General features: G+C 40.2%; 4 protein-coding genes across 6 annotated transcripts; 1 reads left to right on the top strand and 3 right to left on the bottom strand.

The window, feature by feature from the left end:
- Nucleotides 1-26,825: 26,825 nt before the first annotated feature.
- Nucleotides 26,826-70,039, bottom strand: edc4 (enhancer of mRNA decapping 4). Of its 2 annotated transcripts, none has more exons than XM_074677640.1 (30): nt 69,822-70,039; nt 66,090-66,249; nt 61,806-61,917; nt 61,554-61,653; nt 60,081-60,267; nt 58,043-58,190; nt 57,836-57,940; nt 57,613-57,725; nt 57,421-57,504; nt 57,222-57,317; nt 56,413-56,512; nt 56,136-56,316; nt 55,872-55,938; nt 54,707-54,798; nt 52,194-52,378; nt 51,776-51,855; nt 51,527-51,659; nt 49,998-50,290; nt 49,602-49,832; nt 49,272-49,376; nt 48,982-49,125; nt 45,890-45,926; nt 45,542-45,689; nt 45,087-45,242; nt 42,223-42,338; nt 41,974-42,139; nt 36,709-36,895; nt 35,993-36,212; nt 32,240-32,403; nt 26,826-28,981 (listed from the first exon to the last, which is right to left on the bottom strand). In XM_074677640.1, the coding sequence occupies exons 1-30, from the start codon at nt 69,907-69,909 to the stop codon at nt 28,798-28,800; spliced, it is 4,182 nt and encodes a 1,393-aa protein (XP_074533741.1). In that variant the 5' UTR covers nt 69,910-70,039; the 3' UTR covers nt 26,826-28,797. The 2 variants fall into 2 exon arrangements, with proteins under 2 accessions (XP_074533741.1, XP_074533742.1); XM_074677641.1 differs by having other exon boundaries at nt 52,194-52,375.
- Nucleotides 70,040-73,191: 3,152 nt separating this feature from the next.
- On the bottom strand, nt 73,192-86,112 carry nutf2 (nuclear transport factor 2). The gene is made up of 5 exons (XM_074678092.1): nt 85,976-86,112; nt 81,565-81,674; nt 78,552-78,623; nt 77,850-77,948; nt 73,192-73,992 (listed from the first exon to the last, which is right to left on the bottom strand). Exons 2-5 carry the CDS (start codon nt 81,661-81,663, stop codon nt 73,879-73,881), a joined length of 384 nt encoding a protein of 127 aa, XP_074534193.1. The 5' UTR covers nt 81,664-81,674; nt 85,976-86,112; the 3' UTR covers nt 73,192-73,878.
- A 520-nt stretch (nt 86,113-86,632) lies between these two features.
- On the bottom strand, nt 86,633-93,589 carry tsnaxip1 (translin-associated factor X interacting protein 1). 2 transcript variants are annotated; one of them, XM_074677342.1, is made up of 10 exons: nt 93,503-93,589; nt 90,529-90,671; nt 90,004-90,103; nt 89,593-89,724; nt 89,389-89,482; nt 88,200-88,396; nt 87,932-88,085; nt 87,184-87,347; nt 86,954-87,067; nt 86,633-86,838 (listed from the first exon to the last, which is right to left on the bottom strand). In XM_074677342.1, the coding sequence occupies exons 1-10, from the start codon at nt 93,542-93,544 to the stop codon at nt 86,749-86,751; spliced, it is 1,230 nt and encodes a 409-aa protein (XP_074533443.1). In that variant the 5' UTR covers nt 93,545-93,589; the 3' UTR covers nt 86,633-86,748. The 2 variants fall into 2 exon arrangements, with proteins under 2 accessions (XP_074533443.1, XP_074533444.1); XM_074677343.1 differs by lacking the exon at nt 93,503-93,589 and having other exon boundaries at nt 90,004-90,086; nt 90,529-90,828.
- Nucleotides 92,361-137,516, top strand: ranbp10 (RAN binding protein 10). Its single transcript, XM_074677341.1, has 15 exons — nt 92,361-92,698; nt 106,442-106,553; nt 109,068-109,120; nt 119,995-120,162; nt 120,247-120,269; nt 122,665-122,849; nt 123,096-123,208; nt 125,516-125,624; nt 127,634-127,782; nt 127,949-128,165; nt 130,098-130,237; nt 130,366-130,514; nt 133,450-133,561; nt 133,703-133,844; nt 135,942-137,516. The coding sequence occupies exons 1-14, from the start codon at nt 92,500-92,502 to the stop codon at nt 133,831-133,833; spliced, it is 1,860 nt and encodes a 619-aa protein (XP_074533442.1). The 5' UTR covers nt 92,361-92,499; the 3' UTR covers nt 133,834-133,844; nt 135,942-137,516.
- The last annotated feature ends 6,663 nt before the right edge of the window (nt 137,517-144,179 follow it).

Genomic DNA, 144,179 nt, shown 5'->3' with positions numbered 1-144,179 from the left:
GGCAGTCTATGATCTGGGGTTGCTGCAGTTGGTCAGGTCTAGGTTCAGCAACAGTCTGTGCTCAAAGAATGAGGTCAGCTGACTACCTGAAGATACTGAATGACCAGGTTACTCCATCAATGGACTTTTTCTTCCCTGATGGCACGGCCATACTCCAAGATGACAAATCGGGTTTAGATTGTGAAAGAGTGGTTCAAGGGGCATGAGACATCATTTTCGCACATGGATTGGCCTCCACAGAGTCCAGACCTTAACCCCTCTGAGAATCTTTGGGTTGTGCTGGAGAAGGCTTTGCTCAGCGGTCAGACTCTACCACCATCTATGGAGATCTACTCTGATTTATGGTGGTGACTTTTTTGTGGGGGGGACAGGTAGTGGACTGCCTTGCCACCTTCTGGCCCAGAGTCTCACACACACTGTCATAAAAATGTGACTTTGAGCTCTGCATGTTTATGTCCAACATTTTTTTCTGTGTTTATTTTTCCATGTGCTAAAACCCCGGCCTGTTTCCCTGATGTATGTTTAGTTTCAGGAGAGACATGGAATTCTTCTTTCAGGGTCGATGGTGCCCTTTGGATGAACCAGGAACTGTCTCAGCTTGATGTGTGGTCGTACAGGACTGCTTGTGCAGTACTTTCTAATTGTTCTCTGGATGTGTACTATTACTCCTCTAATGTATGGCGGAGTGGCTGCTTCAGGTAGGACGACGAAACATCTATTAACAAACTGACTGACGAGTAAACAACAACATAGCTTTGTCAGCAATAAGCTTAAAAACAAACAGGTGACGTCACAGACACTATGTCCACATATTATACAGTCAGAAATCATTCTTTATTTATCAAACCGAGGATTTTAATTGTAATATTTCTATGATTTCTTTAATCCTCTGCCTCCTGCCTGCTCCTTTAAACCATCATTAAACTGCCGTGTCCGCTCTGACCTGTTCACCCGCTGGCCAGCCTCATGAGACTTGTTTGTGTGTTCTCTCTGCTCTTAGCCTGATCTCCCCTCAGTGTTCGTTTTAATGGGATCTCAGACAGCCTCAGTGTTTGCTGTCCAGATCACAATCAGTGACCGGTTGCTGTTGTGTGAATTAAAGGAGGGAAGTTTCAAACCCCCCCAAACTTCCACACTCAGTTCAACCTCCACAACTTTATATTACAAGGTGTCAGCTCTTCTTTTTATTTATACGTATATCCTGAATAAACATTCAAACTCATTCCAATCATAAACAAACTGAACTGAATCTGATCGCACTCATGATTTAAGAATGTAACCACACAACCAGCTGTATGAACATCTACAGGTATTGTCACATTTGGGAGGCTGTGGCTCAGTAGAGAGTTGCCTCTCAATCAGAAGGTTGGGGGTTCAAGTCCAGCTCCTGCAGTCACATGCTGAAGTGTCCTTGAGCAAGACACTGAGCCCCAAATTGCTCCCACTGTTGGTCAGTGGTGAGTGGATGGGTGTGAATGTGAGATTAAAAACTGATGATTTCCAATCATAGACTGTTAAAAAAAATGGACGTCCGCTTGCTCCGCTCTAAGTGAGGTCTCCACAAAAACTGCTCCCCCTGGTGGCTGGCTGCAGTATAGGTTGAAAAATCCAGCTTTCCAGTCATTCCAGATGGGCTGTGGTCAAACTTTAATAAATTAGTACACCTCGTAGAAATGTTTCTCACGTCAGATTGTTGTGGTGATTTGAAGATATCATTTGGCTGTCTTGTATTCAAGTCCTCTTTTTTCTGAAAAGTTTTGTTTTCATTATTTATAAGAGATTAAAAACAAGGCTTTACGTAACGTGTAACGATGATTGACATCTGCCATTTTTGTCTATTTTTTTCAGGGATTGTAAAATATGTCAGGAGGTAGAGTCAGGAAGTGATTAGACTCCTGAAAGTGAAAAAAAAAAAAATGTCACCCAGCACTTCTAAGATTTTACCAGAATCCCTCATCGTCTCTTCTGCGCAGACTTTGGATGCAATTGCTGCTAACCGCTGCGCCTGTAACAGGGGAATTTTGGCTTAAAACTGTAAAATGATAAATGGTAAATGGTTTGGAAAACCTCTGCCATCAGTGTGTGAATATAGTGTGGACGGGTTAATTAGACTACCATTGTGAAGTGCTTCGAGTGGTCTGAGAGAATAGAAAAAGTGCTATATAAGTACTGGTCCATTTACCATTTACATTGGCCATCCAAACCACGCAGTACTCAAGTATGATGGGGGTAACTGTACACACTACTCTAACACCCAGCTATTGTTCAAAATGATCGTGGTGAGGAGAGGTAGCAGCAATCATACGTCATGGATCATGCGCGTTGTTTCTGGTGTTTTATAGCAAAGTAAACAGACTGATATTTCTGTTCATTATAAAAGCAATCGCACAGTTTTACCTGACCATGCAGCACCAGCATTAACACAAACATTACAACACTGGACACATGTAATTCTCTCAGAATAAACAGCCTCCACACGTGGAGTGAAACAGTCTTCATCTCTGCACTGACTCCAGAGCAGTCAGTCTTATTCATGCAGTCCAGCAGAAACCCTGTCCAGAGCACAGCAGCTGGAGAGAAACAAAACAAGAATAACATCCAGAGCTCAGAGCTTCATAATAACGATTTTCTGTCATTGAAATTGAGCAGAGCTTGTAACACTTAAGGGATGAAACTGGGCTCCCCGAGTCTGAAGCTTTACCTCCTCTCCACCAACAGACGCAAAGAGCAAACAGAAAGAATCAGCTCTGATTTACACAGCGCTCCTCTACTTCTTCACCCTCTGGCCAAATGTGCTATCTGCTGTGAGTCAACAAAGAATTCAACTTTATCACTGCACTGTCTTTAATTTCATACCTCAGCAGCAGATAATAACACCTGTGTGTGTGCGCGTGTGTGTGTGTGTGTTAAATGTATTTGATTCAATTTCCATTTTTACTTCAGAACATTGGGTAATTAAAGTGAGACTTTGGCTGTCACCTTATCAACACATCTCTATGTGTGTGTGTGTGTGTGTGTGTGTGTGTGTGTGTGTGTGTGTGTGTGTGTGTGTGTGTGTGTGTGTGTGTGTGTGTTGTCTGATCAGCAGATTCTCAGACTCTTGTTTGTGCACATGTAGGTGTCAAAGCAGAATCTACCCTGAGAACAAATCTGTGTCACTATCTTCTCTTTGACACTCTCCTGCTCTACCTAAAGGTTAGACGACTGTTTTTAACTTCTCCTGTCAAATACACAGAGAAACTCATTAAAAAATGGACATTAAAGGATTCCAGTTTCCACCAAGTGGTCCAGTATGGATCAGTACAGTTTGGTACGGGTTGGATAAATGAAGCCTGATCCTGTTTGCTTTTCCACAGCCAACTGTGCCCCTCTTGATAGGCAGCATGTAAGTCTGATGCCCCTGCTAATAAATCCAACGAAGAAGAAAAATGTGACACTGTAAACAAAGAGCAACGATAGGAGACATCCAGCAATTTGTCTTCTTTGTGATTTCCATGTGGCTCTTTGCCACGAAGAACAATCAAGATGTTGCACACTAAGTTATGATTCTTTTGACCAGTCATTGTACTACCATGTTTCTAGCTCCACCTTCTGGGGTTGGATCGATACGTCTGGCACCCCAACAGGTAATACTTGAAAGTAGGACAGTATGGGTTGGCAATTTGGAGCTTTAGAGAACAGTTGACTCAGGCTACTTAGCAGACTGCAGATAAACAAAGCTAATTCTGACTTTGGTTTGGCTTCGTGGCTGTTTGTTTCTATCACACAACAGTACTTAAGGCATTATGAGTCAATGTAACAGTCATCTGACATCTAATGAAATTCTCATTTTTTTACCTCAGAATAAAAAAAGCTTATCAATATTTCGTACAACTTGGAAGGATCTCTTAAAACTTATGAATTACTGATCAGCTAGTCAGAGAAGCAGGTGTGGGGGCACATAACACAACATCACTGATATTGATCTGGTTCAATTTGATCTGATCAACAGTCAAATCTGGCCAATAGGAAAAATGTTGTTCTTTATATGTCTCTATGTGTCAGGTTTTAGCTAGCCAAATTTCAGATGTTTTGAGACCTTTTTAATGCTACTTTAAATAAAATTTAAGAACAAAAACACTTTAAGTATACGCGATGGTTGGGGGATTCTGCTGTATCACAATCCAAACAGATGTCACCCAGCTAACCCTCAATACATCATTTACACATAGCCACAGACTGGCTAGCTAGCATACAGAAAATAGTTTATATCTTTGGTTTGGTAAATGAATTACACAGCAGAGCCCAAAGTAGAAGTCCAGACATGACAGGCAGTGAACCCTGATACTCCCTAACAAAATAAAAGCCTCCTATACAGAATAGACTTTACGAAGCAAATGAAAGTTCTGACTGTAACCTATATTAAAATCTAACACAGATAAAAACCTACATTTGTGTTACAGGATTCTGATAAATATTCATAATGAAAACAGGAGTCTGCTCAAGTCTTTCTGTCCAACTGATGAAAAATATAAGTCTACAACTAAAGGAACTCCATCATGGCAATGGAGAACTTTGATCCCTGATATCCGCAGCTAGCAAAACTAGCCTTTCTACATCTCCTCAGAAAGACCCATGAGAAAAAGGAAAAGTTATAAAATTAACTAGTCCTGCCCAGATAGACAGATTTGAGACCTTGGAGTAATGTCTTTAAGACCAACATATAACATTTTTAAAGAATTTAAGACTTTCCAAGGATGTACAGAGACCCTGTGTTGTGTTGTTGTGGATATGTTATTACTGTCTGTTTGCATTTGTCAGGGTCTGGACCTGTTGCTATTTATGAAAATTGAAAGTGTGAATTAAAAAAATGAAAAAAACAATCTTCCCTAAGATATTGTGACTGTTTGCAAATGAGTTTAAGTTCCTGTGAGGACATGAAACAAGAACTGATCTTGATGATAATTCCTTGTGTTGACACAAACAGATCTCTTTCTCTGCGTAACCAACTGCAAACAAATAATCACAGCAAGGGACACATCTGACTGGTTAAAGAGAGCAGGGTGAGATTTTTAGTCAGAAAACATAACTTGAGCATCAGAGGAACAAGGTCACAAAAGTTAACAAGTTTGTTTACATCGAGGAAGGCACTGATGTGGATGGTTATTTTCAGAATTACAGCTTCTAATGCTACTTTTACCAACATCTCTGCTCATTATTATAACTCAAAACAAATCAGAGTGACACAGTGATCAGGGGGAAAAAAAGCTGCATTAACAAATTAAGAAAAATAATTGTTTTAAACAGAAAAGGAAGAAAAAGTAAACGATTTGAAGATTTTTTAAAAAGTATGAGGTCATGTGAATAATTCACCTTTTGTCATGGGGGAAAGACATAAAAATATCACTCTGTGCTTTTCAACCAGGTGGTTCAGGAACTTTTTGTCCCAGGTAAAGCAAGCAGCGCTGAACTCTTCTAAAAAAAAATATCACTGCCTGGCCACAAAAAAAAAGAAAGAAAAGGTCACACACTACCCCCTCAGGCTTGGACAGTAGGCACTAGGTATGATGGGTGATCACTTCATCTGCCTCTCTTCTTACCCTGATGGCCTATTACCCTGGAACAGGGTCAATCTGGACTCATCAGACCACATGACTTTCTTCCATTGACTGATTGACAGCGATCAGACTCTACCATCATCAGTGAAGATCTTGGTGAAAAATTAATGCAACACTGGATGGAAATTAATCTTGTGACATTACAGAATCTTACTGAAACAATGCCACAATGTATGTGTGCCATAATCAAAGCTAAAGGCAGTACAACCAAATATTTGAGTGTGTGACTTTTTTTGGTGGGGACTTTTTTTTTTTTTTGCTGGGCAGTAAACTTCAATGTTCCTTCACCCAATTCTTTAAGTCTCCACAACAGTACGTAGGCCGTCAGCCCGACATACATGTATCTGCAGCAGGGAGGACCTGACATGGAGAGAGGAGAAACTCAGCAGCGAGATAATAAATAGCTCTGAAATGCTTTAAGTATTGATAGGGCAGCACCACGTTGTTACTGGGTGATAAAAAAGTCATGGGTCTGAATCAGTAACGACCAGAGGAGGCTGGATACAAGACGAGGCGAGCAGGGATATAAAAAGGCAGGATACACACAAACACATGATCCACTGTGCCAAGCGTGTATAATTGGATAAGAGTTTGATAGCATTACAGGCTTCAGGTCAACAGGCTTTTTAATGACTGACTCCAGTAAACTGATACAGCAGGTCCTCTCTGTTGAGTGGTGAGGGGAGCTGCTGCAGGGAGTGTTGTTATAGAAAACTCTGCTCACATCTTCTCTTCTGTTTTCTGACAAAGCTAAACTGACAGAAAACAGCAGATTTTTCTGCACATATCGACTGCGTGTCTGTACTGTCTCACTCATGCTTAACCTCCTCTTACCTGACTCTCCTCGTATCGGGGGAGCCAGGCATCGACACAACATTCACGTCAAAAAGAAAGACGAGCTTGCATTTATACACATAGGTGGCATAGCTATAGAAGGCTGGAAACTCAACTACACGCTTGTATTTAATAATTTCTCCCGGAATCGAAACAGCAGGAGGAAAATCAAAGCATCAGCATAAACTTGGAGAAACGTGACCAGTGAGGCAGCCTTGTTACAGAAACACAGAAACAACACATCTCCCTGAAAGCAGAGACCCCATGGATTCCAACTGTGCCATTTTTCACCCTGTCCAAACATGTTTCAGCGATCCAGCAGCAAAATCAGACCAAACTAACCACTTACCTTTAGGAAACACAGCCAGAAATTTTGTCCTAAATTTGCCATTTGTGAGCAGAAACTTAATCTACCATAGTAAAAACATAATCACTATAAAACTACATTTCCCAGCATCCTTTGAGAACTTTTCCCAGCTCTGACCACCCAAGGGGCAACAGCTAGCTTTAGAACAGTGTTACCCAATCCTGGTCCTGGAGGACCCCTGCTCTGCATGTTTTAGATGTTACCCCACTCCAACACACCTGATTCAAATGATCAGCTCGTCATCAAGCTCTGCTGGAGCCTGATAACGAGCCATTCATTTGAATCAGGTGTGCTGGAGTGGGGTAACATCTAAAAGATGCAGGGCAGGGGTCCTCCAGGACCAGGATTGGGTAACACTGCTCTAGAAGATGAAGCCCATACGGGCATGTTAAAAGCCGTAGTTCCCTGAGTTTCTACTTGAGGCTGGCCGCAGAAACCAGAAACCACGTACACGCCAAGCCCCCCCAAAAAAAGGCTTTTAAGGTATTAAAAACACATTTTCAGTCTGGTTTATTAAAAAAGGGTTTGAAAACGTGATTTCGTTACAAACTGTGGATTTTCCTTCTAACTCAGTGGTTGAGAAGTGTTAAGATCTCAAGTCAGCATTTACAATACGACCTCTGCTGATCATCGGCTTCATTACTCTAGATGAGGGACAGATGAGTGACATCACAGACTACGTTTATAACCAAGAGGAAGTTCTGGTCATGGTTATGGAGGACTGTGAAGCTGCTATGATGCCTCTAGATCAGTGTTACCCAACCCTGGTCCTGGAGGACCCCCTGTCCTGCATGTTTTAGATGTTACCCCACTCCAGCACACCTGATTCAAATGAATGGCTCGTTATCAGGCTGGAGCAGAGCTTGATGACGAGCTGATCATTTGAAGCAGGTGTGTTGGAGTGGGGTAACATCTAAAACATGCAGAGCAGGGGTCCTCCAGGACCAGGGTTGGGAAACACTGATCTAGATTCTTCATCATCATGCAGAGGATCTGCTCCAGCCAGCACAGGCACTGCTGGACCATGAAAGTGAAAATGACTGACATTTAGAGAAGCTGAAGAGTTTGTAATCTCAGTTTGACTCGTGGATTATGTGTATAGATTAATTGTCAACAGGATTTATTATGATTAATGCCCATCTTTTTTCTCTTTCTGACTCTTTCCCGTACAGAAAAAAAACAAGCTTTGCATAAACATGATTGGCCTATTTATGCTCAATGTTACACATGAATCTGGACAGAGCTTTCTATCCGTGCTTTGCATTCATTTTGTCCGCATTTGCATAAAGCTTACAGGTATGGACCAAACAGAGCAGCACCACCAGAAACTGAGGGGGCAGTGATGCTGCCGGTACCAAATTTTGGTACTCTTTTGCTTATGTTGAAAAAAAAAAAATCAACTTTTTAAATAATAAAATTTTTATTTTTTCAATATAACAAATGTATTCTCCAATATATAACCTTGCAATGCTGTGTTCATGTTCAGCATGTAAAATCACCCACTCTTCCACTCCACAGTAACAAGGATGCATTTAGATGCCTAAACATGGTACCTTTTGACTTTACATGAATCGGTACGTAATACTTTTGACAAAATTTAGTTGGCACCTAAAAAAGTACCTAAATCAGTACCCATCCCTAAGCCCTGCATGTTTGTTTTTGAGTTTGTTGTTGTCATAAACCTTTTATTCTGGGCTGCCCCCCCTGGTGGATGTATTGATGAACAGCAATGACAGCGTAAAAGATGCACACAAGTATATGAGCACTGAAGGTAAGATATTATGAAAATGTCATAGATTTGTGTATGAGGGGCAGTGAATGAGTGATTTTTGCAATAATATAAACATTTTTTCTGTATTTATTTCAACAGTTATGATGAATAGGGGCCATCACAGCCCTCGACCTCGGCTGGGTCACAGCATGGACAGTGCTTTCTACGTGCCTCTGTGGAACAGGCTGATAATGGTGCTTTTCTAAACACCTTAAAGCAGATTTTGGGGTTTTATTTGTGTAATTTATAAAACAAACTTACATCCAACAGGCTTGAATGCTTTGTGCCGTTTGACCTTGAATTAACTTTCAGTCAATGCACAGCTGTGAACCACCCAGGCAGACAGAACAAAACATCTTCTCCAATCTTCACATCTTTGATGACTTTTGTTTGATTTTCCTGCTGGCTTGCTTTTCTCTTTACTTTGGTTTAATCTGTCGGCTTTTTGAAGTAGTCTGTGGTCAATTCCTCTCTTTCTTCTAACCCTCAAAGCTCTCCCCCCCTGCAGCCGCAGACCTGAGCTCTCTCCAGCTCAGCTTCCCCTCCAGCTCACTGACACACAGGCCCTCATGCATGCAAGCGCTCAGAAACAAACACAGGCTGCAGCGGGCCGGCATGTATGCTCATCTGCCGAGGCATGGGCATGTTTTTTTAATGGCTGTGTCAGGTCGCATCCCAGCACCTTGTGCACATTTAGTCAAACAGCTTCCTCCCTAATTGTTGGCAGGAACCAGACAAACAAGCAGAGGACAGACACTTAAAGGTAAACAAACAGGGAAATGCGTCAGCAGCATGATGTGAGTGAGTATAAATAAGAGTGATATAATCCAGAGGAGAATATGTGTTTGTAAAGGCATCAAGGAAAGGATGTGTCTGGGCCTGGTTTGAGTGGGGTAGTCAGGCTCGTGCACCACAGACAGATAGACAGAGAGAAAGAAAGAGAGGAGTCTGACGGAAGAAGATACTCAGGGTTGGGACAGACACCAAGAAAAGGTGCTGCTAGCAGCCAGCAGAAAACCATAACAAAGGGGGATGGTGAAGAGCTGACCCACCTACTGAGGGACGTGACTGAAAGCAGTGGAGGAAATATTTGTCATGGACAGATTTACACACATACTGAGAGTCGGAATAGACAACAGACCATCAACAGATGAATGACAGGCAATCAACAGACAGAAAACAGTCAACAGACAGTCAACAAACACACAACAGACCATGGACAGTCAACAGATGAACAACAGACCACGGACAGTGAACAGACGGACAACAGACCATGGACAGTCAACAGACAGACAACAGACCAAGGACAGTCAACAGACGGACAACAGACCACAGACAGTCAACAGAGACAACAGACCATGGACAGTCAACAGATGGACAACAGACCATGGACAGTCAACAGAGACAACAGACCACGGACAGTCAACAGATGGACAACAGACCATGGACAGTCAACAGACACACAACAGACCACAGACGGTCAACAGACGGACAACAGACCATGGACAGTCAACAGACGGACAACAGACCATGGCCAGTCTTCAGACAGACAACAGACCACAGACAGTCAACAGACAGACAACAGGCCACACACAGTCAAGAGATGGACAACAGACCACGGACGGACAACAGACAGACAACAGACCACGGACGGACAACAGACGGACAACAGACCATGGACAGTCAACAGACGGACAACAGACCATGGCCAGTCTTCAGACAGACAACAGACCATTGATAGTCAACAGACAGACAACAGACAGACTACAGACAGTCAGCAGACATATGATTAACAGACAGACAACAGACAGACCATGGTCAGTCAACCAAAGGAAGCTAAAGAAAATAAGGAAACAAAAATTTAGTAAAGGGATTCTTTCCTGATTGTAAGTTTTAAAAAAAGTGTGAAAAATTGGCAGAATATAAAAGAAAAGGGGATGACATCACAGTTTGACAGTTTTGCATTTTAATGTACTGAGAAGTTCTTTTAGTGAGTGTTTGGTGATGCCTAAGTGCTCCACTGAGTGACTCAGAGGGATGACTCGGAGGGTCTTTTGTTTTGGCAACCGTTTGTTACTTTAACAAACACTTGGGACTTGGTTGCTCCTGTCTGTTCTCTTGGAGCTGGATCTCCTTGTGCTGCTCGCTCTAATTTTTCCTGTCCAGGTGTCAAGGGCAGCTAGAGCATTATGGACTTTGCATCTACTTTTCATGACCATGGCAATAGGTTTTTGTTTTTGTATATTTATTGAACATGGCATGATGTGTACTGTACGAGTGGACTGTATGACCAGTGCCATAAAACTTTCATATCTTATCTTACTTTATGGAGATCAAGGTGATGCTACACACATTTGTAAAAAGACACATCTTAGCATTCTTAGCTTGACAGTTAAGTTCAGCTGGTCATAGCTTTCATTTAATAGCTAAAAAAAAAAGCACTGTCCAAATAAGCTGTTGTCATTGTCTGCCTTTAGTTAAGTAAACAAGTTGATTGCAGGTGTTAATAAGTGCAGGACTCAACAGGAGCAGGACAGACTGAGCTGATCCAAAGTAAATTAGCTTCTGGAGGCTTGTATCTGTGCTGCTTACCTTCCTGATGTCTTTTTAGCTATTCTTGTTTTTTTCTTATGTTTGTCGCTCCCAGAAGGATAGCTTAATTTTAAAAGACCGTCCCACTCAAGACGCAGCCGCCGCTGTATGAGTTAAGTGTGGGCCCTCTGTAGAGAGTTTTTCACAGCCAACGCGTCATTGCAAACCCTCTTCACTGCCACTTCACTGATTCAGATGCTCTCTAGGGTGCCCTTTAGGACCCACGCACACTGTAAAATGCATTTGTTGTTCTAACATATTTTTAAGTCAGTATGACAAAAAAAAATTACTGAAGTTGTTGTGATAACACATAATTATAAGTTGACATCATCTCAACTACAAAATATGTTTCAACTTAAAAATCTATGTCCACATGAAACAGAAATGCACGTCAACATGACAATGAAGGAATTGGAAGGGAGTGGGAACAACACGCACCTATGTCATCATCTTTCTGCCAGTGTTACCCAGGTGCATTGTGGGCATTTTAAGAGTTTATCTGTTTTCTTTTTTTCAGGTTTTAAGGTTAATAATGTCTTTAACTATTGTCAATGAATTTCATTTGAGTGAATGACTTTTTGTATCTATTAGTGAGTGACTTTGAAAAAGAAAAGAAAAACATAAAACTTGTTCTGTTTTGCTCTTGAAAGCAGAGTTTTCATCGGTAAACTGTAAAAAGTTGCTGTACATTTCAACAGTTAAGTCCTGTTATGTTTAAATACAGCACTGTAAAAAATGGTAAAATTCTGGCAAACCTGCAGCCAGTATTTTACCATTGTTTTACCGCAAAGACAATGTTGTAATGGCATTTTGTAACTAAAGGAGGAAACACAGTGGATATGAGACCCTGTTGTACATTGAAAGGTTACACCATGGGAGGTTACAGGCTGTCTGTGCTCCCCTGCACGGACCGGCTGTCTGTGCTGATCAGCATGGACCAACTCAACTGATTTTTACAGTGTGTTAAGTGTTTATGCTAATAAATGAGATGTGTTGATGGGTTAGGGTTCAGACAGTTGCCCGTTACCATGGGGCATAAACAGCTGGTTTGTGCCATATAGAGCAGAGAGAGTCTGTATCCTCTGTACAACAACAGAAAAGCAGGGTCTTGTATCCGCTGTGTTCCCTCCTCACTCACGGTTACAAAACGCCATCACAACAAAAATTACCATCTAATGTTAAATTTTAAAGTTAACCAACAACTGATTTTTTTTAACTGCACTCAAGGTTTCTGCCATGACAATAGTTGTCTAAACACAGTTCTTTTCAGCTTTAACAACTTGAAATTAACAGTCTACTTTACCTGGGAATTTTGAGGCAATTGGTTTCCTGAGTTTTTTTTAAGTAAAGTCAACAAAATACTGTACATTTTACAGTGCACCTGCCTGCCCTGCCTGTTGGCATGCAGCACCTCTGGTCACCAGGTAGACTGCGGTTTGGTTTGACACCTTGACAGAAATTGTAAACGTGCACATCATTTGGAACATGATTCATTTCAGTGACATGGTAAATACAGAGTAAAGAAGCTTCCCTCACACCTAACGATCACGTTGATTCATTCACTGCTTGATTTCACACATTGTGGATAAACTCAACGCATGTTCAAACCTCTGTTTCCAGACAATCTCGCACAAAAAGCCAGACTTGTAGGAAGCACTGATTTGTCCTGATCAGAGTTTAAAGGCAGTGAAACAGTCCTTGAATCTGAATAGATGCTAATGCTATTCTGTTTGTTAGATGTGAAACAGGCGCGCTTTGTTTACCCATTAGCAGAAGCAAATTGTTTAAAGCTGAAAATATGTCAACACTGTGTTTCCCCCTGCACTCGACGTTCCAACAGTGGAACCTAAAATCCATTCTCACTGCTCTGAAACCATCTAAAGAATACTGTGCATTCAGCAGAGCGATGATGGGGAGTGGGAAAGTGTCTGCTCCTGCTAACACTCAAGGCCTTAACATCAGCGACTCTGCTGCAGTGCTGGGTAACGCTGAGCTCAACACGCAGAGGATAAAACGTGTTGTAGAGACGCAGCTTAACTTCATCCTTAAATTACAACGACCAGCTCAGTCACATCCGAGCACAGGGTGCATGTCTGGTTTTTATTCTCAGTCGCTGTTATCTTCCTCTCCTTCAGATTATACAGTTTATATAATCCAAGCAGCCGTCCCTGAACCTGAATGTAAAAACAAGCCCCAGCTCGGTCGCCTACAGAAAACTTTTCTCTGTCCTCTTTCTTTTCTCTCCTGACTCCTTCCTCGTCCTCCATGGTGAGATATATTCAGACTCTGCCGAGCTGCGAGCCTCTGCACATCTCTTTTGTTGGCTTCAGATCTTATCAAATTGAATTGTCCAGAGTCTGGGGTCAGTGATCCATGATGGTCTGCCTTTTTCTGACAGGCCTGATAAATACAGGTCCTGATCTTGCTCTGAGTCTCTATTCCTCTGCCCGCCTCCTTTCATCTGTTTTATTCTGCGCGTCCTCTCTCTCCACTTGGCCTTTGCCTCTCACACTCTTCTCTAAAACACATTTCTTGCTTCTTTCTTTTGGTTCTGCTCCTGTAAACTACCTTTCTGCTTTTTAATCCCCTTCTTTCTCTCTGTCTGTCTCCATACGTTTAAATCTTTCAGCATGTTGCTCTGTGAGAGTGTGTCGGTGTTAATGTTGTTCATGCCAGTGTGTGTGAAGGTGTGTTTGGTTATGTTTGTGTCGTTGGTTATGTTAGTTTGTGTCTATGTGTGTTGGCGTGTCAGTGTTTGTCACTGTGTGTGTGTCAGTATTTGTGTGTGTGTGGCCTAAGAATAAAAGCTCACACTGACCTTGGACACTCAGTGCTCTCTGTGACCTTCCTCCAGGCTCTGTACACACCTGGGTGAAGAAGTCCTTACATCACATACACACACACACACACACACACACACACACACACACACACACACATACACACACACACACACACATACACACACACACACACACACACACACACACACACACACACACACACACACACACACACACACACACAAAAACCCAAGCTAACATGACCACACGTAAGAGCAGGAGTGTGTGTGTGTGTGTGTGTGTGTGTGTGTGTGTGTGTGTGTGTGTGTGTGTGTGTGTGTGTGTGTGTGTGTGTGTGTGTGTGTGTGTGTGTGTGTGTGTGTGTGTGTGGTGAATATTCATGTACAGTGTATTTAGGGCTTAGAAGACCAGAGTCATGCTCCGCTGGTAATTCATTACAGAGCAATTGCTGGGGGAGCTATGACACACACACATGCACACACCCACCCAAACACACACACACACACACACACACACACACACACACACACACACACACACACACACACACACACACACACACAGATGCTTGTATGAATGATATATTGCCAAGCCCTCTTCATAATACTACTACTACTACTAATAACAATAATAATAATGATAATAATAAAAATAATGATAAAAATAATAATAATAATAATAACCATCACAACAATAATAATAACAATAATAATAATAATAATAATAATAATAATAATAATTAGAAGAAGAAGAATTAGAAGAAGAAGAAGAAGAAGAAGAAGAAGAAGAAGAAGAAGAAGAGGTTTTATTTGAGGGCGCCTGTCATGACACTTACGGTCACTTTACATAACTAAGTATAAAAACGAGAAACCAACCAGTTACATAAAAACAACAAACAACAGAAGTGAGGATGACGTGTTCAAACAGAGAAGGCCAATCGGAACATATGAGTTTTAAGATGTGATTTGAAAGAGGAGAGACAGGTAATGTCCTTGATGGTTTGAGGGAGGGGGTTCCAGAGACAAGATGCAGCACAGCTGAAAGCTCAGGACCCCACTGAAGATAGGCAAGCAGGAGATGTAGCAAGGAGCATGGCAGAAGAAGATCGGAGAGTCCTGGAGGGTGAGAGGGTGTGAAGGGGATCAGGAAGGTATGGAGATGTGACATTATCGAGAGCCTTGAAGGTGAGGAGGAGAATCTCATGGTCACTCGTTCCAGTCCATAGTCGTTCCATAGCCGAGCAGGGTGACGAGAACAGCAGTGATGGTGGGTGTGAGAGACGAAGGTGGAAATGTGCTGACCGCGTGATGTTAATGACTTGAGCTTTGAAAGATTGGGTAGCGTCAAAGATGACACCCAGGCCCTGTACTGTGGGGTTCGGAGAGACTACGGAGTTGTCAGCAGTTAATGAAAAGTTGGGGGACTTTACCAGAGTTGGTTTGGACCCAACAAGGAGGACTACCACACAGGTTCATCATAAAGAAACGTGCAAAGAAAAGTTCTTCTACCTAAAGTTAAAAACCTTCATCAATTTCTTCAGATACCTCATGTTTCTACAGGAGCACAGAATTATCCTGATAACATGAATATTTGTGTTTTTGACCATGTGAAATGCACAAGTTGGTAGCTGAAGAAGTAGAAGAGGAGAGCTGCTGTTGTCTGTTTGATTTAGTTCAATGCTCCAATACTCAGAGCACCTTTAAGTACCATCAAAAGGGGCTTTTTCAAACACAGGAACTTCCCCCAGGACTTTTTTACTTTTTGAGGACCTGTGTGCTTTTGGACTGCAGGACCTAGGCTCTAAAATTAGTGATCTACCTTTAAAACAGCCCTTCCTGGGGGTCGTACTTTCCAGGTGTTGGGGAACTTCAGGGGGCTGGGCCTGCAAGCTGAATGTTTCTGATTGGTGGAGCACCCACAGTGTTTTTAATCTCCTTCTCAGTCCTCGTCCACCATCAGATGACCTCCAGCTGTGATGGACTTGGTTTAGTACCTTTTAAACAAAAATGTTCCTTGATCCTAATATTGAGAATGTGTCTCTGTCAGTGCAAACGTGCACTGACAGTGCAAATTTTTTTTTTTTTTTTTTTTTTCATTTTTCTAGTCAAAGCTATTTCAGGCTTTTGGAAACAGCTTTGACTGGCTTTGTCTCCACACTGAAAAAAGGAAACAGTTGGACCAACTTAAATTATTGCTTCAATTGGTCACACTTAAATAATTAAGTTTTTTGAAATGAAGTCAGTAAGATACACCAACACAATTGATGAAGTCACAATAAACTTAAAATTTGATTGTTCTTAAATCAACGTTTTGCATCAGTCCAACTTAAAGTTTTCAATTGTTTCAACTCAATAATTTGTAAAACCTCAAAGTTAAATCTGAAGGTGTTTTTATACTTCATTGCACTGTTAAAATGTGACAAGTTGAGCTTACTTAAAAGAATCTAGGAAAACAATTGCACTAAAAAGGTTAGTAAATATGACCAATAGTCTTAAGTTGATTTTAATTTATGTCTACTTGTAAAGTTTACTTTACAGCCTATTGAATTGACTCATTTCAAACCGTGAGTGAGGAGGGAATGCAGTGGATATTAGACCTTGCTGTACATTAAGATGTTAACCTGCCAAGAGCACAGGCTTTCTGTGCTCCACATGGCATAGACCTGCTGTCTGTGCCCTGTGGCATGGACCGTGTACCTTTAGTGTGTTTAATGTTTTATATATTAATAAATGAGGTGTGTTGATGGGCTAAAATTATGATCAGAGATGACAAACTGGGTTTTGTCTTCAGTTAAACTCAAATTACCATCACTAAGAGAGTATTTTAATTGGAGCCCTCACTGCCGTGGAGCACAGACAACCAGCCAGCTAGCGCAGTGGACCGCAGACAGCCAGCTAGTCCATGCCATGGAGCACCGACACACAGTCCCCATGTCGTATCTCAATGTGCATCAGGGTCTCATATCCACAGCGTTCCCATCTCACCCATGGTTTGTCCTTTTGGGTTTTGCAGATTATTGAGTTGAAACGACTACAAATTTTAAGTTGGATTGACTGTGTAAGTCTTCATTTCCACCACGGGTCTTTGTTCTACAATGGAAATGAATACAAACAAGAAACTATGTAGTAACTGGTAATGTTGTTCCAAGAACTAAATGTTCCAGGACTTTCTGGGTGACAAACACCCAGAATATACTGAGACCTGTTTGGATTACAGGCTCAGATTTAACCTTCATCAAACACAAGCATTCACTCGCTGACCAAGTCGAGATTTCAGGGGCTTGGTTTCTCAGCAGTCGTCTTGTTTTTGCTCCAGCTTTAGTTTAAAAAGATGAAACGTTTCCTCTCTTGTGATCACATCGTTTCAGCTGTGTCACAGTAATATCTTACCCCAGGAGAAGTCTTTAGTCCTTTAAAAAAAAACATCCTGGAAAAGAAGCAGCTCTGCTTTGATTTGAAACACGTGACACATGACTCCCGCTATCGGATTGATCAATATTTGTGAGTCTGTGATGAAAAAGCTGAAGAGAGGACAGGGAGAGGAGAAGAAAAAGTTGCGAGGGAATGATGAAAGCAGCAGAAGCGGAGCGAGATGAGAGATTGGGAAAGTTTAAAATAGTAAAGTAGAGGTTGAAATGACCGCAGACGAACGAGGAGTCAGGGAAAAACTGGGGGTCTGAGGAAAGGAGAGAGCGATGAAGGAAGTAACTGAGGATAAAAAGGCAGTGGTGTGATGGAGGCTGCTGTGTGAGCTCAGTGACAGACTCAGAGACTGTAATCAGAGTGAATGTGATGGTTGGGGAGAGGGGAGCACAGGACATGTATCACATCTTATTTTTAATGAGGAATCTTCCAAATCACGGGTCCTCACTTCAGTTTTAGAAACAAAACTGAGAAAAAACACACAGCAGTGAAACTAAGACCAGAGAGGAAGGTTAGAGCATGTTTCCGCTCTAACACACTTTAGGTTTTATGTTTTTGTACGTTTAAGAGTTTGTATTTGTATAGACACAGTTTCACTACAGAGGCCTTTAATGAAAACGTCACAGTCTTAGTTTTTGTGATGTGTCCTTAAACTTTCTGCTCCATCCTTCTCTTGGAATATTCAGTGTTTTTACAAAGACGTGCTGTGATCAGAGGCCCTGTGAGAGCTTTATAAGTGATCCTGAAACAGCCTCACTTTTTTGTTTGTGCCTGTTCATAATTCATTATTAAAGATAATATTATTAGCACCAAAACGGGTTATTTCTAAATGATATTCCTCAGAATCTGTGGAGAGATCTGTGTTTTTCTCTGCTGAAACCAATTTCTGTGATTAATTTTGTAGTGATGGTGGACAGAAAAGGACAGAAGAGCAGAAGAAAGATAAACAGGAGAGAGATAGAGCACAAGCTAAACGCAGGTTGAGCTGTTTTTTATAATGTTCATTGCAGCTGTTGTATTTGTGATGTGTCATGATCAAAAGATGCAGCTCTAAGAGTCGATGCTTTGTAGTGAATCAGAAGAGTTGACTCCCACCTTTTCCTCTCCTGGCTCAGCTCTGGTCATGGCAGAGCTTTGTTCTGATTGGCAGGATGGCAGCCAATCACATGTGAGGGTATAGGTGTTAGCTAAGAAGTGACGACATGGACCTGTCCTTCCAGCCATCGTTATTGGGAACGTAAGATCTATCTCCAATGAGATGGACAAGCTAGCTGTGCTAACCCGGCAACATAGGGAATAGCAGAGGGCAGAGTAGCATCATGCTATTCACAGACATGGCTAACAGAGCTAGCATAAGACAGCAACGCCACATTGGAGGAGCTTCGCCTGCTGTGAGCAGACAGGATCCAGGACACAGAGACTGAACAGACTACTGGGGAGGCTCAGTCCTGGACCCTGTGGAGGTGGAGGCTGGCTGAACTGGACAATGATGGACAAGCTGTCATCATCTATTTTCTTATGGACCTTTTTGCACTTTCTATACACTTTCTTACTTTTCTTTTCTTGATTGCTGCAGTGACTGAATTTCCCCTTAGGGATAAATTTTCTATTCTATTCTATGTGATTCTATTCTATAGGATCATGCCATTACGTGATAGTGAAGTATGTTTACATGCAGCTTAAGAAATCAGACTATGAACTTAGTACTAGATCAGACTGATAAGAGTCATGTAAACACTTTAATCTGACTGAAAACAGACTGAGCAAAGCTCAATCAACAAATATACAATGTGATTGCTATCGAACTGGGGGCGGATTAAGCAGGACTCAGCAGGTCTTGGTACGTTTCGGTGTTAAGGATGAGCAAATTCCTCCTGGAAGAGGAAGTAAATGACCACAATAAATACACTACACTCCAACACAAACACCTTGTAATGTATTTAACAGGCAAAGTATGTAAGAAACACTAAGAGCTACAGCTGCATCCATCTCAGCCATCATACTTAGAATTTTGTTTCCTCTTCAGGTGAATGGAAACTAGTTTCACTTATCAAAAAGGACACAGCGCCACCTATTGAAGCGGAGGGAGACATTCTCAGTTAGTAGTCCAACTCTCTTTTTTGCATTGTTTCCATTCAAAATAAGTCTGATTGAAATACTAAAAGTAGGAAGGCATGCTTTTTCAATAGACCAAATGCAAAAAAGTTAATAGATCATGTTTAATATTGCTTTGTTTGCCTTTTTACAATATTTTTTTGTGCATTGATGAATCTATTTTCCATCGCTTTCCATGGTACCGACCAAAGAGTAGTCTTCTAATGCTCCAGCAGGCTGCACTGCTACGGCTTTCCATTTATTACACTGGGGAACACAGTTTTTATTGTGTTAAGTCTGACTTACTAACTAATTTTTGGGTGTGGAATCCAAAACTGATCTCAGTTTTTCTCTATCATGTCAAGTTTTTGAACTACAGGATCCTGTTTTTTTTTGTTTGTTTGTTTTTAATATATGAAAAATACTTAACAGCCAGTAGAATAAATCTGAATTAATTGTTTTACTGGAACTAAAAATATGTAACAACATAAAGTTTGGTTTGAAATAAAAGGTTTGCTAAACGTTACCTGATTGAGATTTTCTCCTTTTTGCATTCAAATTTAAAAAATCCAACCAAAAGGTCTGCTTGAATCATTGTCCTGATGTCATTTTATGCATCAAAGTTTCGGATTTAACATTTAGAAGAGAAATCAGAATATTGAGATATAGATCATGTACTGAGATATAGCCTACAAATAGTGAGATATTGGATTTTGGCCGTACCGGGCAGCCCTAGTACTATTTGATTTTACATGAATCGGTACTCAGTATTACAGGCAGAATTCAGTCAGCACCTATTAAAGTACCAAATTTGGTACCTATCCCTAGTCTTACTACAGCTAATCAGTGGAATTTATCTTATCTGGAGGGTAGGCTGTGGAGAATAAACTTGATGTGCGAGAAAATAACTGATCGTGATTTTGGAATCAGCATGCCAATTTTAGTTTTTATCAGCATATAAATCTAACTCAGCAGAATTTGTTTTTCAAACTGTTCCCCAGTGTCATGGACTGAAAGAGCAGCAACATTAACCAGGACTTAATAAAAGACAAATATCAACAGTATTTTCCTAATAAATCTCCAGTTTTCCCAAATAACATGAGGCTGAATATATTTCATAACTCTGTTTGGTTGTTTTATTTAGTTATTTTTTAACAGGCTGAAAAGATTGTAAAACCTGGCTCATTTTTATAAAACTCAGGGGATCTGGAAACAAAAAAAAGAAGTTGAAGGACAAAATTTCATAGTGTTCCTTTTAAACTGATTAAAAATAAATAAATAAATAAATAGATAAATAAATAAATGAATAAATAATAAAAAAAAATGGGTAGGCCTGGGACCGTTGGGCCCACTCATAACAGCGCTCCTGCTACAAATTGAGTTTACAAAGTTTGACTGTTGTCACCTTTCAAACAATGGCTCTATGTAACTACAAATACACACATTATGTTGTTGCTTTGAATTCTGGGAAAAGTTGTCCTGATCAAATAAAAGTTGAGTTAAAAAGAAAATCTGCTCTCCAATAACAAACTTACTCTTTTACTACAGCGGGTGATGATGTTCATGGGAAATGGAGTCTTTATCGGGGATCAACACCACACAGATCGTCCTCTTGAATACGACACAGTCTATGTCTCTAACATACAAAGAAGAGTGTGAGGTGTTTTTTCTTCTCACACATGTTGGGGAAATAACAAAGAGAGTTTGATGTGAATAAAACAATCAGCTTGTATTTCCATAACGTGCTTTTCCTCCCTCTATGTGTCACTGATGTGACGGCCCTGAGGGACAGGAGTGGTTGAACATGGAGGATGACAGACAGCAGCAGAGGAGCGATCCCCGGTCAGCATCAGATGTGAAACCAAACAGTATCTCAGGAGACTCTGCCTGGCAGAGTAGAGGGACAGATGTGATTCATTCATCATTTATCCCCATCGGTCCATCGGTGGGACTGTTTTTTTCTTTCTCTCCTCCCATGGGACCTCTAATCCCATCCTAGCCTTCGTCTTCCTCACCGCTCTGACAGCAGCAGCAGCACAGATGAAGATCAATGATGATACAGATTCTGCTGCTGAGGCTGAAATGTGCTCTGCAGTGAGAGCTGGATTAGCTGCAGATATCAAATCTTAGTGTAATTCTCTAAGTGTTAATCTCAGGTCTGTATACACTTCCTGTTCAGCTCACAGGTCAATAGGGAGGAGAGTGTGTCCAGAGGAGAGCGCTGAGCTGATGAAGTCAGAGTGATGGAGATAGGGGTTTTATTGATTTGAGCCTGAGGGACTCAAACCTTGACCCCTGCAGCATTGATCAAAAACATTCATTTAACAAACGTCACTATCATGTCCATCAGTGTTTGACAGCCAAGCATAGACATACTAGAACATTCCCCTTCACAGTGGAGCCCTAAACTTCAGAGAGTAGTACCGTGAAGACGCACCAGTCCTTTATATCTAAGGGTGGTTTTTCATGGATGCCAAGGGAAACTTGGCTTCCCCAATAAAATATTGTGAGACAGAAAATAATGTAAATAAGCTTCACCACAATGTAAGTTTAATGGTTTTATCCTTGTTGTCAAAACACCACACCAGCGTACCTCTGCTTTGGCAGAGCCAGGGGAGTAAAGTCTGTCCATCACTCATTGTCTATCACACTTTGTGTCCAATGCTCTCTGCCCTGTCTGTCAGTTCAGAGTTTTACTCTAATATGCATTATGATACTCAGGTCACAATAATATCACCATATCCCAATATTGTGATATTTAGGGATGGGTTCCTTTCATATCTGAAACGATATGGTACCGATGTCTGGTACCTGGCATTCAGTACAGGTACTCAGCGGTACCAATTTTTGGTACATTTTTGTGTTTATGTGGTGAAAGAAATCAATTTGTTTAATCATAAAATATAAATTTCTTTCAATTTTTACATATTTATTCTTAAAGATATAACCTTGCAATGCCGTTTCCATGTCCAGCATGAAAAATTTATCTTCCACTCCCTCAGTCACAAAGATGCATTCAGGTACCTAAACATGGTACCTTTTGATTTTAAGTGAATCGGTACCAGGTACTTTTGACAGAATTCGGTCAGTACCTATAAAAGTACCTAATTCGGTACCCATCCATAGTGATGTTCTACAAAGTTAACCATTTGATTTAAAACAGCTTTTTCTACTTCATTGTGATGCAGTGTTTCATACATACACACAACTTGAAAACATAAAGTAAATCAAGTTTTTCACTTCAACTACTGTGACATTAAACTAATGTTGGAAAAAATAAGACATGCACCGATTGATAAATGTCACTTGAAGTAACCAATGTTACTCATAAAAAAATCTAGGAATACACTAAACATGACTATGACTATTACGTTATCAGTCTACAACACTGTAAAAAATTAACTTCAAATGATTTAAAACTTACTTACTCAGAACAGAGAGATGATGTTTATGGCATCAAAACCCACATAATCAAGTTTAGGAATAAAATATTTTGAATATACTTTGAGATTATATTTGTTATACAGTTTATGGGCAACATCCAGTGGAGTAGCACCATCTACCATAAGGGAAGTTCAGAAGACGTTGTGTACTTCCAACTCGCCCAAAATATAAATTTGTATTTCAACAAAAATGATGATATTAAGAATTGAGACACTGATATTTTATCACAGGTCAAAGTATCGCAATATTTTACCATATTAATTTTTTTTTGCACTTCTATCATTTCATGGTCCATGTATCATTAGAAACACTTGAGGGAGGACAGATCAAACTTGGGATCCAACCAATCACAAACAAACCCATAAAACACCCACTCTATGCAACTGTCCCACTGTGACAAACTAGCCCACACAACGACGTACCTAGCAAGTAAGAAGATGAATCGTTACTCAGGGCCTTGAGTGTCTAATAAAAAATGACTTCACAAAACTTCCTTTTGAGGACCAACTTAAAGCCAAACAGGGAGGTGAGCCGACTCCAATGCTCTGTTTAACTCAGGGGAGAGCTGAGGGAAATCACAAAAGCAATGAAAAAAGTTTTTCTTTAATATCTAAATATTGTCGTACTTGTATGATCACCATTATGTTTTAGCATGCTGCTGTAATGAAGCTACAATACGTTTACCAGCTGTGTTTGGGCTTTCTCCAACTCAGCACAGACTGCTGTGTGCCATAGCCACAGATAGCGCAGCCTGGAGCAGACCCCACAGCTCTGCCTCTCACAAACACTGACCTCTTTTTTTAACACATACACTGAAATTGATTAGAGGTCTGTTAAAAAATGGCAATGCACCAGTCATCTGATAATAACAGTTAAACACTTCATCAAATTCAGTGTTGGGCTTCCTCAGTGATTTTCATCACAGGCCGCCACTGTTTATATCTGACATTACAGAGCACCCAGAAAGTTTTCACAGCGCTTCACTTTTTCCATGTTATGTTGAAGCCTCTTTCCAAAATGATATTTATTCTTTTATTTCTCATAAGTCTATTCCACAACAGCCCATAATGACAAGGTGAAAATTATTGCAAATTTATTGCATATAAGTTTTCACAGCCTTTGCCTCAACACTCAAACTGAGCTCAGGTTCATCCTGTTCCACTGATCCTCCTTGAGATGTTCCTCAATGACCGTGGGAACATCTGTGGTAAATTTAGTTGATTGGACATGATGTGGAAAAGCACACACCTGTCTATATAAGGTCCCACAAGCCCCACCAACCAAGCATGAAGTCAAAAGACCTGACTGTAGACGGGGGCACAGGTGTGCCTCCAGGCACAATTCTGGGGAAGGGTCCAGAAACATTTCTGCTGCTTTGAAGGTCCCAATGAGCCCAAAGACCTCCATCATCTGTAAATGGAAGAAGTTCAGAACCACCAGGACTCTTCCTAAAGCTGCCCCCCCATCTAAACAGAAAATGGTCTTAGGCCATGTCCACACATAGCCGGGTATTTGGGAAACCTCATATATTTGTATATGTTTACGCCTGTCGTCCACAGTAAACCACAGCTTTACGTCACTAAAAACGATGTTTTCTGAAAACTTCAACCAAAGTGAAGATTTTGGAAAACTCCAGTGTCATGGTTTCATGTATACACAGGTAAACAGAGTTTTCGGTTCTCAAGCGTCACAGCTGAATGACAGGGGCTCATTCTGATTGGCTGACACAGGTTTTTACATCTGGTAAATACTTTCAAATATGGGTTTGGCGTGTTTGCCCGCTTTGCATGGACGAAGGTTTTCTTAAAAAAAGAACAAGGGGGGATATTTGATTTGATTTGATTTGAAAATATCTGGCCACGTGTGGACATGACCTTGGTCAGGGAGGGGACCAAGAACCCCATAGTTATTCTGTCAGAGCTCCAGCAGTCCTCTCAGTAAAAGGCACATGGCAGCCTGTCTGGAGTTTGAAAAAAAAAAAAGAAGCCCTTGAAGGACTCAAAGACCATGATAGAGAAAAGTCTCCGCTCTGATGAGACAAATATTGAAGTCTTTGGAGAGAACGCCGGGCGTCATGTTTGAAACCAAGCACAGCTCATCACCTGGACCATACTATCCTTACAGTGAAGCATGGTGGTGTCAGCATCATGCTGTGGGGATGTTTTTCAGCAGCAGGAACTGGAGACCAGTCAGGGTTAAGGGGACCTGCTCCAGAGCACTTTGGACCTCAGACTGGGGCAACGGCTCATCTTTCAGCAGGACAACGACCCTAAGACCACAGCTGAGATATCAGAGGAGTGGCTTCAGGACAAATGAGAGGCCCAGCCAGAGCTCAGACTTGAATCTGATTGAAACTCACTGAAGAGACCGAAGGCTGTGCACTGACGCTCCCCATCCAACCTGATGGAGGTGGAGAGGTGCAGCAGAGGAAACTGAAACCGTCCAAAGATAGCTGTGCCAAGCTTGAGGTATCAGATCCATAAAGATTTGTGGCTGTAACTGCTGTGAAAGGTGCATCAAAAAAGTACTAAGCAAAGGCTGTGACTACATCTGATGGCCTAGTTTTTTTTTTTTTAGTTTTAATAAATTTGCAAAAAACAAAAACCTTTTTTTTCATGTGGTGATGTGAGGAATGAGGCTGTGATGATTTATTCCTAATCCCTAAAGTGAACATCACTTTAAGGGCACACACCATCTTTTAGGGTCTGTCCTGAATGAGATAAAGTGCATCTCAAAGAGAGAAAGAGAGAAAACGCACCAAAACAAGTCTCCAACTAAGCCCGAGCATCCCCCGGAGTTCCCCACAGACTTTCCCCCAAAACGCTCCTGAAGTCACTCTCTCAGCAACTTTCCTGCCCGTCAGCTGACTTGAAGCAGGACTCATACATCTTTCACATTAAAGGTGTGCGCCGTGGTCTGCTCTCTTAAAGTCACAGGTTTGCTGATGGTGCAGAGTAAAAGAGAAAGCATGAAGGCAGTGCGCCTGGTGTTACGGTGTCCGGCTTCTTACGCACACTACAACCACGCTGTTTGCTGCACCAGCTTTTCGTCCACTGTTAGTGTAAAATGTCCTGGATCGGTACAGCACCAACACATGCTCTGCCGGGACCACGCTACGGGACAAGTGTGCACCAAGATGCAGCGGAAAGTCGAGCATGCACGATCCGGATATCGACGGATATGCGTAACTTTACGCACGATGACTTGATACGAGAGCCCCAAGACAGGTGAGCACAGAGGAAGTTTAACAGAAAGCAGGTGTACTTACTCAGCAGCAGAGCAACAGGCAAGAAGAGGAGGCAGGCGGAGTTCATCAGAGATGCCATCCTGGTCCGTCAAAGTCGTCGTCCTCTCCTCTTTAAGTTTTCAGGTCGCAGCAGAATCACGGCGTTGATCTTCAGCCCGCGCTGTCCCGCTCCGCGTGGGTCACAGTATTTCCTCCCGTCCCGTCCCGTCCCGTCCGGTCCTGTCCGCTCTGTTCGGCTGAGCATCCACTGTGAGAGGATCCACGGTGCGCTCATCCGCTCCGCAGAAGGGGGAGGGTGCTTCAGAGAGGAGGGGGAGGAGGAGGAAGAGGATGAGGAGAGTCCTCGATGAGATGAGCCGGACTGGGTGGATTTTTATAAATGTAACTGATCTTTATCTTTGAAGTGGGTTAGCGTTAGGATGTGAAAGCTATCACAGATAAAACATGTCTAAGGAGGAGACAAATCAGTTTCTTCATTTTTGTGATGGATGCTCTAACTCTCAGAAAATGTTGACGAGTTTGAGTCTGAAAAGCTAAAAAGTCACATTTTCAGCAGTTGATTTCTTCCTCCAAACTGTGATGAGGAGCAGAATGTGTAGATTATATCCCCTGAATCCCAATCTCCTCACACCTTTCACAAAATGAAGACAGTAAACTGAGGACGTCTTTTTTATTACAAGAGTAAAATAAACTGTAAAAGGTACAACAGAACCATCCAAGCAGAGGGAAAAAGAACACAATCCAGAGGAGATGATGTGGTTTACAAACTCGCCTCACAGCTCTCACTCAGCGAAGGACAAAGAAACCAGGGTGTGAAACTGAAGCGCAGAACATCCAAACATAAAACTGCTCTCTGCGGTTAATGAGCACTTAAACATCAGCACAAATCAGGTTTTTGCAAACACATGATGCAGATTACCCTTTGCTGTGTTTCAGATCCATCCAAAAAATAACCTCTGAAGGGCTTTAAATGCTTAGAGAAGTTAAAGAGAGGACAGCTATGGCTGGGTAGATACCAAAGTAAGATGTGTAGAGTACAATAAGGCACTTGCTAGCAAATCAAACTTTACAGATTCTAACAACAAGTCGAATGAACGGAACTTTTATTTTACAATCAGCAAATCAGTGCATCACCCTGCGATTTAACCACGACGTGAGGAAAATGAGCTGTACACAGAGCTATCATACACAGAGGGAGGAGGAGGAGGAGGAGGATCAAAGAGTGCATCTAAAACCTAAAGGCAGCTTTGCATGGTTGGTAGATCAGATGCTGTATGAGAAGGAATGACTTCTGAATTCAAATCCAAGCAGGATGAATCTCTGGCAGCTGAACTGCTGCCCCCTACAGGTTAACAGAGGTAACTGCACATTGAGTTAAACATTTTGGAATATCTGAACAAAAACAGCATAATCAGAAACAAGCGTCATGTGTTGAAACTAGTTTGACAAACCCTTTAAAGCAAGTATACAAGTCTTACAAATACTAAATGTCTGATAAAAAAGGGAACATACAAAAGAAAACACGAGGAGCCGTCTGCAGAATATACAGGACACACATCAGGGTGCAAAACTGAACTCAGACACCGAATGTTGCAGATTTCTTCCTTGAGAAAATATTTGCTGCGTTTCAAAACGTCATCTCTCCACTTTACTTATCTTATTCGTTTCATCCAGTAACAGTTCTGAATTAAAGGCCAAACAGGAAACGTGTAATGAGATGGGCTTTTTCTCCAACACAGGAAACAGATTCAATCAACTTTTTCATAAAAACAATTTCACCTGTTGATCCTTTTCAAAGCACAAGACAGATTTGGAGAATCTGGATAGGAAACCTATTAAGAGATAACTGCAACAGAACATGGCTTTGAATGTCAAGTGCCTTCAGCTTGTGAGGATTACCCCGGGTTGTTAAAACACACAAACGAAAAGACGGCGTAATCCCGACGGCAGCTGGATCTGAAGTTGGCCCTGGTGACGAGGAATTTAAATAAAAGTCAGTAATTTAAAAAAACAAAAGGTGTCCAAGCCGAGCTGTTTGCTCAGAGGCCGAGTTACGTGATGACATTTTGCAAAGTCTTCGTTTCGTCCACTTTCCTTCCCCCCTTCCATCCTCTCGCTCAGGGAAAACCCCGGCATCATCCTTCACCCTGTGTCTGAAAGTTTGTCGGCTCTGAAGAAGTCGAGCGGTGTTTGGTTAATGGAGCACGCGGCCGGACATTCTTTGGGCACATCGACCGAGAGAAAGGTGTGATGTGAGGAGGAGGAGGAGGAAAAGGGGTAGTGAGCAGGTTTCCAGGTAGCTGTTGTCTGTGATGCTGAATGAGTGACACCTAGAATGCCTCTAAAGAGTGAACTCAGGAATTCAAAACACTAAAACAAAACTTTGAACTGTCTAACTCGTTACTCCACCCGTGGTGAAGAAACGTGGGGGTAGAAAAAGCTGGATTCTCTGGAGCTGTATGATCTGGAGGGAGATTTCTTCTGGGGAAGTGGAAGGTATCGAACGGTCATTGAGGAACAAGCAGCACATCCCCATCATCCTTAGAAATGAGCGTGCTGAGGTTGGGCTGTTGCTTTCTTCTCTTCATTATAGTTCTCCAGCCCCGAAGCTGCTAAACGCGGGTCTTAGTGGTTCACCAGACCCTGCAGCATCATCATCAGGCGCCTGGCCCTCTTGCTGAGTGGGCTGTGGGGATCCTGCTGCATGAAGGAGAAGAGCTTCGGTCGGACCTGGGCCAGCACGATGGCCATGTGGTCTCGGGTCATGGGGTCTCCGTGGTCCAGATTCATCACTGCATCCTCCATGTAGCTGCACAGGGACACAGAGCAGCAGAACAATCAGTACATGAGACTTTACAGCAGGGGTGTTAAAACTCATTTTCATTAAGAGCCACGTCAGCATAATGGTTGCCCTCAGAGGGCCAGGTGTAACTGTCAGAGAATAAAAAATGTAGCAAAGTAGCTAAAACACAACTTCTGCTTCAAAAATGCTCCCTCTAAAAAAGACTGCATCGTGGGAATTTCTTTAGCCACAACACAGCTAGCTTTCTCTGCCGCGTTGTTTCTGGTTGTGGCTTTCTTGAACACATCCTGCAGCAATTGCAGTTTGCATTTTAAATCTTTCTCTATTTGTTGTTTTTCTTGAAGGCTCACTCTGGCAAACCTAGCTCCATGTTTGGTATCAAAATGCTGACGTAGATTGTACTCTGACAACCACCACAGCCTCACAACACAAAAGAAAAGACATTAGGCCTGGGCTGATAGTCAATCAATCAATTAATGGGACGATACATGAAATGAACCTCAATATATCGCCATGTGCATGTGTTTTTGTTTTCCTCGTCTTTAGCCTCCAAACAGGCTGAATGTCAAGAGGGTTCACTCTGTGCATCGCTCTCAGCACTAAGGAAGCACAGATGCCGATCCAGGTATCGGGTATTGGTGCATTGGTGCCCCTCAAAGCTGGATAGGGTATTGGTGGGAAAGGGCCAATCCCCGGTGCCGACCCAGGCAACCAGCTCTGGCCTAGGGATGGGTACTGAATTAGGTACTTTTTTAAGAACTGACTGAATTATGTCAAAAGTACCAGGAACTGATTCATGTAAAGTCAAAAGGTACCATGTTTAGGTACCTAAATGCATCCTTGTGACTGTGAGGGAGTGGAAGAGTAGGTGATTTTCCATGCTGGACATGAACACGGCATTGCAAAGTTATATACTGAAGAATAAATTTGTTGATAATTTTTTCAGTATAAGCACAAAAAGTACCAAATATTGGTACCGTTGAGTACCGGTATGCCAGGTACCGGGTATCGGTATTGTACTTTTTTTTTTTAACCAGCGTTCTTGGCTACTTGACTTGAAATCTTCTGATGCACTTTTTTTGTTTTTTGCTGCATTACTAGTGGACAGGGAATAAATGTTTACATTTGAAAATAAACTTCTGTACACACTAAAGCTTTGTTTTGCTTGAAAGCTTTTAAATGTTTTATAGTTTAGACAAATATTGACTTCAGTAATTTCATCTATTCATTTTTTCCTTTTGCCCAAAACATTACCAGTCTTATCCCACAGTATGGTATGCACTGGTACCGGATCAGTATCGGTATAGGTTGACACCTAAAGCCCAGGTATTGGAACCAGAAAAGTTGGATTGGTGCATCCATACTCTGCACCTGGCCATGTTTGTTTCATAGCAGAATGAACAGAGTGAGCCCTCCTGTCAGTCATCCAAAATCTTAGTCTCCAGGGGAGTTGGTACCACTGGCATCAGGCTAAACAGAGCAAACAGAGTGCAGCAAGTGAGCCTTGTGAGGTCGTCAGGGGCAACGCGTGTTAACGTAGAAGATACTTGGAGGAAAAAACAAGACTGTTATGTGAAATCCCCCAGAGTAGAAATGGGCTGATGAAGACTCATGGATAAGGAGAAACGTCTTCACAAATTTGCAAAAGAAATGCTGCACTCTAACAGTTTTGAAGTACAATTTTTGACTGAGAGCCCATTTTGATTTTACTGTTTTCTCTTTGAAAGTTATTGACATTCCAATTACAATAGTAAATAAATACTCATGGGAAATAAAAGAATATTGCATTTGAAGGGTATACTGGGATATTATGATATATGGTCATTATATCACTGGTTAATTTGGTCTAAAATAACATTGTCAATAATATTGTTTATCATCATTAATTGTTGGACAATACATCGTCCAGCAGAATTTGTTATCAGCCCAGGCCTAAAAGACATACAGGTTTTTCACCTTGACGCACAAACATTGGTCTTCCCATCTTTTCTGAAACAGCTTTTCATCTGCATCAACTTTTCTCCTCCTGGACATTTTGGGATCATTGTTTTATTTCTCAATTCCACTAATTCGGAAAATGGTGCTGATGTGAAAACACTGCAGTCTGGTGGTGGGATGCCATCACTTTGTGGATAACAATCAGTCGGTATTATGGGAAACGTAGTTTATGGTCAATGCATACGATTGACTTATTTATTGTAAGACAATTAGACTTTTCAAGATCTCATGGGCCACATGAAATGGTGTGGCAGCCTACGGGCCTTGAGTTTGACATGTCTTTTACAGGAATGGAGAGGCTTAGCAGAGTTTAGGAGCAGCTTGAGTTAAAATAAAATCAGGATTGTGTTGAATAATGAGCATGAGAGGCCGGGGTCAGGTTTCCTTCTGTCCCATGAACCCCACAGCCCAACGTCGATGAATCTGTGCCCTGATTGTGCCTCAGACAGAGCTCCACCCTCCTGCTCTGCGCTCTCACTCCAGATGGCACAGAGCTGCAAAAGACGAGGGGGGAGGCATCAGCAGTAGAAAGCAGCTGCAATGGAAACGCAGAGGCAGGTGATCTGACACAACGTGGTGCTGCTCAGGGACGAAGATGAAGAGAGGGGAGAAAGAAACAAGAGGAGACGTTTTCACTGAGAAAGAAAGAAACAAAGAGGACTCCAGGAGTGAAAGACATCCACAGAGATAGAGACCAGGAATGTTATTCACAAAATTAACCGCTGGGAACAGCCACGTCGCAGCGCTACAGACGGAGCAGGGTGACGGGGTCAGCAGTTTAGCACCAACGCAGCGCTCAGGAGACCAGGAGTAATGGACTTACAATGCTTACGAGGTATGAGGGAGAAGGAGTGAAGCCAAAAGTGGCTTAACAACCAATCGAGGGTTGTACGGACGCCAGCCTCTGCAGAACAGACGGTATGTGAGCCGTTAAAACATGCTCACCGTCATCTCTCTGTGAGGAAGTGAAACCAGCACACTCAGGGGAGATGAAGTTACTTGTTACTGTGCCAGACACTGTCTTCAGCTCTGAGTGCACACATCTCAGGTGAAGGGGGATAAAAAGGGTTTTACAGAGGTTTAATGATCTGATGAAAAGGGAGCAGAGTGAACACAGGAAGTTGGTTTATGAAATCCATCAAATACCTGTCAATAACATCAGTTTAAGATCTTCACTTTAGGATGGAAACGTGTGAATACTGTACCAAATTATTTGTGTGGCTTTAACAATTAAGGCAGATCTTGTAGTGTGAGCAGAGTCCTCACCTGATTTTGAGTTCAGAGCGGGTGGTGAGGTTGGAGGAGAGCTGCTGGATGAGTGACAGCAGCACAGGCTGGCTCAGAGGACAGGGGTGCTGCCCAAACACCTGCTGGGAGTCGATGGTCTCACATACATAAAGGACCAGGTTCAGATCCGTCGCTGACAGAGCCTGAGGAGGAGAAGAAGCAGAGACAGCAGGGTGGTGTTGGGATCAAAACACATAAATGAAAATCCCTCTGTCACTGTGCCCTTAAGCAATAAACTCAGTCTGTAATTATTCCCACAGGAATACCATGGGCATGTGAACACGGTGTGATCTTTTTGGTTTTGAGAGGGGAGTGAATGTGAAAACAATCTAATCCTTTAAAAAACAAAGTTCAACATTTACTGTAAAACTACGGATACCCAATCTAACCCATCCTTTGGTATCAGCCAACACTGATCTAATCCAAATCTGATACCTGTTTTCACTCAACGCTCTCTATTTTTGAGGATGAGACTGAAAATTATGTTTTGGCAACTTCAGACTTCTCTTGTTCTGACTTTTTTTCATCATTTGAGAAACAAAAAATTGAAATTCTGGGACTAAGGTCAGGGATCGACGCTGTCAAGACTCAAAGCAAAACCAATCAAATGGCGTCTGGTTTAGTGAACAGTTTGTGGTGGGGAAATGTACAAAGGTAAGGAAGAGTATTGCTGCCACACCGGACAAAAAAACAAAAAAAACAACATCTCATCAGTATTCATGTTATAACATTATACACGTTTGTTACAACGTGCTACTAAATTAGGTCTGTCACGATAATCACTAAATCGATTAACCGAACGGTAAATAAAAACGTCCTCGGTAAGTTTGCCAGCCTCGATAAACTGACACGTGCATGCATGTTTGTTTTCCTCCTCTCTTTCCACCAAAGAGGCTGAATGAGATGGCTCACTACGTCTATCTTTCCTAACATCGGGGTGCATAAGTTCCAAAGCGGATTTAGCGAATTTATAGCGAAGTGAGCATCTGTCAAAAATGCGATCTTTGGCATCTTTGGAGGCTGGCACTCCTCTGAGGGGTAAGGAGGAAACACACGCTAATATGAGTGATGGCACGCAAGATACGGTTCATAAGCCGCCTGCCACAGTCCCAGTGTGGGAATATTTTGTTTTTTATCAGAATGAACAAAGTGTGAGCTCATGAACACCAACGAGCTGAAATGTCGCATTTGTTTGAAAATAGTGGCGACGAAGAAGAAGAAGAAGGGGAGGTGCAGCGCAGCCTTGTTCTTTGACAATCCGCTCTTACTGAGGCTTTTGGTCGGCAAAGTAAATAGAAATAAAAGCGCCAAATGGTGGGCGCTAAAAGACAGCTACATTGGCAAAGAAATGCAGCCCTTCAATACGGTTGAAAGCCAGAAATGTTCAAAATGTTTGACAGACAGTACGGATTGACTGGGAAAAAGTACATGTTACAAACAATTCAGGAACTGTATAAACTCCCTTTTATTTAGGCTATAGTTTTTATTGTTGTTTTTTTGGGGAGTTTTGTTTTTTCTTAAGGAGACAGGGTCTATGTTTTATTGTTTTTGATTAGTATTAATTATTTTCATTGACATGTATTTTTTTCTAAAAGAGAGTCCATTTCATTTTCATTGTATTTTTTTCTCTTGCTTGTTTGTTAAATTTATTATATATATTTTTTAATTTATTTAAAAGATCCTGACCTTTGAATTATATTAAATACTCTTAAGAAATTAAAGTTTCTTGCTTTTGATATGGTGTACTCACTTTATTATCCCATTTATCACAATTACATCAATGAAAAAATAAATCAAAATAATACTGACAATAATATCGTCTATCAGCAATAATATTTTGAAAAATTATCGTCCAGCAAAATTTGTTATAGTGACAGGCGTATACTAAATGATCTCAAAATAAAGTGTTATGAGCTACCACTAAACCTATAATGCTGATTTGATTGAATTCTACTTCATGCTTGGGCTGGGACAGGGAGATTCGCTGATACTGAGCACTGTGGATGCTGTAATGATGCATACACTAAGACAGATTTTGGAATGCATGGGGCTCTGCAGAAGTTTGAATAAGTCTGACCCTCTGAGGTAGTTTCATTAATCATCAAGCTGGAGGGGCACAGAGGGCTGAACCAGTCCAACGCCGCCAAAAACTGGTCTGGTGATAACCGTTGCCTATTTCTAAGGTAGAAGTTCACTGGGAGCTCAAAATATGAATGGACAATGGACCACAGCAACCAACAGCAACAGACGCTTCTGGCAGGTTAACTCTGTCTTCATTAACTGGCCCCCATGCAACCACTAACACACAAAGGTTCCTACATGGATATTTCCTGTTTTATTTAAAACACTATTCAGCAGCAGTGAAGAGTATTTGCTTTTTACTACATTACTGTCATAATTCAGTATCTTAAGGGGAAAATTCAGTTTCATGAAATAACGTAATATGGCAGTATTATATTATAACACGAAACTTGTCACTTCATAACGTACCATAATTTTTTTCTGGCGTTGCAGCAATGCACTTCCCTACAAAGGAGCTAAAAGATCATTGCAATTGTTTGTCCTGGTAGTGCATGGAAATCCTTTCAGATAAAAAATGAAAAATGCTTAATACACCTGTGGAGACCGTTCAGGTATCATTCATGAGTGGGAAACACTGAGAAGGAATCTTCTGTTCTCCATAGTCCTGTTTCCACCTAGCGGTTTAGTTTGGTTTAGGTCTCTAAATTACCGACCTGTACGGTCCCACTTTTGGCCCCCTTCTGCTGGGGTGCCAGTAGGGATGGGTACCTTTCACATTTGATACGGTACCAATACCCAGAACCTTGCAATTGGTACCGGTACTCAATGGTACCAATTTTGGGTACTTTTTTGTGTTCATGTAGTAAATTATATTTTTTTCAATCTAACATATTTATTATTTAATATAAAATCTTGCAATGCTGTGTTTATGTTCGGCATGGAAAACTGCCTACTCTTCCACTCATTCACTGTCAAAAGGATATATTTAGGTACCTAAACATGGAACCTTTTGATTTTATGTGAATTGTTACCTGGTACTTTTGACAGATCTGGCCCCATAAGGTGGAATCACAACACTGTAGTCAGTTGATTGGTGGAAAGAATTGTCTGTGTTGCACTTTTCTTTGTTGGATTTATTAGCAGGGTGCACTTGGCCATTACGTAGTTGAATGTATCGACCATCAGCATACAGCTTACACCTCGTCTACCAAGAAGGGTACGATTAGCAGTGGAAACACTAACAGGAACAGGTTTTACCGATCGAACCCGTACCAAACCAGAAAGAGATTCCCATCAAGCGGTCCATACTGGACCACTTGGTGGGAAGAGATATTATGAGACTAAACTAAAGAAGTCAGAGGGAGAACACACAATCTGCTGTTGAAAAGGTGGGAGAGATTTATTTTTCATTCATTGGTTTGGTCCCTCATGTAAAGATCTAACACGGTCTCTCTTGAGACAGTCTCATGAGGAATAGTTACATCTCTACCTTCTTCACTCCCTCTGTGCCTCTCAAACAATCCTGCTGTTTCTCTTGCTACAAATGTAGAATTGTAGATCTGTTTTTTTCCATGGACCTCAGGACTTATGATTTCAAAAAATAAACCTGTGATGTAGAATTTTAAGCATCAATATTTAATCATTTTCAGAGAGACAAGGTATCAACCCTGTGTGTGTGTGTGTGTGTGTTTGTGTGTGTGTGTGTATTACCTGCTGGAAAGCCTGGTTGAGCTGACCCTGCTGGAGGAGCTGCAGGATGTTTGCCTGCTGCGTCTGGTAGTCCAGGTGTGCTGTGGGGACGGGCGTGCCTGCTGCTGACCTCATGGCCTGCATGATGCTGGAGGTGACCACTGCCTGCTGCTCCTTCATGGCCAAGCTCACCTCTCCTTTGACGATCCGCTGCACGTGGCTCAGGATGGACTCCTGTAAACTGGAGGCAGAGGACGGAGGGGGGAAACATCTTTAACAGCTGCAGCACACAGCCTGACTAACAATCCACAGAAACACCTGGAGAGAAATCTCTCCTATAAGTGGATTTTACTCGACATATAGTGTATTTTTTAATCTCAGAGTAAAAATCTGTCCCTGTGCAGCCCAGCGTCGTCATTTCCTCCAAGGATTTTAAAGTTTCAGTTCACGGCTCCACCTCAGACCAATCTATAAACTCAAGGGGCCGAAGAATTAATTGCAGAGGGAACGAGAGACTCGATCAAATTTATGCTCTTACATTAGCCCCAGGATTAAGCTTTGCTTGTTTCTCCTCTCCAATCCATTATGCACCTGCTCGATAGATAGGGACTAAGGCCAAGGCTGCTGGCATGAGCATCTGCTGATACCCAGAGTTTAGTTCAAGCTATCTAAATTTAACATAAAGATATATGAGGTCAATGATAAAAAAGGTGTTATATTAGAGCTAAGACACGTACTTTCCCACCATCATCTGGATTTGGTGCTGAACCTCTGCTCGGACGTTAGCCGTGATGGTGCTGCTCAGCTTATCTGTGGAGCTTTGGAAGCCGTCGATCATCTGCTGCAGCTGGGCCACGATGGGGTCTCGTGTGTCCAGCTCTCTCTGCTTTCTGCTCTTCATGTGGCTCTCCAGCTGCTGGATATCTGAAAGATAGACAGCAACAAATTATAAAATGTTTCTCTCAAACACGTGTGTGCTCCCAATAAAAAAAATAAGCTCAAAACTTCATCAAGCGGTGAAAATGTCACTCAGTGAAACTGGAGAGGCTGTCATGAAAAAAGAGGGTCAGCACTGTAACTTTCTGCTTCTGTTCTTTCTGTATCTCTCTGCACTTACAGAGGCTTTGTGAAGCAGCTAAGAACACAAGGCAGTTATTAATTTCTAGCTTTTATCATAACAACATGCACACTAGTGTTACTTTGGAAAAAAAAGAAAAGAAAGAAAACAAAGCAGAGCAAGAGATGATTTCATGAGTGATGAAAATCTAACTTTTTTTAAGTTTGTATTTTTGATAACAAGTGAAATATATGGAAACTAGACCAGAACAATGTATTTTATACAATAGTCTTGTCCTGCCTGCGCAATCTCTTCATCTATTTCCTTGTATTTATCCATTTATATTCAAAACTACCACTCCAGTACTATAATCAAACTCAAACCGCTTCTCAACTCAACTCAACTTTTTTTTATAAAGGACTTTAAAACAACCACAGCTGAAACAGAGTGCTGTACATAAAAGTAGAGCAGGAATAAATAAGTAAATAAAATAAAATAATCAAACAAAGGTGCACGTAGTAAAATAATTGTTACATTGTTCTTAAAATAATTGTAAACAATGAAACAATTAATTAAAACTAAAAAAAAGAAAATACATATAACACTGAAGCATGAGCAGAGTCTCAGGCTGGGTCAAAAGCCAAAGAATAAAAATGGGTTTTAAGACTTTTTTGCCTTATTTGGAGGGAGAGCTCTTTCCACAATTTGGGTGCAGCAACTGAAAAAGCTGTGTCCCCTCTGAGCTTACGCTTTGACCTCTGTACCTCAAGGAGCAGCAGATCAGCTGACCTGAGGCACCGAGAAGGAGCGTGGGGATGGAGGAGCTCAGAGAGGTACAACGAGGCCAGACCATTTAAAGATTTTAAAACAAATAAAATAATCTTAAAATGGACTCTAAAATGCACAGGCAGCTAGTGGAGGGAGGCCAGGATGGGAGTGATGTGCTCTATCTTGCTCCAGTTAGAAGCCGAGTGGCTGCGTTTTGCACCAACTGGAGACATGCAAGGGAGCCCTGACTGACTTCCAGTTAAACTGCGTTACAGCAATCCAGCCATGGATTACTGTTTGAAAGTGCTGCTGTGCAAGAAAAGGCTTCACCTTTTCGAGCTGCCTAATGGGAAAACAGCTGGACTTCACCACTGAGCTAATCTGCCGATCCAGTTTAAAATCACTGTCCATCTTAAAACCCAAGTTTGGCTTTGAATAATCTGCTATTTAAGTCAGTGTAATACTCCATGTTAATATCTGTATCAATAGTCAAAAGTCACTGATAACCACCGTCTTTCTATAGGGGGATACTATATGTAATCATAGAGCTGCGCCTGCATCTTGACCGCAGAAGCAGCCTTCAGCCACATTCAGTCAGTCAAGTTAGTGTTATTTGAACACCAAATTCAGCCTGTTAGCAGCATCAAAATGTACAGATGTTCTGTGGTCAGTTGTCAGAAATTAAACCATACAACAGAGGAAACGTTTATCAAGTTTGGACGGTTACAGAGCAACCAGTGTTTTGGAGTAAAGAGAGACCGTGCTAACTGGAGACCTTCAGCCGAACATGTCAGTGATTGTCAGCTGTCAGTCAGCAGTTAGCAGGGTCACACTTTACACGGGAACACCAGAGGCGTCTGTGGCTGAGAGTTATTAAATGTGTGTCTGTATCAGCCTCTTTTAACCAGGTCTGATTGTAAATAAGCCTCATTAACCAATGAAACTCTGAATCCAGTTTTAACTTTGTGGAGTTCATGAAAAAGCTGGTTTGGAGCAGAGGTTCTGACCAAATATGGCTATTGTAACTTTTTTACATTGGCATGGATAAGTCATCCATTTAACCGCCTTCAGCTCATTCAGAATGCTGCTGCTCGACTCCTCTCTGGCAAGAAAAAGCGCAACCACATTACACCAGTTTTAGCGTCCCTTCACTGGCTTCCGATCCGCTTTCGCATCAATTTTGAAATTCTTTTAATCTCTTTAAAAGACCTCAATGGTCTTGCCCCTCTGTGTCTGTCTGAAGCCCTACATCGCTACTCCCCAACCAGACCCCTAAGGTCTTCTAACCAACTGCTATTGGAGGTTCCCAAAACCAGACTTATAGTGGCTTGAAAAAGTATTCATACCCCTAGAACTTTTCCACATTTTGTCACCTTCTGACCACAAACATAAATATATTTTGTTGGCATTTTATGTGAAAGATCAACACAAAGTGGCACACAATTGTGAAGTAAAAGGAAAATTATACATGACTTTCAAATTTTTTTACAAATAAAAAACTGAAAAATGTGGCGTGCAAAAGTATTCAGCCCCCCTGTGTCAATATTTGGTGGAACCACCTCTCGCTGCAATTACAGCTGCAAGTCTTTTGGGGTATGTCTCTACCAGCTTTGCACATCTAGAGACTGGAATTTTTGCCCATTCTTCTTTGCAGAACAGCTCAAGCTCAGTAAAATTAGATGGAGAGCGTTTGTGAAGAGCGGTTTTCAGACCTTGCCACAGATTCTGGACTTTGACTGGGCCATTCTAACACATGAATATGTTTTGTTTTAAACCATTATATTGTAGCTCTGGCTTTATGTTCGGGGTCGTTGTCCTGCTGGAAGGTGAACCTCTGCCCCATTTTCAAGTCTTTTGCTGATTCCAACAGGTTTTCTTCCAAGATTGCCCTGTATTTGGCTCCATCCATCTTCCCATCAACTCTGACCATCTTCCCTGTCCCTGCTGAAGAAAAGCAGCCCCACAACATGATGCTGCCACCACCATGTTTGACAGTGGAGATGGTGTGTTCAGAGTGATGTGCAGTGTTAGTTTTCCGCCACACATAACGTTTTGCATTTAGGCCAAAAAGTTCCACTTTCGTCTCATCTGACCAGAGCCCCCTTTTTCCACATGTTTGCTTTGTCCTCCACATGGCCTCTGGCAAACTGCAAACTAGACTTCTTGTGGCTTTTTTTTCAACAATGGCTTTCTTCTTGCCACTCTTCCATAAAAGCCAGATTTGTGAAGCATGAGCTGAGCTGTGGATCTCTGCAGCTCCTCCAGAGTTACCATGGGCGTCCTGGCTTCATCTCTGATCAGTGCTCTCCTTGTTCAGCATGTAAGTTTAGGTGGACGGCCATGTCTTGGTAGATTTGCAGTTGTACCATACTCTTTCCATTTCTTGATGATGGATTGAACAGTGCTCCGTGAGATGTTCAAAGCTTGGGAAATCTTTTTACAACCTAACCCTGCTTTAAACTTCTCCACAACTTTATCCCTGACCTGTTTGGTGTGTTCCATAGACTTCATGATGCTGTTTGCTGACCACTGTCTTCTTAATAAACCTCTGAGGGCGTCATACGACAGCTGTATTTATACTAAGGTTAGATTACACACAGGTGGACTCGATTTAATCATTAGGTCAACAGCTGATCGTTCAGCAATCATCAGGCAACTTCTGAAGGCAACTGGTTGCAATAAGAGAAAAGGGGGCTGAATACTTTTGCACGCCACATTTTTCAGTTTTTTATTTGTTAAAAAATTTACAAGTCATGTATAATTTTCATTTTACTTCACAATTGTGTGCCACTTTTTGTTGATCTTTCACATAAAATGCCAATAAAATATATTTATGTTTGTGGTCAGAACGGGACAAAATGTAGAAAAGTTCAAGGGGTATGAATACTTTTCAAGCCACTGTAAGTCGGGTGGTGACAGGGCCTTTGCAGCGGCTGCCTCTAGACTGTGAAACAGTCTCCCTATCCATATAAGAGCCTCCCAGACCATAGAGATTTTTAAATCTTCCTTAAAGGCCCACTTTTTCTCCCTGGTGTTTCATCAATGAGCTCTTACAAATCACAGGCACCTCAGTCTTTAGCTTCTATACTTTTACTGTTTTATTAAAGTGTTTTTCGATTTCTTATTGTTTTTACTGTTAAATTTATTTATTTCTATGTATTTGTGTACAGCACTTTGATTGACTGCTGTCTTCTTGAAGGTGCTTTATTAGTCAAACTTGACTTGACTTATGGAGAGTAAATAACACGAGGAAGTTTAAGTAATGATAAACAGAAACAGATTTCATGTCCACAGTGAAACTTAAGTATATGATCAAACTATAAACTATTCTAATAACCAATCCTTAACTACTTAATCAATTTTAGCCTGATAGATTTGGTGTAGTTCTCTGTCTGGTCGTAGTTTTCTGGATCCTTTATTATGACCCAGGTCTCAGACTCATAAGGTCTGTGTGCTGGTCTATGGTTTGGGAGAGTTCCTGGTTTATTGACTCAAGTTTATGTCTTCATATTTCACCGTCTGAAAATGAACTTCCCTGTGTGGTTTGATAAACAACTGAACTCTCTGTTGCCAAATTGCGAGAGCAGCTCTAACAGTTACAAACAGTAAAGAGCTTTATAATAATGAGAGCGCTACAGGAGGTGACTATCTGTTCAGCAAGTTTTAGACCAGACTTAGTCATCCAACACGACGCCTGAGGATTGATCAGGGATTAAGTTTAAATTTGAACAAGCTCACAAGGACACACACACACACACACGTTTTGTGGAATCAATACTAGCTGCAGGCTAACAGTGTGTGTCTCGTCTCTGTACAGACCATGACAGCCTTGATGAAACTGAAAAAATAAAAAGGTGGTTTGAGCTTCCAGAGGTTGGTATGAGCACAATCTCAGAATAAATAGTCTACTTATCAACACATCAGTGCCCCAGCTCAGTCTGAAAGGATATCATTACAAAAAGTGTCCCTGAGCTTTTCAAAGAGATGCTTATTTAATGAGACTTCCAGATAAACAGACCATGATTTCAGGGCTGGAAACAGGAAACGCACATTATGAAGAAAATACCAAATCTGAGCGTGGCAGCAGACGGTATCGTGACTCTGGAGGAAAAGCCTTCACTAACTATTTAAAACCAGACCAAACCAGACACGCTGATGTTAGAAAAGACTGCCTTACATTCCTGTGTGCCCTGTTTGAAGCTGTCGTTGATCTGCTGGAACATGGACTGGCAGCCTCTTTCAAAGACCGGCAGCACGATGCTCTGGAAGGCGTCTTTGTAGGCGGCTTGGATGGGCCCCTGCATCGCTTCAGCTGCAGCGCGGCCAATCGCATCCGTTGTGTTCTGTAAACAGGAAGTGGTCAGATTTGAGGGAAGTGATGTTTTTAAGATTTAGGATGGAGGGATTCACATGAGCAGACACTTACTTTGGATTTCACGACTTTGTTGACATTTTCCTTTAGAGTGACTTCCACAGCAGTGAGCTTAGCGGTGATCGTATTATTCAGCTGACCGGTCACCGGCTCCAGACTCTTAGTGATGGCTTGGGAGAAAGAGAGAGCATTGGTCAACAGATCAGCACATCTATGACATCAAGGCTTGAGGAAAATACCCTGTTCTCAAAGTGGAGGAGAGAGGATAGGAAGGAAAAAACAGTCAAAGGCTGTGAGGAAAAGGATTTGGGCTGATGCATCCCTTAAATGAAGACTTTGAAAGGATTAGTGATGTTTAATCCAAAACATTAAAGGTGACACTTTTAAACATGTGCTCTTTTATTCATTAGAATTTAGATCTGCTTTGCCAAACACTGTCCTGACAACATAAACACAAAGAGCAGAAAATGATTTCAGGAAAACTTAACAACAATAAAAATGACAAAAATTCAGACCCGCTTGAGCAGGAAAACAGGAATGCAAATAAATATCTTAACTTTAGATCGATTTATGCTGTAAACTTTGGGAATTAATAGTGTTTACACAAAGTTTAGATAGAAATCTAAAAGTTTGTGATATATGTAAACAGCCATTGGAGAGTTTTTGCAACTGTGACAAAGAAATAAGCTCAAACAGCATGAACTACATCCATACCAAAGACAGAACCAACACGCTTGCTTCTGACCAAGGAAAATGTTTTCCATTAGGGGTGATAGGGAGAAATTATGTCGGATTGTTTTTATGTCAGGATCAGGATTTTATCACAATTGTTTTTTATAATCAAACTTTTTTGACCTGAAAATAACATTTTTAGACCCAAACATTTCTGTTTTAATTTGTTATAACATCTTTTCTGCTTCATTTCAAAACTTTAATCCAATCCCGTGTCCTCTACTGTGTTTTTTTAAAGGATAAGTTTGGTTTATACAGCTTTTACATTGTTTATAGAATAAAGTAGAACAAAATACCCCCCCAAATGCTTTCCTGATCCAAGCAGTGCTTCGGGAGATATTGTGTTTTTCACCAATATTCCATCATGGTCCGCTCCGGGTTAGTCCTCTGCTGCAGTCTGTGTCACTCCAGACAGCACTGTGTGGTTGTAATGACCTCTGAACTCACAAAGACTTTGTTTACATTTGCCCCTGCGCCATGCGCAGTACTCTCTGGAGAGCAGACTCCTTTCTTTGAGGGGCAAACGTAAACAAAGTCTTCGTCAGTTCAGAGGTCATTACAGCCACACAGCTCTGTCTGGAGTGACACAGACTGCAGCAGAGGACTAACCCGGAGCGAACCATGATGGAATATTGGTGGAAAAACACAAGTTTTTGGACGATTAATGCAGTTTTAGGAGCGGCGCTGTCTATGCCCCGATGGATCCCATTATACGGACGTCTGCTGCGCAATTTCGGATCTAAATATCTCCTGAAACACTACTTGGATCAGGAAAACCTTCTGGGTGAGTATTTTGTTCTACTTCATTCTATAAACAATTTAAAAGATGTTTAAACCAAACTTATCCTTTAAACTCTCAGAGTTTCTCATCATGATAAAAACATTCCTGTAAAGACATCAGCTGAAAGAGTTATCCAGTTTCTGCAGAATGTCTGTGCAGTAGAGACTGTGAGGGATTCTGGAAGAATCTGAGTGAAGCTGGGTGACAAAAATTATTTTTTTTCTTTTGAGAGTCCAATCACTTCTTGACTCTACCTCCCGACATATTTTACAATCCGCGAGAAAAATACACGAGAACAGCAGCTGTCAATCATCATTAAACGTGACATAAAACCTTGTTTTTTTACCTCGTATAACTAATGTAAACTAAACTTTTCAGAAAAAAGAGGACTTGAATACAAGACAGCCAAACGATATCTTCAAATCACCACAACAATTGGGCGTAAGAAACATTTCTATGAGGTGTATTAATTTTTTAAAGTTTGGCCACAGCCCATCTGGAATGACTGGAGAGATGGATTTTTTCTTTTTACCTATACTGCAGCCAGCCACCAGGGAGAGCAGTTTTTGTGGAGACCTCGCTTTGAGCCAAGCAAGATGACATCCATTTTTTTTTACAGTCTATGGTAAAAAATGGGCCTCGGGCTACCGACTCTGGACTTGCCTGCTTCAGAACAGGCTGGTCCAATTAGGCCCACTGAAAGAGTTGGTACACTCTACACCGTTTTCTATTAGGATTGTCAGCCATAAAAGAACACTCAGCCTAATTACTTCTTCTATGTAAAATTCATCTTACTGTGCATATATGCTCCAAGTAGCATGACTCATTTCCGCTCTTTCTTTCCAGAACAAACAGACATACTGCAGGGGCAAAACAACTGATGAAGTTGGATCTCTGATCAGGATGATTAAAAAAAAAACACCCATTTAACCATCATTTTCAGATCTGTGGTAAAGGTTGAAATATTTCGGGCATTAATTTGACTATTTATCTTGAAATGTCCATGCTCTGCAGGGAACACACTGACTGCAGAATCTTGTAATGCTTGGACCAGCTGTGTGTCTGTTCTATCCTGCTCTGATCTACACTTTAAGGAACAGTAAGATGGGCTTTAATTCAGGATACGATACTGGCAACAAATGACTGATTAAAAAATGTAACACAGCAGGTAGAACAGACAAAAAGCAGATAGATTAAGAAGTTGATAGTGCTGTTATTAAGACTTTGATCACACCATTGTTTTGGGAGGCTTTTTCCTGCAGCTAACAGACAATTAATGGTACAATACCACCATCCTGTGGATCCCTTTGTTCTCTGCAGCCTCTAAGACTCTGTGCTTGCTGGTGATGTTCAGGTAACATCAGTGTGTGTGTGCGTGTGTGTGCGTGTGTGTGCGTGTTCTTACTCTGTGGCACTGTCTTCTTCATCTCCTCCCGTAGCACTTTATCCATCCTGTTGGTCAGGGCTGAGCTGAGGGCGTGGCTGATCTGCTGGCTCAGTTGTTCCTGAAGCTGCTGCTGGTTACTCTGAGTCTCTGCGATAACTCGCTCTAGTCTGCGCTCTGAGGTCACGAAAGGTCAAGGCCCACAGTGGATCAACGTGGAGAGAGCAAGCTCTGCATTCATGGGGTGAAAACAACTCTGCACTGAGTGAGTGCATTAGAGAAATAATGTGGCTTCAGTGTTAAGTTAACCACCCATCCAGTATTTGATCATATTACCAGGCTGCTGGAAATTTACAAACAGAATCAGATCTTTAGTTAGTCAAGGGAATAGATTTGAGCAGAAAGTTTCTCAGATGAAATGAAATCAAAGGCTTTCTAAAGTTTTGTGACTCAAAAAAATAAACACAGGAGGATACGCTCTTGTTCGTGGTGGGCTGTCAGGACGTGCCCGACCTGGGCCAAAATTGAGCTCTGCATAGCTTCAACGTGTCCACGCAGCTCAGTTATTTCCCTCTGCTGGCTACGCAAGAGCATCAGTAACTCATCCTGTACCTCGGCATTCATCTGTGAAGAGGTAGAGGAAGATTGAAAGTAGAGCAGAGAAAGCTGAGTTAAATACTGAGCTACAACATCTACTGCAGTAAAAATAAGAAGCAAAGTCTTAAAAAATGGCACCAACACACGTACAAGTATCATTTTTAACCATATTAAATCACTTTGACGGATAACACAAACCAAGAATGAATGTTTTACGGAAATCTTACCTGAGCAGAGTCCATTTGTCGAGACTGAGATGATTCGCTGGACAGAAAAATGAACAAAGAGAGTTTTGACTATGACACTTGCTCATGTGTTTTTGTATCGAAACTTACACACTTTTTAACACAGTATAAGCTTTGGCATAGCCATGGCACGGTCAGTGTAAAATCAACCACAAGCAGCCTGATCTATGTCTCACTGCTTATCACACACTTCAGGGTGTGGAGTTCTTTAACATTATATGGACTCTGTCGTCTGTGGCTCAGTGTTTGTTTGATCCCTGCCACTCACATACAGAGCGGATTCAGTTTTCACAAGGATTTTTACTGGATCTTAAGTAGTGACAGCAGCCAATGTTGCAGCTTATCACTGAAGATTGTTGAACAGCAGATACCTGCAGTGATCAAGATGATTTTAACAATGACAACAAAGGGAAAGTCTGGAAACTATGGAGACGAGGTGGCGTCCAACAGAGGCTCAAGCATCTCAAACTCTACAGTACTTCCCTCTCCTCACTGCTGCTCTGTTATTCTACATGCATTCTACGTGTTGCACTGTCCCTTGTCTGTTTAACTGTTGTGTTTTTTGTGTGTCCACTGCTGCAAAGCAAATTTTCCTTCCAGGAACAAGACAGATTTGAGCTGAACCGAACTGAAACACATTTTTAGCTGAGCTGAAATCAGAGTGACATGGTAAAGGTGGGTGATATGACCCAAAAATTATATCACAGTAATTTTCCTTCATATTATGATAATGGTATGATATCACGGTTTTCCAACATGAAATAAGTGAAGTCTTTTCAAAACCTGATTCTAAAGATCCTGTAAAGATCCTACCTAGCATGTGGAAAATGTCTAATACTGTTATAGAAAAAGACTTGCCCACAATGTGCTTTTGAAAGTGAAGCTTGTCCCATTTCAAGCTTAAAGTGACTATATTGATGAGCAAACTGGGTCTGAGGAACGAAGAATACTTACAGGCAAAAAATGACTTTTAGCATTTTATAAAAATGGGTGCAAAATTAACTAATAACATTTTGGATGCTGATAAATTTGTTAAAATTAACATTACTAGATTGTCGTCCCGTGAGACCTCAAACTACTGTTTCAGTTTGCTTCCAAATGTTTATTTTTGATGCCACTACTCTTGTCAAAAATTGGTTGTGTCCATAGGCTGTATAAAACATGGACAAAGCCTCCATGACGAAACCCGTCTGTTCCTGAAACCGTGAAATGAAACCAAACCGCGGAAGCAGCCACATTTACTATATTGTCGGCTTTGAGTTTTTCTTTAAAAAGCTACAGGGGTGCCCGGCGGTCACATGACCTCAGCTGTGCCTCTGATTGGAAAATCAAACGATCCTAATAACTTCTAAACTGTAGAGATAGAAAAAAATTCACTCACCGTACAGTGTGTGCTGAGAGTGAAATCAGTGTTTTAGACCCAAGCTGTTTTTTGAACAAGGCTGTAAATGTGTTTTTAATGCAGTAAAAGTCTGTTTTTATGGCTCGGTGTGTACGTGACTTCCAGTTTTTCTGCAGTAAGCCTCAAGAGCAGACCTGGGCAAACTACGGCCCGCGGGCCACATCCGGCCCTTTGTACGTCCCTGTCCGGCCCGCGTGAGGCCAATCATAAACATAAACATAAAACTTGTAGGGGTGCATATGTCTTAATACTCCATGTATCACAAGCACTGAACAAGACATTGTGGTTTGAATTATTCCTCTCTTTCACTGGCACAGTCAGTCTCCTCCACCTGAACTCTGCTGTTCTGAAGAGAGTGCCGTCGCGTACACGCGCAGCGCATGTACGCGACGGCACTCTCTTCAGTACAACGATACGCGTTTCACTATTTTAGAGTCGGCCTTCTCACTATAAAATTCACGCTGCTCTTTCCTGATTGGAGAGGATGCTGCGTTAGAGCAGAGCTACGTTAGTCTAACTCACGACATGTCATGTCAAAGTTCTCCAAAAAAGAAAGGAAACAGCTAAGGCTCTGATAAACTCTTCATCAACAAGTGCTGCACCGTTATCTGTCTCTGTCTCTGAGGTCTCCTGCAGCGTCTCTGGATCAAACCAACTAAGAGAGGGGGGTGGATGGTTTCTGAGTTTTCGATATAACGCCCAAGTACAGGACTTGATTTGACTTAGTAAAATATTAGAGTTCACAGAAGCATACTTAAATTTTGGGGACTATCAGGAGAAATCACAAGCCAGGAGAACAGCGGGAGAAAGGGTTTAAAAAACGGGAGACTCCCTCCATATTAGGAAGTGTTGGCAGTCTGCCAGCACTCTCAATCGGTAAAAGTGAGTTCATGTATGACAGATATTGACAAAGACGAAACTTAAGACATTTTCTCTTTCATTTTAGGATTCAATAATTGTTTTTTTTCTATTTGACCTTTACACCACAATTTTACATCACCTAATATAAACATTTACAGAGTGCTTTATTCTTCTGATTGTCAGTTTCAGCTATTCAAAATATTTAATTTATGATGCATTTTATGATGGAAGAAAGTTGGTGGCCCTCTGACACAATTCAGGTTCCTCATGTGGCCCCTGGTAAAAATTAATTGCCCACCCCTGCTCAAGAGGATCATCGACGAACAGTGACTTTAACGTTTTAGGTTTGAGGTTTGACCATAGACACACCCCCGTCTAGTTTGGTAACTTTGCTCATTGAGCTGCTGTTCAGCAGCGTTTTGGCTCGCTGTTTCACTTTCTGCCTGTTGGTAAATGTTTACTTCCTCCAGTAAGCCACATCGCTGACTCTGTGCTACTGGCCTTAAAGGTGCATGCACGTTTATTTTCAGAATGGCTGCGGCAAATAAGTGACCTCTCGCTGCGCCTGGAGAAATAAATCTCCCACATGGCCTAACCACTACAAGGACCAAATTCTGTGTAACAATGCTTTGGTAATTACGCTATAGCAAAATTCATTTTGTGTCAACACTTTATACCAGTGACGATACAAAACGGTAAACCGGCCACCCCGATGACATAGACTTATAAACACTCCATGTTTTGCTACTTGAGCATCAGGAACAAAATGATTTGAATGAGTGTAATAAATCCCACTGAAGCCCTGACAAACCTGTTGTCTTTCTTAGTCTTCCTCTTTAGTTTTGGTGAGGCTCGAGGTGATGACTTCCAGTCCTTAACCGGAACTCTGTGAGAGGATCGGTTGCCACAGTTCCCTGAAGAGGACGCCAGGCTGGCTACTTCGTCATCAGGGTCGCTGGACCAGAGAAAAGAGGCGCATGGACAAACAGCGTTTAAGAAGGTGACGTGTTTGAGAAGCTTTTTGACTTGAACTTGAGAATTAAATGCCACATGTTACTGTTCATATAAGGACAGTGATAACAGTGATAGGATCAGTGGTACCTCTGCTCTGCTCCAGCATCCAGACTGTCGTTGTGTGTGAGGTGATAGGAGCGTCTGTGATAAGGTGAGCTCAGGTGTCTGTCCTTTGATTCCTGATCTCTTGAACTAAAACACAGCAGACATGCAAATAATGTTCTGATGAACAATTCTTCCATGTAGGCATCTACATTTTTAACACAGATCTAGATGATGTAGAAAACACAGTCCTGTTCCTGCTTCATGCTCTTGTTGAGCTGCTCAGAGCGTCTGTCTTTCTTAAGGCAGTCAGTGTGTTAAAGTATAAACTCAAATCTTTCATGTTTACGTTTAATTTAAATGAGGAAGTCTCACCAGTCTCCCAGACCGTTGTCCCTCAGGCTGTTTCTGGTTTCTCTGGTGATGTCAGGAGCAGCAGGCCAAGGTGTGTGGCTAACACCGTTATCTGCTGACCCGATCCCAGCCCCGGGGTTCTCCTGGGGCAGAGCGTTCTCGAGGAGGGACGGAGTGTTGCTGAGTCTTGGTTCTGGCTCTACTGACCCACTCCCTGGCCCATCTACACCACCCAGCTCAAGTGGCAACAAGCTGAGACAGAAAAAAATGTTGTCGTTATTCTCTCAGAGTAAAGGTAAACTTTAAACTCCAGGCGGACTTTTTAAAAACACACGTCGTACTATTACTGTTCACTGTGAGACGATTAAGCTCCTTATATTTGTTAACATTACATCATCATTTCTCCTGTCAGAGTACCTGTTGTTAGCTGTGCGTGGTGAGGTCAGCAGGTGCAGGGCGGAGGCAGCAGAGGCCATGCTGTCTGTCTGCAGAGCAGAAAGAGGTGAAGTGTCCAAGCTCGACACGAGTCCACGCTGATGCTGCAGCGTCTGGGATGCAATTTCAGGCATATCCTGAGACATGGCTGTGGAGGCTGATGAGATCACATCAGGGGAGCGAGCTCTTGTCGGAGAGGCCAGGGGGGGCAGGAGAGGGGAGTCGAGAGCTGGAGAGCCATCGAGTGCATGAGGACCACTTGGGGGCACCAAAGCCTGGAGACAGATAAGCAGAGTGATCAACACAGGAAGTCGGACAAACGCTCCAGATCAAAATCTTCGGATCAGTCGAAAAGTAGTACAAATTTACAATTTGCTCTGTTGCATGTTAGAAAGGTATTTTGTAGAGTTTCAAAATGCAAAAAGAAGAAATTGCATTGAGACAAATAAAGGTTTGAGTAAGAAATTTGTTGCAAACAATTAAATTGAAGTTGATCAAAAGTTTAAGAGCTAAATCTGCTCTAAAATGTAGATTCAGTAATTTTCTGTCAGGTATTCTCTCTGTCATGACCTCCTGATGGTAAAGACTAAAAATCTTTCTCTCTGTGAATGTGGTTGGATTGTTGAGCTGCATCAGCAAGGCCTCTCACAACACACCATCACTGCTGAGGTTGGACACAGTAAGACAAACATTTTGATATCATCAAAGATCCTGAGGGTTATGGAGCAAAACAGTCCAGAGGTAGACCTGAAAATATTTAACCAGAGCTGAGCCAGAGGATCTGATCGGCTGTTCATCAAGACACAGGATGATCCTGTGACCAAATTTTAGGCACAGTGGAGGGGGCGCCATCATGATCTGGGGCTTTTTCCTTCAATGGACCAATGGAGCTTCAGGTTGGTCAGGGGCGTCAAACAGCGGCTGGCTCTGTGGAGATGTTGCAGGGGGCCTCCTTCATGACTGAGGGCCCTGGTCTGTGTGGGAATGACTGGGTTTTTCAACAGGACAACGCTGCAGGTCACAATGGGCTCCTGACAAAGGATTTCTTCCAGAGGAATCAGCTCACTCTTTGGACCATCCTGATGTTCCCCTGATCTAAATCACTCTGACAACATTTGGGGATGTATGGAGAGGGACGTTTACAGAAACGGACATCAGGTCCAGACAGAGGATGATCCTCCGTGAAGACATCTTCACCACTTGGAGCAACGTTCACACAGACTCCTGGAAACACTGAGTCCTTTTTTCACACTTTGATTTTTATTTCAGGGGTTTTCAGTTTTTTTTTTTTGCTGTAAAACTTTTGAGCAGCTGATGAACAGACTATTTCACTGTAATTTGTTGTTTGCAATAAATTGCTTTCTCGTTTTTTTTGTCTCATTACGATTTCTTCTTTTTGCAGTTTGAAACTCAAATTCCAACCTTTTTAGATTCAACAGTGCAAATGTATTTAACCGTCATTTTGATCAGGTGGGTATATGGATGAGTTCAGAGGCTGTGTGAAGCCGTACCTGCAGATTCTCCAGTCCAGGCAGCAGCACAGAGGAGGTAACTCTTTGGCTGTTGGTGGAGGTGGACAGAGCCAGACTGGAGCTGCTGTTGTTCTCGGCTCTGATCGGACTCTGACTTACATCGTCGAGAGCTCTGCACACAGACACACAAACACTGTTGTCAATACATGTTGACACGAGACGGACGAAGCAGTGGGTAAAAGATACGTGTATGATATGTTGTCTTCACTTAGTTGTGTTGTGACCTACCTGTTGGTTGAATCTGAGTTGCTGCTGATGGCTGTCACTATAGTCAGACTGCTGGCACTGCTACCAGGAGACGCTGGTACCTGGAGGGGAGAGGTGGACAAAAACAATGATCAACAAAATAAACAACTTGGAGGGTTGTTAAAACATCGGTGCTGCTTTGTGCATTGTTTTCCTTGCCATAGCTGTCTTTTGGAAAATGAAATCACTCTTGATTCTTTCTATAACCCCCCCTCCTCTTGCTTGATATGAACTTTGATGAACAGCAGTCAAAGTAGCAGATAAAACAGACGTGTATTTCTACAGGCCAGGCTATGAGCAAGATAATGGACATATCAGTGTGTCTCTGTGTTTGTTCTGCAGAAACAGTCTAATATATATTCCCTCCACAAAAGAAGTCTCTGTTGTTGTGCTCTCTTACTGAAGTGCTGGGCGTCATGAAGGCATCAGGGGTCATCAGCTTGGGCATGGCCACGCTGCTGGTGTTGGAGTTTGACAGAAAGTCAGCAGGAGCAGGGAGCATGGAGATACTCCTCAGGTCTGTTTGTGAGCCACTCCCCGACTCCTTGTCTGAGCTCTGGTCTGTGAGGTGATCTGAAAACCCTGCTGGACACAGAAGAGGGAAAAGGATCTAATTTCTGTAGAAATCTGATGTGCAAAGCAGGCGCAGAATACAGATAAAATAAAGAACATGGAGAAAGTCATTAAACAATCTTTAAAAGTGCTGGAAGAGACTGAAGACTGTTTTAAATGTCCTGCATGCTGAGCATAAACTATAAACCATAAACGCAAAACACACAGGATGAGAATGAAGGATGTGATGAGATGCAGAGAACACCAGCAGCTGGGATGACTGAAGAAAGGAGAAAGTAACAAACACAAATGAAAAGATTCATCATATCTTTTTGTAAAAGAGCTACTGAAAAGTTTTCCTTGATTAAAAAACATTTAATGTAGAAAGTGAAATCATTTTCCAGAAAAAACAACATATTTTTATAAGACATATTAATAGCTGTATCATAAAAATGTCTACACGGACTAATGTTAAAGTTTCCTGCAAAACACATTAAAAAGAATGAAGAGATCCTGACAGAAGCTTCCATTAACAGAACTTCTTACTCATGAGAAAATGTTTTTAGTTTATTCTATTGTGATAACATTAGTTATCCCCCCTTCTGTTTGAAAAACTGTGACTTTGTAGGTATTCTGCTCCTGAAGTCTAGACTCAGCTGTAGAAAGATCAGGATCTGAGTGAGCCTGTGCTATGAAGCAGGATTAACACATCCAGGATGACTCTCTATGACTTGGGTTGACCAAATGAGACATTCACAGTCCTGATAAGCTGTACTACAAAGCTAGATGTCAACTCAGTAAGTGAACCCAGGGTTTTCTAGTCTTGATCAGTGTGTGCTCACATTAAAAGGGTGGAGTTTGCAGTGTCTGACCAATCACAAACATGGAGAAACAGGAGAAACCCTGCAGGGCAGCCTCCTTTACCCTGGAGGAGCAGATAGTTTTTCTTCAGAAATACAAACACATCATCCACATTTTGGGTTGGAATATTAATCCCTCACCGTGATGGTACGTCTGGTAGTGTGTTTCATTAATTCATGTTTCTGCAGTTCTGCCATGTGTGATTATTATTATAAACCTCATTATTTCAGATGAGCCTGACTGTGATGTGTGACATTTGTGACATATGACTCCACCAGCTGAAAATTGTAGCTCATGATCCCTTACATTAGCTCGATAAAAAGAAAGGAAAATAAAATAAAAGCCAGCTTCATCATACATGCTTCAGGTTTCTCTCAGTGTTTTTAAAGTCAGACTGAAGATTAAAGGCACAAATTCCTCTAGATGCTCAACTCTTCCTGCTCTGGTTGGACCTGCTGTAGTTTTGGTTAAAAGAGGAATTGCTCTGTCATGGGGAAAGGTTGATAAACCAAATTAAAAATGTCCTCAGCTCTGCCCTAAGCAAAGATGGCGTACATTACGAGGGGGAAGGAGTTACTCTTCAATAACATTTGGTGGGGTCTCTTTGTAAACCACTTAAACAGCATGGACAGAGCACACCTGATGGAAGAATCTGGAGAAAAACAGACGATCCTCTGAGGTTACTGCTGCAGATGTTTGTATACCAGACTGTGATGAAGCACCTTAAACACTCCTCAACTTAAACTCCTTCTTATTTCAGTCCTACTTTTTTGTCATTATCATGTTTGTCTTTACTTTTTATGTCCCCTAGATTTGTCTGTGTGTCTGGCACTGCATTTGTGCACACAGATATGTTGATACTAGCAAATAAACGTGTATGCTCAAAGTTCAAACCAAGAAAAACAATGATGGAAAAAAACACGAGATGATACATGAAGCCAGAGTATGTTGATGTGTTTTTTAAATCATGTGTTGTTTGTCTAAAGTTGCTGGAACATGCTGCTGCTGCTGGCTCTTGTTACAGATATTTTTTAATCAGGGAGGTTTTCCTGGTTTCATAAATCTTAAATAAATACAGATAATTCTCCAGGCTTCTACATCACTATCAGAGAAAACAACAACAGCACACAGGATGCAGGAAAAATGTTGGTTAAATAACTTTACAGATGTGACAATACAAATTTAAATCATGAATAACTTTGGGGAAAAAACATTAAACCATTAAATTAAAAATGTTTTGTTTAACAAACTGCAGGAGCAGTAACTGTTCTGAAGACTTTTTGTCTCCCTGATTTTTTCACTTCTGAAAATAAAACAAGAAAAAGGATGCCTTATGGGGATACTTTCATGAATCTTTACCTCTTTACAACACATATTCCCTACATGAAATATGAAACTGGATTTTTGGAGCAAAAAAATGAACACAGGAAATACAAACCTTCATATTAAAGGAATGCATGGGTTGGAAACTTGTTTTTGGGGGACACAAAAGAGACTTACCGAAACCATCCTGAGAATCAGAGTGAGGCAGGAAGCCGGTCGAGTTGTAACCCAAGTTGGGCTGAAACCAGATCTGGACATCCTGCAGGCTCCTGAAAATACAGATTGTTTAAACTCACTCAGCTGGAGTTTTCCTTTGCAGGGGTTGTAAAAACATGAATCTGTGGCCTCCTTCAACCATGATTCCCCTCTGACAGTTGATTTCCTAAATAGATATCTTTTTCTGGAGCTGTGACATAATGTGCATGAGCCAACAACAATCAGGTTTGTTGTAGCAACATCTACAAGACTTAAAAACTCAACTGTGTGAAATACTTGATTTTGATCCCAAATGTAAAGAACATGGAGGATGTTTTAAAAATGACTCTAAACTTCTTCAGAAAGAACCAAACTTTAGATTACTAGAGAAACATGGCAGAGCTGTCAAAACAGGTCAAGTGAAAAGATCACAGGATGGGGCTGGAGGGTTCATAAGCATCAAAAACTCAACACTCTGAATTTAGCATGTGTTGCTGGTAGGGCTGCAGCTATCGAATATTTTAGTATTCGAATATTCTACTAAAAAATCCCATCGATTAATCGAGTAATTGGATAAAATACATTTTTGTTTAGTGAAAGAGCAGTTATTTTTCAAATGAAATTTTTTCTCTTTAAGAAATAGAATTTTCTGATACAGCATGTCAATGAGAGCACTTGCTTTGGTAGCTCCAAAATTTGTAAACACACTTTGACACATTTTTTGTGCCTTGTACATCTCATCAAATGTTGCTGACCCAAATGACACCCATTTTGTAGAATGACCCATTAGTCTCCAAACTCCAGAAAAGAAGCTAGATTTGATGCTAGTTGCTATTTTGTATAAGAAGTAGCTTGATGGGTCTGAAAACTCTCTTAATATGTCCTCAGCTCTATTTGGAATACCACTCTTTGATCTTTTTTTAAATTAAACGATTCCTCGAGGCAGAGAAAATTACTCGAGTAATTTTTGTAAACGAGTACCTTGAATCATTCGAGGAATCGTTTCAGCTCTAGTTGCTGGTAGCTAACCCTTTTCTTTAGAGGGTTGCTGGATGAGAAGGAGCCTCGTCATGATCTGCCTGTCTTAAACTCTCTTCAGATGATCTTCAAACTAAAAACTGTGTTACTTAAAAGACACTGGACTTACTTGGTGTGAACACAGAAGAGCTTAATTTGGATCCCAGACTTAGACTCTGTAGATCCTTGGGTGCCCTCTGGAAGAAAACATAACAATACACTGAGAATGTAGAAACCTTTTTAAGAATTAACATCACAACGAGCTTGCCTAAAAGTCATGGAATGAGTGAACTCTTAAAATAAATTAAATTGTGGAAAAAATAAGGGGACATGATTGGTCAAAACTTGTTTTCATATGGTTGCAGTGAGCAGAAGCCAGTGAATGTGTGTGCACCTGTTGTCAGGCTCTCACTCTCCTCCTCTGCAGGGAGAACCTCAGTGTGTCTCAGTCTGCTGTGAGCCACGTCCCGGACCCCAAAGCTGAGCACCGGGTGGGTCAGCAGGAACTCGGACACGGCTGTGAAAGTGGCTTTTCCTTTCTCCAGGTCCTGACGCAGCTCCATCACATACAGAACCTGTCAAAAGAAGACGCTACAGAGTGTTAGCACAGGAGTGGGAAAGCGCATGATAAGTGTCAAACACTTAAAAAAAAAAAAAAATCCAGACAGCACCTTTCTCTGCACGTCAGTGAGGATGAGATACTCTGCAGACAGGTCCAGACTGGCCTTGAGGCTCGGCAGAACTGACGAGTTAAAAACATCCGGGGAAAATCTAAAGAGATGGAAACAGATGAAGGGAGGATGGTTTTTAATCTGTGGCATCAACACAAAGGATGACTGGATGAGCTTCAGACAGCGTCACAGCAGGTAGGCTTCAGACTTCAACCAGCTGCTTTCAGAGACTTCTAAGACACATACCTCAGCTCCTTTCAGCTTGATCTGGTTATGAAACACTAAGAAATAAAGACTGAAGGCTTCATACTCACTGGCAGAAAAAACAAGACCATCACTGAAAAGATGGACTGAAATGAAGGTGATCTGAAATGACTGTTACCACTTACAGAGATTACCAAACTGTTTGTTCAACTGAAAACAAATTATTCAAACTAAGGCCATGTATTTAACAGATGTAGGGAAAAAGCAATAATTGATTAAACAAGATTATGGTATGGACAAGTATGAATCAACTATTAAATAAAAAAGTTACAAAGGCTGCTCTGCTGTGGGCTTTAAAAGAACAGATAAACATCCATGGAGGGAGAGAGTGTCCAAAAAGCTCTGGGAAGAGGGTGGGATGCAGGTTTATGCCACCCCTGTAATTTATTGCGTCATTATTATTTTTGTTTTCATCAGCGCAAACAGCTCCTCTGCAGCAGTGCATGGAGGTTTCATATTTGACTTTGGTGGTTGGATCTGGGTAAGTCTCATCCCTGAGGCATCAAAAAGCATTTTAAATCAAAGGAGCGGTGTAGAGCACCCACCTGATGGTCTGTAAACACGTCCAGGACACAGTGCACCACACTTTTAACTCCTGGTTCTGATCTGCTCCGGTTATCAGGAACCTCCAGAAAGGAACCCTACAAACGCAGACAAGAAGAGGAGACAGTGATTAGAGAAATTTTAAGAAACCGATTATCATCTTAATGTCTGCTCAAGCTGTATGCTTCAGTTCATACTGACTCTGGGTCCTGTCTCTTGTGGTTGTCACAGAAAAGAAGGCAGGAGAGGGGGCGTCCTCCGTGGGGCCGCAGCTCATGAAGACATCTGTGAAGCCAGAGCCGATTGGTCAGGAAGTGACTCTCATAATTACACTAAAGTTAAATGACTTCACTGAAGTGTGACAGTAACTGAAAGGGGACATCATCGTCTCACCTGGGCTTGTCCTGAGTCCCTTCAATGTAGATTTGCCAGAACTTGATGTACCCATCATGGCTGGCTGTAGCTAACACGGTTCCATCTGGAGACAGGGCGCCTTCACTGACTCGCTACAAAGGCAGACGTCACACAACAATAAGGCACGGGGGATATCACTCTAAACACTGGCTCCATAGACATCACTGATCGGGGACTAACAGAAACCAGTTGTTATCCTTACCTGGGTGTGTCCTTTAACTGTGATGAGGCCTTCCTTTAAGTCTGTGGCATCGATGGGCCAACTGCTGTTATTGGCTCTCAACACTTCAAGATCCCACACCTCAGCCTAGAAGCAGAGGAGAGGCAGGTGGATGCGAAGTTGGCAAAATTACAAAGTCTAAAAACAATGTTTCACATGAAAAGTGTTTCAAAAAAGTCTGGGACGAACTCTGTCTTCATGTAGGAGGGCTAGGGTCTGGCTGGTGTCGTCCTGGTTCTCCTCATTATCATCCTGAATGAACGGGCACCAGATGAGACGATGGTAGGAACTCAGCGGAGTGTCCTCTGGCCTCTGAATATGAACCACCACCTGGTCACTGTGGGTACCATGGGTTAAGGGAAAAGGCAGAGCAGTCCCTGACAGTTCTGGGATTTTAGGTTCACATGAGTTTGTTTCAAAAGGTAAATGTACTACACTTTTCTAGTCAGTGCAAAGGCCCAAAGCCCTTTTCTACAAGTCTTCAGACTCAACAATTCACATCATGTCTATACACCAAGGTTATAATAGTTAAATAAAACGAAACTAAAAAGGACAACTTAAATTTTAAATACATCGCAGTTAACTCAAACTAATAAAAACTAGAAAAGAAAACAAAAATGATAAGTAAACTAAAACTGTATCTTGTGTTCACAAAACTAACTGAAACTAACCAAAATTATAGACAAAATGTCCTTAGTTATCGTTTTTGACAATATTAATAGCTTTTAGGATTCAAATTAATCCAACACATTTTCCCAACCAATTTTACGACAGTTTTCGGCAGTCAGCAGCGCCGTACAGCACCATCATAGTGCGAACTAGGACGTGTTTGTTTACTGCACTGACTGGCTGTGCTGCGACGAAACATAGTGGAGCAATGAATCAGAGCATCTGTAATAGTTTCATTACATGTGTGTCTGACTTTAATTGTATTTAAATCTGACTTTATTGTTACAAAGTTCAAGTTTCTAATTATCAAAGCTCATATTATATTGTGTCATAAAATTTATGTTCATGTTATTTTTATTTAATTCATGTTAACATTATTTTTACATAATTTATGTTTATATTTTTTATATCAAGTTTATATTATTTTCTTGTGTTTAAGGAAGCAGCCAACAGTTCAGTATCAGCATCGACTGAGCAGTGAGCACTTTATTGGACTGGAAAATAAACAGTATTACAAAATATTTACTCTGACCTTTTTGAACCTTGCACCTGGTTAATAAGGTATGAAAAAAATGAAACTAAACTAAAACTAAGCCTTGTTGCAAAAATCAAAACTTAAAACTAGAATGCCCGCTCTAAAACTAAGTGAAACTAAACTATAATGACAAATCCAAAAGTATTATAACCTTGCTATACACTGATACCAGAGGCTGCTTTAGCAGGGGAACATCACCAGTGGCTAGACAAGCTCTGCAGAGTCAGCGCTGGATGTGTCAGATTTGCAAGCCTCCTAATTTTGCAGTATGTCAAAGGTGTGACACATCAATTTACAAAAAGCAGATCAAGTGGGACAGAAAGTTGTGCACAAAAACCAGAAACACAGACTGTGACTTTCAAAATACACAACCCGTGTCAAAGCCAGAGCATAATTAGCTTGACTACAACAACAAACCCACACTTCGAGCACAGCTGCCACTGACAGGGTTGACAAAGTTTATATAGTCATAGAACAGGATATTTTTGAAAGATCAATCAAAATTCTCTAAAACAGCTGGTAGTAAGTGGCTCTGCTCTGAAAATGTCTGGCAGTCAATGAGTTAAAAGAGAGGGGCCAAAATATGAGATCCTGTTTCTCAAGTTCGTTTCAGTAAATGAAAAAAAAAACATCATTAGCTCTATCAATTTGTTTGCTCTCATTTGTAAACTGTGTGAGTGTTTCCTGGCATATTGGAGACGCCTTAAGATGGACCAAATGATGTAACGACATGTCTCTTTTATGTCCCTTGTCTGTGGGGAAGCTGGCTGGTTCTGGGTGGTTGAAGAGTTGAACAAACTCTGAACTAGCACCGGTCCAGAACTGGCCCAGTCGCATGACTAAGGAAGCTGGGTTCAGACTTCTAACTGTGAGTCACTCCACTCTGCCACTCAGAAACAGTCGCCTCACCGTGGCATTTAGATATTTTAAACCCACTCATGGAAAACCATACCTACAACTTTAAGTGTCCTCGAAGTTTACACGTTTAAAAAATGAAAGTGGTTTAGACTTTGTCCAGGATACAGTATTTTGCTTGCTGTGCAGGTCAGCTGCCAGACCATCAGGTTGCCTGCTTCATCCACACAACCTAACAGAGAGGAGTCGAGATGGGCGAAAGCCAGATCTGTGACGGCTCCAGTGAAGCCTTTCAGAAGGGAGCGCTCAGCAGAACCAACACTCAGGACACGGACCATCGCGTGGTTGTTGGCTCCTGTTCATGGAAAGAAAATACAGGGGGGTCAGAGGGTCATCTAAAATCCAACCAAAAAAAGAGTTGTCATATCCACAAAACACAGCTAGACATGCAGTTAGCAGCCTTGAGTTGACTCAAATCAATAAAGGAGGTCAAGTTTGGTAAGTTTATTGAATGTGTTTGTAGCAGAGAGGAAGAGGTGATCATGACATGATGCCAACTCTCCTGTGCAGGGGTCTGCACCCTGCAGCTCTTTGACTCCTTTGCAGTGGCTCCATGTGGATTAAAAAAAATATTGCTGTGAATGCAGCAATGAACTCAAAGCGATAAGAAAATGAAATCTACAAAAGGACAAACCTGGAAGACAATACAGATTTTGATTTTCAGTGAATGGATTTCTTCAACTGCTTTGTATGCATGCTTGATATGTCGCAAGACATAAGCAAATAAGAATAAAAAAGTAGGAGCTGAGCCCTACTATCAATGATTGTTATCATATTGAACTAATTTAAAAAAATTTGAACCGGAAAAGAAACTGATTCTTTTGAACTTTTTGCAAATGTTTGAAATTCCAAAAATGTTTAATATTTTTGCTTTTTTTTTTTACTTTTTCTAATTTTTGCAAGTTTATGATTTTTTGTAAATATTTTGAAATTTGAAAAAAAGAAAATTTTGCAAATTAAATTGATTTTTTTTTTATCTCTATCATAATTATAAAATGTGTTTATAAAGTATTTTATTCTTATATTTTTAACATTTTTGCAAATTTTTTAAATTTTCACAATTTTGTGAATTTTTTGCAAATTTATTAAAAAATTGAAAAACAACAACATATGTAGAATTTTGTATATCAGAAAAACTCTTTGTTTGGATAAATATATTCTAGATTCTAAACATGTATAGAATTTTATACACTTTTTTTTACTTTCTTGTGAAAGGTAAGTTCCATTCTGTCGTTTGGCTATGACTTAAATCCAGGTGAGCTGCGGCAAAATGACTCCTATGAAAGCAAAGGTTGCAGACCCCTGCTCCAGCCTTAGCCGTGTTTAACTTTGTGCTTTTAGGCAGGGCTGGTCTTAGGAAGGAGGGAGTTTACTCAGTGTGTGTCTTGGCTGCTGGCAACCACTGAAACCTTTCAGCCTGTACTGTTCAGCACGGTGCTGGTGTTACTGCTCCAGTCAGTTAATCAAACAGTGGATGTATGGGGAGGGACAGGTCGATCAGGCAACCAGGAAAATAGATGTAGATCAGAGGAATATCACACAGCTGGGGTTGAGAGTTTTGGAAATGTGGAGGACTCTCACCTCTGATGGCGTAGGCCAGGAAAGAGTTGGAGACAGCGATCAGTCTGCCGTAATAATACTTGTGTTCCCAGTCATACTTGGCGACCGGCTGAATCTTCACCTGAACAGAAAAGAGAGAATCATTAATGAAAATGATCCAGCGTATAAATTTGGATGTCTTTTGAACAGATGGCGCTTCTTCCTCATGACTGTCTCATAGCTCACACACCTCAGTGTACACGTCCTCTCACCACTCATGACCTGCATTCTTACCTTGTTACTTCCGCGGGCCTTGCTGTTTATGCCGGAGTCTTGACTCGCCACAATCTCCACATTGTTGGAGGTGATGGGAATACAGGTGGAGCTATCATCACCTGAAAGGCAGCTGGGTTTGCAGAAATAGATACGAGTTCAGTAAGGGCTCATTCCTCTCTACAGAATAACATTCTTAGTCGTATGTTTGTGTTTTCTAACAATGAAATGGGAAGGCTGAACAATATCAACCTTGACCATCACAATTTCCATGTCCATCCCCATGGTTACAACTTCCACAGACACCATGATTCATCTACAAAGAGTCTGTCTGACCACACAACGTAAGCGTCCATAGGATGCTACTACTGCATGGATACCCCGACAAATGCTTGATTCGGTGTCATAGAGTTTATGGGTGATAACATCTAACTCTGTTTTATATGCTGTAATGGTCCCAAAAAAGTATTTCTACTTCACTACTTCCAGGTTTATATCCATATATAAAGTCAGCACAAGCAGAAGTGCCCTCTGTCACTCTGTGTGGTTCATATTTACTTGAAACGTTATCCTGATCAGTTTGTGGAGATTGTCATTATGATCGTGCTGTGCCCAGGATGTGAATTCACTCCTGCTCACTACACACCAGCTGATTGGTTAAACCTTCTCGTGCTCATGCAGGAGTCACCTTTCTGCTCTCTTTGAGACAGAAGTTGTAGTTTACAATCTTTCCTCTCATTCTTTAAAAATCAGCAAAGGAGTCCTCCTGCTTTTAGTGATCAAATCTGAGAGGCTGTCAGCTTCATACCACACTGTCATTACGTCTCTCTATGCAGGGGTGTGTCCAGACTGTCAGACTGGGGTGGAACAATGAAGACAGTGACATAGGTAGGGGTGGCCAGGGTGTGCACTAGAGGTCGACCGATATGGGTTTTTTTGGGGCCGATGCCGATGCTGATGCTTTCCAAATTTGGGCAGCCGATGCCGATATGCATAGCCGATTTTTCCAATTTGATATTCAGGCCGATTGTTAAACAAATATATATTTATCACATTTTGGTGAAACGCAGCAATTTCTGAGCAACTAAAAGAAATCTATTACAACAAGTCGTGTCCAGTCCTCTGAACATTTATTCAGCTTTCAAAACAATGACATATTTTGTCTGAGTAAACAAGCAGTAGTAAACATTCACACTCTTCTTAAAATGTCAAAAAAGAAATTTAAACTTATTTATATAATTTGAACAAAAGTATGTAATGTATCCAAGTGGTTCCACAAGTTTGAGGTGCTCATCTTTTTTGTGCCTGATCAAAAATTGCATCATTTTATACAACGGATCAAAAATCGTCTTTTTAAAAGAAAATACGGCCGATGGCCGATAGAGACAAATGTCCAAATATCGGCCGATATATCGGCCAGCCAATATATCTGTCTACCTCTAGTGTGCACAGTAAATATTATCATCATTTCTCCTCTTTAACTTCACTCCCTTTTTTAACAGCTATGAGTAACTATGATTGTGTAGTTATTATATTTCAGTGTATGATTAAAAAAAATGTATTTAAATAAATGTGCATCAGCCAGTCAAATAAATTCAAAGTCAGCCCTCACCAAGCTGTAAAAACAGGGGAAACACTGATGTTGCATTCAACATTACCAAAGAGTTTCTGTTCACCAAATTTAAATCCTTAATTCTTCTCATGAAGAAAATTGGAATCAATGTTAATTCCGGTTCATTTCAGTCAAGCATTTTAAAAGATAAGTTCGGTTCATACAGCTTTTACATTGTTTATAGAATGAAGTAGAACAAACTACTCATTCAGAAGGTTTTCCTGATCCAAGCAGTGCTTCGGGAGATATTTAGATCCAAAATCTTGCAGCAGACGTCCGTATAATGGCATCCATCGGGGTATAGACAGCGCCGCTCCTAAAACTGCATTAATCGTCCAAAAACGTGTGTTTTTCACCAATATTCCATCATGGTCCAATCAGAGTTAGTCCTCTGCTGCAGTCTGTGTCACTCCAGACAGCTCTGTGTGGCTGTACTGACCTCTGAACTGACGAAGACTTTGTTTACGTTTGCCCCTCCGCGCGTCGTCATGTAGCCTGCCGTCTTCCCCTGAAACAATTAGCTGCACTGACTCCTTTCTTTGAGGGGCAATCGTAAACAAAGTCTTCGTCAGTTCAGAGGTCATTACAGCCACACAGCGCTGTCTGGAGTGACACAGGCTGCAGCAGAGGACTAACCCGGAGCAGACCATGATGGAATATTGGTGAAAAACACACGTTTTTGGACGATTAATGCAGTTTTAGGAGCGGCGCTGTCTATGCCCCAATGGATCCCATTATACGGACGTCCGCTACACAATTTTGGATCTAAATATCTCCTGAAGCACTGCTTGGATCAGGAAAGCCTTCTGGGTGAGTATTTTGTTGTACTTCATTCTATAAACAATGTAAAAGCTGTATAAACCAAACTTATCCTTTAAGCACTTGAAAAAAAAATATTTTTCATATATATATTTTTTTTATAACATTTTTTCTATTCATATTCTTGTTTGAATATAATACAAATTGAGAAAGTTATGGAGGGTGATAAAAAAGGTCACCTTTTGGCAACACAATGAAAAATTCACGTGCACCATTGCAAAATGTCAGTCTGGAGTGATGGATCTGTATGCATGTCCAGCCTTTAGTGGGTAAACTGATCATTTGAACTACTGGTGAAAAAAAAAAAGATTAGTGGTACGCATGAGCCAGGTTAACAGGCAAAAAGAGTGTTAAATTTAACAATGGTAAACCTAACCATTACAGGTGCTAATGGCAGAATTACAGCCCCTGTTCAGCTGTTTAAAGACAGACACTGCTGCGATACATTACAGTTTGAGACAAAATAAACAAAGACAGTGGACAATAATTTGGAAAGGTGGTGAGACACTACATTTTTTCAGCAAATAAATGAGATAAGGGAGACAATCGAAGTCTCAAACTAGAGAGGCTCACTGCCGTCAGTTTAACAAGTTTGATTCACTTTTGCTTTTATATGACTGGGTCCTTCAAAATGTGTGTGGTGAAATGTTGGAATTCATGACCTGCTGTAGGCCTGAACCACAGGTATATGGATATATTCCTAAACGCACATTTTTCTGTCCAGTTGGGCCTCTCAATCACACGAACACGGCGATTTAACCCACATAAACAGAGATTTTTAAAAACGGATAAAAAAGTGAAGAAATAAAAAAAATATCCGGTTGAGTGGATCCGTGTTGTGGTGTTAAACGGAGCTGGTGTTGACGCGATGACGTCAAGCGCCTAGCAACAAGTCACTGTAGCAACGTACTTCCAGAAACTCCTCCAGGATGTCAGGGTATTATGTGTAACATGATTCCCAGTCGACATTTTCTTGGGCCTTTTTGCTTTTATGATCCAATGTTACACAAAGTAACAAGTCCACCTCATTGCTATCTTCTTACTCCGTCTACTGAAAATATCCGCGTCGACTGCTTCTTTTTCCTGTGTTTGACTGCGCATGCTCATAACGTTCTTCTTCTATGGTTTTCTATTTTGCTAACCTGCCATTTATCGGCCAGGCATGGCATTGCAGGCTTTAGAGGCGATCGTTTTCAGTTTGGCCTTTTCGTATGGACAGAGATATTTCTGTGGTGTGGACGGAGATTTTTTTTTAAACAAGGACAAAGATATCCGATCAAAAAAATATCCATATACGTGTGGTTCAGGCCTTAAAAGTTATTCATCAACGTACTGGAGCATTGCTGTGGCGCTTGTTCCACAAAGCAGCTTTCATGTTGCTTGTTTTATTATCAAGGTTTTACTGTGTACTGTCTGATGAGGTTTTCTAGGATGCATACGGGCCCTGGTGTATGTATCCCAGCTTGTCCTAATGCTAATCTACATTACCATACAGTGTTTACTTTTAGTGTGTACACCTGTGTTGTACACACTGTGCAGTGCTGTGAAAATCGTGTGAAATCATTCAGGATGAGAACTCAACTTAAAGCACATTTAGTGAAGAGAGGTGAGGCTCAGCCTGAACAATAACTTCCTCTTGTGCTGTGAAAATACTAAAATATAAAAGCGGATTCTACCATTTAACTTAAGATTTTTGTATTCTGTTCCTGACTGCAAAAAAAAAAAAAGCATCCCGTTCATATAGATATCTGGGGGAGTTTTTTCCATACAAACAAATATGTACAAACTGCAGAGACAGAAAAGATCGTTATATCACTATTTCCCCGTTATCATGAAGCCTCATCACATTCAAAGAGGAATAATAAGCTACTCACATTATCTGTGTCTCTTGTGTGGTGCTGAGGTCTGTGGAGATGGGTCTGGTAGATTCTGACATGGTCGACCGGTCAGTGCCCCCTAAAAGGCCTGCTCCCAATAACCCGTTCAGCTCTCCGTTAAAAGATGGCATCTTGGGTCCATCACTTGACTGTGAATCTGAGGAGAGGAAATGATGTCAGGTTATGTGACGGGGTAATCAAATAAGCATGTTTTCATATCTAAAACAGAAGTCATCACAAACTTAGATTATATATTATACATATAGACATACACACACAGTCAACCTATAGTCTTACAGTCTCAGTTCAGTTCTATTAACGCTGCAGGACTGGCTCAGTACTCAGCTTCTTGAGGCCGCTGTTTGGTGTATTTCTGCATCTTGTTGCTGACAACTGCAAATTTAATTATTGAAGGTTGTGTGTTTTCAATGCTGTATTTTTCTTTGCTCTGTGTGTGTATATGAGCACAGACAGAGTCAAAGAGATTGAGTTCTTTATGTTGCCACCAAAAAAATAAGGTAAGGTTACCCGGAACAGAAAAATAATGAACATTTCAGAATCATACGGAAAGGCCCTTTAACGACTCAAAGCTGTTCTGCAGTGATGGAGATTGATTAAGTCTTGAAAGTTGGTGCCAGAAGCAGGTCTTTCCTCCAGAGAAATGAAGTCAAAGAAAGTCAAGGTGAGCTCACTGAGCAGAGTTTTCTTAGGGATCCAAAGACCATCAGAAACTGGGACAGGAAGAGGTCTGGCAAAGCCAAAAGCCAAACCAGAACCAGTGTCATTGTGAAGAGAAGCCATCAAACACCACCAATGGACTACTGAAGACAGGAATGGTGCAATGGACTAATTAATCCAAGTTTGAATTCTTTGCTTCATCATCAGGGTTTTTGTACACCGTGTGAGGAGTAGGCTTAGGTAAAAATGGTTCCTCAGAGAGTGCTTGCACCACTTTGAGAGTAAAGAAGATTTTCAGCTTGGAAACATGGAGGGCACAGCCAGCCTAGTTCCTGTCCCTGTCTGCAGACTTAAACCCTGTGGAGCTGGTTTGGGATTAGGCCTGTCACAATAATCAATAAATCAATAAATCAATTAACCAAACGTAAATAAAAACGTCCTCGATAAACTGACACGAGCATGCATGTTTGTTTTCCTCCTCTTTCCACCAAAGAGGCTGAATGAGAAGATGGCTCACTACGTCTATCTTTCATAACATCGGGGTGCATAGGTTCTATGGCGGATTTATAGCAGAGTGAGCATCTGTCAAAAATGCCATCTTTGGGGTGAAGACGGGGCTGCTCGCACGTACACACGGAGAGAGCTGAAGCGAGCGTCCTGAGGGGAAGGAGGAAACACAAGCTAATATGAGTGATGGCACGAAAGATTACGGTTCTTAAGCTGCCTGCCACAGTCCCAGTGTGGGAATATTTTGTTTTTTATCAGAATGAACAAAGTGTGAGCTCATGAACACTAACGAGCTGATATGTCGCATTTGTTTGAAAATAGTGGCGACGAAAAAGAAGAAGAGGGAGATGCAGCAGAGCCTTGTTCTTTGACAATCCGCTCTTACTGAGGCTTTTGGTCTGCAAAGTAAATAGAAACAAAAGCACCAAATGGTGGGCGCTCAAAGACAGCTACATTGCCAAAGAAATGCAGCCCTTCAATACGGTTGGAAGTCAGAAATGTTAAAAATGTTTGACAGACAGTACGGATTGACTGGGAAAAAGTACATGTTACAAACAATTCAGGAACTGTATAAACTCCCTTTAATTTAGGCTATAGTTTTTATTGTTGTTTTTTTTGGAGTTTCATTTTTTCTTTAGAGACAGGGTCTATGTTTTATTGTTTTTGATTAATATTAATTATTTTCATTTTTTTTCCTCTTTCTTGTTTTTCAAATTTATTATATTTTTGTTTAATTTATTTTATTTAAAAGATCCGGACCTTTTAATTACAGTTTAATACTCTTAGGGAATTAAAGTTTCTTGCTTTTGATATGGTGTACTCACTTTATTATCCCATTTATCATAATTACATCAATGAAAAAATGAAAAAAAAATCAAAATAATATTGACAATATTGTTTATCGGCAATAATATTTTGAAAAATGATTGTCCAGCAAAATGTGTTATCGTGACAGGCCTAGTCCTGATTATTAAAAATATCTTATTATCTGCATCTGACACAATGCAGGTTTTTCATGTCCCTCCATCACTTCTGCCTTAAACTAACGCAGTCCTACCATGTTGTAAAATCTGTGGGTTCAGCCAGCTGAACCTTGAATATCTAGGGGTGTAAATTTTCAAGGCATTTCACAAATCACACATGAACGTTGCTGTAAGCTTGTTCGTACTCCTGAAAGTGTGCCAAGTCCCATGCAAGATTGATAAATTAATGCAAATATGTGTAACAATGACAAGAATGCAAATACGTCAGTTTCTATCAGTATTTTTTGAAAATCTGTACAAAAGTGTACTGCTGTGCTGATGTAAAGTTACTCTACTTTGCAACAATTGGTGTTTCATGGAAAAATCACATGACAGCATACAGATCAGCATTTCATCATAAATACAAAATATTTTTTACATTTGCCAATATTGATCTTTTCTTTGGTACTCACATCAAAACTACATTCTGATGAGTAATTTAAGTAAAATCAACTAACGATGCATGAGATATTTGGGTAAAATATGGGGATGTGGTAGGATGATATAAAAGTACTTTTGATTTTTTTTTTTAAAGATAAAAAAAATTAAGACCCTGTCACAAAAAAAGCATGATGTCAACTTTTTCGCATACAGACCTGTGGGATCAAAATGCCAGCCTTAATAATGCAACACACACACAGCAATAGGTTAGTGTTATCCAGCACAACATGCGTATTTCCATACAAAGAGATCACTGGTAAAATACAAACATGAACTACATTAAAATATCTCCAACAAGAGGTGATGAGAAAATAACAGATCGTTGGTTAGGTGGAAGTTCCTTTTTGTTAACTTAGTTTACCATAAAATAAAACAAAATACCGCGTCAAAATGATCAATTCGGTTCAGAAAAAAAATCCGGATATATTAACTGTTAAACACTCACACATTTACTTTCCGTTTCTCACATTTCCCTCTAGCCATGATTGAAAATAAAACAGTGTTAGTTGTGACCATGCAGTAAACAGGTATTGCTAATCCATCCCAAATCTACGCAGTTATGGAGGCTCACGCTATCGTTGTTTTTTGGCTCACTGTTGTGGATTATATCATTGAGAGGACACTCGTTGAACAGTTGCTAACAAGCTATAAATGACACATCTCATAACATGTTGCTTGACAAGCTGGGTCGGAGCATTCCAGGACAAGAAACCAGACTAAGGCGAAAGCTGTCTCCAAACGTAACCAAGCTTCAGGTCGGATGACCAGGATGATAAAACACCTGGGAGCGTTTCGCCTCTCCTGGCGCCCTCACACTGCGACGGACCCAAACACACACGTTGCTACTTATTGTGAGAAATACAGATGCGAATTAGCAGAAAGGCCGCACTGCAGTGAAACGACGTTTGGCCCGTTTAGTTTTTGGGTTGTGTTACTCTTTAGCTAACTTAATCTCGGCGCAGTAGCATGATGAGCAAACTCATGTTGGTTAGGTTTCATTTTATAAAGCTAGCTGTATAGCTAACAGTCCGAAAGCTCCTGCGGCCTAATCCAGTAGAGCCACTTCCCCGACCCGACTTACCGGCTCCATTCCCGGGACGGTCCAGTTTCAGGATGTCCCGCAGGTGCTGGGTAGCACCCTCGATATCTATATTTGAAGCAGACGCCATTAGTGAGGGAAAGGGAGCCTGGGTTAATTCGGGAATCGATCTTCTTCTTCTTCGTTGATGTAATGCTCGATTTCTTCACCCTGAGCAACCGTCTAAACTTCCGTTAGGTCCGCGCCTTACGATCCGACTACACAACCTGACGAGTCATTGGTTCCTACCCCAGCCTCTTTCGAACCAGCCCTCACATAACAGATATTTATTTTTATATTTATCTATTTTTTCTTTACTTGATTTACTTTATTATAAATGTACAAAAAAAACATGCCTCTATTTGACACTTCCGTTATTGAAAATAAATCGTCACATGGAGCATTTTATATACATCTTCAGTGGTGAAGATGTAGGAATAATGGAACAACATAATAATTATTTTTTAATTATTAATAATTATTATTAATTCATTATTAATTAAAAAATCCAGGAAAAAAAAAAGTTTTATTTTAGCGAGGAACTCTTCTGAGCTGTTGTATTATCCTGAATTTCCCCTCGGGGATAAATAAAGTATTTTCTATTCTATTCTATTCTATTCTATTCTATTCTATTCTATTCTATTCTATTCTATTTTATGTGATTTTTGGTCTTTTTTATTATTTTCCATTATTTCAGTTATTATTTGTACGGATTCACCAAAAATTATATAATTATTAAAAATAAATAAGGAAAATATTAAACTTTAAAACTTTCAAACCTTAAACGGACATCCTTTGCAAAGGAAATATGAACTTTCTTCATATTTAAAACATGAACAAAGTAACCCCTTAGACGGTTAAACGGATACATCTCAAAGTTTATTTCTTTTGTTTTGGGTAGTTTATGAAATGTAAAACACATTGTTCTTAATTTCTGGGTTTAATTGTATCAAATCTGTTTGCAATATTATTCCTGTATTTTTCTAAATGGTGATTATATTTTAATGTTTCATATCAATTTATAACTGCATTTTCTGTCTAGGATTGACAGTCCTTGGGTCGACCATGAAGGTAGTTGTGGTGGTATGATTTTGTTGGGGGAACAAATGGTTAGGGTAGTGCTTTTTGGAGTTTGACAAAACTCAACTCTGAGGGGTTGGAATTATGTTTGCTGCAAAACTGTCCATAATCCAGAAGATTACTGACAGTATCCATTAAGTCACAATTCCTCTGTTACTGGCCTGCATAAAACAGAGATTTTTTTATGTAAGTATTCCTACCATTCCACAGAGTGGCGCCGCACAAGCAGACATATGAGGAGAGAAGAAAGAAGAAAAGGGACATTCCAGAAATGTCCTCAATCTGTCCTGGAGTAGTTACACTGGGAACTATCCAAATGAATAAAGCTTAAATGTCTTTAAATAACTAGATAGCTGATTTCTGTGACTTGTTTAGTAAAGGAGTACATCAATTCAAATCAGAAAAACTCGAGCTGCACAGTCAGCAATTTTACCATGAAATTTATACATGGAGGGGCTACATAGATTTTAAGTTGTTCTTCCTCTTATAGGCTGACTAAAACTTTAAGATATACATACAACATAAAAATAATGAGTGATCTACAACTGTCTAGAAATTTCCTCAGTCACGTCACATTTACATAAAATGGTTAAAAAAAGCGACTGACACTGGTGAGTCCTGAGATTTTAACCGTGTCTTTTTTTTAGTGGTTAAGTTTAAGTATCAGTATCCTAGAAGAAAAAATATTACAAGAAAACAAATGTGTTTGAAAAGTTAACAAAGACTAATTTCTTTCATACTAACATGCGTTTGATGTATGTTATTGAGGTAAAGGGCTGACTGTCAGGCCCTGCCACAACAGGGAAATGATTGAGTCTAAAAATTTTGTTTAATTGGACATTAAGTAAAAAATCAGCATGTCAAACATGTTATATTAAAATATCATTTAATTAAAAAGACATTACACTATCTTTTTCCCCCATTCTTTATAATTCTAAAAGTATTTATTTTTTCTAGATAGCCGCAAACTCTGGAGAAAAGTGTTTTCAAGTCAAAGATAAAAAAAAAATAAAATAAAAAAAAATTCTGAGATGGAAAATCTAGCAATTCTTATGGTTCAAGATTCTCTATATAAACTATGATATTTGATCATTTCCAGTGAAAATGAACCTTTCTGGTACAATGACCCATAAAGAGGTGTGACAATAAAATTGCTGTGAAATTACAGTGTGTCTGGCTATAATTAAGATCCCACATGAGCCAGCTGTCAAAGGATTTTCCACACTGAGTCTGTGGCTGCAGAAAGTTGACTCTTAAAGGGACTCTTAGGGTCATTTTTGTGTCCTTTTCAAAGTAAATAAAAACTGAAAATTGTGTTTTATATGTTAGTTTTATTGGCATTATCTAAGTAACAAAATTACATAGTGAAAAATGAATTAAAGACGAGTCTACAGTTCTTAAATGCAAAGCAACCTTTAATGTGTTGTTTTGTTTTTTTCTGTCTTTTTTCACATTTTAATGATTAAGTCTCCAGTGTTTTTAATTCAGAAATAACATAAAACTATGGTAGATATAGGATAGATTAGTAATTTGAGGCCTTCTTTGTTAAATTAAAAGACGACTTGTCCCTTGGGGGTCACTGTCCTTTCCACCACACAGTTGAAAATGAAACTAGTTGGCAGAAACGGTTTTATCTTTCTACCAGTAGTCACTTGATAAGAAAAAGTCCCTGCAATTGGCTCCATAACCCTAACCCTGAATATCACAGAGCCACACCTGTTTAACCGACACCTTACGTATGTGTGGCATTCTTGCTGTTGTTATTTTACAGCTTTTGGGTGTGTCAGCCACACACACATTACAACCTGACAGGGAAAAACTTCGTTAATGCATACACTGATATGAAAGGATAAGTCGGTGTAATTGTTTAAATATTGCTTACTAGTTTTTTTTCTCCCTTTTCACCCATTTTAATTTGGCATTCACCTTAATATAAAATAATCTGCCTTGTTTTGATCACAGTTGAAACAGTTGAACTCGTAACTTGTTAAAGAACATGATGTGGATATAATCCATGTCATTCTAGTCATATTTTCAATGATAAAGAAACCATAATGATGAATTCCAAAATGAACCCAATATATATTAAATATGATAATATAATAAGCACTATCATTGGTATTTTTAAAATCTAATCAACCCCAGAGGAGGACATGGAGAGACGAGGCCACAGCATTATGAAAAAGTCAAGATTTATTGTCTATTGTGGTTGTCGACCATGTTAACTGCCTGACATGAATGCAAAAGAGAGAAAACAGAAAGAGTAAAAGACCCAAGTGAATATGTGGGAAACCAAGCCAATCATATAAGGGTTAAACTTCATGTCCTTTTCCATTCTTTGGTTTGCAAGAGCAAAACCTGGCTTGAAAAAGTGAACAATAGCAAAGTAAACAATAACATACAGGGAGATAAAAGTCAGTTAAACACACTAAGGCAAGACAAAAGTGGCATCTAAAAACAAGTTACAACACAAAGAGTGGGAAACTAGAAGCCAAATCTGAACCTAAACATGTTTTTGGAAACCAGTCAACCATGGTTCAGTTAACAGTACATCTTAACAGAGTAGATTAAGTAAAGTACGGCAGCGAGTTGAGCAGAGATGAGTTATCGGTGTCGGCCAGATCTTCGTCTTTTTGGTGACTTGAGTGTAGATATTGTTGTGGGAGGCTCCCAGCATCATGCAGATCAGCAGAGAAGCAGACAGGGGCATCTGATTGGTCAGCTGGCTCTCAGCAAAGAAACTTGTTGTAATTTACTGGCTGGGCTAGTCCTAAAACCCAGCTGGATGAGGTTCAGTGATTGACATCTAGAATCCGGTGTTTGCTTCTTTTTTCAAACAGGCATAAATGAGACAGCAGGAGGGAGGGATGCTTCCTCCTGTATTTCCACCTTCAACTCCCCTGCTCCCTCCATACTCCATCACTCAGTGCCCCCCACCATGACCACCCCTGCCCACCAGTGTTGTATGAAGTGGGGGGGGTTAGCCAAAGTTGTGAATGGCCAACCTGAACATGTCGTTGGTACACACCCACGCATCGTTAATGTTCTTCAGGATGAAACTCTGATGGAAACCCATGATGGGGTCATCATCTGCCTGCAAAAAAACAACAGCAGGGATTCAGGACAAGAACTTCAGTGAGCTGCTTTTCATCTGTCTATTACACAGCTAGGTGACCATAACATTGGTGAGGGGTAGTAGAGGAACCTACGTTGGTTGGAGAAGACAGAAAAAAATTACAACAATTTTTTTATCTTGGCTTGAAATAGGAGTCTACAAACCCTGGCTCAAGCCCTGGGATACGCTGTACAGGATCACTGGAGTAACCGTCACACTTTCACCTGACTTTTGTTCAGGTGTGGAAGGTCCGGCTGGTTGTTGATGAAGTCCAAAACCATTGAGTGACTCAGCGAACAAAATTTCTGTGTTATTGTCTGTACCAACCTGAACAATTTTGTGTTTTTTTAAATCAAGCAGTCATAAATGTCAGACCAAAAACTAAGAGATGTTTGTAAGGGAAATTCTCCAAAGGATGAAGAGGAAGATTTGTTTATACTGGACTGTAGTGACACCTTTGGCCCAGAGTTGCGCACACACTGTCGTGAAGATCAGAACTTCTTTTCAACTCTACTTTTCTTTGTTCAAGACAACTTTTTATTGGATACAATGTGAAAAGATAAGGTATTTATTAACAGTTACACTGCACTGTTGTTTGAAAGGTGACAATGAGCAAATTTTGTATCATAGTTCAGTAGCCGGCTGTATTTAGTGCAGCTGGCAGCCTGGTGCTCTGAGACATGTCTGTAAAGTGTAACGTTAGTGAATCCTGGTTATGTCCTGCCAGTCATCTACCAATCAGAGCTAACTTAACCTCACTCTTCATTTTATTGATAGACTCTCAAGTTTGAACAGACCACTGCAGAATAACTGCTGACTGTGGGTTGGAATCAACATTAGCACAAACAGTTTAGCACAAACAGTTTAGCTCCTGTGTTAGCCTTTAGCTCGTGCTCTATCACTCTCCTGTTTCTTCTTCTCTTCTGTCCTTTTTCTGTCTGACAGTTAGGCTCCAGTGTCCACCATCACTACAATATTAATCACAGAAATCATTTTCAGCAGAGGAAAACACAGATCTCACTTCTCACTGCAAGACTTTGTCAGCCGGCGTGGTGTTATAATAGAGACCTAGATGTGCCGTAAACAATCTGATCTTGCCCATTCAGTTTGGCATTATGGCTATATGGCCTTTAACTGACGTCTTAATAATTTCAGGCTATTTTTATACACTGCCAGGCCAAAAAAAAGCCGCCATTAAAAAAAAAAAAAGGTCAGACACCCAAATATTTTGTTGGACCGCCTTAAGCTTTCTTTAAGGCACGCATTCTCTGTGACATTGTTTGGATAAGCTTCTGCAATATCACCAGATTTATTTCCATCCAGTGTTGCATTAATTTTTCACCAAGATCTTTATTGATGATGGTAGAGTCTGACGAAAGCAAAGCCTTCTCCAGCTCATCCCAAAGATTCTCAATGGGGTTAATGTCTGGACTCTGTAGTGACCAATCCATGTGTGAAATTATGTCTCATTCTCCCTGAACCACGATGAATCCTGGCATTGTCATCTTGGAGTATGGCCGTACCATCAGGGAAGAAAAAGTCCATTGATGGAATAACCTGGTCATTCAGTATCTTCAGGTAGTCAGCTGACCTCATTCTTTGAGCACAGACTGTTACTGAACCTAGACCTGACCAACTGCAGCAACCCCAGATCATAGACTTCCCCCACAGGCTTGGACAGTAGCTAGGCATGATGGGAGATCACTTCATCTGCCTCTCTTCTTACCCTGATGGCCAATCACTCTTGAACAGGGTCCATCTGGACTCATCAGACCACATGACCTTCTTCCATTGATCCAGAGTCCAATCTTTATTCTCCCTAGCAGATTGAAGCCTTTTTTTCTGGTTAGCCTCACTGATTGGTGGTTTTCTTAAGGATACACAGCTGTTCAGTCCCAATCCCTTGAGTTCCCTTCACATTGTAAGTGTGGAAATGCTCTTACTTTCACTATCAAACACAGCTTTAAGTTCTACTGTTGTTTTTCTTCCATTTGATTTCACCAACATTTCAGTAATCTCTGATCACTATAATTCAGGATTTTTTTTTTGTCCACATCTCTTCCTGGAAGACGATGGGTCCCCTCTATCCTTCCAGTTTTTAATAATGTGCTGGACACAGTTCTTGATGCAATTCAAGTAGTTTCTGCAATCTCCTTAGATGCTTTCTCTGCTTGATTCATGCCAATGATTTGACCCTTCTCAAACAGACAAACATCTTTTACACGACCACGGGATGTGTCTTCAGACATGGTTGTTGAAGAAATGAGAAGAAACTTATAGCACCAGTTGGGGTTAAATAACTTGTGGCCAGCTGAAAGATGATCACCCATGCAGTAATTATCCAACAGGACGCTCCAACCCTTTTTGCTTAGTTAATCCAGGTGGAGACTTTTTTTTTGACCAGGCAGTGTAGTATAATAATGGTATTTTGAAACCTATCGTGAATCAGTGTATGAATGTTAAATTCAACACTTTGATGCTTCAAACAGTCTCAGTATGATAAAGTAGACTTTGGATTGTTTTCTTAACTGCAGGCAAAAATGAGAAAGATCACACTCAAGTTAAATCAAACATCTGAAATTGTAAACCGTTACTATGACTAGACAATCTGGACTGTGGTCTGTTTCTGACAGACTGGATTGTGTTCTCTCTGGAAAACATGACCCGACCACAGATACTGAGAAATAACCAATTTTGATGCTGATAATCTCATTTTAAATCCTGCATTATGAACAGGGAAATATATAAAAGTGAGACAATTTCAGGATCACTTGGAAAGTCCTCACAGGGCACCGAACATGAATCTGTGTTACCAATGTCAAACTGTGTTTGCTGTATTCAGAGATTTGTGCACAGGCTTCAGGTGATAAAGGAAGTTTCATATCATATCAACACCTCTGACAGGGATCTCCTGATCTACTGTGTCAGTGCCGCCTTCATCTTGTCAGTAAAAGTCTGCTCCGTCATTTGGAGGTGAATGGAGCTTCGTGTTGGTTTGCACCTGAGGCGGGAATTGAGATCACACATACTGAAATACTCACTGTGGTTGATGTAAGGTGTGAAAGCTCGTACTTCGAGCTGGTCACTTGGTTTCCCATCACTGAAAACCACATGTTGATGCCAAACATGAACATTCCTTTTCAAGTCATACCTTTACCTTTTTGTGCTTTCCGTGCCCTTCTCCCTTCTCTGCTCATACCAAAACATGCATGCGTGCAAGACAGTTTGTTTTTATGAGAATGGAAGCGTGTTGACTCCAAAGAGTGAATTAAAACGTCCACCAAACAGTTTGAACTTGATGGTCACGTGTAGTGATTTATGTTGTGTGTATTTGGAGTGATTTTGAAGCATCTGCCTGTCTTAGTACAGCCTATTTTTTGTATTTCATTATCAAAGATCAGAGGGAAGAGCATTTCAGCCTCCTGCTTCATCTGTTCATAAAACCAAGAGTGACTTCAACACAGTCCAGTACAAGTGGGAGGGGGAGGGCACTGTTTGTCAACAGGCTCTACATGAAAAAAAAAATCAAAACAAACACAAAACAAAACAAAACCTGTATAATACCTTCTGCAGCTTTCAGGAACAAGTCTATAAAGATTATTTTCTTTTTGAAAAAGCTGAATTTCTTTTTAGAATGAAGTGTTTATCAGATTGTTGCAGCTCACACCCTCCTCTGCCTGAGGCTCAAGTTTCAAGACTACATTCTTTTCAGAGTCTGAACTCCACACAGGGGCTTTAATCATAATGAAAAACAAGAAATAACTTAAATTAAAACTGTCAAATGGTTAAACAGATGAAATGCCTTTAAAAGAAGTATTAATACATGTATTCCTTACTTTTAGCTGTCCTACAACCATACTCAAGATGCAGAAGTCTGGAGTCGGCTGGTGGTCCTGTGCTGTTATACTATGCGCTATTTTTGAGAAGGGGAGACTCTGGTTCACACACAGGCACACACACATACACAAACACACACATACAAACACAAACATAAGAAAAGAAACACATCATTAGAGGTTTTATAAGAATTTAAAGGAAAATTATCCCCCAAAAAATCAGCATTAAAACATTTACCTCATGTAAAGTCTCCCTAAAAAATGTTATCACCTTTTTTCCCCATTCATTCTCTTATTTAGCTTCAAAAACCACTGAGAATAAAAGAATATAAAACATAAATATACCATGTCTATGGGTGAGGATACTTATATTGAAGCACACACAACTCTATAAAAGGGGAGTTCAGCATGTGAACATTTAGCTGGTTGATAATTGTCTTCCTGTGAAATATTTAACAGCATCAGTCGGAAGGAGAGAAAAAGAGTAGCAGAGTGTAGTTTTTATCATCAATACTCCTGAACTGCTGTTTGGAAAAGACATTTATAAATCAATGAGGTGTCTTACTGCTTACATCAAAACCAGATTCCTCAGAAAAATCTGGTTTCTTCAGATTAACCACCACTACAATCTTCACCTCAGCCCATCCACAAAGTGTCATACGTTACCTCACTGTCAAGCAATGAGTAAATGGATAAACTCACAGTGAGTTTTTCAACGATAGCTCTTTTTCCCTGGAACTGCTGTCCTTCCCATGTAAGGCATGATGCGTCGATCTATGAAGTGCAACAGAGGAGACAGAAAGAGGAGAATCAGATTCAAGACAGTCACAGCACACTGACTGAGTGTGGTTTTGCAGTACTTTGATGTAGCAGATGGGGGTCAAATTGTACGTAGCAGTGTTAATTTTGGCAAAAAATTCTGATTTAGTCTGAGTCTTTTGTATGACACAGTTTTAGTCGACCAAATGTCAGGAGATTTTAGACAAATAAAATGTAAATAACCTGACTAAAACGTCCTACAAACTGTGTGAAGTCCTGCAAACTCGTCTTAGCCTCCCCTCCTGTTTAGCTGCTGCTGAGGGACTATAGACAAAGATGTTAACCTGTTAAGTTATTTTGCGTCACATCACACTATCATTAGATATTTTATCATAATGTTATAGTGATACTTAAACTTGGTCGGTGGTTTGCAGCCAACTTTTTAACACCTTGTCTTACCCGTGTCAGCTTCCTTATCTAAAGTCTCTTTTTCATACTGCAGCTCTTCTTGATGAAAAGTTACCAATATTGGCACATGTGGTGGCGTCAGACTTTAAAGCCTTTCCTCTGTTATTTCCCGCCTTTCAGCACCTTTCTTACTGTCCATGTTCTTGTGATTGTACCATAGACAGTTTGTTGACAAACATTTTTTTGTCTTAGTCTTTGTCAATAAATTTAAAGGATAAGTTCGGTTAATACAGTTTTTACATTGTTTATAGAATAAAGTAGAACAAAATACTCACCAAGAAGGCTTTCCTGATCCAAGCAGTGCTTCGGGAGATATTTAGATCCAAAATCGTGCAGCGGACGTCCGTATAATGGGATCCATCAGGGCATACACAGCGCCGCTCCTAAAACTGCATTAATCGTCCAAAAACTCATGTTTTTCACCAATATTCCATCATGGTCCGCTCCAGGTTAGTCCTTTGCTGCAGTCTGTGTCACGCCAGACAGCGCTGTGTGGCTGTACTGACCTCTGAACTGACGAAGACTTTGTTTACCTTTGCCCCTCCGCCATGCGCAGTACTCTCTGGAGCACTGACTCCTTTCTTTGAGGGGCAAACGTAAACAAAGTCTTCATCAGTTCAGAGGTCATTACAGCCACACAGCGCTGTCTGGAGTGACACAGACTGCAGCAGAGGACTAACCCGGAGCGAACCATGATGGAATATTGGTGAAAAACACGAGTTTTTGGACGATAAATGCAGTTTTAGGAGTGGCGCTGTCTATGCCCCCATGGATCCCATCATACGGACGTCCGCTGCACGATTTTGGATCTAAATATCTCCTGAAGCACTGCTTGGATCAGGAAAGCCTTCCAGGTGAGTATTTTGTTCTACTTCATTCTATAAACAATGTAAAAGCTGTATTAACCGAACTTATCCTTTAACACTGGTAAAGGCTGTGTCAGGTTAACTCGACCTAAGTCCTGAAAAAACGAAACTCCAAAAAAAAAACAATAAAAACTATAGCCTAAATAAAAGGGAGTTTATACAGTTCCTGAATTGTTTGTAACATGTACTTTTTCCCAGTCAATCTGTACTGTCTGTCAAACATTTTGAACATTTCTGGCTTTCAACCGTATTGAAGGGCTGCATTTCTTTGGCAATGTAGCTGTCTCTGAGCGCCCTCCATTTGGCGCTTTTATTTCTATTTACTTTGCCGACCAAAAGCCTCAGTAAGAGCGGATTGTCAAAGAACAAGGCTCCTTTGCACCTCCCCTTCTTCTTCTTCATCGCCACTATTTTCAAACAAATGCGACATATCAGCTCGTTGGTGTTCATGAGCTCACACTTTGTTCATTCTGATAAAAAACAAAATATTCCCACACTGGGACTGTGGCAGGCGGCTTAAGAACCGTATCTTTTGTTCCATCACTCATATTAGCGTGTGTTTCCTCCTTACCCCTCAGGACGCTCGCTTCAGCTCTCTCCGTGTGTACGCCCGAGCAGCCCCGTCGCAAAAGACGCCAAAGATCGCATTTTTGACAGATGCTAAATCCGCTATAGAACCTATGCACCCCGATGTTAGGAAAGATTGATGTAGTGAGCCATCTTCTCATTCAGCCTCTTTGGTCGAAAGAGAGGAGGAAAATAAACATGCATGCACGTGTCAGTTTATTGAGGCTGGCAAACTTACCGAGGACGTTTTTATTTATAGTTCCGTTAATTGATATATTGATTATCGTGACAGGCCTACCAGTTCATATTTTGGACTGACTGGGTCAGTTTTGTGCTTGAATGAGTAAAACAGATTTTTCTGTGGGGGAACTGAACTTCTCGGTTAAAAACTCATGAAAGAACATGAGCATATTTCACTCCAGGGGCGAGTGAACGGCTGCTAATAATCCAGGAGACACTGAGAGATGCTGTGAAAAAGCCGAGAGACACTGAGAGACTCCAAGCACTGTGTTTCATGGCAACAGAAGTCAGATCTACTACGGCACTCTCCGTGCATTCATTTACGGCACATTGTTTCAGTGCTAAAACCCTAGTTTTTGAAATGAACATCTGTCTAGGGTTTTGGTAACTGGCTTGAGGGAAAGGGATTAACCCACAGATAGCTTACTTGGTGAACTGAACTCTAAACTAGCACACTTTTCATGTGAGCTGCCACAACGCTGGACTGGATGCTACATTTTTATCACAACATGTTTGCATATTTTCACAGACAGAAACTTGTGTGGCCAGTTTTTTAAATGAATCATTACATTCTGACTCAGAAACCAAGTGAAGAAACTCATCGAGCCACTGATGAGGCAGCTTGATAATCAAGCTGTTGTTAGCATGACTGCAGTTAATCAGAGGGCTGCTGTTTACCTTTTCCATCCAGTGTTAGTTTCTGAATCAAGCAGCAGCATTTAACCCCTACACACTCATAAACTCTGTGAAGAAAGCAGCTAATCACTGTGATAAATCAACCTGCACTGCACAAACTTTCTTTCTGTCACACTCACATATATGGATCCAAGTTGCGTTCTGTCATTGTCAAACATATGATAGTAATGTGACACGAAGCTGGATCCTACATGTTCCCACAGAGGCTGGTCCACCATCCTGACTCACCCTGCAAGAAACAGAGAGGAGACAGAGAAGGAAGAGAAAACATAAAAAAGGCACCATAACATGAGTGGAGGATAAAACAGGAACTAAATAAAACAGTAAACTTGTTACTGGATTTGATGAGGGGGGTGGGTTGTTGTACTAAAGAGGCTCTCTCCAGTCAGCAGACCTTAACTCAGCTTGTTTTAATTGCAAACACTATCCTGTCCTTGTTGATAGCCAGTTGATCTCAGACACAACTAAAATGAAAACCGTTTATAAAAAAGGATGCATTAAAACCTTCAGCCTAACACGTGTGTCATGGACTGTACATTAGAATGAAGAGCGAGACTCCTCCACAAAACTAGAGCCAATACAGAACTGATTCATTTTGTGCCAAACACATAAACATTAGAGGTGTGAAAAAATATCACAATCCTTCGACCAGTGAAAAACATTCATATATCAACTGTTAACATTGATATATTTGTCAAAATAAAAATACATATTTCAGGTAAGTTGGAAGAACAATATGTCTATCACACCTCCACTGTGGTACATGGCGGTATGCTTATAAACTGTATAATAAATATAATCTCAAAGTATATTCAAAATACTTTATTCCTAAACTTGATGATGTGGGTTTTGATGCTGTAAACATCAATGTTTCTCTCTGTTCTTGGGTCAGTTAGTTTAAAGCAGTGTTTCTCAATCCAGGTCCTGGGGACCCCCTGCCCTGCATGTTTTAGATGTTACCCAAATCCAACACACCTGATTCAAATGATCAGCTCGTTGTCAAGCTCTGCTGGAGCCTGATAACGAGTCATTCATTTGAATCAGGTGTGCTGGAGTGGGGTAACATCTAAAACATGCAGAGCAGGGGGGTCGCCAGGACCGGAATTGAGAAATACTGGTTTAAAACCATTTTAATTTTAATTTTTACAGTGTAGTGAACTGATAAAATAATAATCATAGTCATGTTTTGTGCATTCTCAGATGTTTCTATAAGTAACATTAGTTACACCAAGTGACATTAATCAGTTTCACCAATTGACCACGTCCTTCATCCAATAATTTCTTTGTAATATTGGTTTAATGTCACAGTAGTTTAAGGAAAAAACTTAAAATATTTTGTATTTTCAAGTTAAGTGTACGTATGAACATAGCATCTGACTTATACACAATGAAATATTAAAGTTGTTTTCAATCAAATAGTTAAATGTGTAGGACAGGGGTCTTCAACCTGTGGCTCTGGAGCCTCATGCGGCTCTTTGACTCCTTTGCAGTGGCTACATGTAACCGTCTTCTATATATTTTGAACAAAAACTGAGGTTTTTGTTGCTCAGAGCTGCCCTGGTTTGCAGGGCGCAGCCATCTTGAAAAGTCACGTGATCCCACATGTAACATTAAAAATATTATTAAAATAAAGGGCTTTTAATATTTTAATGATAACAACACAGACGCGGAGTAAAATCATAATATAAAATTTGGACAAAAAATGCATCACCTCTTGAAACAAAGCTTTAATTTTTTGTGATTTTTTTTTGTAGTTTTTTTAAATAATTTCTTCCTTTATTTTTTAATTTCAATTTTTGACATTTTTGCAAATTAAGAAAAATAATTCCACGTCTTAAAAATTTTGCAAATTTTTGAATTTTTTTATATAAATCCCTCTTTTTTGCAGTTTTAGAAAGATTTTACAGTTTTTGGAAATTAGGCAAAATTTTGAAATTGCATTATTTAGGTTTTTTTTTTTATGACATTTCATCAATTTCTGTGAAATTTTGCACATTTTTTAAATTCATTTTTTATTTTGCAGATTTTTTTATCTTATTTTCAATTTCCAAATTTTGCAAAATCTATAAAATCTATGACACTACAAATTTTCTTTTCTTTTTTAAATTTGCAAATTTATTAAAAAATAAATAAAATGAATTAAATTAATTAATTAATAATAAACAACTAAGAAATCACATGAACAAATTTATAAACACTAAAACTTCTCGTTTAGATAATTATTCACCTGATTATACACTTTTTTTGTCTTAATGTGAAGATAAAGTAGATTTTGCAGCCCTCGAATGACTTTCATCCAGGTGAGCTGAGGCAAAACGGCTCTTTTGAAAGTAAAGGTTGCAGACCCCTGGTGTAGGATATCACAATATATCACAATATTGTGATATCGTGATATTATCATATCATGACCCAAGTATTGTGATGTTTGTCATACTGATAGGGTCTTGCCAATACTCACTCCTAATAAGCATTAGACAAGCAAACGAAGCAGTCTATCACCGTTCTGTTCTGATCTACAACGTAGAGCTGAAGTTTTACGAAGGCTGTGACCAGAGCAGTCAGTAACCCACATTGGGGGGACCATACTAGTTGAATTCACAGTAGGGCTGCAGCTATCGAAAATTTTAGTATTTGAGTATTTAACTGAAAATCCCATCGATTAATCGAGTAATCGGATAAAATACATTTTTGTTTCGTTAAAGAGCAGTTATTTTTCAAATGAAATTTTTTCTCTTTCAGAAATAGAATTTTCTGATACAGCATGTCAATAAGAGCACTTGCTTTGGTAGCTCCAAAATCTGTAAACACACTTTGACACATTTTTTGTGCCTTGTACATCTCATCAAATGTTGCAGACCCAAATGGCACCCGTTTCGTAGAATGACCCATTTGTCCCCAAACTCCAGAAAAGAAGCTAGATTTGATGCTAGTTGCTATTTTGTATAAGAGGTAGCTTGAGGGGTCTGAAAACTCTCTTAAAATGGCCTCAGCTCTGTTTGAAATACCACTCTTTGATCTTTTTTAAAATTAAACGATTCCTCGAGGTGGAGAAAATTACTTGAGTAATTTTGTAATCGAGTACCTCGAATCATTCAAGGAATCGTTTCAGCTCTAATTCACAGTGATTATTCTTGATTGAAGCCAACACTATGTATCCTCCAAACTCCTTGCCCAGGAGTAGTATAGTCTAGCCCAGCCTGTATAAAGTGACCTGGGCCATTTTAACCCCAGGTGTAAATCAGGCAGGGGTATATTTTGGCCTATTATAACAGTAAGACGTGAGGTTTAAAGCAAACTTTGCTAAGAAAGCTAGAATAACAATAACAAGGAATCCATTTGTGTATCACATCTAACTTAAGACAAATTTACACTGTCATTAAATGGAAGTATAGGTAGCTAGCAGTCATAAGCAAACTGTATTTCTGCTTAAAATGCCCATCACTAACCTGTAGCTTCCGCATTTACAGCGCACTTTCTTCAGAAATCGCTTTTCTAGTTTCCATTAATCTTTTACAAGAGAATTCCCCTTAAACCTAAAATCATCCACACTTCGTTGAGGTTTATTTTTTAATGGAGTTATTACTGTGAGGTGTTATGCGTGTAGGCATGAAACAGACTTATTTGTTAGCTGCCTTTTAAGTCACCCATATATTGAAGAGAACGCAACTTACGGTCATATGTGTGGCCCAGATCTGCAACCTCAAACAGGATTTTATTTTGTCTTGATTATCAAACAGTAAGCTTGGTGTGTAATCTTTATTAACCTTAAAAATAAGCATTTCTAGATTCTGGTGTCTGCTGTACTACTACCACAGCTCTCTACAGCGCTGAAAGGTGAGACCCCTGGAAGGGGCCAGTCGTGTTGTGCTCCACACGCCGTCTCACCGCTCGGATGACACTGACAGCTCAAGTCATGTGCTTCCACATAGCGATACACTGTTATTACTGGAGCAACCTGAAAGCTCCAAAAAGCCTTCGCGGTGAATAAACATATGTAATTCCCACCGAGACACAAGCTGCGTTATTTTGTCCCTTAATGATGTAACCAAGGTGAGGGCAGAGTATGTAAGCTTAGTTGCTGACGTTAAGGATAATAAATGGGAAAGCTTATGTGTGGCTAGTTACCGTAAGCTAACTAGCTGTTTGCTAACAGCCTGTATCGGGACAGACGTTGAGTACATCTCACTGCATGCCTCTCCTCTCCTCTCCAAACGGTAGACGTCAGACAAATGATATTTCTATGCGTTAGCCAACTGGCTGACCAGTCGGTGCTGTCTAAAAATATCCTGTCTGCTCAGAGTGTTGATGCCTCCTCCGGGCCCGCGCACTCGGCTCTCGGACCCAGGAACAGCTACCCTACATAGGCGTGCCCGACGCTAGCCCTAAACCGAAGAGGGGCAGCCAATTTAACCACTTCTGCTTTGATATTCTTCTTCAAATGTCAGACAAAACTGGCGTGTTCATTTTGGGTAATGTTTTCATTGACTGTTCCTTCACAGAGTTACCTAAACACGAGTAACAAAAACTTACCTCTAACCAACGCCGAGGCCGGCTGCACTATCGCACTTGTCAGCTACCCTCCGAGGGCACGCACTCACAGCATTGACCACCCCGGTGGATTGTGGGTATTGTATTTTCGGACATCTTCTTCTTGTTGTTATTGATTCCAAAGACGAACGGCAACCAGCTTTCAGGTGCGTTACCGCCATCTATATGACCGGAGTTTGTTCCAAAAATTACAGAAATACAAAAACATTCAAATCGATTTTGAAACTCTTTGAATACTCTTTAAGGCTTTACATGGTTAAGGTAAGACCTGGGAAAAACCCAGCAGACCTCCAACAGAGGATATCAGACTGTGTCCTCCTAGCTCATGGGGGGATAAAAGCTCAGAAATATATAGAGAGGAGGAAGTCTGTGTTTGACCTTTAAACGTGATCTACAGAATCTTAAAATCTAAATAAAATGTAAAAAAAAAAAAAAAAAAAAAAAAAAAGTTTATAAGTGCAAGGATGCTAAAATAGGGGTAATGTGGGCACAGTTATATTGATTTATAAACTATTAAAATGTGTTCATAGGAAAAAAGAAAAGCCATTTATAAAGAAACCCACACATTGTTTGCACATTTTATTTTGTTAGACTGTCATGTTTATCTTTCTTTAATCTAAATAAGTAATGATTCAGAATGTAATAATCTTTGAATGGAGTATGGTTCTTTTTTGATTCTTCAAGGAAATGTGACAAGGCTAGCAAACATTGTTCTGAAAGCTGTTGAAGTATTGCACCAAAGCTGCAGTGTGGTGTCACTGCTGGAGTTCAGTCTGTTCTACGTTGAGGTCAACATCAGTCGCTCCTTCCCTGACTTCTGGAGGTTTCTCCTCCTCAGGTGTCCCCTACAGAGATGCACAAACAGTGTACATAATCACAGACTGACAGAGACACCTGAGAATATGCAAGTGGTTATGACATATTACAGTTCCCTCTGATCCCATGAGTTCTGGGAAGTACCTGATCACTGATGGAGCCTTGTCTCTCAGTCTGAAAGTGGCTTCCTGTGTGGAGCTCCAGAAGGGTGTCATACTCTGTCTTCAACTGATCAAAGTCTCCCTGCAGAGTCTTCAACTGGAGATCAACAAACACACAAGTCTATGGATGGCTGTTCAGGTTTGAAACAAAGAATCTTGAGAATCATGTTTGTTCATTTGCTCTGTGAATGTATATATGTGTTGATAAACCACCTGTTGTAGCGTCTCTGTATGCGTTTGTTTCAGTGTGTCCCAGCTGCCTCGTGGCACTACATCCCAGTACTCTGCCTTTAGCTTGAATAGCTCCTTCTGGACTTTGGTAAGGTCTCCCCGACACATCTTCAACGCAAGCCGCAACTCCACAGGGTCATCAGTCTCTGTTTTGCACAGAGGAAACAAAGTAAAAAAAAAAACTCTGCATAATCAGAGCAGTTTGTTTTATGTTTGTGTGCATTTTTATACCTAAAGACTTTGGATTGACCTGTTTCTGTATGTCTGAATGTATCTGTATTTGATGCATGCATGAGTACTTTTGTTTTCATACCTTTACTGTTCATATTATAAAATTTAACAATACTTCCTTTATTTTTTTTAAGTTCAAAATTAATCATCAGGTTTATAAAACGCTAGAAACTGTGATATAATGAAAAACACATTTCATCTGTAGGTTCATTGTCGTCTTCAGGTTTCTTCGTCCGTCTGACAAACAACATTAATGTCAAACGGAATTAGTTATTTAGTTTAATAAATGGAATAATTGATAAAACAAAAATAAAATTATTCAAAAAATACATTTTACAGTCTTTGCAGCGCGTTTTCTAAATGCTGCACGCTTGTTGACAAATTGCTGAAGATACTTTTTCGATTTGCTTTTGTTTTGTCTTTTTGCATGTGTTGCCCTAAGTTGCAGCACTGTGAGCTCTCAGGGCCACCATACATTTAACTGAATAATCACATTTACCTGTAACTCCTCTTGTGTTTTTATCTGCAGAGTTCTCCTCTTTTACAGAGCATATTGTTAGGTCATTGAGCTGCCATATCAGCAGCTTTCGAGCATCATGCTCTTCCCGGTACTGGAGATACTGGTTAGTGACTTCAGCCTGCAGATGGTCCACCTGGAAAAGAATAGTTAAACGAAAACATTAAAGCATTCGATTTTTTTTACATGCTGTACACCCTGGATAGCAATTACTAAATAGTAATTAAAACTCCACTTAGCAGTCATGTACCACTTTTTGCATGGTCTTTTTACTCTCCATCATAGCCTCGAGGTCCTTCTGTAGCTGCTGCTTCTCACTTTTCAGAGCTCTCATCTCAGTCTGCTCCTCTTCCCAGCGGGCTTGAATCTTCCTGTCACATTCCTCTGTTACCATCCTCAGACGGGATTGCAGTGGCTCCAGTTCCCGGATTCGATGGTGTTGATACGCTAAAAAGATGTGAAAGACACTTAGATGATCTTCATTGGGTTGTACAAGCAACAACTGATTTTAGCTTTGATTCTTAATTCACTTCAAGTAAACCTTCATTAGTTTATGACTTTAAAAGATCTGTGATCTCTCTGAGAAAATGAAGCATTATTGATCTGTGACATTTAACCTTAAACAGAGCTACATCTGCTTAATTGTTGTTTTTTTGTTAAGGTCTTTTATTTTTTTTTATTTTATACCATTCTTTTAACACTTATACAAAAACCAACATGAGTACATCAATAATGTTTCACGATAAACTGTGAAAAATATAGATCCAACACAGTTCTTTTCCCAGTCGTCTTGCTCCTTCTTATTTATCAGATTGGCTTCCATTATATGAGCCTGAAGAGCTGAGGGCTGCACAGAGTTCCTGCTTTTAACTGAGGTATATTTAGCTTATGTGACTTCAGTTATTTACTGATTTACTTCGAACATTTAAATTTAATTCTGTGTTAATGACATGATACTGCTTCACTTCAATCTTATTACATGGAGTTTTTCATTTTCCTGCTTTTTATAGTTTCTTTATTTAACCTTTATCTTATCTTAGTTAATTTTAATAGATTATCTTTTAGTGTTTTATTATCTTATTTATACCCACAGTTTTGTTTGTTTAGCATTTATTGCTATGATTAATAACATTATATTGACCTCCAGTGATTGTGTTTCCTCTGCTCAGCCCTTGATTCTTTTATTTTGAAAATTTTCATGAACTGTTTTTGCAATCTAGGATGGGGTTGGAAAGGATAAGGTCTAATGGGCTTTTAATTTACTTCACTTCCATTTAACTCCATGTACACTGATGTTTTTTTCTCACTGAATTAACTTCAAAATGTCATCAGTACTCTGTAACTCTGGAGGACACCATTCAGACTAGATGTTGTACTTTTTAATTCACCATCAGTACAGAAAATACTCAGGCAGACATATTAATCAAAGAGTCTCCAACCTATTGTGTTCTCATATTCCTTTTTGATAGCAGACAGAAGAGGTTGGTAAGCTGTGAACGCTCTGATGAAACGTCCAAAGGCATTACGATAGATCTGTAGGAGAAAAAATGTAGATAGGTGAGGACAATCAGTGAGAAAAGAGCACAAAATGTAGATACTGCAGACTTCTTATTAAAGACCCAGGACAGAAAATAAAACAGCACCTGTAGTTTTAGCTCCTGGTAGTTTGGCTCACTTGAGCTGAGGGTTTGGAGCTCCTTGTTAACAAAGCTTTCCAGGTGCTCCAGGAGGTGAGGCTTTCTGTCTGGAGTGGCATAAATATAACAAACATCCATCTGGCACAATTAAAGAGCCAATTAAACACACACACACACACACACACACACACACACTCACACACACACACACACACACACACACACACACACACACACACACACACACACACACACACACACACACACACACACACACACACACACACACAGACACACACACACACACACACACAAATATGATGATTTTGCATTGACTTAATGAAAGAGGAGAGACATGGTTTCATATCTGATCATCCTTTGAATAATATTGTGTCAGGTATTGTATAATTTGCTCACCTTTCTGGATGCACGTTGGACAAAAACACTTCCAGCACCTCTCTTATCTTGTCCCCCCTCAGAAGGCTGGCCATTGAGGAAATCTAGTGCAGCAATGTCACTGGTGAGACAAAGAAAATTGAACACAGAGAGACACAACAGTAATAGGCCTATATCAACACAAGTTATATTATTTAGTGCCAATTTTTTCCCTGCATAATAAATGCATGCATTTAATTCTTTAAACCTATCTTTTCGAAAATATGTGTGATTTTTTTTTCACATTTTTCTTTATTACAACAACAACAATAATAATAATAATAATAATAATAAAAATAATAGCCTAATAATAATAATAATAATAATAATAATAATAATAATAATAATAATAATAATAATAAGTCAAACCAACACTTGAAGTTCCGGACATTAAACTAAAAAAAAAATAATAATTAAAAGATAGAAGAAAAAAGGAAAGGAAAGGAAAGGAAAGGAAAGGAAAGGAAAGGAAGAAAAAATTCGGCAAATTAAAAATCCGTCACTTACCTTCTTTTATGTGTCTGTGTTAAGGGCGGGGATTTAATCCTGCGGTGTATTGACATCTCTGGGTATTTTTTTGAATAGTAAACGATAACAAAAAGTTGGTCTCCTACCATGTAGCAAGCTTTTTCCTTTTTGGCTGTAGTTGGCTTCAGAAAAGGAAACACACATCACAACATTGCGGGCAGGTTTCCGTGGTAACAAGGGCGGAGCACATAAAGACCAACTTAGTAGACCTCCACGCGCCTACCGAAATTTAAAGTGGTTGTAAAAGTTCAATAACGAGGAGAATGTTGTATTAACGTGAAGCCCTTATAGCTAGCATGACTACTCAATAAAACATAGGGACTCCTCACTTGACTTGAATGAATCGTCAGATAAACATGCTGTTGGCTATAACGCAAAATGTGATGGACTTGAAGGTAATGCAGCCTGACAAGCTTAATACGTTTTTTTTAGACTAACAAAATAGATTCACTATCTTGAATTGTTTTAAAGGAAATAAAAGTAATGAATAATTTCAACCCTGGCTGGATTTGAAAGCAACATTTTTTTTCTTTTAATAAGTGATATTAAGACAACATGGCATAGTACTTTGTTGTTCTGGACATTATGGACACAGGATAAGTATTGGTTTTTACAGCCCAACTGGCACCAGACCTGTAAGAGATCAATATTGCTTGGATATTAAAAACAAAACAAAACAAAACAAAACAAAAAAGAAAGAAAAATAAAAGAAAAAAGATAGTCTGTGTTTTCATGTTTTCACAATAATATGCAATACGTCTTAAAAAAGCATTTTATGTTTTTCTATTTATAATTTTCAACTTCTTTTTTAGATTCCATTGGACTTGATTCTAAGTTAATTTTTCTCAAGGTTGGGGCTTGTGTGAGTTTAAATTTTATCTGTCTTTTTGCACTTACATTTTCCATTACTTATGACTTTTTTTTTCATCAGTACTTACTAAAATTAATGTTTGTGTTTCAATTTCCTTTTTTTCCTTCTCTGAAATCAGGAGAAAAAGAACAAACAAGTGAGTTAAATTTAGGCCTACAATTTAAAAAACTGTTTTGTAATTTTAGTAGAAATATAGACTACTGTGTGGTGGTGCACTGCAAACATTATGCTTTTGTGTAAGTAATGGTGCTATTAATTCTTGCAATTGATTTAAAGAAAATCATTGGTAGCCCTATACCCTCCCTGGATGGACCTTTATGGCACCTTATATTGTTAACCACATTCCCTCCCTGGATGTACCATACAATTCAAGGTGCCATAAAAGAGTCCAGAACATTCTCAGGGACTGGTCACATCAGGACATCACCTGTTTGAGCTGCTGCCCTCTGGAAAAGGACTTAGAACAATGAAAAGCAGGACAAACAGGTTTAGAAAACAGTTTTTAGCCAAAAGCAATAACTGCACTTAATGCATAAAAGTGCTTAACTTGAAGTAAAGATGTGCAATAGTAAGGGGACTGTACAATTGTTTGAGTTCTTAGTGTTTTATTTCTTTATATTGTCTCCATTTATTATTTCTGTGTTTATTTTACCTCTTTTTTTCTTAAATTTTCTAATGACAATGTTGCATTTTGATGTCGTTGAAAAATGTAGGTTGTGGTTAACAAAAATCAAATAACATGTGACATATTTACGGTTATGGAGACATGTTCATGTTAATAACACTGCAAGTAGAAGAAAAACGTGCATTTCCCAGTGGCAGCCCTGAATGAAACAGTGTCAGGAGAAAAGCTGTGTAGTTATTTCTGGACACAGTAACAGAAGCTCGCACGCACATGAACTACATTACCCAGAAGGCTCTGTTCTAGCCTACAGTGCATTCTGCTGCTTATCCGGGGATGTCACACCGCTGCTATTTTCTCCCCTCAGTCCCTCTCACTCTCAGCCTACAGCTCCAGCGGACTGATCCGGAGCTTTGGACAGAAAGAAACAATAAGATTCACAGCTAAAGCCTCCAAAATGGCAGAGCTGGCAGCGGGAAGCCTGCCGTTAGGAGATCCTGCTTTTAACTACCAGGAGCACGAACTGAACGAGCGACTGAAGCGGCTTTACCCGGCTGTGAACGAGGAAGAGACCCCTTTACCCCGATCCTGGAGCCCCAAGGATAAATACAGCTACATCGGGCTGTCACAGAACAACCTCCGGGTGCATTACAAAGGTTAGAGAGTTATCTCAGCCCTGTCAGTGTGAACAACGTCAGAGGGTCTCAGCTCCTATCTGTCACTGTGCTGTTGCGGGGGTTCTGTCTCTCTCTCACACACACACAGTCATTGCGATTATGTTGATTGTGTGTGTGTGTGTGTGTGTGTGTGTGTGTGTGTGTGTGTGTGTGTGTGTGTGTGTGTGTGTGTGTGTGTGTGTGTGTGTGTGTGTGTGTGTGTGTGTGCACTCTCCTGGTAAAGCTAGTCTGAGCTGCCTCTCCTGTCCTGTAACCTTGCTTTGTTTCACAGATGAGGAGCTGAATCCCCTAAATGGGTGACAGTGAACTCGTTAACCCAGCACACTTAAATTCACCTTCAACAACACGACTCAGCCTTTGTTTATTTACCATTTATGGTGTTATTCGGCTGTATCAAACTCATTTGCCCCTCTCCAGAGTTTATTATGTGCATTGTCGTTGGCAACAACAGCGACGCATTGTCAACGTTTACAAGCTTACGAGAGGTATTAATCAAACTGGAGCTAGCAACAAGCAAGCTATCTGTCAGGCATTACATACTACTGAGCCCTTTAGCTCACAGGCTAACATGAGCTAGTGTTAGCTGTCCCCTGTGACTAAAAACAATGAGATAAAGTAGCTACAAGATGGACTCTGGGCAAACTTGGTATAAACGTTTTATTATGTAGCACCGAGGCTAATGCTGAAGTTGCATCGTTTTGGCCTCACTAAGCCAGAAAATGGGATAGGAGTGACATTGCTGTGTTATCGCGATTTTTCGGCCACTGTTCTCTGAGTCCTTACCAGACTACGAAAATCATTTTCCAGCCTCTGGTCCAAATCCATTTAAGATCTATGTGTGCTCCCGATGTTCAACCTTTGCTACCTTCAATAAAAGGGGACAGGCTCTATTATTTATATGTATATCAGGCCTATTTAACGATCATGAATACATTAGTTTCGTCCCGCAGGCAGGTATTTTTAGGAAAACAGCAACTTCACGTCTCACGATGATGACAACCAAACTGGGTGGCTGGAAATCATAAATATGGTCTGTCAGCTGCATAGTGCTGTACATTCAGCTCCTTAATCTAAAAGGTAAAATCTGTGAGAAATTATCGTCAGGCAACACGTCAGGGCAGCCTGCATCTCTCCTCACAGAGGCATCATAAGGCCACATTGGGCCCTGCTCGCTGTTTACATCAGTTATGCATGCAGAGGATGAGAGGATGCAGGCAGCCTGTCTGGCCCATCTTTAAATGTTTTCCTTTTTTGGGACAGGCTGATATTGGTTGGCTGGCTATGAATAAAAAGGAAGCCCTTTTTTATTCAAATCAGGTCAACAAGGCAGGTAGCTGATATTGCCTACACCACCTTTTTAATGTACAGTTAATTAGTGCCCCATTGATCAAATCCTACATTTCATTGATTGGTGTTGTGGATGCACTCAGTGTATGGAGTTATTGTCTCTTCAAGAATTACACACACATGTTCAAGCTGTGATGAAGCCACAATATACGAAAGTCTTTCTGTATATAGAAAGTCCAGGGATATAGTGACACAGCACAATTGTTCAGGGGGTATATAAATAGGTCTTTTCTGGAGTGTGCAAGATAATTTTCTCCCTGAATGTTCTAGCAACTGCTTGGTTCCCTTACCCTTGTGGTTTGAAGGCTATTTTGACTGGTGTGCCAATTTTCCCGGTTCAAGCTGCAGTGTGTCACTGATCCTTTTAACAAAGACACAGATAAACCTGACCCCCGAATAAAAAAAAGAAAATTGATACATGCAGAAACATACAGACAAAAAGAAACACAGATTTAACAGTAATAGCTTTTTCATTCAGTCCATACAATTGTTCAGCATCCGGGTGATAAGCACATACTCTGTTTTGCTTTTTATTATAGTATTTCAAAAGTTAAGTGTCGTGAATTTAATCATCTATGAGCAGACATTTGATTCATATTTTAAGTTTTAGAGCGAAGAGACACTTGAATTTTTTCAATGTGCAGTAAAGTAAAAGATAGGTCCGAATGAAATAAAAAGATATAGCTGCTAACATTTTATGAACATCCTGAGATGTCTCAAGAAAAACAACAGCAGTTTTAACTAGACATGCACTGATTGATCTGCTGGCTGATCAATTGGTGTCGATTTCCTTAATTCTGAGGGATCGGTGATTGGCCCATCCTTAAATATGAAACTGTTCTTAAAAACCTCTGGGAAGGTCTGACTGCCAGCCATTGTTGCCTTTTGCTCTGAGACCTAAAACTCAGGACACTTTATTGGTTGTTTAAGTTAAAATATAAAGATTTTATTGTTTCACAGGTATTGTTCAATGATTTTCAGTAAAATAAGATTGGAACATTGAAGGTAAATGCTGCAGGTTACAAAAAATAAAAAGTAAAAATCAGTTTTAACATTACTCAGGCTTTGTTCATCAATAACACATGCTTTATTACCGATCACAGTGACTGTACAACGGTAGCAAACAGGAACGTTAGATACCACTTTTTTCAGACCGATACTAGTATGAGTACCGATACTACAAGTGCTTTTAATACATAAAATTTCAACTAACAGTGACAGATCATTTTGAACAACGACTGCACAGTCACAGTCCCTGCCATTAAGTCCAAAACCCCCCACAAACAACTCTCTCTGAATTTACATTTTGTTTTTAACAAATTGAAAGCAGTGCAAAATAAAACTGACCTTAGTCAGATTTTCAGTAATTGAAAAAATGACTGAATAGCACAATAAAACAGTTTAACTGTTAACTCTCCCTGGTTCATTCCTGCTGTCTGAACAGGACCTGTGATGTCATGGTGTCAAGCCTCCAACTACCGACGAGGATGTCTTACTGTGCATACGATTTTTCTGCCTTGAGTATTGGCTGCTGGTCTCAACAGCCTTTGCAAGTACTGATACCTTGAAATAAGGCTGGTATCAGCCGGATACTGATACCAGTACTTGCCCATCCCTACTACTAATCATTGAATCACAGGTATTTGGGGAATATTCTGCACATCTAAAGAACAAAACTAAGTTATCCTCTGCCTTGTAAATGTATAACACATGAAAAGTAGTTCTGAGATCCTGTCTGCCACAGTATTCTTCGTCGGACAAAGTTTGTTGTTTCTCAGAACTTTTGATTTCTGCAGCCTTTAGCATGTTTTCATGAACTCCCCCATTATATGGCTCTAATGCTAATGCTAATGCTGATTCATTGGCAGTTAGGTAGCTGGCTTTCACCAATGCATCACTGACCTCTGGGCTCTGGATGAAACCAGACCGCTGTTTCCTCAGACACACCAGCAATTCATTGATCTTCTCTCTGCTCAGTTGTCTTTTGCCATGCTGAGTCGCAAAGTGGCGCCAAATATTATTTTCTTTAGGCACTGAAACTTGCTGCATACACAACAACCACACAAGTTTTCTATTCAGCTATAGGTTCATTAGGCAAGCCAAGTTAGACCCCCTGGTGGGCTGGTTTTGGCCTGTGGGCCGTATGTTATGGCCCAGTGAAGCAGCAAACCTGTCTCAGTGAAGTTGGTGACAGTAAATGAAAGCAAACATTAATCCATTGTCTCAACAAATCTGACGTACAGACCTGCAGACAAAGACGTCCTCTATCCTTGGCTGCACCTCAACATCCTGTCTTTTAAAAATTTTTATAGAACAGGTGACACAGCACAAAGCTGTCAATGGGGCCTTTGACAAAATGAGATGTCAACAAAGCCTGTTTGGAAAATAAAGTTATATCTGGATATACAAAGGCTTCATTTCCAAATTGCACCTGATGTAGTCCATGCATTGCTCCATGCTTTAGTTTTAGCGTCAGTCAGTTACCATTTCACCAGAAATGTTTGCCATGAGCAGGTGTAGACTGTTGTGTTACCTGTAGAGATTCAACATTTATCAATTGGTATCATGAAATCATAGTGACAAGAAAGAAAATCTTTGTAAGAAGCAGAGCAAGACTCATGTTGAACAGCCATTTCCTGCTTCTGTGTTCCAGACAGTGCTGCTGTAACACAGAGCGTTAATGTTGGGTGATCACTGGACCCACTGCCAATCATCATCCATCATCAATATAATATATGTCACTAGGAAAAGATGGCAACTTCATGGTAACTACAGCTGTAAATGTTCAGCAAACAAGACTTCCTTCTGTATCACTCTTGTTCTTTTTTAAATTCTCCAAAGGAGCTCAAACTAAGATTTTCTCATTTCTCAGAGTTTTCGATGTACTGAATTAACAGTATCATGATTCTAATTCTCAAAACTATTATGAGTCTTGTGTGTTTTTAAATATCTGGTGCTTTCCAGGATGCTAAGAATTTAGAAAGTGATTTGCTGTAGCAGCACAGCATCAAGTGAATTTGTTGTTGTTTCATTTGAAAGGTTTGATTTGATCAGCATATTAGCTACTTTTTCCTTATATATGTTTTAAAAAAGATAAATACCACAGATTGGAGCTAAGATGCTATTAGGTCTGCTTTTGCTCTCCACAAAAACTATATTTGCATCACACACCAGAAAAGGCCTTCTAATATGTAATTTGTCAGTGTTGCTAGGATGAGAAACATACCACAAACAGAGAGCAGAACACTGCTCATACTGGAACTCAAGACCTTTAAAAACAAATTCTACATTTCGTATGTCAAATCCAAAAATAAAAACTTATAGACATGTAATGCACGTTCAATGGCTCAAAATCTCTATTTTTTTCCCTGAGATGGTCAGTATGTTTGGATTCCCCTGCAGGGAGTAGCATGAATTAATGTTGTCAAAATTAAAGATAGCGGTCTAGAGATTTCAGCTGTGAAAGGCTGTTCACGTTCCACCTCTACTGTCCCTCAGGTGTCTCTTGATTAGGGATGGTAGAGTATCGGCCCTGTTACAGCCCCTCAAAGCTGGATCGGATATTGATGGAATTGGTCTGAGCCTGACACTTAACTATGATTTAATCTACAGGATATGAAATGTTATAATTGATTCGTTATTTCTGTTGTATTCTGAAGTATTGTTTCAACAGAGTTACTTTTAAACATTCAAAAAAATTAAACAATAGTGTAAATAAATATCATCTTCAGTAGTTCCATATGCACTTATTTTTTGCCTTTTACTCAAAACATTACCAGTCTTATCCCACAGTAGGACATGCAAGTTAATATTTAACAGTTATTATTTTTGTATTGGAGCAGTATCTATGGTCGACACCCAAAGCCCAGGTATCAGTATCGGGACCAGAAAAGTTGGATCGGTTCATCCCTACTCTTGATCCCACATGATCAGTGGTCAGTTTTCTGCAGTGTTACCTGCTGCGTAAACATCAGCAAACTCTGCTTCTGACCAAGGAACGTGATCTCCATTAGTGGGGGGTATGGGCAAAACATGTCAGGATCTTTTTAGGTTAGGATCTGGATTTTACAGGATTTAGCCTTAAAGTGATACTCCAGGATGGAACAAGTTGGGTCCTATCATAAGGTTTAGGGCAGAAATTACCCCTACAGCAGTGTTTTTGTGCAGCAGAAGCCCAGAGCGCTCGCACCAAACACCCCCTCCCTGCTCTCCTGCAGGTTTCCTCTGCACTCAGACGGGGCCATTTTTTACTTGACCAAAAACACAAATGAACGGACTCCCATCGAAAAAATCAGGTATTGGTCTGCATTCACGCTTCATTTTGCTTGCAAAGTGAACGGCAGGTCGTCCTCGCTCTCATTATCACTCATCTTTACGTTGTTATTGCGTAATTCGTCCTGGCAGACTACCTACGTTTGTTTACATCCGGCACGCCCCGTGCGTGGACTGATATACTAAGCGGTGAGCGCCTCGTAGCCAGCTGTAGCTCTGCAGTGTAGGTAGCACCGTTTTACGACACAATGAGAACTAGAGCCTTATTTAGCGGTGTTTTTGTGTGAAAGTAAATGCAGAAAATTCTCTGAATAAAGTTGGAATGCAGATCGATATCAGATTTTTTCAGTGGGAGTCTGTTTATTCTTGTTTTTGGTCAAGTAAAAATTGGCCCCGTCTGAGTGCAGAGGAAACCGGCAGAGGAGCAGGGTGGGGGTGTTTGGTGCGAGCGCTCTGGGCTTCTGCTGCAGAAAATCACTGCTGTAGGGGTAATTTCTGCCCTAAACCTTGTGATAGGACCCAACTTGTTCCATCCTGGAGTATCACTTTAAATATAGTTTAGTGAGACCTCACTTCATTGACTTTGTTTTGGTTTGTGACCTTGACAGAAAATGTAAATGTGAACATCATTTAGAACATGATTCATTTCAGTAACACAGTTAATCCAGACGAAAGCTGAGGGCTGTTTGTAAATAGACCTTAGGCCTCAACTGCCCCCTGTGCCTGACTTTGGACTTGCCAGAGTTAATGGGTACATCCATTTAATTAGAATTAGGGTCTAGTTTGGTCTTTTTCTTCTCGGAAAAAGAATCTCTCTGGATCTCAGTTTACTTAAAAGGGTTAGGTTGAACTGGAATTGCATTACTTATTATAAGTCATTAAGTTGTGAATGTGACAGAAACAGTTGGATTTTGAAAGCAGTGAGGTACGATTTTTTGCCTCCTCTCTTTTCAACCTTTTGTTGTACTACCTGTCCTTTAAATCACAGACTTGGAGCTTTGCCCTACTTGTGGTCAGGAAGTAAAAAAAGTTTTGTTTTGCTGTGAGGCAAGGACAGATAAAAAGTCATAGCCCCCAACTTTATCCTGTGCCAACTTGCCCTGGCTTTGGATTTTGGTTCAGCCTGTAGCTTCTTCATTATGCTAATATCAGATGCTTGAAGTTGCTGTTAAATCACAGGAGCTTTCCGCAGGAACTAGGGACTTTTTGAGGAGCTATGTGCTTTTAAGCCTGATAGTATGAATGTGTCTCTGACAGCTCCTGGTGTTCCAGTTTAAAGAGTGACCCTGTAAACTGGAGACCTTCGGCTGGATGTGTCAGTTGATATCTAGTTTACAACAGCTGTTCAAACACAGGAGAAGTCCTCAACCTAGTTTAGTTTTACACATGTGCATTTACAGTTCAAAGTATCCTCATCAGAAAAGTATTACATGATGATCTAGAACTGTTTGAGAAGGATTCATCCCACTGAGAGTAGTCTATCAAAAGGCTGTTTTTGAAATGGCTTTGATTGGTGAAGGCTTTGCCACTAGCGCTTACATAAGCACAGGCTTGACCATGTTTTGCTGCATGGCCTTCGTTGTTAGCTAACTGTGCTGTGCTCTACTGGTATGGCAGTGTGTCATATCGAAAACGCTAACAAACTATCGGACAATGGTGAGGGCTTGAAATTAACTTTTTTTCTTGATAGCACTAGTGCTCCCAAATTTAAAAGTGAGTAGCACTAGCAAAGACTAGGAGCACAAAAGTAAGGAGCCCAGACTATATATGTAACACTGCACGTATTTTATTCAAAGGACGGTTATTCACTTTAGAATAACACTTTTTCGCCCTCTTTTCCACTGGCTCAGTCAGTCTCCTCTACCTGCACTCTCTCCTGTTCTGAGGAGTGAACCCCGTCATGTCCCCGTGCAGCGCATATGTGCTGAGCATGTACGCAACAGCTAGACCTGTCACGATAACAAATTTTGCTAGACGATAATTTTCCAAAATATTATTGCAGATAAATGATATTATTGTCAATACTATTTTGTTTTTTTTTCCATTTTTTCATTGATGTAATTATGATAAATGGGATAATAAAGTGAGTACACCATATCAAAAGCAAGAAACTTTAATTTCTTAAGAGTATTTAACTGTAATTAAAAGGTCAGGATCTTTTAAATAAAATAAATTAAACAAAACATATAATAAATGTAACAAACAAGAAAGAGAAAAAAATACAATGAAACTGAAATGGACTCTCTTTTAGAAAAAAATACATGTCAGTGAAAATAATTAATACTAATCAAAAACAATAAAACATAGACCCTGTCTCTAAAGAAAAAACAAAACTCAAAAAAAATAAATAAAATAAACAACAATAAAAACTATAGCCTAAATAAAAGGGAGTTTGTACAGTTCCTGAATTGTTTCAAACATGTACTTTTTCCCAGTCAATCCGTACTGTCTGTTAAACATTTTGAACATTTCTGGCTTTCAACCGTATTGAAGGGCTGTATTTCTTTGGCAATGTAGCTGTCTTTGAGCGCCCTCCATTTGGCGCTTTTATTTTTATTTACTTTGCAGACCAAAAGCCTCAGTAAGAGCGGATTGTCAAAGAACAAGGCTCCGCTGCACCTCCCCTTCTTCTTCTTCGTCGCCACTATTTTCAAACAAATGCGACATATCAGCTCGTTGGTGTTCATGAGCTCACACTTTGTTCATTCCCGATGTTAGGAAAGATAGACGTAGTGAGCCATCTTCTCATTCAGCCTCTTTGGTCGAAAAAGAGGAGGAAAACAAACATGCATGCACGTGTCAGTTTATCGAAGCTGGCAAACTTACCGAGGACGTTTTTATTTATCGTTCGGTTAATTGATTTATTGATTATCGTGAGGGGCCTAGCGAGAGCGCATATAACATGCCGGCGCATATCACACGCCGAAGACATACAGAACTTTACGGCAACAGGCGTTTCACTCTATACCTCTTCACTCTAAGAATCACGCAGCTCTAAACTCTCCTTCTCCATGTTCCACCTATTTGGACTGCACCCACCCTTGCACCCCAACGCAGGGGGTGCACAAGGAAAAACACAATAGGGCGAAAAAAAGTCGCACCAGTTTTTTTTTTTTTTTTTTTTTTTACCCTGGTTGCACTGATGCTCCTAATTATATTTATTATATTATATATATATATATTATATTTATTAGTCTGATTAAAATTCGACCCAAATAGTTGCAATTTTGAGCCTTGATGTTGTTCCTGGGTATGTTTTAGTTTTTTCACCTTATGGTTGAAAAGCAACTTTGGAATTACTTTTGTTGGCTACACAGGAAGTGACCCAATTGTGGAAAGAGTCTTGCTGGACCTAACTGACCTTTGTGCCATCTGAGTCCTGTCAGCAGGTTTACAAAGGTCTGTTTTACAATGAAGGTCTATAGAGAAAATGGGTAGCAAGGTTCAAAAGGATCACCAGATCTTGATCTTACACTTCCTAACTTTTTACTTCTCAGGGAAAAGTTTGAGCATGTTAATAAGTCTGCTACTTTGAGTTATGTTTTCAAGCACAAGTGTAGTGGGTGCTTGAAAAAAAACTTAACTCCTACCTCAAAACTGCCTCTGAAGCTGTGTCATGGTTGTATGCATGTGGTATGACTGTGACATGTCATTTATAACTGGTTAGAAAAAAAAAAAAAAGCGCTGTGAACACAGTGAATTAACTGTTTCTTTCATCAGGGCACATACAGTGCCCTCTCACCATGGAGAGGGCACTTATTCCCACTTAACACATGTTTTTTTTTTTTCCAATTGGGCCATGCCGCTGTGCACACCACTGTTTTTTACAATGTGGGTGCCACTATATTGAGAATCATATGTGAAGTAGGTTAAAGTCATGTCATGTAAGCTCTGTGAGGCCATGGTGAAATATTTGAACGATACAACAAACTTTGCCAACATTTTAGCCAACACCATGCTGAGGTCTTGTTACCAAGTTGTTTAGTATGAGTCGTGATTCCCAAATACTGTAATAGTAGTTTAACGGTAAAAAAATTGAATAGTACATAAAACTGAAAATTGAATCCTTAATTTGATTTTCTGAGCCCCTGGTTGTAATGTGAAAAAACTGACAGGTGGTGTTTGTAAGGCATCTAAAAGACATTTTCTTTTACCAGCAAATCAAAAAACTTCCTTAACAACAACAACAACAACAAAAATATTCAAAACACATAAGACAGCATCAGTGCCAGTTGCCACACAAGTGCAAAGCACTCTGGGATTCAGATCTAAGAAAAACACACAGACGTCTGTTGCACTAGAGAGTTCTAGGAGAAAATTTTGCAAAAGTTTGAACAAAAAGTGTTTACAAAAAAAAGTTACATGCAGCTTTGCTTGATAGAAGCGGAGTTCACTTATACTAGCAGCATTTGCAGGGACATACGTTCTGGTTGTGAAAACCAAGGAACAGAGCATGGAACTGTATACTTCCCTGCTCTAAATCTCCTGAGATATGGACTGAACCATCCCCCCTGTTTCATTTCTTTTTTTCTTTTTTTTTTTTTTCTTCTTTTTTTTTTCGGTATATTCATGCCTTTAATGAGGGAGGAGAGGACAGTGGATAGAGTAGGAAAGGGGATGAAAGTAAGGAGTGAACTAGACTGCTAGGTCGTCTGCATCCCACCCTGTTTTATTTCTGTGGAGTGGGTATTAGTGTCATATCTTCTACAGGGGTGCACTTTAAAGCATAAAATAAAACAAAGGTTAATGTTAAAAATCATTGAGAAGTTTTTTTTCCCAAACCAATATGAATACTGTCGACATATGAAAACGTGAAGGAGTTTCTTTCTATAATGATGGAATGTAACCATGGCCTGAAGAATGGAAAGCAGATGAATGGAATGGAAGGAAATGGAAATCTGTGAGTTTCTCAGCAGTCCCAGGCCCCTGTGCTCATATTGTTGTATTGGAAGAAACAGATTGGCCCCTAAATCACCTGAGGCAGGTTCCCTCCTCAGTTTGTGACCAAAAATGTTTGCTGTGGTCAAAAACAGCATCTATTTCTCCAAGCAATCAAAACAGTTGTAAAGAGACCTGTTGGCCGATCGACAAGGCGTTATCACACGCAGCTGCTATAAATAGATACTGTAAATGTAGCCACAACTGTTAGACTAGACGGCTTCAAAACACACACACACACACACACACACACACACACACACACACACACACACACACACACACACACACACAAAAAATACAATCATAAATACTTTGTTGTCACTGTATTCTACACACATATAACAACATTAGGAGCCCAGCTCTCCTTGGCACAAAATGTTTACACAATGTTCAAACTCTAACACACACATTCAGTGTAGAAAGTTGCTAGTAAGTTAAAATGAATAAGTCAAATCAGTTTGAGAGCATTGTGATTTGCAAAATTGGAATATCTGAATTTAGGGCAAAGAAGTCTTTAGTCTGGTTGTTACTGTTTTTCCTGCCCTGTCCTACATCTGCCTGAAGGCAGCAGAGTGTGACCAGGATGTGTAGTGTCCTTAATGTTTTTTTACCTAGTTGCTACTTGGGGTATACAGTTAGTGATTCATACCATTTTTGCAAAAGCATAAACGGCACACATATATGATAATAACAATAATATGCATTATATGTATGTATGTATGGGTCATACTATACACTATACATTGCTAACAGCTTGACGGTATGAATCCATAAATCCATGGGTGAACTGTACAACAACTTGATACAACATTACAGAGTCTCACAGACATCTTAGTACCAGTAGCAGCTCTATACTCACAAATGGATGGATGTTAATGTTGTTTCTTTATGCACAAACCTGGTGTTTTAATGCCAACAGGTGAAATGCCTTCCTAACACTAAACTACTTAAAATAGCACATTTCATCTCTATTACAATGAGAATATTTTTAAAAACAGGTGTTACATTTTGTATGAAGCCATGCAACCAGAACATGCCAGGATAATGACTGTATCAGTGGACGCAGATTAGTTTTAGAAAACACAACAATAAAAAGGCTTTCAGATGTTTTATTGGTCATTTTGTTTGTTTTTGGATTGGTTCGTTAGTGTGTTCCCACAGCAGGGGGGTCACCAGTCTCCAGCAGCACTGTTTTAGGGGTCGTGGGGTAAAAACATCAGGAACCTTTTGGTTAAACAAGTCATTAATATTTGTGTAATGTTGGACTGAAAACGACTGAAGCCACATGCCTACTACCTAAATCGTAGCTACAGTGGGTGATGACTACGACTGGTTGAAAAGAATAGGAGATGACAAAAGGTGTCCTGTAGTGTGGTTTACTTTGACATGTTTTCATTTAGAAAATAGATTTCAAATTGTGTAAAGGCTGTGAGTAAAAGTTCAACCGCTTTCTAACTTTTTTTTAGGGTATATTAAGAATTTCATTCTGATCATAAAGATGTCATAATAACATCTTACAAGAGAATAAGATCCCTCCAGGAAGTGCCAGAGTTTTTTTTTTTTTTAAATTGAAATGAGTACTAACTATCTGAGGGTCACTTCAGAAAAACAGTGAAGTGAATGCCCTATCGTGTTAGTCCAATTGTTATTTGGCCAAATGTTTACCTTTAAATATGGGTGGGAGAAAAATTTGATTCACATATGTATCAGGACTTTTTTGCTTTAGAATATTCAAATCGGGGTTCTTTTAATTTTTTTTTTTTTTTCCCCCAAGAATTTAAAACCTTTCAGTCTTGGTTCATTAGCTAGATTGGAAAAACATAACTACTTTTCTGTTGTGGTTATATTTGTTTGTATGTTTGTGTTTTTCCTGAATGCCCCCTGTGTTCCCAGCACGCTGTGTGTGAAGAACTGGAGCTTCCATGTTCTATCTATTACTACATACATGCTCACACAGCAACAACCTCAAGGTGTCTGCTGACTGCCAGTTGCTTGGTTTAAGGTTACAGCTTTCTACATTTCTCACACACACACACACACACACACACACACACACACACACACACACACACACACACACACACACACACACACACACACACACACACACACACAAAGCCTAAATGGCTTTCTCACAACAGGTGATCTCTGTCATTGGTGTGAGTCCATGTCACAGAAAGAAATGCTCATGTTTATCATTGGACGGTTGTATAACCTCACTCTCCCATGAATTGCAACAGTGTTTATCTGACTGTAGAAAAACATCTTTCTGAATGACCGTGCTCTTATCCAAGTTCTCAAAATACACAGTTTGTTGTTTTTACATTCCCCAGGTTGTACTTTAAAACTTACAGTAGAATGACAGTGATTAGAGGGATTGCACATTTGTTGTCTGAGTTTAAAAGCTTCTCTTTTGATGGTTGTAATGAGGGAGTGAGTGGGGACCAATAATACCCTGTGATTTCCCCCATTCAGTTTCACACACCGCAGGTCTGTGGAAAGCCAAAGCAGGCAAAGGTATCCTCTGTTATTCCTAAAGTCTCGCTTAAAGTCACTGACTGTATGTAAAGTGGACGGCATGGCTCTGCCATTTACCAATGCAAGGCCAAAATACCCCTTTCACAGGCACCGCCATTGGCAGCCAGGGTCTGTGCAGTTGAGACTATGAGAGGTTCTGAGTGGAGCCAGTTGGTCGATATAGTATTTTTTCTTTTGAGATTCAAGTCTCTTCTTGGCTCACTCTCTCTCGACATATTTTACTATCCCTGAAAAAAATACCAAGAACAGCAGCTGCCAATCATCGTTGAATGTGCCGCACAGCCTTGTTTTTAACCTCTTATAATTAATAAAAACAAAACATTTCAGAAAAAAGAGGACTTGAATCCAAGGCAGCCAAATGATATCTTCAAATCACCACAACAATCAGACGTGAGAAACATTTCTACTTGGTGTATTGATTTTTTAAAGTTTGACCACAGCCCATCTGGAATGACTGGGGAGATAGATTTTTTCAACTATGCTGCATCCAACCAACAGGGGTGCCGGTTTTTCGGCGACCTCACTTTGAGCCGAGCAAGATGACATCCTTTTTTTGACCGTCTTTGCCTAAAGTCCTTGAGTCTAGCCATAAACTAACATCAGCATTTTTTTTTCTCTTTTCAGGCCACGGAAAAAACCACAAGGATGCAGCATCAGTTCGGGCAACACACCCAATCCCTGCTGCGTGTGGGATCTACTACTTTGAAGTCAAGATTGTCAGTAAAGGTCGAGATGGGTAAGCAGATTTAAGCTTTGGAGTCATTTTATGAGGGTATATGCCGAAATCCTGAGGCTAAATTCAATACCTTTTTAAGACTTCTTAAAAAACCTTTCAAAAAGTCTGAAGACCTTATCGCGACTTTAAGCTGCTGTTAGCAACCAATCTTTGATGATTGTAGTTTTCATTTTAACTTAAATTAGATAAGCTGAGAAGGAATACAGCTTGAAAGAATAAATGAAACTAAAGGCAGGTTAATTGACACTCCCATTACCACAACAAGTATCAGTTATTTAAGGCCAACTTGCATAAAATACATACGGATGGCTACTAAACTACCGTACAAACTGAGTTTGTTGTCCCATTAGCCTACGGATATGTTGAGCTGCTAGCGCTTCGTTTAGCCCGTGCCTCACAAAATTACACCTTTGCTTGTTGTCACGTCTCAAACAACAGCGCTACGTAACTTTGTTGGTAAATACCTTATCTCATTGCGTAGTATCCAGTAAAAAAGGTGATTTTAACAAAGAAAATTTGTTCCAAAACAACTGAGATCAGGGGAAGCCTTCTCTATATCGTAAGAATCCAAAATCCGAGGTCATCAAAAGTCCGAGAAATTTTCTCAGGAGGCTTGAGAAACTCTTATGATCTAGAGAGAAATATTTTGAGATGCTAAAGCTTTTTCTAGATCCTCACGCTGGTCTGCGATAAGTGTGACGAGCAAAATGATCGTCCAATCACCAGGTGTGGTTACTTTTGAAGGTTCAGACCCTGAAAACATTTTCGAAACAGATGGACTATTTCCGTGGTGGATGTATGAAATTGTCTGTCTAGCGTGTCAGGTTAGTTTGTAACAGTCGCAAGGAGGAAAATAAATATTCATGGATACGTTTGGAGTCAAAGTTTGAATACCAATAAAATTTAATACCTCATAAAATCACGATTAAGACTTTTTAATACTTTTTAAGGGCCTTAATTTTCCCACAATGGATTTATCAACTTTTAATACTTTTTAAGACCCGGCGGACACCCTGTTTATAAATACAGTACCTCTAGTTTTACTGTCAAAACATCCTCAAGTTATGGATTCTCATTCTCAGCCCCATCAAAATTAAGGTCTTGGCTTTCATTCTGCTTCATCAGGGATACCATTTTCCGAAGTCTGTTTGCCTTTTGCCATAAAGACCAAAAACTTATACTAAATCAAAGGGTAAGACAAGGCTGTTGTGAAGCTGAGGGATTGGTGTATTTATGTATGTAAAATCATAGACTGTATAAAACATGGACGCAGTCTCTCTGATGTCACCTGTCTGTTACTGATACCGTTGAATGAAGCCAATCCGTGGACGCAGCCACATTTGATTTGACGCCTGCTGTGATTTTCCTTTCTAACAGCTTCAAGGTTCCCCTCAATCACGTGACCTGAACTGCATTTCTGATTGGACAATCAAATGATCCTAATAACCTCTAAACCGCTGAGTCAGAAAAAAATTCTCTCACCATTCAGTGTGTGCCGATAGTGAAATCAGTTTCAGACCCAAGCCGTTTTTGAACCAGGCTGTAAATATGTTTTTTAATGCTGTAAAAGTCCTTTTTTATCGCTGAGTCATTCTGCAGACAGCCTTAAATGGATTCTTGACAAACACACTTGTACTTTAGATAACTAAACTGAAAACCATCTGATCAAAGGAACATCCACTGTCATTTCTCATGTCCTGACTTGCCACAGAATAAAATTTGGCTAAAAGGAGACAAGGTACAGTGTGTACATAGTCATTCTCTCTTGGTACTTGTAAAATTACCGTATTTTCCGCACTATAAGGCGCACCTTAAAGCCTTCAATATCCTCAAAAGCCGACAGTGCACCTTATAATCCGATGCGGCTTATATATGGATCAATATTGATTAATCTTGGGTACCGTAGTCAGGGGGCATCGCCAAAGTAACAGCAGTGAGTGGTAAGAACCAGTAAAGAGGAATTCTGCTAAGTGCTAATGTTAGCTCACAGGCTGGCCCGGGCTTCTTCTCTTGTTTATTGTTAGAGCAATACAGCGCCCCCCAAAGGTCTGGCATGTGAACTGATCTCTGGATACGGCTTTTGTGGACGGCAGAAACGGATCGTCTTTACAGCGCACGGCACAGAAAATAGTTGGATAGGAAAATGTGCGGCTCCGTGTCGATGTAGCCTGAGTTTGACTGACTTATTGACTGTTTTGTTGACATTCCCTTTAGCGCAGCTCCATCTAGTGGATGCATAACACAACCCCAGCCACTACTGTAGCTTCTATCCTATGCGCCTTATAATGCGGTGCGCCCTATATATGAAAACAGTTTTCAAATAGGCCATTCATTATACTCCGAAGCGCCTTATAGTGCGGAAAATACAGTATGACCAAAAATTTGAGCTGGTTATTTCTAAGCTAACAGAGAAGGTACAAACTAATGACCTGAACCCATGACACATATTTATCTTTAAAGCTCCATTATTCTCAAAATAATCTCTAAAAGCTTTTCTTTTGCTTTTGTTTGCAGGTACATGGGCATTGGCCTGTCCGCCCAGGGTGTCAACATGAACAGACTGCCAGGTGAGTTAATTGATGTAGTGCCATAAATCGTGTTGACATTTCAGGATACTCCCAGGTGTGGATGTCAGTGTTAAAAAGTTAAAGGGTTGTTGAACAACAGAAAAAGTCTGGTTAAACTAACCCTCTAACTGGGGTGACTTGAGGATTCCCAGGGTTATTTAACAGAGTGTTTGGCGAGTGCTTAATCAGGCAATATAGAGCGATAACTCAGGCTTGTTGGGCATGATTTGGAGCGGTGCTTTTGGCAAACTGAGAAGATGAAAACAGGCCTTGCAGTGCTCCCTTCTTTTGTTTGGTTCGGTTTACACACAGGACAGTCTGCACCGTGCAATTAAGCAGGTCTGGTGTGGCTAGCCAAAAGCTTGACCCTGAACTTTGCTAATTACTTTTTGGCCCATAGCTCCAGCCCGCTGTCTCTATTGACTCAGATTACAATCACGCATTGACAGTGCGGGTAGTTAGTGTGCACAAAAATTTACATAACATAGTGGGCAGGTTTCTTATCCAATAATGAACCTCTTGAAAAGGATTGTTTTCAACTTTAGCCCAATCGTATGCGCAGCACAGAGTGTCTCAGCAGGTCAGGGTCACAAACTGAAATCAACTGTGTGTGTGTGGTTGGAGTCGGACTGAGGTGTTGTTTGGATTGCTTTCTGTGATGTATTGTAATGCCGTTTACCCATCATCACCATCATCGTCATCATTACCTCTCAGTTAGTTTGTGCAGCCACTTGCTGACCTTTGGCTGAATGGTGGATAACTAAAGTTTGTATTTGAACACTCCCTTGCTCCCATGAGTGCTACAGCTTGTTTGAGTGGTTTACATCGAAATGTTATCCAATAAAATCACATTAGCAGTAACAAGTTGGGAAAATTCACACAAACATGCCATGCTGTGGTTCTGCAAAAGCCTGGGCTGATAACAAATTTTACTGGACAATACATTGTTCCGCAACTATTGACGATAAATGATTTTATTGACAATATTATTTTGAGACCAAATTAACCACTAATGTAAAATTAATATATCATAATAATTAGGGCTGTCATTTTAACGCGTTAATTAGATTAATTAATTACACTGCAAATTAACACGTTATAAAAAATAGCGTAGATTAATCTGGATCCAAAACCCGTGGGGCGTTCAAAGACACACTTATTTTCAAATGCCTGGCATTTTCAAACCGTTTGTCCTACTTGGAAACGTGGTGTTCTCGTCAGATTTTCAAATTTCCAACGGTCCCTGAATGTATCACACCTGACGTCAGCAACATACTTTAGACCGGGGAGAGTGGGTCCACATCTCGTTTATTCACACATTCTTTTTGAAAATCTGCAGAAAATCAACCGTTTGCTCTAGCTCAATTCTGTAAAAGACAGATAATTCTACATTCTTTACTGCATTAAACAAGCCCCGAATGATCGATATATATCCTGTATTTAAATCTAAAGAATTCTTTGAAAAGTTCCTTCCATCTTCCTTGTGTCATGTTTCAGCTTGGGGCTGCTCTGCACCAATGAGCAACAGTTTGTGTGTTCAGAGCATGTAAAACTGAGAATACTTCACTTTTCTTTGATCCAAGACTTGAAAAAAGTGTTTTGTACATAGTTCCTCACAGTTTTTACCCTTTAGCCCTGGTTCTCCTGACCTCATAGAAGTATAGAAGTTCATATTGCAGTCAAAATTGAGTCCACATTGAGTAAAAATGTGACAGAAGCAAAAACCATCCTAAAAATCAAATCAGCTTATCTTAGGTGCAGGACTGTGTAGATTTTGTAAAGATAGAACCATAAAACGCTTTTCATGTGTTCCTTATGCATCAGGGTACCTAAAAATGTGTTGTATACATTCCCACCTTATTTTTTAATGTTTTTTTAGTGTCTTTTAATGTAATTTTAATGTACTGGAATTTAAATTCTTTATTTTGGGACCTTAAGCAGATATTAAAATGCGATTAATTAGATTAATTAATTACAAATCCTGTAATTAATTAGATTAATTTTTTAAATCGCCTGACAGCACTAATAATAATACAATACACCCTTTTAAATGAAATAAACTTTTATTTCTCATGAGTATTTTTCACTATTGTGTTTGAAATATCAATAGTTTCCATATATTTCCTAAAAAAAATAAAAAAAAACCCCATTAAATATGAAATGGCCTCTTGGTCAAAAAGTGCACTTTAACTAAAAACAAAAAATAATTATTGAAGTGCAGTTTTTCTTTTGTGATGCAGCAAACTACACTTGCTATGTCAAGTAAATTCTCATCATTTAGGTCAGAGTTATTCTCAACGCTTAAAAAAAATGCCCCATGTGAAGGTGAAAAGAGAACAAATGAAAAAATAGATTTCTTTATATTTTGTGTCATAATTTTAATAAACGCAAACAGGTCTTTTATTTATCAGATGTCCGACAAGCAGTGACTCTTTCAAACTCACTCAGAAAATACGACATCTCATGTCTCTCAAGTTGGTCAAACATAGAAAGTGGAAACATAAAATATACTGTATGAGCAAAAGTCTTTACAGAGAAATGATGTGTAATTGTGGTTGCTCTGGGTGAATTAAGATGCAGCTTTGCCTGAGAAGGAAAGTAAAAACTTGGCTGTACCAACAAGCTAGCAGGCACTGTTTTCCCCAAGAGCTCAGGGTGGTGGTGATGGAGGTGGCTGTGTATGTAAGTTGTCCCGCCCATGTATTGTACTTTTTGTGAGACATTTCTCACATACTGCAAAGTCCTTTTCCATGTTTGTCTCATCCACACTAAAAGAGCCAAAATGAGTCCACACACTGATGCAAATGATGCATCTTTCAGTTTGACTTCAATAGTTGAGTGCGCCACATTAGCTTAGCTTGTATTTTCTTCTTCTGTGGCTTCGGCCCAATTTTCAGCCACCTGTGTAAGGAGCGCCTCCTGGATGGCATGTAAAGTGATGACTTGACTAAGGAGAAACTTTAGCCACGTTTACATGGAGCCAAATATTCCGAATAGAATCGGGTTAGAAGCCCTAACAGAATGAAAATGTTCCATATGAAAAACACCTCATTCGTAATAAACAGGCTGAATCCGAATGGAATTCCATTCCGATGCACAGGGGAAGAATTTTCCTTTTCCCATTCCGATGAAAAGCAAAATCCTGTCATGTAAACGGTGAATCGGAAAGTTGTCAGGCTGGGTTCTGTCTGCGCATGCTCTGTCCTGACGTAAACAAGCAGTGATGTATAATGTTACTCACACGGAAACATGGCGGCTTCCAAACAGAGCACACAGCACTGGTCTGCGTCGGAACGTTTGTTCTTAATACAAACGCTCAAAGAACTAGACATTGTCGCACGCTTAGACGGTAGGAAAACAAGAAATACTGAACTATTTAAAAAAGTCAACGAAAAATATGGCACACGTAAACACCAGATTGGAATAGATCGCTTGACATGTAAACATTTCGCCTGAGAGCTTCAATCGGAATGATTATAATCCAAATGAGAAAAAAGTCTGCATGTAAACGTGGGTAATGAAAGATCATCATTTATAGGCTATATTTTAACAATAATAATAATAATTGAAAAATGAATATGAATTAAAAATGATACGCTGTGAGAGTGCATTAATAATCAACAATAAGGTTAAATAACGCAATAGTTCAACATACCAGTATTTTGTCACACTTCTACGAAAAAAACTTTTTTTAATTTCCTTTTGCCTGCTGTGCCCTTTGCCCTCACAATTACTCCACTTTAGAAAGAGAAATAAACTACAGCTTTCATACACAGAATAAGTCTTGTGCTGAAAATATGACAGAATCTGGATGTGCTTCGTCTCATTTGTTGACATGAACTTGGAGTTTGAAACAAGCTTAAAACAAAAAAAGGATACGTCTGTTTTCTGTCTTCAACGTACACAATTCTTTAACTGTTGCTGTATATTTCTTCTGGTGCCTTCAAGCCCCAGCCTGATGTGTCTCTTTACAGTCACTATCTCACACACACACATACACGCACATACACGCACACACACACACATACACGCACACACACACACACACACAAAGAGATTCACGAATGGTTCAGCAGTCTCTGATGACATAAGAGGAAGTGTTGTAGCCATATAGCAGCCTCGCCTGGATAAAGCCTCTTGCCTTTGCGGACCAATCGGACCACTTCCCTGCTCTGGCCAATCACCCCTGGGGGCTCCAGCCCTGTCCGGGGCCACCTGACCTGCCTATTGACTAGTCAAGATCTGTCCAGTGGCCGAGGTTTGTGGAATGCTGTGGACACCGGGGCAGTTGATTCAGCAGGCTGTAGATCCACACACACATGCACACGCTGACACACTTTCATATACATCCACAGGAACCATTGGTTCCCCGCTCTTCTTGATTTGTCAAATGTCACACAAAGAGTGGGAGAGCGTAGAAGATGATGTGTGGATAAACATGTTTCCAAACCAGGCTCACGTATTATCTAGAAAAATGTTTTGGGACACTACAGATGGTCTACAGCCCTGGTAGACAGATTACTGTTGATTGCCTTAACTCTGACTGACTCGCTGTATTTGTGTGCCAGTGTGTGTTTGCTCCCAACTCCATGGATTTATCTGTATGTGTGTCCTGGACTGACTGATTACGTCTCTCAATTTGCTTGTTTGTGTTTCTCAGTACCGGACTGTGTGTATGTTTTTTGAATGTTGTTGGCTAAATGTACCCACGCACAGTTATCTTAAAAAAAGGCCTGAAAAACAACTTGTAGCACAGTATGTCTGTGCTGTATCAGGGCTTACAGCCTGTTTTTCTTACTCTGGTGTGAAAGATGCTTGATTCTGATTGGTCAGAACCCCTTGATGTTGGTTATTCACTTCAACGTGAGATTAGCCAGAAAAAAAAACAATCACACATCGAATGTCAAATCAATCTGTAAGAAACAGGCACATTTTAAATGCTGCTTGACACTACAGACCGTAAGGTAAGGTGAGGTGAAACCACAAGTTCTTATTAGCGTCATAATGCTAAAAAAAAAAGTTCATTTGGACCAGCATGCTAATTTCGCTAGCTAAACAATGGAGGGGTCTTGTCCATCCTGAAGGAATTCTTTGTCTCACAGCTTCCCTTTAACCTTACATTACCTCTTCCATAACACCGAAGACCGCATCAACCTAAGCACCCGTTCCCACCCTTTACCGTGGTGTGTAAGCAGCATGCTCGAAGCCCTGTCAGCTATATAATAGTGTCATGGCGTAGCAGCGCAGTGTACCCTGCTAATAAATTCAACGAAGAAGAAAAATGCAACACAGAAAATAAAGAGCAACATCCAGCAATTTGTCTTCTTTGTAATTGGCATCTGGCTTTCTAAAGCCATCTAAACACGGCAGGTGTCGCAGGGGCTTTTCCAGTTTTAGTCAAAGGCAGTATCACAAAATGTGTGCCGCATCGAGATGAACCAGACTGAACCGCTTGGTGGAAGTGGTGCTTAAAATGATCATAATCAAACATCAAGTTGTCCATGCCCTGCATTCAGTTTTCAAGACAAACTTTGACAATAACAGTTCATTAAGTCTGGTGTGATGCACTGAAGTGTAAATGTGAGAGAGTTGCGTTTTGAAATGTTTTAGATCTGTAGGAATAATGGTTGCTTTTAAGGACATAAGCATGTTAATAAAGCAAACAAATACTAGAAGTCCCTCTGAGGGCTCGCCAAGCAGATCTGAAATAATCTCACTTTTATGTATTTGCCTGATTGAAACTGACAATCAAAATTGAGGTTGCCAGCGCCAGAATAGGTTATTCCTGAAAAATATTTTTTAGCCTCCCGGTCATGTCACCAAGGACCGGATTGATTTACAGTACCTCAAAGTGCAACGCCTGCCAACAAAATTTGGCTGTTGGAAAAAAAGATCAGTGAGACAGTGGGTGCTAGTGCTCATGGGAAACAGTTGTCATCACAGTAAAATATTGGCTTTTCTGAATTGTCCTCACAGCCTTTGTAAACTACTCACCTTAATGCAAGAGGATCTCATAGACTTTAAGCTTCCATGTTCATTTTACGAGTCGAGATGAGTTCTAATAATTGTTGATAATAAAAAACAAAAGTTGTGTTTTCTCACCTAAAACATGTTTTTGTTCTCTGCCTTTAAGACCCTCATTGTAATGAGGGGGAAGTGCAGGAGATGTGTGTTGCATCTTCACAGAGAAAGCATTGGGAGATGTTTCTTGTGTTGGTTTTTCCAGCTCTCTTTCCACTATATGGAATAAGCTTTTCTGTGTATGTGTGTAAATGTGCGCACCATAAACTGTATAAAACATGGGCGTAGTCTCGCCGACGTCACCCGTCTGTTACTGAAACAGAAAATGAAGCACACTGGCTTTAGCGGCCATATTGGTAGTGGCAAGGTCTTCGCGAGTTAGAAAAAAATTCACCCTGTGGCGTGGGTGCTGATAGTAAAATTAGCGACTCAGACAGGAGACGTTTTTTGATCCAGGCTGTAAACAGGTTAATTTCTGCTATGAAAATGGCTTTTTTAAACTTGGTGTGTATGTGACTTCCCATACTTCCGGAGCCAGCCTCAAGCGAACACTCGAGAAACAGCAGATTTTAGCACTTCACCATGGTCTCATATTCTTAGACTGGAGGTTGCCGCTTGATGAGCACATGTTTGTGTGTCTGTGAACGTGGTGGGGCAGAACTTCACTATGCATGAAACGTCGCAAAGAGAAATGTGATCGCGGCGATGTACACATAAAATTCTGTTATGTAAGTTAGATAAAAATATAAGGCTATTAAGTAGGGCTGCACGATTATCACAATCGCAATGTCAGCACATGCAATTACGTAATCGCAAAAGAGGATATCGCAATCACAATGTCAGCACATGCAATTCACATTTTTCTCCATGATAACCAAGCAAGTCTGTAGTGTAGACTCATCACGACACAACATTTTTTATTAAATCGCAAGCACAATCGCAATATTGTCCACCTTATCGCAAATCGCAATATTGTCCACCTTATCGCAAATCGCACCTTTTCCCCAAATCGTGCAGCACTACTATTAAGTCTGTTGGATTTTAAAAAAAGCTATCGACCTGATTTATGAGAGAGGTGGGGCGGCCAGCCCCTCTTATACAATGGTGAGGAGAAACACTGTGACAGATGATGGTTGTAGGGCACCTGAAAACTTCCATAATAACAGAAAAAAACAGAGTCCTGCAGTGTCAAAGAGATCTGGGAGTAGCTTCAAAATTAGAGAAAAGGATTGGTAAAACTAAAATATATAATCTCAGATCATATATCATATCCAACTAGCCCACAACAACAGTACAGAGATGTTGAATAGATCTCTATCTCTTTATGTCAGTTTACTGGATATCAGTTGTGGACTGTTGTTTTAAGGCCTTGCCGTAGCTTTTTGGTCAAATCCCATTATTGCACAATGCAGCGTGGGTGAACCTGTTGTGATCTCCTTGTAGTCCAGCCCTGCTTTCTGGGAGAAAGCCCTTGAGGAAAACTCACGTTCCTGGCTGTGGAGACTGATGAGGGTTCTGACACAAAAGAGGAAACTCAGAGAGTCTAAGCTGGGAGATCGGCTGAATCCCACACTAACCCAGTATGTGCTCGTGTTTGTGGTTCTGAGCAAAGTGTTGCTTCACTGTTAAAGTTTTCTCCACTGCTGACCTCTGTGTCTGATCCTGCTGTGGAGGCCTGCCCATTTCATTAGCATGTTGGAGCAGCTAGCCGGGCATTAGAGGCAATATCCTTGTCAGCAGATTAATCTAATACCTCAACACACACACACACACACACACACACACACACACACACACACACACACACACACACACACACACACACACACACACACACACACACACACACACACGGTGTGCACAGAGTACACACGTACTCAGAAGAACACATGGAGAGACAGAGCAGTACGAGGTCAAATTAAGAGAAATTAGCCAGTACACATGACTGTAGCACAAAAACAAACACACTTGGCTGAGCTGAATACTTAATTCCATGACCACTAATACACATATTCAAGTATGCATCTAGTATGTCAGCTCAGCGACGACCTACTTTCACTGACCCCCCCTTCGCTTTTTGGCAACAACAGACAAGCTGTGATTGAAGAGGCACAAACTGAGGGCTGGGAAGCTTGATGCTGTCAGGTTCAGGTCCCATGTGGTCAGTGAGGATGGAAGAGTCCCTGAAAAAATAGATGAGAAAGAAACTGAAGCTTGCTCCAAACATCTGCAAGCGAGTCTCGGAGTTGATTGAATGAGGTGAATAGAGCTATGGAGGAATCATCTGAAGACCTTAAAATCCTTCCTCAAAGCTGGTTGGTTGTGGCTCAGATGGTAAAGTGTCCACTCAAGGGCTAGCTTTATTATTACAGCTTCTATTTTACTGGGTACTGAGCCAACATGTGTGAATGTGAATGGGGTGACTGGTGTGTACTGGAAAGCACTTAGTGGGGTCAGAAAATCACTTTAAAGTGACACTAAATGTGAACTTTGTAAATCCAATCCATGATTTCTACTGGCTATCAGATAAATATTAAAATTCAGTGGACCAGAAGGAGATGATAACCATCTTTATTTACTAAGGTTAATATGGGGTTCAGTGCACCTGTATTAATAAGTAATAAGCTGGAGATGGCTAACTATTTTGTGATGCTTAAAAAACTAAAGACTTTATTAGCGTCTTAAATGTATGTATTTGTTATGTATTGAATTATCCACAAGTTAAAATGAGATCATCAGCGCAAGAGTCAGTTGTTTCCAAATGCTATATTTTCAATATCTGGGCAGTCTTCCTGTAATACATTTGCAGAATGTGGACCAGATGTTCTTTGACAACACCACAGAGACTGGCAAAGTTTAGCAGTGAGAGAGATCTCTTGGACTTTTTCTAGTTATAGTGGACACTTGGAGCTGGATTATCTAGAGATAAAGGAGGTCAGAGTAGAGGCATCCTTAACAGGAGAGTTATAGAGCACAGGATAAAACAGGGGCTAAGCTGTTTGTGCTAATGTTGATTCTAACCCACAGTCAGCAGTTATTCTGCAGTGGTCTGTTCAAACTTGAGAGTCTATCAATAAAATGAAGAGTGAGGTTACGTTAGCTCTGCTTGGTGAGGTTGGAGTTGGTAGATGAGCACTGGTAGGACATAACCAGGTTTCACAAACAGAGGGGATCCATCCTATTCTCAGAATGTCTGTAAGACAAGATATCAGAAGGCCCATTAGTCAGAAAATCAGAATGCCTGTAAGTCAAGATTGCCCGTAAGTTAGGAAAAATCAGACGGCCCAAAAATCAGAAAACCCATTGATCAGAAGACCCATTAGTCAGAATATCAGAAGGCCTAGCCGTCAGTAAATCAGAAGGCCCATTAGTCAGAAGACTAATTGGTCAGGAGACCCATTAGCCAGAAAATCAGAAGGCCTAATAGTCAATAAATCAGAAGGCCCATTAGTCAGAAGACCCAATGGCCAGAAGACCCATTAGTCCAAAAATCAGAAGGCCTGCTTGTCAGAAGACATGTTAGTCAAGAGATCAGAGGGCCCAATAGGCAGAAAATCAGAGGGCCTATTGGTCAGAAGAATTGGAAGTTAAGAAATCAGAAGGCTAGTTAGTCAGATAATAAAATGGCCCATCGGTCAGAAGACCAGTTTGTCAGAAAATCAGGAGGTCTGTTAGTCAGAAGAATTAGTAAATTAGGAAATCAGAAGGCTAGTTAGTCAGAACATCAGATGGCCAATTAGTCAGAAAATTACATGGCCTTTTAGTCAGAAGGATTGGTAAGTTAGAAAATCAGAAGTCCTGTTTGTCAGAAAAACAGAAGGCCCATCAGTCAGAAGTCCTGTTAGTTCATAAATCCAGTGTTACTGTTGTCAACAGCAGGCAGATAGTCCCCATAGAGCCTTTAAGTATGTATAGAAATCATCTTATCTTATTGTTGTACAGTTTTCAATGACTACAAACAATTCTTTTAGTATGTTAGAAATTTGTTGTTATGGACTTGAAAGAACAAAGTGTTGTTTGTGTCACCCAGCCGCTTTACACCAGCTCTGCCAGTAAAGATCAGAGCTTCCACTGTGATACTTGTGCTTTGTGACTGTGGCATCACAACAAATCTTGTTTTCTTCCTCTTTGTGTTTACATTAGCTTTCTTCTGAAATAGGGTGGAGTTTGACACTTTAACCTCATCAGACCTTTCATGCTAAGAACAAAAATAGAAAGAGGCCACACCAATGTAACACCCCATGACAGCTACCATACATGACCCACAGCATTCAGTTACACTGAAGTGGCAATGACTAAGAATAAGCATAAACACATTTTCACATCAGACCACTCAGTATGTCTCTCTTGGCTTATTCAATAACTCACAGTTGCAAACACCTTGATGTTATCAGTGATGTACAAATCATGTCCTCTTCTCCTCCCCATACTCTCCTGGTTTAACCTCCTGTGCTTCTATTCCTGTTGGCAGTGACTCACCAGTTTTCTGTAGATGGATCAGATCCCTCTGCTGGTCTTTCAGAGATCTGCACCCCTTGAAAAAGTCAGAAAGAGTGTGTATGTGAGAGTTTTGCAGTCAGTGGTTGTGAGATGGGAAAATGTGAGCAGCAGAAGTCAATGAGTAACTGTTTCCTCTCCTCCAGCTGCAGCTTCTGGTCACTGTGACCCAGAGCAGATTCCTCCACTCACTTTAATGACTTAACCCTGAATGTTGGTGTATTTATACTGGACCAAGCAGGGACAAACTTAAGGAGCTGACTGATTATGTAATCCAACACACACACTAACCTTTTCTGTTAATGTCTTACTTCAAGTATTAAGTAACTGCGCACTTCTGTCCATGCCCTATTCAGGATGGGACAAGCACTCATACGGTTACCATGGAGATGACGGCCACTCCTTCTGCTCCTCTGGGACAGGCCAGCCGTACGGCCCAACCTTCACCACCGGGGATGTCATCGGCTGCTGCGTCAACCTCATCAACAACACGTGCTTTTACACCAAAAATGGAATCAGTTTGGGTGGGTGAAGACTTTGTGGAGCAGTTTTATTTCCAACTTTAGATTTTCATGTTGCGCCTGACTTTTTTGTTCTTCTGTCCTTAGGTGTAGCATTCACGGACCTCCCTGTGAGTATCATCACGTGTCTTCATGATAAATACATAAATTATCCACTTTAATCAAATATCAGATACACGTTCTTGTCCAGGTCTGAATCAAATATAGACAAATTTGTTGCCACCCTTCCTTTGGAGAAAATGAAATTGTCTTGAAACTGGCAAAAGTAATGAAAAAAAATGTAGTGATAGATTAACCAATGAAACTGGACAAAAATGGTACCCCCAGAAGAGGTGTGTGTGTTTGGGGTGGGAGTTATCACTGAACACACTGAATATATGTAGCACAGAAAGCAGAAGAGAAGTTTGTTTCAGGAAGTCAGAAAGAATGTGCATGTTAAAGTGAAGGTTGTCAGACTGTGTCCAAGCGGCTTGATGTTTCTGTGACTACAATTTCACGTGTTATTTAAAGTTTAGGGTCCACGAGACTAAGGCCAACCTCTATGGACTTGGCTGGAAGAGAAACATTGATGACAAGTAATACAAATGACAACCAAAGAGCCCAGAACAATGTCCAAAAAGTTAGAGGTGAACTCCAAGGTCAAAGTTCATCAGAGTTACACTGCATTATCTCACACTTGGTATGTTAACATGCAGCTTAATAAATCTGAGTATGAGCTTAGTCAGCATGAGATCAGACCATCAAGATACATGTAAACAGTTTAGTCGGACTGGGAACAGACTGAGCACAGCCTGTTTGACACAATTAGATAAAGTGGTTGCAATCCGATTTCCTATGGATTTGGCAGGCTTCAGTATGTCTCGGCTTTCAGTGCGTGCAAATTTCAACCAAACGAGGAAGTATATGACCATGATAGCTAAGGTCACTGCAGTCCAACACATTAAAGAAACACCACAGCGACAGAGAGCAAAGAGTCTCATTTTTGGAAAAGGAACCACAGCACCACCTACTGAAGTGGAGTGAGATCCCAACTCCTATACCGGGACTTGGGTATCAATCAATACCAATACTGATCCAGTACCAGTGTTTAATGATAACCTTTATGCCATACTGTAGAATAAAACTGGTAATGTTTCAGTTAAAAGGCTAAGAATGAGTATATGGAGTTACTGAAATTAATATTTATCTAAACTATAAAATTCTCAAATGTTTTCCAGCAGTTTGGTTAAAAAAACATGCTACAGAATGCTACAGAAATTAATATTCAATTGTAATATTTTTTACCCTGTAGACTGGTAATTCAGCAAAAAACAAAAAAAGTGCAGAAGAAGTATCATTCCAAATCAAGAATCCAAGAGCGCTGATAAAAAAGAAAAGAGAGAAAGCTGGTTGCCTGGATCAGCACCATGGATCCGCCCCTTCGCAACTATACCGATCCTGCTTTGAGAGGCACTGATCCACCAATACCCGGTACCTGGATTGGTATTGGTGCACCCCTAGTTTGAGCCAGAGTGGACTTCATGAATGAGGCTATAGATGTAAAAATGAAACTGTACCTGTACCTACTGTGAAACATGGAGGACGCTCGGTGATGTTCTGGGGTTGCTTTGATGCACCTGCCACAGAGAGTTCAATGAAATCTAAAGACTATCAGGACAATCTGGAGCAAAATGTGCCGCCCAGTGTCAGGAGGCTTGGTCTCAATCCAGGTCTTGATTCCTCTAACAGGATGATGACCCAAAGCTCAAAACACTCAGGAATGGTACAGAACACGACATTACCATCAAATATCTGTGGGCGGAGCTGAAACATGCAGTCTGAAGAAGGCAGGCTTCAAACCTTACAGCCAGAGCAGTTTGCTCATGAGGGATGGATCATCAACAGATGATAAGTCTAATTGGAAGTGACAGAAACAGTTTGATTGCAGCAATTTCCTCAAAAGACTGATCAAAATGTGAACTTGGGGGTATCATCTTTTTTTTTTGTCCTGGCCGCTTTTAGTTATTTGTTTTTAAAAATGATTCTGTTGAGCTGGAATTTGAAATTACTGTCTGATTTTTATTAATTCATTTTCAGAAAGTTTTTGCTTTTGTCAGTTTCAAGTTATTTTGGTGACTGTTGTGGGTTTTTATTTCTCTAACAGAGGGGGACCAACATGTATGTATGGCAGTATCTGATTATGGTTCTGTTATTTGATGATCCAACCAGATAAACTTATAGATTGATCAATCAGTGGGTTTATTCTGCTTAACTTTCTAAGACTGAGATACAACAAGCTGTAGTGTGGAGATTTTCATGACCAAATCTCTATTTCCCACCTTCTGCAGCTAACTGATGTAAATGAAAAAGGGGCAAACCAAAAACCAGCCCCAATCTGACAAGTGTCTGAAGATTACTCTGGTCTCATATATAACCTAAGGTGTTTTGAGCTGTGAATTTTTTCATCAAAGCACTGCAGGAACTAACCCTCATCTTTATGTCACTCTTTGCATTGATGTCTTTTAGCCTAACTTGTACCCAACAGTAGGGCTTCAAACTCCAGGTGAGATTGTGGACGCCAACTTTGGCCAGCAGCCGTTCGTCTTTGACATCGAGGACTACATGAGCGAGTGGAGGGCGAAGATACACAGCATGATCGCTCGCTTCCCGATAGGAGAGCGGCTTGGGGAGTGGCAGGCCATCCTGCAGAAGTAAGACTCAGTCTGGGCGGTTCAGAAAAGATTCAAACAGAAATGTGAAGATCTAGGTCTGCATTGGCCATACAAGTATGACAGGCAGTTGATGTGGTCCAAAATCATCGCTGCCTTCTTCATGCTGACTTCCACATTGTAGATTAGATGTATCAGTGATGTTAGCTGAGTGTGAATATGAAGCATCACCTAATTCATCATATAAGTTATTCAACCATCAAACAGTGCTTTCATGTTTTCTTCCAGTATGGTGTCCAGCTATCTGGTGCATCATGGGTACTGTGCCACCGCAACAGCCTTCGCCAGAGCCACAGAGACCATGATACAAGAGGACCAGACATCTATAAAGAACAGGCAGAGTGAGGGAACAAACCGACAACATATTTAGCTGGATTTAATGTGACTTTCTGAGCCGTAGGGTACAGAACCAAGTCATCAAAAGACCTTTTTTTTCAAAACAAAGTCTAGAAATAGTAAAACACATCTAACATTTCCTGTTTGGACTGGAAACAGTCTTGTGTTGTTACATGGCCGTGCCCTGTGAAAGGCAGAACAGACTAAGAGGTCTCACTTCAACCACACCACAGCTGTTAGCTAAAGTAGCACCAGAATGATGAGCTGCTCTGGAAAGCTGTTTTGTCCTCTCTGCATGTCGTCACAGCTCTGCTTCTCTTTTCCAAATATGCAACCCAGATCATTAAAATAACACTGCTCTGTCTGGTGTTGTACACTCCAGCTTTATACTACTGAATTTGTCAAATGCAGCGTTAAATTCTATAAATGATGATCATGAGGTCAACTTTTATGTCCGAGAAATAAACACCCCTCTACACCAAATAATGTTCCCAGGAAGCCCTTAAGGTACTTGAGATAGTCTAACTTTTATGAATGTGCCTGTTCATGAGCCATGATTGGAAATTAGATTATCAGCACCAAGATTGGATATTTCTGTTACTTGTCATGTGTGATTGGGTAGTTTTGTAGTCAATGGTGGACACTAGAGCTGAAACGATTCCTGGAATGATTCGAGGTACTCGATTACAAAAAATACTCGAGTAATTTTCTCCGCCTCGAGGAATCGTTTAATTTTAAAAAAGATCAAAGAGTGGTATTTCAAATAGAGCTGAGGTCATATTAAAAGAGTTTTCAGACCCCTCAAGCTACCTCTTATACAAAATAGCAACTAGCAACAAATCTAGCTTCTTTTCTGGAGTTTGGAGACTAATGGGTCATTCTACGAAACGGGTGACATTTGGGTCCGCAACATTTGATGAGATGTACAAGGCACAAAAAATGTGTCAAAGTGTGTTTACAAATTTTGGAGCTACCAAGGCAAGTGCTCTTATTGACATGCTGTATCAGAAAATTCTATGTCTTAAAGAGAAAAAATTTCATTTGAAAAATAACTGCTCTTTAACCCCAAAAAAATGTATTTTATCCGATTACTCGATTAATCGATGGGATATTCAGTAGAATACTCGAATACTAAAATATTCAATAGCTGCAGCCCTAGTGGACACCGGAGCTGGATTGCAAAAAAAGGAGGTCAGAGCAGGCTAAAACATTTAAGCCCTGTCTCCACCAAGTGGTCCGGTATGGATCAGTACAGTTTGATACAGGCTGGATCGGTACAGCCTGATCCTGTTATGTGTTGTTCTTTATTCTCTTAAGTTATTTTTTGGGGCTTTTATGCCTTTAACTGGATAGGAGAGAGCAAGAGTGCGAGTGACATGTGGGAAAGTGGTCACAAGCTGGATTCCAACCCGGGCCACCTGTGCATGGGCGAACCTCATGGAGCACAACCCAAACCAGTGAGCCGTCTGCGCTCCATGTGTTGTTCTTTATCACCACTTGTGCACGGAAAGTGATGATTCTTTTGATCAATCAATGAACTGTGGGGTTTCTAACTCCATATTCTAGGGTCAGATCGGTATGTCCGACACCCCAACAGAAGGGTACCAGTAAACTGGATGGTATGGGTTGGTAAATTGGAGACCTATCCTGATTTCAGTCAAAGGAAACGCCACAAAATGTGTGCTGTACCCAGAGGAACTGAACTAAATCACTTGGTGGAAACAGGGCTGTTGTCTGCTCACCTACTGGACATTAAACTACAAACTGACTTTACAAAGTTCTATGTTAACTACAAATACATACATTACCTTGTGGCTTTGCATCCTGGGAAAAGTTGTCTTGATCAAAAGAGTAGAGTAGAGTTAAAAAGAAGATCTCCTCTCCAAAAATATTGCATGTCTTGGCAAGAGTCACATCTTTTCAACAGTGGGTGCTAGTGCTCATGGGAAACAGAGTCTTTATCCCGGGAAACACTACCAATTCTGACCACAGGTGTCACTGAAGTTAACGCCAAACGTATAGTCCAAACAGCGCCTTCAAGTTGCTGCTGAAGTTTTAAAACTTGAGCAGGAGTGATATCCTGGTGTTAACAGGCCTAAACGTTTCTTTACAAAATAATACTTCTTTACTGCTTTGTGTAAATTCAAGCAGGTATCCTGCCATTACTGAAAATGAAGATGTGAAGAATTATTGAGATTTTTTTCCACTGACCTCTAAGAATAACAGATCAGTCTGTATGTGAAGTTTGCTGTGAAGCCTGTGTAGCTTTAATGAATCCGTTGAAAAATAACTGTGTAACTTTCCTTGAACAGGAATACAGAAGCTGGTGTTGGCAGGGCGGGTGGGTGAAGCCATAGAAGCTACTCAGCAGCTTTATCCCGGCCTGTTAGAACACAACCCCAACCTACTATTCATGTTGAAGTAAGTAGACCTGATGTAAAGGATTATGATGAAATATGGCTTGGGGATGCTGGTGCAATACTTAATGCTTTAAGCTAAGCAGTTTGTTTTCTCCATGCTCACACTGCTGTGGATGTAGAGCTGGCTGATGAGAAACAGGAGGTGCCTGTAAATATGGTCTTCACACAGAATACTTACTTTAGGTGATAACGATGGTAGCAATGATGAACTTTAAGAAAACAGAAAAAAAAACAACATTCAAATTATCGGTCATGGGTATTGATAATACTTTATTGATAGCAATGCCCTTATCAATCTGATTTTTTATCAATTCCTTTATCAATTCCTCCTGGGAATTTTCTGTGTTCAAAAAGTAGCTTTACATACTTTCCGTGTCATCAACATTTTATTGATTTTACAAGTCAATAAATACGAAACTAGTCTGGATATCTCTGGAGAAAAAATAAGCAAAAATTAAGCGTCATGTGACGATATATTTTGTTATATGTTATTGTCATGAAGTAGGCCATCTAGTGTCTCAAAGTGGCTATAGCAATGCTTTGAGTTGTTTGTAGCCTTGAGCTTGCATGTACCCCACGTACCTTTTTTTCTAGCTTCCTGTTGGAAAACATTTATTTTGATATTCAGTGTTCTCTGTGATGAAATTTGAAATTCTGTTAAAACCAGAATTATCTCTATGTATGCTAACCGCTAGCATGTCAATGCAATTTCCCATATACCGTCCTCTTCCTGGCTGTTAATCAAAATTTGACATCTGGCATAATTTTTGATTAAATTTTAACTTATTTGCTATGTTTTTATGTTTTCATGTATTGCACTCTTTTAAATCTTTACAGCACTTAAGTCAACTTTGGTTGTTTTAAATGTGCTCTATAGATAAAGTTTGAGTTGAGTTGAGTTGAGTTATACATTAGCATCAAGATAGCGCTATTTCTTCTATGGTTTTTGGTGCATTAGGAGATGTAAAACATGTCAAATGTGTTGAATAGGAATCCAGTGTGAGAGTATTTACATTTCTATGTGTTCAGTTCTAAAGTAAAACTTCAAGCAGAAAATTCTGAATCAGAGTTTTTTTTTGGGAAACTGTTATTCATCTGCGAAGCTAAGCTAGCTGAGGTGAATAGTTGATGCAAGATCCAGCAGTTCTGATGTTATTCAAAGCAGTGATGTGTGGGTCGATACTGAAATTTTGATACTTCCCATATGAACTCTGCTCTAAAACTGATTCTCAAACCAAAGTATTGATACTTTTAACATTTCAGTCATTTGAGGTTGTATAAATCCAAACAGGAACACAGTGAAAGATACCAAACTGTTGAGAACGTATCAATGAAATGCACTATTTTACACATTACATTACCTGTGTTTACACAGAGTATCGGTATCTGATCGGTATTGTCGACCATCCAGAATTTTACTCAGTATCGGATCATAAAGGAAATTTGTGGTACCAAACCTCACTAATGTAAAGATTCGACAAGGGAATGGTTTAGCATAAAGGCCAATGATGCCGATGGATTGAAACATTTCTTATCGATTCTCAACAGTGACCAGTTTTTGATGCCCATCCCTCGTCGTTCAGGGAGAGAGAGCAGCACTCAGTCTTTCCTCAGTTAACTGCAGCAGCAGCAGCAGGTTCCCTGACGTAAAGAGCTTTATCACTGGTTGATGGTGAAAGCAGCGGCGGTGCTGCATTTAGGGAGACATTTGTTTACAATGAAGCCCGTGAAATAAAATGCTGAAGGTCCATGTTCAGAAATAAGATCATGTACATGGATTTGGATGGAGATCCAAGTGAAATGTGCAGTCCCACGGTTCAGCAGACCAGAGATAAGAGAGAAACATGATTTCAAGACCAAGAGTCATGCTTTTTGTTGTCTGAAAACTCTTTGGTTTTTGTAGCAAATTATATGAAATTGGTTTCATTAAATGAAAAGAAATGAAACGAAACTGGAGTGCTGCTCTGCCCCTCTTAACGTTCTTTCAATGTTGTGTGCTCTGCCCACCAGGTGTCGTCAGTTCGTGGAGATGGTGAACGGTACAGACAGTGAGGTTTGCTGCTTGACCATTCGCTCACCCAAGTCCCAAGATAGTTACCCTGGCTCACCCAGCCTGAGCCCCCGCCACGGCACCAGCATCACACATCTGCACACCGGAGGTACAGACGCTCATCTGTAATAATAAGCAGATAATAATGATAACAGATCGGTAATACACGTTGATAAACATGTACCCTTTAACAACACTTTAAGGTTCAAGGCTTCATATAAAGTAACGAGTTTTGATAAGAACTGATAAAGTGTTATTTTCTCCTTTTGACCCAGGAGCCGACAGCCCAACCTGCAGTAACGGGGTGACCCCCTCCAACAAATCAAAGAGCCACAGTGGTACTGGCGGCAGCAGTGTTAAATACCCCAGCGTGTCCTCCTCCAACTCATCCTCGACCTCCTCCTCCCCTTCCTCCGTCAACTACTCAGAGTCCAACTCCTCCGACTCCACGAAGAGCCAGCCTCACAGCGCCAACAGCACCCAGGAAACAAGGTGAGCAGAGGCCGTCACTGCAGACAGAGCCAGACGTGTTGGTGCACTTAGGAGTTCCTAAAAAACAGATTTTAAATGTTGAAGGTCCTGTAGACATGCTCACAGCAATACCTTTAGAAGATACACCTGTTCAACCACTTGTTAACACAAATATCTAACCAGCCAATCACATGGCAGCATTTAGTCATGTAGACATGATGAAGAGAAGCTGCTGGAATTTAAACTGAGCATCAGAATGGAGAAAAAAGCTGATTTAAGAGACTCTGAACGTGGCATGGCTGTTGGTCTGAGTATTTTAGAAACTGCTGATCTACTGGGATTTTAACCCACAACCATCTCTAGGGTTTACAGAGAATGGTCCCAAAAAGAGGAAATATCCAATGAGCGGCAGTTCTGTGGGACTGAATGTCTTGTTGATGCCAGAGGTCAGACTGGTTGGAAATGATAGAAAGACAACAGTAACTCAAATAACCACCTGTTACAATGGTAACAGATGGGAACGAAATGGTACCGATGCCTGATACCTGGTAATCAGTTCTGGTACTCAATGGTACCAAGTTTCGGTACTTTTTTGTAAATATGTGGTAAAAAATATACATTTGTTTAACAATTACTTTTGACAGGATTTAGTCGGTACCTTTAAAGTACCTAATTCAGTACCCATCCCTAGTTTCAACTGAGGTCTGAAGAACAGCATCTCTGAACGCACAACGCGTCCAACCTTGAGACAGATGGGCTACAGCAGCAGAAGACCACACCAGGTGACTCGGGATGTTCCGACACAGACTTTTTGACTTTCAATTCGATCTGATTTTTTCATATTTTTTGCCGATACTGACCTGATACAGATACGATATGATGCCTTTCTCTGATAAATCCTGTATTCTGTTGGGTGACTCCATTTTAAATAAGGAATCATATTTGTTGTGTTAAAGTGAGCTCTGTTGGTACCTCCTCACTTTACAAATGTTGCAAGACGTTGTTTTACTGTCACTGCTTTCCAAAGAGAAGTAGTCCCACGCAGTGGACTTATTTGCATCATGGTTTGATTTACAGCAGCTGTAAAGTGTGGCGGTGCTGAGAACATGTGAAAACGAAATTGTTCAGATCACGTAACAATATCCGATGCTGTCCAATCCTCCAAAAATAGCCATATTGGGCTTCAGCCCTCACCAGAACTGGACCATAGGGGACTGAAAAACGTTGCCTGGTCTGATGAGTCTGGATTTCTGCTCCACATTCAGATGGTAGGGTCAGAATTTGGCCTCAACAACATGAAAGCATGGATCCATCCTGCCTTGTATCAACGGTTCAGGCTGCTGCTGCTGGTGTAATGGTGTGGGGGATATTTTCTTGGCTCACTTTGGGCCCCTTAGTACCAACTGAGCATGGTTTAAAGTCCACAGCCTACCTGAGTATTATTGCTGACCATGTCCATCCCTTTATGAGCACAGTGTACCATCTTCTGATGGCTACTTCCAGCAGGATAACGCTCCATGTCATACAGCTGGAATCATCTCAGACTGGTTTCTTCAACATGACAATGAGTTCCCTGTACTCAAATGGCCTCCACAGTCCCCAGATCTCAATCCAATAGAGCACCTTTGGGATGTGGTGGAACGGGAGATTCTCATCAAACACAATAATTTGAGTGTTTGAAGAGTTTTGAATTAGATAGAGTCTGTGTTGTGTTCATTCTGCTGGTCTTACCTCCTCAAAGTGGGCGTTCATCCACTGATAGAAGATCACTTCACATTTCTCAGAGCCTCAAGTAAGACTGAGTCACATGTGAGTCAGGATGTGGCGACAGTCGTAGTTTTCTTGCTTGTCAGAGTCGTCTGCCACTATCAAACAGAGCTGATCTTTGAAGCCATGTGTAACTACCCTGTGTGTCATCTTTCCCTCTGTGTGTGTGTGTGTTTGTGTGTTTAGTGACAGTGACATGGAAATTGAAGCAGAGCACTATACAAACGGGGTTGTTGAAGGCTCCTCAGCACGGATCATGAATGGCACATACAAACATGAAGAAATCCTTCAACCAGATGACAACAGCATCGGTAACGGAGTCACAGGTACTTCTCTTTCACACACACACACACACTTTCACACACACATACCAAGAGATTTCCACTAATAATACAAAGTGTTTCATTCTCTGCCCTGAGTCTAACTGTGAGCACGTGTGTTTCTGTGAGCGCAGAGGAAGGCTGGAGTAACAGTCGACAGCTTTATGGAGGGAACCAGGCCGCCACAGAGAGGATGATCCAGTTTGGACGGGAGCTGCAGGCACTCAGTGAGCAGCTGTGCCGCGAGTATGGAAAGAACGCTACACACAAGAAGATGTTACAGGTGTGCACACTCTCAATCCTGCAACAAGATTTTCCTTTCATGGGAACTGATCATCAAATCCTGGGTGGAAGTGTTTAATCTAGGATGTGCTATGACCAAGCAGAAGTGACTCTAACAACCAGTGGTTCATTCCTCCTACACACATTTAGACTCACACCACTGCAGGCTTTGTCCTCAGGCACTGGGACTCTCATAAAACCAGTTTCTAAACCTTTGAAGCCTGGTGTATGAAATCAGCTGCTCCACAGTTCAGGACCTCTCGTTTTCATAACTTTGCGTCATGATGCACAGAATGATTTGTGATAAGACGCATTGCTGGCAGGTCTGTTCAGCACCTGGACTCTTCTACTACAGAGCCATGCTGTATGTCCTGTATGTCAGGGGTCTCCAGCAGGTCGCTGGATGAGTAACATGCTGGGCTAATGGAAAATATAAGTTTCCATAAAGCTTATGGAGCAGACAAAGCAGTGCCACCGGAAACTGTAGGGGCAGTGTTTATGTTGCCACCTGGTTAGGGATGGAGCAATTTATGAAAAAAAATCCAAACGTTCCTTTTCCTCACTCAGTTCGAGGCGCATGTGCTTTGTTCGATTTGTGTTTTCTTTTTTCTTTGTTTCACTCTTCAGTTTGGAGCAAGTATGTAGCGCCAATCATACATATGCGCAACTCGAGGTGAAAGAGTTCAGCAGGACACTTCGTGGGGAAGCATGTGTGTTGTGACAGAGTTAGAGGGTGTACCTGTGGTGAGTCGTTCTGCTGTCTGGGAGCTCTTTAGATTCAGTGTGAGCTCTGATGACGAGGGTAAGAAAGTGGCGGATAAAACCACGACTGAGTATTTTCAACTTAGAGACTTTGTTGCTACATTTAATGACTTTTCAGACCCCACCGATTAGTTTTTTAAAGACGAAAACTTTTGTGACTTTTCTGGAGTTTGTAGAATCTGAGGTTAAAGTGTGTTTTGATCTCCTCAATGGTCAGTGTGTGTGAGTCCCTCCTCTATCCAAAACACAGACAGTCCTCCTCACTCACAGCAGATGAAATCACTTCTGCTGGTCTCCAGTCCAGATGAAGGAGGAGGGTTGATATTTAGACATTAAAAAACAAGAATGGACAGAAGAAAGTTAATTTGTAGTTGTAAACATATTTATGATGTTGTGTTTTTCCTGCTTTCTGTCTCTCCCACATTATTTCTCTCTTTTACAGAGTCCATGACAAGTACATGCCAATGGATTATTCTGCAGATTAGACAGAAGTGTCATTGAGTGGCTTTTAGTGACTTCTGGGACAGACAATAGTGACTTTCCTTACTGAGGAGTTGGCATGTTGAAACTAGAAATGTTTTACTCAGCTTTAATGAAGTTTGAAATGGGAAACAGACTCATTTTTTCAGCTTTTTTCATGACTATACATGACAAAAATGATTAAAAATAATCTGTAAATAGTGGATTATCAGGGTTTATGGTAATCTGGGGTGTTAAAAACAACAACAATGTACACCAAACTGAACCCCAAACTGTTTTGTGAAGCGTTCCATCCCTAGTTAACAGCAATGCCAATGTAAAGGATGCAGTGACAGTAACATCATTTGAAAGGGACTAATATATTTTCACACATAAAGGGAGGGTAAATAGGACTTGTGCCTAATAAGGTGTGCCTTATGTAACTGGAAAAAAAATGAGTAAGGGTGACTAGAAGTAGCTTACAACTTGTTTTGTTGTTTGGAAGTAGCTCTAATCCTAAAAAAGACTGAAGACCCCTGCTGTGTGTATTGTTAATAATGGTTTGGTCTGGCTTCTGTGTGCAGTGGTGAAATACCAAGTGGTCCATCTCCTCTTCAGAGCAGAGCATGCAGTGTCCTTGATTCTCATTTTGATGTGTCAGATCACATTTGTGCATGCAGTGACAAACTGTGTCTACAGATGATGGGTTCTGGATGTTGTTTCGAGCCCAAGCAGTGGCTTTCAGTGTCTGACTTTAATCCAGTATCAGATATTAGCCTGGTCCCTTATGTCCCCAGAGACTCTCTGACTCTTTGACTCATGTGACAGTGATTTAAAACCACATTTGAGGGTAACTGGACTATTTCTTCTTATTATTGAGTAGTGAGATCTTCCCATGTTTCTATCACAGAGAATCAGGAAACCATTTTTTTCCTCCCAGTAATGTTGTTAACCTTTCCCTTAATGTCTACCCTGGTTGTTTGGTTTGCTTGTCTTTAGCATCACAAAACTTCGGGGGGTTTTGGTTAAATTTGTCACAACTGATCTGAAACATGCTGTTATCAAATTTTAAATTTACAAATTACACATATTTATAGAAAAACAATCAAATGTTCAGCGTTGGCCTCAAAATAATTTGTTGTCTTTGCAGTTTTTTTTGATGAGCTTAAAATTATTTGCAAGGCCTAAAATTGTGGGTTTATCAACACTAAACACAGCGTCCAGTAGAAGTGAGTATCAGGAAACCACAGAAGCTGTAACAGAGCCACAGCGACTCCTAAAGGTCTACCTGTTGGTGTTTTTAGCTAAAGTTTCTTAAATAAGGAAATATTTCTTAAAGGTCTTAAACTGTCCGCTGCTTTTGCCTCTTGAAGTTCATCCTTTCACCACCAGGGGTCACAAAAACTCCACAGACACAACAGATCCCTGAGTTCCTTCATGTCTTCTTGCCCGCAAATGTCTTTATCTGATGAAAACATGTTATGTTCATTGTCAGATTTTTGTATTGTAATCTGAAAATAAAGAGACCAAATTTCATTCAAAGTATCCGTGAGATATTTGGAACAACTTCTGGGAAAGTTTCACTAACTACTGCTGATTCCTGTAGAAAAGACAGACTGGCTTGTACACACTCAGAGCTACAGCTGCTGAATTGAAGCATTGAAGTTGTTGAACTCACCTTGTTCCTCTGTTTTTCTGTCTGTCTCTCTTTGCAGGATGCTTTCAGCCTTCTTGCGTACTCAGATCCATGGAACTGCCCAGTGGGCCAGCAGTTAGACCCCACACAGAGGGAATCACTCTGCTCCGCACTCAACAGTGCCATACTGGGTACTGAGAACACACTCTGCTCCTGACACTGCTGTATTTAGACACGCACAGATAGATGAACATGTTCATACTGAGACAAAAACAAAAGCTGTGAAGAAAGAGACACAAGAAAAACTTTATTCATCTATTTTTTTGTTCCAGAGTCTCAAAATCTGCCGAAGCAGCCTCCACTGATGTTAGCCCTCGGCCAGGCCACAGAGTGTGTTCAGCTCATGGCCCGGGTCCGGTCTGGTTCTTGCTCCTTTGCCAGAATAGACAACTTTTTGCACTAGCCCAGGTCCAGGTGAGTGATTTCATGTGATAAGAGGAACTACAGTTAGGTTCTCAAACTGGGCTTGTCTCTTATAAAACTCTTTGATTTATCTCCTGAATCACAGCACGACATCTCTGCTCTATACTGACACACTACGAGAACTGCACCCATGCTTAGCGCAGTGCGATGATTCTATATCATATGTTAAAGCCCAATATGTAACAACAGCCTGAAATATTACAACAACTCCACATTGTATCAAAATGTGAGCCCAAAAAATAATAACTGCATTCCCAAAACATGACTCTGACTTTTGATAATCTTGACATTTTGGGTAACCTAAACTTTTTCTTGAACCTCAGGTGAGTATACCTCCTACCTGTGATCAATTACAGCTCATTCTCTGGACTTAAACTGCTTCAATTTCAGTAACACTAAAAAAACAGATCTTTTCTAAGCCACACTTTTAAGCCCCCTTCAGTAACGTCTGATCCAAATTTGGGCTGGGTGATTATGGCTAAAATCAAAATCACGGTTATTTGAACCTCCTACCTCGATTTTGGTTAATTCACACTTATCCCACTATCAGCTCAGTTTATTCTGCAATGAGGACTGCATGATTTGGCCTAAAACCAATAACTAGATATATTTAAGCTTTATCATGATACACAATATAAATCTTGATTTTCTGATTTCTCCTCTGAATCACTGTATAAATGCAAAGCTGCGTTTCCACCAAGCAGTGCGGATCGGTTCAGTCTGGTCCCAAAAAAGTGGGACGGCTCGTCTCGGTTTTTAGGGATCCGTCCCAGAATGAGTCAGTGGAAACGCCGCTAAAAGCGCACCGTACCGAGACAATCCGACCCGGACTTCTTGGTGGAAACGCGGCTTTAGATTCAACCCCTTGAAAAGGGTTTACAGCGACTCACGCCAAAAAGAAATGACAGCTTCTTGTACTGGGTGGTATGAGAAAGACTTCAATCACAATGATTTTGTTCATATCAGATAATATTTATCATAATACACATCAAATCACTAATTTGTCAAGCTTTAATGAATGAAGATGAAGGTTCATCTCCTGCCCTCTCTGTAGAGCACAGGAGATGAACCTTCATTATGCACCAGTGGAGACCAGCGCAGCCGGAGAAAACAGTTAAAAAAATCAAAGCTCAGAAATGGCGTTGTTGGATAGACAGTATGTCTTCACATTTATTCTTGACAGTCCAAGTGTTTTGATGCCCACACGGAAGATTCTCTCCCTGGTCTTTTACTGCACCTCCACGCCACAGTGACCTCAACTGTTCATATGTAACACTGTGCCAGTTTGCAGTTGCATTTCAAACGTGCTAAATATAGACGCAAAAACAATGACAGTCAACAGTTTCAGGTTTGATAAATCACTCTGCGAGCACTGAATGGTTATATTTGCATCTTCTCCTCCCAGATATGATTGGCTAATCATACATCCGTCAAAACACGAACGAATGAATTCTATTGGGTCAGGCCCTGAAGCACCCACGGAATCAAGCATATTTGATATATCCCCTACTCTCAACTCTGAAATTTTAAAACAAGTTACTGAAATAAACATGTGTAGATGAACAAATAAGGGTTATATACTAAAGTAATGGAATTTAAAACACATCAGATAGAAATTTAGAGTAAGAAATAACAAGAGGGATACAATGGAAATAATCAACATGGCAGTTTCATGTCAGTTGGACACTCTGATTGTTTCATTTTAATTATTTTTTGATTAATCGACCAGCCCTTCTACAACCAGTGGCTCATTTTCCCTCATATAACACACCTGTCCTGGAAGCTGTGGATCACTTCTGGTAACCTGTGATTGACACAAAACTCAGCATAACCCTGAGCCGGTTGACGTAGGAGTTTAGGTGCTGGTCTTTAGCTGTCCCATCCACAGAGATAAAGACACTTCAGTTAAATTATGACTCAGGCCAGATGAAATAAATTTTACTAGGAACAGTTTAGTTGATTTTTCTTGAGGCAAATGGAGAAACAGTAACTCTGCCACAGATTCATCACTCCAACACGACAAATGATTGCTATAAAAACACATTTCACCGTTTCACCTTTCCATTTCCTCTTTCTCTTTCTCCACAGGTTAATGTTAAGTAGCACTGGGGGAACGCTTGTCCAGCAGGTAGTTGTCATGGTGACAGAGGAAACGACGCGAGTGTGATTGGTGTGTTAGGCTGTCTGCCTCATCGAGCCGGCGGTAAAAACAGAAGCAGAGGAGAGCGGGAAAGAAAGACAGAAAGAAGAAAGAAAGCTTCCTTTTAATTTAGTATTATCAAATAAAGAAATGTGTGACACTATTTAAAGATAATTATTATTCTGTTTATCTAGACATTTTTATAGTTTTCTCTTTCGTTGTCCGTTTGTTGTGCTCACTCGGGACAGAACACGTTGTAACTTTTAGTTTTGCTTCTGTTTTGATGGATGCATTTGATACCCTGAGTTCAGTGTTTCACTCATGTTGTTCACCACAGACCACAGACCCTCACCTGGTTACCTCTGTGAACCAGATCTCCTGGACACCATCTTTTAGAGTTCTTAACGGCCTGGTTCTCCTGACGTACTCACAAAGGACAGGAGTGTGTGTTCAGGTTGTTTCAGCAGGGTGGAGTTAAAGAGCTGTATGGAGGGAGAGTGATGTATGTCGAAGAAAACAGAATCTATGACTAGCTGCCAAAGAGGAAGCTGAATCCAGAAAACGACACTTCACTAAGCCACAAAGCTGACAGGTCTCTGGGGTGCTGAATCCTACCAGAACCAGAACTGGTTTTTGCCTCCGGGTGTTGCAGCTTTCATTTAACCGTCAGCCCAATCAGTGGTGTGATTGCTGGTGACAGGCACAGCCACAGTTACAGTACCTGCCTGTACAATGCTGCTTGTTAATGCCAGCATGGAGAAGAGTGCTCTCATTGGCAGGCTAACAAGCTCAGAGTGTGTGCAGGTAGAAGTCACTCCTCAGCGTCTCGTTACAGCAGGCAGATTTTTCTTTTTTTACTACACAACCTCACCCTGCCCTGATCCTCAAAGTCAGATCTGAAACCATTTGCCAAACCAAGCAGATGGTGAAACTTTAATCACAGGGTTTTTTTTTTTTTTTCACCAGAAATACCAAAATGAAAGGTTGATTAAACCATCTAAAACAAAATAAGAAAATATTTGATTATGTTCGGGTTTTTTTAGTGGCTGTGTTGATCAAATCTTAGCCCAAAAAGTAAGAAAACCTGTGCTTGGTTTATTATTTGGTTCTTCATCTTATGCTGCATTTAAGTCTGTTTATTTCTCTTTTAAATGCAGCCATATTGTCAAGAACATGTAAAGATGAGTCGATTTGGATAAAAGTGTCTGCTAAATGAAATCATAGAATTGTAAAGTAGTGGACTAAGCTCACGATAAATTTGCCAAACCTTCTCTACCAATCCAGTGTAGTCCAATCCAATCCAGTCTAGCTTTATGTGTATGCACCTTTCACCCTTTGGATCCAATAGGCCAAACAGCTTATTCTGCTCTTGACTCTTTTTTGGTGAAGTCTGAGGTCAAAAGAAAAAAAACATGTTTGCAATTTATCCTTTGAGTGGTTTAACCAACAGGAGCCTCAGCAGAGTGAGGAAGAAACCAAACACAGCTGGAACAGCCTTATTGGAGCCCGAAATGAAACCAAAATGTAATAATTGGTTGATAATGAAACAAAAATGCTGAGCCTGAATTGTTATTCAAAAAGTCATAATCCAAAATTGTAATGACTTAGGTCTTGGAGGCCTGTAACAAGGAATGTTACACATTGTTACATTTTGGGCGAAAAAATATGTTTTTGGCCAATTATTACATTTCTTTACTACATTTTGTGTTGCTCTCGCATACCTGGCCATAACGTCTGAAGTACACCAGATATTTCTGCAGTGCGTCCTGTCACAAGCGGATCAGATAGGTTTCATTTAAATCAATGTGTCAACTTACTCTGGATCCATTCTGTTGCAGTCAGAGGCAGAGCTGTGACGCATAAATTCAGTGTTGAGAAGATAAAGCAGGACAGGAAGTCATGACTAGAAACTACCTAAAATCAGCCAGAGTTTTTCAAAACAAAACAGACTGTGTCAAAGTCAGTTTGTATTTATCTTGACTACGACAATAAACGGACATAATGAGTGGAGCCAGACCAGGTGTCAACAAGTTTGAGGTTTTACAGCCCAACATGAATAAGAGAGACTAATCAGGCCCTGTATACATGACAACATTTCACCCGAAAACGCTAAAATGCGAAGTAAGAAATCTGTATTTACACCGAAACACTAGGGGACTGAAAATGCTGTAGTAAGCCTGCCAGGCCTGTGGGTGGCGCTATAACTGTCTTGTCCAGAAGCAGCTTTCTAAAGATCTAAGAAAGTAGAGTTGGGGCGATCATCTGGTGTATTGGTAAATACTAAGAGCAGAAGTGGAGCAAAAGATGCTCATTTTGATGACAGACAGTCAGCAGATTCAGCAGATTGAGAAGCACAAGAACAACATGGTAGTTCACGACGATTGAAACAATGGTACTTTTGGACTATTGTTGCATGACATCAGCATTTCCACTGAAAACGCCGGCTTACTGTCTACTCAACAACTGTGTCTGCAGGATTTCAGAAAAAATCCACTCAGGAGGCCGTTTCCAAAAGTCTGCATTTTAAGTCGGCTGTAACACCATTTCCGTGTAAACGGAAGGCCGAAACTCAACAGTACTTTTGCGTTTCACCCTAAAACTACTGTCTTGTAAACGGCCCCTCAATGGAGTGTGAAGAGCAGGAACTCCTCAGTCTGTGACTCCAGCTGTCTGTCAGTCGTGCAGCTTCTGGGACTGAACATGAAGCCGGTGTTAGTTGACAAACACAGTCAAGACACAACAGAACGGAGATGGACTGCAGACAGATCTGGTGTATTTGAGGCGTAACAGGGCCCATTACTTTTGTAACATCATCAACCACATGTTACAGTTCAGGCTTCATCATTATTACAATTATTATTTTTTCAAACTACCTTTCTGGTTTTTGTTACAGAACATGTTCTAACAAGCCTGGCATCTCTGCAAAACCACAGCCTGGTTTTGCAGAATACCAGCTTGAAGTTGCACCTTCACACTGGTCCTATCCAGATCAGTCAAACGTGGCATACTGAAAAACACGTTCCTTCAAAGAGAAATAAACAGGCTTCACTTCAAGTGTAAGACTTTTTTTACAACAGATTTTTCTACTTTTTGTGCTTGGTTTTGTTGAGGAAGTCCATGTTAGATCTGATGTTGCCTAACTAAGATTTCCACTTCTACCCCCAAACAGCGTAAAAACACAATTGGCAGCATTTTTTAGCCCAACATCTTGGTTTCCCCTTAAATGATACAAAGTGGTTGATATGGAATCTGTGACAGAATAATGTTTTAAACTTAAGTCTAGTTTTTTAACCCTTTGAAGAAGTCATTCTCATGATCCCTTTGCCTTTAAGCAGCTCGCCTCAGTTAGTAGACCCAGGAACTGCCAGCTCCTTGTTGGCCAGCTAGCTTCTGGATGCTGGTCCACTGACGGGATCGTTGTCGTAGTTTCCTCCTGTTTCTTCTTAACGGCAGCTGCTCATTTATGCACAGCACTGGACTCCACTCTCTGTATCCAGCTGAAGACTTCACATGTTAACCTGCTTAGAAAGCTGAGCGGCTATAGGCATCCAAGTGAAGGGGGCGTACTGACATCAGCTGACGTTAACCCATTCATGAGGAGTAAAGAGAGCGCAGAGTTAGTTTTTAGTACTTGAACATGTTCAATAAATTGGTTTTCATTTCCACACTTTGACCTTTTTTTAGTTTGTTAAACATTTGTTGGCTCCTCCCCAAAGCTTTGTCTGAAAATTTGACTCTATGATTTTGTGCATTGGACCTGTTTTCTACCAAATAGCTCTGACTGATTGTGCTCATGGCAAAGTGGCTGATGGATCCACCTTGATGTGTATATTATCATTCATCAGACTTGAGTGTGTGGCAGAGACATGGTTGAATCCTGGAGGTGTGTGTATGCACTGTGGAGTTTACTACAGGGTATGTGCTCAAACTTTTACCAAGCTGTTTTTATAAAGCTCTTCCAGTATAATAAGAACTGTTGTAATAAGTATACACACACAGCACACACACTCACACCCTCTGCTTCTACAGCTGTAAAGGACTTCTGTTACACACACACCTACACACCTACACCTGTTGTTAAAGAACAACCTCTGTTGCCTGTAGGGAACACGTCTCCCGGCTGTCCTTTGTGTTAAACCTGGGCTGACCCTCAGCTCCGTTGCTGCTCATCCTCCCTCTGAACTCCTCACGCTGACATCCATCAGCACTGATGTGATCAGTGTTTTATTTAGCAGAAATGAGTGTGTGTGTGTGAGGGGTGGAGGGGTTCAGGGAATGAGCCCACGGCCTCTGAAGCCACATGGACTTTGAACTAAGGAGGCTGAAACAGATTTAGGCATCACAGTTGATTTTTGTCATGATTTTTATTTCATGATCTGAATTTTGAGTTTTAGTAAAGGCAAAATAAAAATGTGTAAATTGAGTTACCCTCTACTTAGCATGACTTTTAAATCCTTTGAAACAAAATGTAAAAAAAAAAAAAGGAAAAAGTATAATTGAAAAAAAGTATGTACTGGAAACATCTTAAAAAAGAAATATTGTATTCTGTTTAATTTTGACAGAATTATTTTTATTAAAATACATCCATAAGCAGAAAGTGTGAACGGCTGGTTTTGTCATCTTTCTCTCCTCACTCTGTCTCTTTTTAGCTTTATGTTTGGTCTTACAAACTGTCGACCCTTCTGACTTTAAACTAGTGCACAAGAACTTAGTTTTACACTCTGTATCTGATCCTGGAGTCAGGTATGGTCCCGATCCAGACTCAGAAAGTTAGATCTGAAACCAGGACAAAGCACTGCTCCACTCAGTTCTGAGCTCTTCTTCGTCGTCAACATTTTATTTTATTTTTTATTGGAGCTAAAACCTCATGAAGGAAGATTACTACAGCTCACTTACTTACCTTATACTATACTATACTATACTATACTATACATACTTACTTATCTAATCCCAGAAAAATACAATATACCCGGTTTAAAGGGACTATGATTGAAAGTGATCTTGAAAAAGTCTCCTTTCTAGATATATGTACGATCATAGTCCACACTTTAAAATGAGATTATCAGCACCATTACAGGTTATTCCTAAATGCTACTTCTTAGCTTCCTTAGTATCTCATTATTATTACTGACCTTATTTCATTTTATTTTCTATTTATTTATTTATATTTTATTTCTCCTGGATCCTGTGGAGGTGGAGGCTGGCTGGGCTGGAGAGTGGTGGACGGGCTGTCGTCTATTTTCTTGTGGACCTTTTTGCACTTTCTATACACTTTCTTACTTTTGTTTTCTTAAACGCTGCTGTGACTTCTGAATTTCCCCTCGGGGATAAATAAAGTATTTTCTATTTCTATTTCTATTTTTCAGCTGGCATAAACAGGCTTCCACAGGTAATCCTTTCAGGTCTCCTGTCATGTTAAAATAAATAAATAAATAAATAAATAAATAAATAAATAAACAACTTTATTTGTTCCAAAAACAGAACAAATAGTTGAACTTCATTGTTGTGTCTTTTGTTTTCAGTAGTTTTGTGGTGTGATACCACTGTTACAAATCTTAATTTTTCTTCATAGATTTTGTGGAAAGGTGGTCAAAAGGGGGGCCAATGTAAAAAAAAAAAATTAAAAAATTAAAAAAAAACCTTAATGAAAGATTTAGTTTAGCTTAGTTCCTCACTGTGTGGTTTCTGTTTTACAGAAATGAGACAGTAGAGGGCAGCAAAGGGACGAGGAAATGCAGGTTCATTACAGGAGCGGTATCCTGACGTGTGTTTGACATTAATCCTCTGGTAGAGCTCTTTTACTGACAAATTATTCCAAGATAAACAAAACAAGAATAACATTTTACATAAACTTGATGAAAACTCCATTGGGAGAATAAAGATTTTTGTATCTAAAACTCCCTCTATCCCCTAAAGCTAAAGAAACACATTTCATAATTATCAATGACATCTTTCCTTCTAAAGAACTCCTCTACTTGCATTTCAATATTGATGACAAGATTTGTTTATTTTGCAAAAATGACGCAGAAACCACGGACCAAATATTTTTCTTGTGCAGTGTGACTTATGTTTTGGGTTGACATCCACAACTGGGGTGCAAAGGAAGTCTCTTCAGCTCCACCTTCTTTCTCCACAGACAAATTGATAATAATAATTGTGGATAAGAAAACTGATGAACTATGAATTTATGTGATACTGTGTCTAACTAAATTCTTTATAAACAAAAATTGACTTTTAAAGTCATCCCACAGTTTTACCTTCTTTTTGAATGAATTTGAATTAAATCTCAAGTCTTTAAAATTAAGGAAAAATAGCTCAACCAATTTATAAAATTTAAGCAACTATTTCAATGAATTAGAAACTTTAAAAAAATAATAGGCCTTTGTTTCCCTTGAACCCATTGTTTTTTTATTATTTTATGTAACTGTTTTTATTGTTTCTAAACTCATCCAAATACACTTAAAAACACTATTTTCATTTTTTTCCCCTAAGTTATTGTACTGTTAATTATTATCATGGCAGATTAAAGTCAGAATTATGACTTTAATCTCAGAATTTTTTGTTGTTGTTTGTTTTTTAGAGTGAGAGAACACAGACAGGTAGAGGAAATAATCTCAGTCAGGTAGCATCTGTAGTGTTTGAATGATACCGAAAAACAGGAAATATTTGATGGATGAGTTACAGATCATAACCCTGTTGATACACTGTAAGACAGTAAGAAGGTCACAGCTGTAACAGACATATTAAAGTAAACATGAAAACAAATATTGTTTCTTTTGGAAATGAGAGAAACAGGTGATGGGAGAATCCACACATTTGTTTTAAACAAAGGTCATTTTTCATCGCAGGAAATGACTTTCCTGTAAACTGTAATTCATCTGATAACTCTTCACTATCAAGTTAATACAAACTACAGCCATAAGAACTGAGGCAGTGAACTATGTAAGAAACAAAGTTTGTGGCATTCTCAAAACATTTGGCCACAACTGTAGGGACAGCCTCTGTGTGGGGTCAATTTACATTGTTTTAAAGCTGGAGACTGCTCTCACAGCATAAACAGGTATCAAAACTAAAACACAGTGACCCTCATCACAGCTCAGAACTTCACTCAGACCACTGTAAGATCTGTTATAAACCAAGCCAGCTGGTATTTGAGCAGAAACCCATGAAACCACACATCCTGAAGTTTATTCATTCTGACTAAGATTACAAATAGGAGGAAAATTTAAATTTCAGGAAAGTTTCTGGAGAATGTCCAAGGTGACTTCAGCTCAGGAATATTTAAAATTTTTCTACAATTTCAATCGGTAAAAAATTATTTCATTTTTCATTGTTCATGTTTCACTTGGTTGATCAGGCCTTCTGGATCGCTGGGCCCAGGCTTGGGGATAAGCCCCCTCCTGAAATACTGGCTTTGGGGGCTTTTTAAATCCAGGCTTAAAACCTCTTTATTCAGACTGGCTCTTAACATACAGTAATGGGGTGAGACATTCTTGCCGTTTTTATTGAATTGTATTGTATTTTTATTGTCTTGAATTTGAATTGTTGTGTCCTGATTTTAATGTAAAGCACTTTGGTCACCTTGTGTGTTGTAAAGGGCTCTACAAATGAAAGTTGATCAATTATTATAACTATTTTTTTGTTATGCAGAGGAGAAATCATTAAACTTCTACAGTTCTAAAAACGGATAAGTGTCATTTATAGATTTTGTAACAGGCATTTTTGCATGTTTTTTCACTTATTACAAATATTTATGCCTAAATTCACAGTAAGACTCAGTCAGGGAAAATATAATAAAATGTGTTTATAACGTCAGTAAAAAATCTACTGCATTAGAAATGTTTGGGAGCAAATCTGGTTACAACAAACCAAATGTTATGTTATATGTTTATTCATCTATAAGCCCAGGTAAATACCAATTAATATAAATCCCAGAAATTCACTGAAAATTTAAATAAATTCTTATTAATTTCTGTAAACTTCCATAGAAAGTTTCTGACCATAAAAAATTCCTGAATTTTGAAACCCTATTTCTAATATAATTTTGACCTATGGTGTGAGACACAGGAAAACAATCAAATTTAAGTCTAAAGACTACATTTCCCATGAGCACTTTCACCCAATATTGTAAAGACAAGAGAGCAGTTTTTTTTTTTTCAACAATAGTTTTCTTTGTTCAAGACTTT

Source organism: Halichoeres trimaculatus, unplaced genomic scaffold (genome assembly GCF_033239565.1).
Source record: "Halichoeres trimaculatus isolate MK-OKI-2021-1 unplaced genomic scaffold, fHalTri1.1 fHalTri1_scaffold_10, whole genome shotgun sequence".
Lineage (NCBI taxonomy): Eukaryota > Metazoa > Chordata > Actinopteri > Labriformes > Labridae > Halichoeres > Halichoeres trimaculatus.
The sequence above is the reverse complement of the archived record's forward strand: the minus strand, read 5'-3'. Positions and strand labels throughout refer to the sequence as shown.

What these genes read in the sequence shown, in the direction of transcription:
- edc4 (XM_074677640.1), bottom strand. Translation starts at nt 69,909, where the DNA reads ATGGCGTCTGCTTCAAATATAGATATCGAGGGTGCTACCCAGCACCTG. An exon ending in TGCACAGCAAGCAAAATACT is followed by an intron (nt 58,191 to 60,080) that starts GTATCCTGGACA and finishes TGGTACCCACAG; the next exon opens with TGACCAGGTGGTGGTTCATA. An exon ending in CACAAGAGACAGGACCCAGA is followed by an intron (nt 57,318 to 57,420) that starts GTCAGTATGAAC and finishes CTGCGTTTGTAG; the next exon opens with GGTTCCTTTCTGGAGGTTCC.
- nutf2 (XM_074678092.1), bottom strand. Translation starts at nt 81,663, where the DNA reads ATGGTGGACCAGCCTCTGTGGGAACATGTAGGATCCAGCTTCGTGTCA. An exon ending in CGCAACTTGGATCCATATAT is followed by an intron (nt 78,624 to 81,564) that starts GTGAGTGTGACA and finishes TGCACTTCATAG; the next exon opens with ATCGACGCATCATGCCTTAC. An exon ending in CTATCGTTGAAAAACTCACT is followed by an intron (nt 77,949 to 78,551) that starts GTGAGTTTATCC and finishes TGTGTGAACCAG; the next exon opens with AGTCTCCCCTTCTCAAAAAT.
- ranbp10 (XM_074677341.1), top strand. Translation starts at nt 92,500, where the DNA reads ATGGCAGAGCTGGCAGCGGGAAGCCTGCCGTTAGGAGATCCTGCTTTT. An exon ending in AACAGCACCCAGGAAACAAG is followed by an intron (nt 128,166 to 130,097) that starts GTGAGCAGAGGC and finishes TTGTGTGTTTAG; the next exon opens with TGACAGTGACATGGAAATTG. An exon ending in CACACAAGAAGATGTTACAG is followed by an intron (nt 130,515 to 133,449) that starts GTGTGCACACTC and finishes CTCTCTTTGCAG; the next exon opens with GATGCTTTCAGCCTTCTTGC.
- tsnaxip1 (XM_074677342.1), bottom strand. Translation starts at nt 93,544, where the DNA reads ATGGATTTGGACCAGAGGCTGGAAAATGATTTTCGTAGTCTG. An exon ending in ACCAGGAGCTAAAACTACAG is followed by an intron (nt 89,483 to 89,592) that starts GTGCTGTTTTAT and finishes TTTCTCCTACAG; the next exon opens with ATCTATCGTAATGCCTTTGG. An exon ending in GGAATATGAGAACACAATAG is followed by an intron (nt 88,397 to 89,388) that starts GTTGGAGACTCT and finishes ACATCTTTTTAG; the next exon opens with CGTATCAACACCATCGAATC.